General features: G+C 44.8%; 2 protein-coding genes across 3 annotated transcripts; one reads left to right on the forward strand and one right to left on the reverse strand.

Annotated features, from left to right (window-relative positions):
* Window positions 1-13,001: 13,001 nt before the first annotated feature.
* Window positions 13,002-74,527, reverse strand: SEPTIN2 (septin 2). 2 transcript variants are annotated; one of them, XM_088479223.1, is made up of 13 exons: window positions 74,423-74,527; window positions 63,458-63,486; window positions 62,850-62,964; window positions 59,019-59,105; window positions 58,171-58,294; window positions 49,894-50,028; window positions 49,546-49,663; window positions 22,516-22,617; window positions 20,126-20,271; window positions 18,978-19,064; window positions 17,571-17,628; window positions 17,294-17,370; window positions 13,002-17,213 (listed from the first exon to the last, which is right to left on the reverse strand). In XM_088479223.1, exons 2-12 carry the CDS (start codon window positions 63,464-63,466, stop codon window positions 17,296-17,298), a joined length of 1,056 nt encoding a protein of 351 aa, XP_088335349.1. In that variant the 5' UTR covers window positions 63,467-63,486; window positions 74,423-74,527; the 3' UTR covers window positions 13,002-17,213; window positions 17,294-17,295. The 2 variants fall into 2 exon arrangements, with proteins under 2 accessions (XP_088335349.1, XP_088335348.1); XM_088479222.1 differs by having other exon boundaries at window positions 62,850-62,961; window positions 74,423-74,461.
* Window positions 74,528-112,226: 37,699 nt separating this feature from the next.
* Window positions 112,227-122,205, forward strand: LOC148517032 (lamina-associated polypeptide 2-like). The gene is made up of 3 exons (XM_088479267.1): window positions 112,227-112,268; window positions 113,456-114,146; window positions 122,117-122,205. The coding sequence occupies exons 1-3, from the start codon at window positions 112,227-112,229 to the stop codon at window positions 122,203-122,205; spliced, it is 822 nt and encodes a 273-aa protein (XP_088335393.1).
* Window positions 122,206-137,339: the final 15,134 nt, after the last annotated feature.

The raw sequence follows: 137,339 nt of genomic DNA on the forward strand, positions 1-137,339 counted from the left end.
CAGCTGGGGCATTGGATAAGCTAAATGGCATGACTAGATACTCATAGTGTCCAGAATGAGTACTGAAGGCTGTTTTCCAGTCGTCTCCACTCTTGATTCGAATCAGGTTGTATGCCCCTCGGAGGTCAATCTTGGAGAAGATATTAGCCTGACGCAGTTGATCAAACAGTACCGGAATGAGAGGTAACAAATATAAATTTTTTACCGTAATGTTGTTGAGTCCTCTGTAGTCAATACAGGGATGAAAAGATACATCTTTCTTACCCACGAAGAAAAAAACAGCTCCCAATGGTGATTTTGAGGGACGGATGTATCCTTTAGCCAAGGCATCCTCAATGTACTCTCTCATATCTTTGTCCTCCGGTATAGAAAGGGAATACAACCGGCCTTTGGGTAACTTGGCGTCTGGAATCAAGTTGATGGCACAATCGTAAGATCTATGTGGAGGAAGAACATCCGCAAGTTTTTTGGAGAAAACGTCAGCGTAATCCTGGTACTGAAGCGGAATCGCTAGAGATGTCTCAGCAACGGTAGCAAGTACTGACCGAATAGGCATGGTCAAACAACGATTCTGACAAATCTGACTCCATCTGATTATCTCCCCAGATTGCCAATCAATCACGGGATTATGTTCCTTAAGCCATGGAAAACCAAGAATGACTGGAGCCAAGGGACAATGGAGGAGATAAAAAAAGACAAAGTCTCAGAGTGTAAGCAACCCACCGATAAACGGAGAGGTGGTGTCTTAAACTTCACATGACCTGATGAAATCAATCCTCCGTCTAGACCACAGATAGGAATTTCTTGTTCCAAAGGGACAGCTGGTACTCAGAGTGCGAAAGAAAAGAAAATCCATAAAATTGCCTGCTGCCCCGCTATCCAAGAAGGCTGAAGTAGACAAAGTGGAATTGGCTAGCTTGATGACTGCTGGGATTAAAATAGAATTTTTGGAGGAAATGGACGCCAGGCCTAAGTGCAAATCCTCCCGAACACTTAGGCCTTGTCTTTTACTGGTCTGAGTGGGCAGTTATTCACTGTGTGCCCCTTGTCACCGCAGTACATTCAGAGGCCAAGAGACCGTCTTCTGCGTCTCTCTACTGACGATAGGCGAGAGGCGCCAATCTGCGTAGGTTCCTCTGTGACAGAGGATCGAACCCAAGCGGGAGAACAAGGCGATCTGACGGGAAGATCTTGTTCACGTTTGCTTTCCCGTAACCACCGATCAATCCTTATGGCTTGTTGCATGAGGTCATCCAAGGATTCAGAGGGTGAAGGTTGCACAAGGATGTCCTTGATGGCCTCAGAAAGACCAACACGATATTGGCTACGTAAAGCCGGGTCATTCCAACCGGAGTCAGTAGCCCATCTGCCGGGTATACAATCGGGAAGCCGGCTACCGGTATTAAGGATGTTGTGAGAGTACAGTTTGGTTTTTTGGGCAATAGTTTGGGAGTAGATGGTGCGGCAGTGATGCCGATAGTGCTGCAGTGATGCAAATGGTGCGGCAATAGCCGTAGGTTAACAGTCTAGGGTTAGTAAATGTCTGAGAGCCGATGGTGCGGCAACTGTGCCGATGTTGCAGCGATGGTGCCGATGTTGGGGCAATTGCCGTAGATAAGCAGTCTATGGGTTAATAATGGTTTTGAGAGCTGATGGTGCGGTAAGTGTGCCGATATTGCAGCGATGGTGCCGATGTTGGGGCAATTGCCGTGGATAAACAGTCTATGGTTTAATAATGGCTTTGAGAGCAGATGGTGCAGCAAGTGTGCCAATGTTGCAGTGATGGTGCCGATGTTGGGGCAATTGCCGTGGATAAACAGTCTATGGTTTGATGATGGCTTTGAGACCGATGGTGCGGCAAGTGTGGTGATGTTACAGCGATGGTGCCGAAGGATAAACGTTAGCAGCACTGGAGCTGCTGGATACGGCTAGGAAGCTGTTTGGAGAGTGGTGGTAGCACGGAAGCTACTTGGAGCAGCCTGGAAGCCGTATGGTGAACGATGGCAGCACGGGAGCTGCTGGATACGGCTAGGAAGCCGTTTGGAGATTGGTGTTAGCACGGAAGCTACTTGGAGTGGCTAAGAAGCAGTATGGTGAACGATGGCAGCATGGGAGCTGCTAGATGCGGCCAGGATGCCGTTTGGAGATAGGTGGTAGCACGGAAGCTACTTGGAGCGGTTAGGAAGCCGTGTGGGAGTTCAGTGAACCAGAGAACAGGAACAACCTGACTCTGCAGCCAGGCTGAGGGAACACACAGACACTCTATAGTCGGCACAGGTGCAATAGATCAGTGAGTATAAATAGGCTGAAGTCCCAATCAGGTTTGTACTTGTGGAAAACACATCACTTCCTGAGGCGTGCCGATCTCCTAGCAACAGGAAGAACTGGAGTAACCCCGTCCTGTCTGGGCATACTGTCAGAAAGTGTCAAGTCGTGACCGTGACTAGTAACAGCCGGCTGGAGCTCACTCATGAGCTCAGTCTTCCGGCTCCCTTCGCAGCACGTAATAGAGCAGAGCGGACGGCGGTAGGAGCAGGAATTCAGGTAAGTTTTTTAATTTTTTATTTGCGTGTTTGTGTAAATGGGCGCTACCGGGGGCACCACTGCTAATGGGGGCATACTACTGGGGGCACTGCTACTGGGGGGCACTACTACTGGGGGAACTGCTAATGGGGGCATACTACTAGGGGCATTACTACAGGGGGCCCTACTACTAAGGGCACTGCATAGGGGGCACCACTACTGGGGGCATTGTGTAAGGGACACTATTGCTGTGGGTATTGTATAAGTGGCACTACTACTGTGGGCATTGTATAAGGGGCAGTACTACTGTGGGCTTTGTGTATAAGGGTCACTACTGTGGGTATTGTGTAAAAGGGGCGCTACTGTGGGCATTGGGTAAAAGGGGCACTACTTTATTGTGTAATGTGAATCAGGGGCACTATGTGCGGTGTAATATGAATAAGATTGTGCACTGTGACTCCTTGGGCCGTAGCCCACTTTGTAAACAAGTATTGTGATTCTACTGGCCGTACCCCACTTTTCCAAGGACAATTCCATCTTGCACTACCTTTCATTTCTGCCACTGCTGTGTGGCAATGTTTCATAGACATGCTTTAAACTGTGGTGTCTGTGCCGCTGCTCTGTCGCTTAGTAACCAGTCAGCTCACTGCAACCTTTGGTCAATAATGGTGAAAACAATATTATAAGCTGAGGTGGTCTAAATTGACTGGGAATTAATGTTATCGTGGTTAATAATACTCTAGGAAGAAAAAAAAAACAATTTATGTAATTTTAGCTTTTTTTTAGCTAATTTTGTAAATTTTTGTACAAAATCCAAATCCAGTCACCGCAGTTTGGCAAATCCAAAGCCGGACGACGAATTAGAAAAAAATAGAAATCCGACACATCTGTATGCATTAGTCACAGATAAGACCTGTATGGTTCAATTAGCATGAGGGGGGGCTGGGACTGCTGCATGGGTCTGAGGCTAGAGCTGCCCCCAGAAAGGAGTGCGACAGAGAATTGTGGATGAGGGAGGCACCAGACGTGTCACAATGACATAAGAAGCTGCTGATGAGCAACGATATCAATGGAGTAGGGACATGCCATAGATAGACGGAGACGGCAGCTGTTGGTATGACATAGAGCTCTCCACAAGTGTATGGTAGTTTCTCAGGTGCCGGGAAGAGGTGCCATGTATTTGGCGGCCGTGATGGTACACTCCAGGTACATAGTTACAGCCCTAAGTGGGGTGAATATATTGTGGGCAATGCACAGGGTGCCCCTTTAGTACAGACGCCTCCATTGTCTACCATAGTTCTGCCCCTGCAGGTGGCATATTGCACACCTTATATACCAACCAAGCCAGCGCACGGCACGTGACGTACTTCATGGGCTACACGCTGCCAATGTCAAATCAGTGGCATCACAACTGTAGCATTAAGAGCAGCATTTGGCTCCCAACACTGTGAGGGAACCAGCCCTGCACACAGGGTACTCCGCAGCACTGGCACCCCCCCAGTAATAAGCATTGGGGTTCAGGCCGTGAGTTATGGGAGTACTATATATACAGTGCATCCGGAAAGTTATCGGTTCCTACCTACCTATACACTCTAAAACAATTGTCGCTATTTAGCGTTATGAGTTGCACAAGAAATAAATGCTTTCAGACTTTGAGTGTGGTTCCAAAGCACAAAAAGTTATTATTCAATATAAAAACAGATGGTTACACGCTGTGATCTAAATACAATTAGCGCAAATAAATCATACAGACCCAAGATACAGTTGTTACATACGCACACGCTCTGGACCCAGATACCGGCATCAAAGTAGAAACCTCCGTCAGCAGCAAAGCAAGCAGACTGGCATCAAGGTTTAGAGAGCCCACATACTGTATATACTCTTACAGGGATAGGCAATACAATAGAACAGTTTGGCATGATTCCATTGGCTCTTCTTCCTGGTTCTTCTGTTACAGTACAGTTCATAGGTCAATTCGTATGGACACAAACCAGCCTCCAACCGCTCTTTGTGTCCTGTTTCCAGCTGCATAATAAATCTAAACTGGCTACATTACAGAGTACATTTTAATGTGTAACTCTCTATGGTCCATAGTTTGCAGATGCATGTTGCGATCTTCTCACCGATGATACCGGAAATCTGCAAAGACACAGTGGATCAGTACAACACCAAACACGGTCTGCTTACCATGTACTAAACCTTAGATATCAAATTACATTTATTTTACAACATGAATAATACTAAATAAACCTTGAATATTACACTTTAATGTTAGGGAACCTCTTTATGTAAGTGTGCAGTGTGTAAGTATTGGGGAATTGGGAAAAGCCGCTAATTAGCATTGTGCGACTATGTGTTTGTAGCGTACACATGGTACGTGTTTTGCAGGGTTGATCATTTTATGTTTTAGTGACTGTCTGTATTTATATGATGAGGACTGTTAACTTCTTTCTATTGCGTGGGAATCGCACAACGCTACATAATAGCATCGCCGTATGTACTTATAATGGGCGAGATTCACTAAAATGGCGCTGGGCGGCCAGTCGCAAAATGGTGTCATGCAGATTTAATTTTAAACCAATTCTCTCAGCCAATTATCCGGCTACGACAAAGTATTCACAGCGCTTCACTTTTGCACATTTTGTTATGTTACAGCCTTATTCCAAAACGGAATAAATTAATTTTTGTCCTCAAAATTCTACACACAATACCCCATAATGACGTGTAAAATTTTTTTTTAGCTTTTTGCTAATTTTATAAAAAAAACAAACAAAAACTAACAAATCGCATGTACATAAGTATTCACAGCCTTTGCTCAATACTTTGTTGATGCACCTTTGACAGCAATTACAGGCTCAAGTCTTTTTGAATATGATGCCACAAGCTTGGCACACCTATCTTTGGGCAGTTTTGCCCATTCCTCTTTGTAGCACCATCAGGTTGGATGGGAAGTGTCGGTGCACAACCATTTTCAGATCTCTCCAGAGATGTTCAATCGGATTCAAGTCTGGGCTCTGGCTGGGCCACTCAAGGACATTCAAAGAGTTGTCCTAAAGCCACTCCTTTGATATCTTGGCTGTGTGCTTAGGGTCGTTGTCCTGCTGAAAGATGAACCATCGCCCCAGTCTGAGGTCAAGAGAGCTCTGGAGCAGGTTTTCATCCAGGATGTCTCTGTACATTGCTGCATTCATCTTTCCCTCTATCCTGACTAGTCTCCCAGTTCCTGCCGCTGAAAAACATCCCCACAGCATGATGCTGCCACCACCATGCTTCACTGTAGGGATGGTATTGGCCTGGTGATTAGCAGTGCCTGGTTTCCTCCAAACATAATGGCTGGCATTCACTTCAAAGAGTTAAATCTTTGTCTCATCAGACCAGAGAATTTTGTTTCTCATGGTCTGGGTGCATTTTGGCTAACTCCAGCCAGGCTGCCATGTACTTTTTACTAATGAGTGGCTTCCATCTGGCCACTCTACCATACAGGCCTGATTGGTGGATTGCTGCAGAGATGGATGTCCTTCTGGAAGGTTCTCCTCTCTCCACAGAGGAATGCTGTAGTTCTGATAGAGTGACCATCAGGTTCTTGGTCACCTCCCTGACTAGGGCCCTTCTCCCACGATCGCACAGTTTAGATGGCCGGCCAACTCTAGGAAGAGTCCTGGTGGTTCCAAACTTCTTCCATTTACGGATGATGGAGGCCACTGTGCTCATTGGGACCTTCAAGCAGCAGATATTTTTCCCCAGATTTGTGCCTCGAGACAATCATGTCTGGAAGGTCTACAGACATTTCCTTGGACTTCATGCTTGGTTTGTGCTCTGACATGCACTGTCAAGTGTGGGATCTTATATAGACAGGTGTATCACTTTCAAAATCATGTCCAAACAACTGAATTTACCACAAGTAGACTCCAATGAAGCTGTAGGAACATCTCAAGGATGATCAGTGGAAACAGGATGCATCGGAGCTAAATTTTGAGCTTCATGGCAAAGGCTATGAATACTTATGTACATGTGATTTCTTAGTTTTTTTTTTTTTAATTAAATTTGCAAAAATCTCAAAAAAAACTTTTTACACGTTGATTTTATGGGGTATTGTGTGTAGAATTTTGAGAACAAAAACAAATTTATTCCATTTAGGAATAAGACTAACATAACAAAATGTGAAAAAGTGAAGTGCTGTGAATACTTTCCGGATGCACTGAAAAAAAACAAACAAACGTATATATATATATACACACACACACACACTGTGTATATATATATATATATATATATATACACATATAAAACAATATGTGTATATGGCGCCAAGATACACAGTGGTTGATCTGTAAATATCAGATTAAATCAAATATAAATATATATATATATATATATATATAAAAAATCAATTAAGCAACCCTTGCCCTAAAATAATGTGCGTCAGCCTTAAGTCAATAATCGTGAGCTAATGGTGTTTAATTACCAAAAATATTTAAAATGGATACTGTGATTGACAATTGATCAATGAAATAAAATCATGAGTGGTGCTCAGAAGCACCTAGCACAATAATTTGCTGCAATTATATTGTCAAAAGATGGTATTACCTTTAATACATAGACATACGTGTTCAATAATAATGATGACAATGCAAGGGCGCACAGTGCTAAATATGTGGACAAAGTTGTAACAATACTTCCCAATTATATATATGGGGGTCCCGTATATGGTGGTCGGTTGCTGACGGTGTTCTCATTAATATGAAAGACAAACATATCGAGCATGGTGTAGTATCATAAAAACGCAGATTTATTAAATTGCAATGACTCCAAATTAAAATTGGTGTCTCTCACGGCACACCTATTATACACATCAATAAACTTATGCAACATACAATATATTCAGTATAAGTCCTGAAATTTATGCACATATACTTTCACATATAAGGGCTGGTGCCTCTTGTCTCCAGTGAAAAAAAAGTGAGACATTACCAGAAGTCCTTCATATAGGAGCCTGTAGTAATCAAGGTGGAGGTCTCCGGATAACCTCTCCCTCCAATCTTATTAATCTGCCAGAAGTACTTGCAACTTTGACCCCTAATAAGCACATGGAGGGGTATAAATAGATACCCCACTTGATCAGTATCCCCTTGAAGTCTCTGGACAAAACACGTTGGGCTTAGCAACCTCCTACCCCATGAACTTTGACTCCTTTTTACTCAGATTAACTGATATCCTCCTTTTATCCATTACTTGTCTTTATGTTTTTAATTCCTTTATGTTCACATTGTATTGAATTATGTATTACTGTTTTATTATGTGATTTTGTCTATGCATTTTTTTTATCCTTACCTTCATAGATTTATTTATTTATTTATATATTTTCACTGTTGCACTTTATATTTATTTAGAAAACCCTCACATTATGTTGAATGTGACTTATTAGCTTGTTATTATATGCATTAGCACTTTTTAGTAAACTGGTCACCCACTTGTCAATCACAGTTTTCTCTCTCTCTCTCTATACAGTCAGGTGCATAAATATTGGGACATTGACAAATTTTCATACTTTGGCCTCTATTCACCACCACAATGGCTTTGAAATGAAACAAACAAGATGTGCTTTAGCTGCAGACTTTCAGATTTAATTTGAGGGTAATTACATCCAAATCAGGTGAACGGTGTAGGAATTATAACAGTTTCTATATTTGCTTCCCACTTTTTAAGGGGCCAAAAGTAATGGGACAAACTAAACAATCCTAAATCTAACTTTCACTTTTTAATACTTTGTTGCAAATCCTTTGCAGGCAATTACAGCCTGAAATCTACAGGCTGACGGAACGACCCCAATGGACGACCCATGGGAATGCGCATTGTCACGCATAGTGGGTACGCACTGGCCGATGTGGACGATATGTCGGCCCAATCAGCAGGATCAGGCGACATATCGTCTAGTGTGTACCCACCTTTCCTTTACCGGACTCCTCTTCTCCGCATTTTTCTCACCCCTCTTCTTTACCTCCTTCATTCCTGTCACCTGTCCAATTCCATTACCCCCTCTGTTTAACAGCCTCAGTCATTTTAACTCACCCCCATGTACCTGCCTCATTTCTATCATCTAGTTTACCTCTCCCAGGGGTATTCAATATGGAGTGAAAAGTCATTTTTTGCGATAATTTCGCACTGATGACGTCATTTTCGCTGGTTTTGGTTTTACACCGTATTCAATTTCAAAGACTTTTCGCAAGTTTGAAAAGTCTTTGAAAAAAAAACGGGGGTAACTTTTCACCACTGAATAGGTGGCGAAAAAAAGTGCAGAATTGAGGTTTAGGGGTGCAGGCTTAAAAAAATATCCTGCATCCCTGGGAATGTCATTTTAAAATAAAACAGTCAAAAAAAGTAAAAAAAAAAAAATAGGGACACCCGAAATAAATGTACAATTTGGAGTGGAAAAAAAAAAAAAAAAAAAACAGGGAAAAAAGTGTTTAACAATAGGGAAATAGGTTCAGGTCTATTCTGCAAATATGCGGCAGGTGTTTTCTAGAATAGGTTATTAGCGGCAGGTGCATATTTGAAGAATTTTTAAATAAAGACTTTAGGTACTTAAAAATATGCTAGTACCCATTTTCATGTACCCAAAATTTGATGGGACCACTAAAAAAAACCGAAAAAAATAACCTAAGTGCTCTTCTGCAACACTTCTTCAATGTCAGGAAAAACAAACAAAAAAAAAACCTGCTGCGGCTATTTAAATCCCTGACTTTCATTTGCAGGTTAAAACGGGTGTACCCATAGTGATCCCCCATATTTTTACAGCTTTAGGGGGGGGTCCTACAATTTATTGCAGGAAAATTTCGTATTTTTTCGCAGATCCCACTTCGCAGGTTTCCGTAGCTTTTATATTGAATACGGGGATAAAGCGGGCGCGCACCCGATACTTTATCCATGGAAACCCTCCAATGTGGAGCGAAAAGTCCAGCACGGACTTTTCGCTCCCATATCGAGAACCCCTTTCCGAATTGTCTGCCCCCTCCAAATTCACCCTGTCCACTGGATTCGGCCCTCTATTCCCCAGACACAACCTCCCCCCCCCCCTCCCTCAGTCACTACCAGTGCAAAACACACACACACATTTACTTACCTCCAGGGGTGCCTTGGCAATGCACACAAAAAACCAAGCCGAAAAACAAGCAACCTTAAAAAAAAAACAAGCCCAATTCCGCTGGTTATAAGCAGACTTGGCAACTATGCACACTGACTGGGTTACTGCTGCTGTTCGGGGTGGTGGCTGACAGAGTAAAAGACACACTGGTCAGCCAAATCAGCAGCACCACATAGGACAGTCCACACCTGACTTACTGCTCTCAGTGAGTCACGGGTTGCTGGGGCGGTTGGCTGCTGCAGCTATTGGTAATTGAGCAGTGAGTGACAGTGTCAGGCACTCACTGCATGTCCACTGCATACATACCTCCCAAATTTTCAACTGGTGTAAAAGTGACACTTGCGTGCACCATAAAACAGTGGGCGTGACCTACTGAGAATGCTATACCAGTGAGCCACGCCCCGTGTTAGTCATGCTGGGGACTTGCCTAGCACTCCAGGAGCCGGTGGACAGCACCTGGTCTCCTCCAAAGCAAACAGTGTATATTTATGTGCACATCATCCATTCACCACTGCTCAGCTATACAGAGCAGCGGTATGAGAGTATCCTTCCCAAAATCTCTCCCGCCTGCATGGTAACTGGTCTGCAGGTGAGACACCTGGACAGTGCCTGTAAAACGGGACGGTCCTGCTGAAATTGGGACAGTTGGGGGGTATGTGCATGACAGACACAGTGGGGCCAGGGTGTTAGTCTCCGGAGTGACATCATTGGTGAGGAGCTGAGCGAGAGAACGTCAGACAGTGTGTGTGGTGATAAAGGGCCTGATTCAGAGGTGGAGGCTAATGCGACTGCAGCTGCGATTTCGCATGGACTTAAAGCTTACCCGAGCATAGGGATGCCCACCGCTGCCTTCTCATCTACGTCTGACGTCATATCGGTAACATCGACAATCATTGCGGAAAGGTCTGAGCCGTCTCAAACATATCTGTGTTACAGCCACACAGAGCTCTCATGCTGCTTAGATCGCATTGCTTAATTTATGCACACCCATGTAACAGCGTTTAAACGCTAAGAAACATCTGAGTTTTTGTAAACACCCCCCGTTACCTCCCCCAAACGCTGACTACCTGTCACTCACTTTGAGAATAGATCCACTGTGCATGCTCGATCACAAAACAATGGCTGCGTGTGCACAGTGCAAATATTTGCTCGATCTGCGTAAAAATCGGCACTTTGTCTATCTCTGAGTCAGGCCCACAGACTAGTTGAAAGTGGAGAAGTGAGAGAAAAAAAAAATAAGCTTCTACAAGCACTAGAAGACGTTGGCAACAAGAAAACTGCAGGGAGACAGGCACGTGATGGTGTTATCATAGGGTTAATGATTGTGATTTCTATGTGCTACCTATGTTACGACTATATTGAGGTTGGAAAAGGAAAGTGTATCATGCTGAGAATGGCCATATCCTTAAGGGTCAGAGAAGACAAATAGAGGGGCGTACTCTTGTGTCTGATTGTACCCAACACTGGCATTAGATGTATAATGGGCTCCTAATACCTTATATAGTGTGAGCAGCCAAATTTCACAAGAATGACAAGTGTAAGGTGTGTAGGAGATGCTAAGCATTATGGGTTACTGCAAATGATGCCCATATTATAGACAGAGAGCTTTGGCAGACAGTGTAACTCTAGACATTGTAGGTCACGTCTATACTGTATATCTGTGTCCTGGTTATATACAGTATGTTAGTGCTTACTGTGCATGTGCAAGAGATAAGAATGGTTCATGTTGTACCAGCCGGTGCTTGGTATCCACTATGTAAGGAATATGGTATTAACATTCTAAAGCAAACACCCAGATTAAAGTACATATGCATGTCCCTAAACAATAGCCATCAGCTTGTGTCAGGACCTGAGACTGCAGTAGGGTGCCTACAATTTCAATTGAAAGATCTGGGCATTGTGAAACGAGGGCTCCCCAGACGAACTACATCTTATGAAGAGAATGATACACCGGTGTCGTCGGTTACATGTATAACTATTCACTTTGATCTGAACGAAAACCAAGACATAGATAGTGTAACAAAGTAGCTCAACTGCAGCACCGCATCATGGTAGATGGGTTGCGTGTCATTGACGGCCTGCCAAGACCCCAAGGCTGCAACCTGATAGACCTGGGTTTGGGGGGCAACAGAGAAAGGGGGGGTTCGTGGTACGTGCCTCCCCTCCCCTAAACTCAGTTCTGTAATCAGTGTCCACTGGGCCTTATGCAGGCAGGAGCTTAAGCTGCCTAAGGAATGACCTGGATCTGGGATGGATATAGTGAGTGCACAAAAGAAGGACTCTGCCACAGGTGAGAGTAGAAAAAAAGGGGAGCAAGGAGTATAGAAAAAAAAAATCAGACGAGTAACAGGATTACTGGGAACCAGATTAAAAACACAAAAACAAAACAAAAACAAAAAAGTCAGTAAATTATAATTTAAATACAACTGTCCAGCAGATCATAATGAGGGACAAGTAAATTTAGTTAAACATATGGTGGAATGACTAATCATGAGGCTGGTTTGTAGCCATACATTTCATTATAACACTCATGCAGAATATAAGGTCCTAAGATTAATTCCCTTTTATATAAGCTTACGTTACATTTCAGAACAACTTCCAACAAATGTTGCAGAAGGGCCAAACATACCAATTTTCTGATCACCGACCCTCGCGTCTTGGAAGGAAAGTTTGAAAAAACGTAATCTCTTATATGTCTAATTAATCACATTAAGTTTAGACAGCATCTCCAGAGTCTCACCTTTAGCAGATTTAGATACACCCAGTAGCGATATGCCTGTTTGCACCCAACATACTATTAAGGGTACTCCTACCTCTGTGAGACTGATGGTTAGCACATTACACGGTATAGTTATCCTTATTTATCCATGCCATAGACCCTGGCAAGCTACGATCATGGCTACCATTCTAATCCGTGGCTCACATACAAAGCAACCACCAATCATGATACCTACAGGCCATCTACTTAGGCTATAGGAATTTCTGCCCCATTCTGTAACTGTGCCACCTCCAAATGTTTACACCATACACCAGTGGTTCTCAAACTCGGTCCTCAGGACCCCACACAGTTCACATTTTTCAGATCACCTAGCAGGTGTACAGGTGTGTTCATTACTCACTGACAAATATTAAAAGATCCACAGATGGAGCTAATTATTTCACTTTTGATTCTATGAGGAGACCTGGAAAACATGCACTGTTTGGGGTACTGAGGATCGAGTTTGAGAACCTGTGCCATACACAAATACGGTTCTAGTACAGTAATACTCGCCTCCATAAAATTAAACAATGCTATCACCAAGAGACAACAGCATTCAAAAATAAGACACAAAAGTAATTGTTGCTGCATATATTTATTTAAAAACATATTTATTCATTGAAAAAGTCATAATACAAACACACATTCCAAACTCTGACACCCTTGTATAGGGACACAATCCAACATAAGGGTCAGGAGTTAAAAATGCAGGATACAAAAAAAGGCTGATACATGGCAGTGATTTATACAATAACGTAGAGAAATATATATAAATGGAGAACACATTAAAGCTGAATCCAGGACTCCCATTTTATTTCCCAAAGTCTGTGTTTTCTTACAAGGCACTTTTAACTTGAAGACCAATGATAACCTATTTAATGATGAAATCAGAAGATCAGTTATAACCTAATTATGAAAACCAGAATTACTCACTAGAAAAGTTCTTAGCTTTCTCTATAGGCACTGAAAGGTTAAAACCCTTATTATTTTCCCTTTGAAAGCATTCTGTAATATGGGGATTGACAGCATACAAATAGGATACGGCTTTCACAGCAATAAGGTGGCAAAACAAGCAGGATCATCATTTGTTTTATAAATGTACTAAATAGTTTTTGGCTGTCTATGGTAGACAAGGATCAGGAAATGGCCTTCCGGTCATGTATTGGAACTTTTCTTCAGCGTCTGTTCACAAAAGCATGTACATTAGAAGAGGAGTAGGCAAACTGTACATTGCCAAGAGTTGTGGAACTACAAATTCCAGCATACACTGCTTCTACCAGTCAGAGAAGAAGCATATAATTATATCAGAGGCTATGGCACGCTGAACGCTGAAGTTTTGCTGACTCTTGTTAGGAGTGGCGTCATAAACAGTGGTATCATTAAGATAGGGCTTATAGACCCCGACTTATTTGTGTGAATAAGGTCTTAAGCCGCGTATCCACTTATAGACATACAAACGAGAGCACGATTACGACATTGCAATCATGCTGTCGTTTGTATATCTAGTGATGTGCCTAGACTGAACGGTCACTCGTTCAGTCCAGGCACATCCATCATCCCTGTACATGCTGAACCGACGGGATCGTCAGGTTGACCAGCATGTACAGGCAATGATAGATGGCAAAAACGACCAGCGGGCACGCGCATCGCTGGTCATTTTTGTCATTTACATGCCCGATTTGCGGGCGATTGCATGATAACGACGTCGTTTTCGTGCAATCGCCTGTCAAAATCGCCTAGTGGATACCCGCCTTTAATGTAATAACAGCAGAGATCAGAATCATTAGTTACCAGATGTCACTGTATACACTGACCTACATGACACTAATTTCAATAGTAATAGATAACACCTGATCAATTCAAGGACTACTAATAAATATAGATGTATACATTTCAGCAGCTTCTCAGGGCTCAGAATAATTGAGATAAAAGTTAATATTTAGATGGAGAGATGTCACTACACAGAGCAGGCCGTCAGTAATTCAATGACACTATAGCCACAAACCACCTAAAATACATCATTACAGTAAGGTGGGAGTGACACTTGTGCTCAGCATATATAAATATGACAAATATCTCAATTTCTGCCATTGACTCCTCATTTACATTGATTTATCCTGTATAGAGGCACATTTCTGTGTAATAACACCATACCATCAGGTTACTGGGAAAAAAAATAGTGTTTTTCTAGTGGAATGTACTATTTTCCATGTACAGTTGACGCGTAGTTAAGTCATATTTTATGCAATAAACAGGTGAAGGTAAAGTATATAGTCTCTAATTATTTGCATTTATTAGTAGGAGTGGGGATTGCCATATTGTTACAGCTGCCAGGATACCAATAAACATTGCCAGTAAGTAACCAATGAAAGAGCCGAGCAGACAATTTATCATGTGAACGGACAACTTGCATGGAAATAAGACTGGAGCTGGGGGGGTGGCCTGGCTATTGGTCAGTAATAGAAGCCATAGAAAAATCAGACAGTATTATCAGAATTGATCTCAGTTTTAAAATGAGAAGGTGGATCAATTAGTAGATGTCAAAAAAAACATCATCAAGAGCCCTCGCTTAGGCCAAAAATTGAAATTTTGAAAGGCGTAACAGATTGTATGTTCAGCATGTGACAAATCCTGTGTTCTATATAAAAATACATACAGAAAATTATCACACCCAAAAATTCTAAACTTGGAGAAACCCCACCCCTCCCCCCAATTGACCTAAAACTGAATACAAAATTGAAAATATCAAAACACATTTGTAACAGTGGAGTGTAACCCAAACCCCAGAAGGTAACAACTGCAGCTGAGCTGGGAGAAAACGGTCTTTATAACTTCTAACACATTCACCAGTGACTCATTTTATTTTAAAACCTATGCCCTTGTCTCGCATACAATCGCAGGTCATTACGTGCCTGTGGTCTGGTCAGCTGCTCGGTGACTGCAGCATTTATGTGGTTTACTATATGACTTATTGTTACCTACGTGAAACATATCCACAGTACAAACGGAGTTCACAGTACGTATCAGCAGTCTTATTACATTCTACAGTCACCAAGAATGCAGTGTGTACAGTGGACGTGTTACCCATAGGGAGAAGTGATCCTTATTCCATATTATTTAAATGCTACGTTCTAAATACAGCTTAAAGCAGCTCAGGTTCAAACAGACCATGAATCCATATATGAAACCAAAACCAACAAAAACAATCCACAGTCGATGCAGTGTTAGAATAGCATAGACAATCAGGAAACATTTGTAGATGTCTTTCTCTACTATGTAGAATATATACAGTAGATTAGCTGAAGTACACATACATGCACTAAACCAGCTTGATTATTAAAAAATATTTGTATCATGAGTGCACAGTTCAACTCTCCCCTCTTCCCCGGCTATGAGTGTGATGAGGGTCCAAAGCACCGGATCGCCAATTTCAGTATATACCCGGGCCACCAGTGTTACAAAGGACACTTCTCCCAGTCCCAGGTGGAAGACATTGTAAAGTCGCTGCAGTTTAAAAGGTGCCAGTGCAGCTTCCATTACTTTCTGCAGCAGAACCCTGAGCATACTTCCAAACCTTTCACCTGCCAGCAGTGTCCATTACCATGCCAGTCTGGGCAGGTTTCAGCCAAAATGCGGGGTCTGGAGCTGGGACCCCCATATCTCAATTAACTGGGGGTAGAGGTTTATTGTGAAATCTTATGTTTAGGGCAGTTGTGCTTTACTGCTGAGAACCATATGTAACAGGCTACAGTAAGAGGTGTCTGTTGCCAATACTGCAATCTGTCTTAAGTAATGATACTTTCTTCTAATTACAGATAGCAAAGTTATAAGATTTATGCATTACCCGACACATCAGTGCGGAGTGTTTTAGGAATGTCCAGCCTGCACAAGCTGGGTGATCTGGGTTAGACAGGAAGTTAGTTTGGTTCTGAGTTAAGAAGCCTTGAATAGTTAACAAAAATACATGATGTCACATTTTATCAAATATGGTTTTGCGGTCTAAAACCGTGCATTAAAGGATGTTGTGTATAATATTTCACATTTCTGGGTTAGGGTAAAAAAAAGAAAAGATGATCATCTATAGTGGTACGTTCCTAGAGGAGTTTAAACGAATTCGGAGCCTCATTAGTTTAGAAAAGTGCAGGTTTCATAATCCATACACTTCCGCTTCAAAATATGAGGGGGATGGGTGGCCTGAGATCACATTTGCAAACAGATGCTGTAACCAGTAACACATTCCTAGTGGCCCAAGTACTCTACGGTCACTGCTGGGTGCATCGCGGAGGTTAGAGACCGCGTCAGGCGCCCAGATGTCAGAGCGCATTGAGGGAATGTATTTTCTAATTTCTAATCAGGTTTAACAGCAAGTTGCCATAGACACAGCTTCTGGTTATAAATACCAATTGCCTAAATGTATCAGACTGCACCAGAGAATTCATGTGATTGATAAAGTGTCACAAGAAAGGATAAAATCTAACAATAAAGGTAAATAGAGTGTATGCTAATATAGGGCAGTGAACGGTGTACAAAGGCTTAGCGTGATTGCTTCAACAAGCAATTTGTGTAACAGACTATACTTTGTAAAAAGGCCTCTTATGTACAAGTTATAAAATACTCAAATTGTATGGACGCTTCGAAAAAAAAAAATGTTTCTGATGAAATCAGTTTTACAGACTATAAAAACGGAAAACATAACCAGGTGTAATGCTTGTCAGTGTGTGTCCTGTACGATAAGCCACAGGTAGGTCTCTGCGGAGATCACAGCTCCTGCTCAGCACCGTGGTTAGGAATCTAAAAGGAGAAGATATGTGAGCACATGAATACTGTGATATGAAAGACGAGAGGCTGAGATGTACGAGGTGTAGCCTTACCATTACACGTCTTCTCCTTGTTTCTGGAACTGCATTTGAGCCTTCATTCTTGCAATCATTTCCTGCATGCGTCGAAGCTGTAATGCAGGAGAATAGTAAATGACCAACTTGTGGCCAGCTCCATGTAAAGCAGATGCCGGTTTTCTGGACTTTGCTCAGGATCCAGTCAGCCAACACAAACACATGACTGAGTTAGTGGCAGGAAGAAATGGACAAAGTATCCATGGTTACAGTACAAGGTAACAGCCAGCTATTGTCAGCTGTAAGGGGGTCTCACCTCAGCCTCCTTCTCCTGCAGTATCTGGTCCTTTGATACTTCCACATTCTCCACTTTGCTGGAAGAAAAGGACAGTACTCTGAATATATGATTTTATTCTAGACCATCATATGCTGGCTGGGTGAAAGATCAGATTCTTTGTATTCTGGACTGATACTGTGCATATCCACCAGTTTATTGTTGCACTACAACCTAAGTGACCAAACAATCCATTTTGCTACTTTAGGCTGCTGGATGGTGAGCAGGAAGCTGCAATCACAGTGACTGTGGCTTCTGATTGGTTCTCCTGCTTACACCCCCTTCTCCCCCCTTTGTCACAGTGTCATACAACCATAGTTTTCAGCCACAGCTGAGCCCTGTTCATTTAGAAGTGGTTATATAGCTTTGAATGTCTATTTTTAATTCAAAATTATTCACAAAATACTCATAACTGTTTCATCATCACATTTGGGGGCCTGTCCATTTAGCCACAAAGATTTTTAGCATCATTGCTCATTTTCGCTCTGACATCATTACCTTAATATGTTACTGGAACCTTGCAACTAATTGGATCAGTCCGTTAGAATATTGTATTTGCTATGGGCTTATCTCAGTAGCACCAACCAATGCCATAAATTTATAGGCTACTGGGAAATGTGTTAAAATAAACAGGTGTTTAGTAAGTGAGATTAGGAAACTATTTAAATGTAAATGAAACATTTAGCTGTAATGCACATAGGTAAATTTTTCAAATCCACCTATTTATTTGCAAATAAAACCTTGTTTACTGGATATTTGGCCTATCACAGAATAACTAGGTGGCATCTGGCTTGTTGGCGCGTTGCCCCAGAATTATAACCTATACACTTTGCCCCAGAATTATAGCCTATACAGCTATACACTTTGCCCCAGAATTATAACCTATACAGCTATACACTTTGCCCCAGAATTATAACCTATACAGCTATACACTTTGCCCCAGAATTATAACCATTCTAAAGTGCTTTGCTCAAGCACACACAAATTATACAGCAGTGTTATGCTGAAGTTGGTCACTGCAATGTCAAATGAGACCACTATTAAAACTTCATAGACCAACACATTAACTTGCATTTTTAAGAACAGCTGGATTTCTTTTGGTTTACACTAATGCAATTAATACACTGACTACGTCTGCATTTGGCAATATGACCAACTGAAGGAGTATGACCGGTCTACTCATTTTTTTTTTAATTATTTATTTTATACCTCCAACTACATTTTGCACTGGCCACCTGACTATTCCACACTTCCCAGGTATCTCAATAATGCACTTGGAGCACTTCTGAAAACTTGTGTCCTGACAGACCATGTGCCTAACAGTAATATACAGCCACCACGATAAACTGCGCCACATCCAAAACAGAGGGGAACATGCTGGCATTGTACCTGGTGCCACCTCTTTTCAGACGCTCTGAGCGGAAGTTCTCGTAATGCAGATCTTGAGTCACCTCTTGCAGGTCCTGCATGTGTGTGCTGAGGAAAGGAACAGACAATACATTGTACTTACACTCAGGAATGCTAAAGACAGAGACTGGCAATCACAACCCAACAGTCTACTTGTGTTCTGAATTTTATGCACTGTGACTATGATACGTACTGCACATGTCCATCATAGGAATACGGATTCTTGTTACAGACCACATTCACACTGTGTGGTGTAAACAAGTGGCCATGGACAGGACACTTCAGATAAGCAGCTGAATTATTCATAAATACATGGGTCACTATCAACCATAATGTAATGTTTTTTCAAAAGGAGAAATACACAACCTGTGGGTCAGGGCCCCAAATTTGGGCCCACAATCGGTTTTGGGGTCACTAAATTGTCATATGTTCAATTTGTAACTACATTTTAGGGGCTCCAGCTTAAAAGTAAATACTGTTCTAATGTTTGCTCTTTTTACCATTAGGACTTGTGTGTGTGGTTCTGGTTATTCTGGTTTTCAGATGTTTCATGCAAAGCACATGAAAACCTTTTGGATATAAAGCACAAAGCAATCTATGGTACATTCCCAAAAAATCTGTTTATAAATACGATTCTAAAATTAATTCTGCATGCCATTTAAAATGTACTGTAATAATATATGTGTATTACTTTGGGCCTCAAACCATATATGTAAAAGCTTTTTGTTTCCAACGGTATAATTAAACTTTTATTTACTTACTAAAACATGTGTCTTGCTTTCACACCATTAAGTTACTTAGTGGTAAATGTAATAGCCTGGGAATTGCAGGCATCGGCGACTTCCCGATGAGTTTGGCCGATGTTTTGAAGTAGCAATCATTTAATAGGCAAAACCAACCTGGTGATTGCTACTTTAAAACATTGGAAAGACTTGCCAGGAACCAGTCGGGTGCCTGCAGTTTTCAGACTATTACATTTACTTTTTAAGTCAGGCATAAATAGCCCATTACTGCCTTGGCTACGGACCTTAAATCACACCTCTCAAACTCTGCTACCTCTGTAAAACCACCCCAGGGGAGTTAAGAATGTAGCATAAGTATACAGCATTGTAAGATTCAGCCACACTTACATAAGCATTGTCCTCAGTTTCAGGAAGTCATTGTGTTCTGGGTTTTCTACTTCAACCACTCCCCATGGATACAGACGACCTCGAACCTTTTTACCTTTGGCCTCAATGAGCTGATTTGATCCAACAACAGAGAAGGGGATACTGGCCTATGCAGAAGAAGACAAAGCCATAGCAGATATTGCATCTAGTGTTGGTCACACATTGAACAGTTCAGCTGCACATGGAAATTAGACAAGATCTGGCTGTATGACCGGATCACATTACTGGGGACTACTACTGCAGAAGACGACTGGACCCAGAGACCGACAGTTTCAGCTCCTAAATACATTTACCAACATGCCTGAAGTGTTCTAATTGATTTTGATAAACTATTCATCAGACATTGCAGTAGTTTTCAGGCAACACATGCTGCTAGATCAGGTTAAACGCTCATCATCATCAAAGTGTGCATGGTCAGCATCACATGCAACATACAGCCCATATGTTATACAGCCTTCATTCTAGTACTCCAACCAGGAATAATTCTAACAATGTGTCACAGCTCTAAGGGCCCGATTCAGAGTTGTACGCAATACTGGTGCCTGACGTACTGGAGCGATTTCTTTGCTACTGCGCATGTTTCCACGTTGCACAGCGCATGCGCTCCAGTTGGGTCAGTGCAGAGAAGCAGTTCTAATTTCTGGAGTATGCATGAAGAAGTGTATCAAAAATGTAATGGGCCAGGGAGGAGTCTTCGCGCACGCGAGGAGATGGTCCGTATTATAGGTGTTATGGGAGTGTCGCGGGCGTGTCAGTGAAAACTGTTGCGTACACAGACACTCGACCGCTCACATAGGAGCCCATACTCAGATGGAGAAACAGCACCTGCCATAGGGCTGGGGCAATGCGACCGATGGTGGCATCGAAGGACGCATCAAATCAGTATTACTGTGTGTATGGTGGCGCTGAATGTGGATGTCTCAGTCCTTGCACATTGGGATGCATGGATGAACACAAGGGAAGGACTTTGTAACAACGTCAGTATAAAAATGCAGACAGGTGACCACCAATAGATGCAGCTGTGGGCCATGAACTAAGGGCCTGATTCAGCAAGGGACGCACGCACGCACACGTCCGCTGCGAGAATTTGCTAATCAATGCATATGCACCGAGACCGCAGTACAAAATGCAGACGCCCAGCCCCATACTATGCCAACCATCTAGCTTTACGCACAGCCTGATCAGCACGCAAGATAGCGTGAACATCAGTAACATCGAGAACCATCGGACCCATTAGCATAATAGTGGTTGACCTGACCTGCCGCAGGAATTTGGCCGCTTCCTGTGTACAGCTTACGGTTTTGAATGCGTATGCCGACGCACTGCCTTAATTATGCACGCCCCCTATAACTGCATTATAATGCTTGCGTTCGCCTGACCACCCCCCGACACCCATCCCATAAACGGCACTTCCTGTCAATCAGTTTCGGTAGGATCTGCGTACACACTGCGTTTAGTCTGCGTACCCTAACCCGATGGCACTGGCTAGATCGGGCAAACGCAGTGCGATGAATGTGCAGTGCAAAAACATCGGCCGCGTGCGCGTTCTCTCCTGTGCTTTCCTTGCTGAATCAGGCCCACAGTGTGAAGAGTGTTGAAACACAGAATAAAAAGGGATATTCAGGGTCACGAAGACTTCCTTAACATTCCTTACAAATCTCCTGTCTGCTTTAACTGCAAATAATGTAGCATACTAAAAAAAAGAACAATGACACGTAGCCAACACTAGATTGCAGCAGCATAGCTGATTGGGTATCACGCAGAGCACTGAACCTAGAAACTGTATCAAAGGCTGTAAGTATAACAGATTAAAGCTGAGAATTATAATGCAGTGCTCGTCATGGGATGACTGCAGTTACATGTACAGTTAAGGGGCCTATCCATTACATGACTGAACAATCCGACCAAAACCAGGAGGTTTTGGTCACATTGTTCATAAAGTCGTGTAATGGATAGCTGGCAAGGACCAGCGATGCGCGTGCACGCTGGGTCCTTGCCGACCCCGACTATCTACAGAACATGCTGGTCAACCTGACGACGCTAGTCAGGTTCCCCATGTTCCGAGATAGGTCAGAATCCTGCACTGAAAGACATGCAGTGAACGCCATTCAGTGCGGACACCGTACCCGGGGTCCTGAAGGTCGGAACGCTAGATGTTCAGTCTTTCAGGTCACCTAATGGATAGGCACCTTTAGGGTCTTGCAGTAAAATAAACTAGTATAGAAATAGGGGGTGGGGGAGGGAGATGTTCACAAAACGCTTATAAATATAACCGTATCCAGGAAAAAAGGAATCCCTGTAACACACACACATACGAATACACACACACACATACGAATACACACACACACCTTTAAAAGCCTTGTCTGTTCCTTAAAGTCCTCGTCTTCATCAGACTCGGCATCTGGGAGCTGATAAATTTTGATTCCATGTTCTTCAATTTCATCCAGGACCTTATAGCAAACAAAACAGCTACAATATTATTTCGAGGATATACAAACATGTCTTAAGAATACATAAAGTATGGTAATAAATACACTAGTATAAAATATATGGGCATAATGCAGAACTGGATGGAAAATGGGAGTATATGCTCCCACATTGCGTACACTAAAAATGCATATAATCGTCAGTACGCAGTGGTGTACGTATCCTAAAGTGCGCCCGCCTCCCTATGTGTATTTTTGATTTGGGACTAGTCATTATTATCAGTCTATACTAGGCACAAAAAACATGCATAAACAGGTGTATTTACACTAAAGCTAGGTATACACCTTATGAAGGTGTGATCCAGTGAGGAAAGGAACGATACATCGCTTACGTAGTACACGCTGTACGATCTGCTGTACAATGGCGCAATGTATCGTATCATGCTGCATGTAACAGTGTCGTTCATTGCATCGTCCTATTGGATGTGCGGCACATTCAACGCACGACGGCCGGGAACGATGGATTGGGCATGCATTAGGTAGTTTGGGATATAGACCATGTGCGGTAATGTAAAATGAAAATATCCTAAAAGAACAGATGAAATAATTGGTAGATCATTCAGAAAAGGTCTGGTTTCTTACCATAATCTGGATTTAGTTTTTTTGCAAATAGGGTTTATTGAAATTTTGGCACACAAAACACAACATCATGTCATTATAGTAGATATCCGTGACAGTAAACAAACAAAACATAGTAGCCAAGACATTTCACTGCATATATAACCTCAAGAAGTCCAAAACCGTATATTGGAAGAGTAAAATCAGAAGACGATAGTCATAAAAAACTAACAGTCATGAATAGTATGACCTTGTATAAATGTAAACATGGCATATTACAAAAGTAAAGTAGATTAAAATACACAGTATGGAAAAAGTAAAGTAGAAAATAGAAAAAGAGTAAGAAGATAGAAAAAAGGCAGTTAAGAGAGAGAAGGATGAGAGTATCCACCGGAAACCTAAAGACCAAAGTTGAGGTGTCAAACCATAAAGGAAGTATAAGATTTAGTATTATAAGGCTCCCATCAGTGGACTCTCAGAATTCCAACCAGTAAAACCACACCTTCAAGTAGTTCCTGAACTGATCAGCAGAGGACATTATAATATCATCCATTGAGCGATATAGTTCTATCCTATGGAACAAAATCTCCGAGAGTCGGGAGAGGTAGATTTCCAATGCACGGGAATTACGGCCTTGGCTGCACTGCTAAGATATTTCAAAAGAGATTTTTTTATACACAGATAAATGCATAGCAAATAGATTCAAGAGACAAAATTCACGCCCATCTGGAACATCCGAGCCCGCAATTTCCCGTGCGACTGAAATTACCCCATCCCAAAAGGGCCTAAGAGCCGGACAGTACCAACATATGTAAAGGGGAGTACCCAAGTCCATACCACATCTCCAGAAGCTCACCGAAACAAGCTGGTACATTATAGACAAAATGGATGGGCAGCAATACCAATCGAGAAATTACTTTAAAATGAGTCAATAGTCAGTATGTTGGTAGAGCTACTCCATAACTTTTTAAAAACAGATGACCACAGGTCTATCTCCCATTAGTAAAGTTTGGCAATGCAGAAAAATGGTTCTGAGTTGGAGAGGCTGAAGAGAACACCAATTTTCAAAGGGTAACAGACTACAAGTCCCTGAAGATAGAAGATTGTGTGATTGGCGAAAATGTTTGACCTGGAGGTATTGCCAGATCTCGTTGTTGGGTAATTGCCACTGTTCTTGGATATCATTGAAAGACAGCACTCTGGAATTACCCAGCAACTGACCGATTCTAGATATCCCTGCCAGTGACCAATATCTGAAAGCCAATTTGGGGAGCCCTGGGATAAACGATGGATTGTCAAATAAAGGTGTTAGAGGGTACTAAACCATGGAGATCCAAGCCACTAAGCCGTATCAAAGTTCTTAATGTGGATCCCATGGTTGGATGCAAAATGTTTGGTGAGCGGGACAACTGGGGAACAGCAGTCAGGGTTGATCATAAGAAGGACCTTAAATACACACCCACTGTTTAACAGAACTCACCCTGGATCAATCAAGGATTCTACCAAGCATAACTACGTTATGATTGGTACTGAAGTATGGGAGCTGAAACCCACTCAGGTGTCGTCTTCTAAACAAAATGACACGTTTGAACAGAGGCGTTCTCCCACCCCACAAAATGTTTTTCACCACCCGATGAAGATCAGTAAACCACCCATCAGGAATCAGCACTGTCAAAGTTTGATAGCGATCGAGCACTCGAGGTAGAATATTGATCTATATTACATTAATCCTCACAATCCAGGAGAAGCCCCTACATGTCGATGAAGTAAGCTGTCAGATTTTCTTAAGTATAGGGACAAAATTAAGTGAGTGCAACTTAGAGAGGTCACTGGGAAAAAGCACTGCTAGATATTTTAAAAGCGAGGGATGCCACTTAAGCCGAAGGCCCGTTTCAGACCAGCGAGAGCACAAAAGAAGGATCAACATTAATATTCATTATTAGCGATTTAGAATAATTGATCTTAAAAAAGGAGAGCTTGCCAAAAGCTTGAAATTCTTTTATCAAATTAGGGAGGGAGACAGTAGGGTTTGTGATAGTTGCTAAAAGATCATCATTGAAAAGGTTTAATTTATGTTCAGAATCTCCCATCCAAGCTTCCATGCATAACACGAACACCAGCGTAAACAGTGGGCAACCCCAAGTCATCCCATTAGAGATCTGAACCGGATTAGAGAAGTCCCCATTTTTCTTTAATTCTGGAAGAGGGTCCAGATTGTACAGTGGCAAAATTATATGCTGTGCCGTTGGTTTTAGTCCCATATGCTCTATATAAAAAAAACAAACAAACAAAAAACCCAGGCATAAATGCCCAACTAATACAGTTGAAAGCCTTCTCAGCATCGAAGCCTGTGTCGATTGGGCCACTAAATGGTGCCTCACAACCCAAGACAAAACCCACTTGATCCAAATTTTCCCAGATTGGAATGACTCAATCACCTTGCCAATTTCTCCTAATGTAAAGGGGCTATGCAGAGCAAGGTCATTGTCCTCAGAGAAGGTGGGAAGGAAAAGGTCGGTACACATCTAGCAGATATATCTGTAGATGATATACACTGAACGACCATAGTCTTCCAGGCAGCCGCGGGTCCCGCTGGTTGGTTCCGCCCCCCTCCCTGAGGCTACACTGCAGATATATCTGTCCATCGGCTGCGTAGCACAGCCGACGTCGTTCACAGACATATTGCTGGTACACACTGGCCGATGGGCACCAGATATATTGGCCGATCAATTGATCGGCCAATATATCTGTCAGGGTGTACCCATCTTAAATGTTCGAAAGATAAGCCTTAAGCTTCTCAGCCCCCTCCCTGTTAGATGTCCATGAGGAGCCCTCAGCTAGATTATAAAGCCCAGAGTAATATGAGTGGAATGCACCTGCAATCTCAGAGGTCAGGCGCCTGTCTCGGCTGAAGTAGTCTACTATAGACTAAATATGTATTTATATGCTAAATATATGCTCTTTGTGTCTGCAAAGCCCAGGCCAGAATCTTACTATGGTTATTCCCCATTGATAAAAGCGGCTTTTACATTTACAGTAGTCTAACTTAAGTTTATCTGACATGAGGATGTTTAAAGGACCATCTAGCATCATTGAGCTACGCAAGGATATCGCCAGATAGGGCGGATTTATGAAGTCCCCAGCACCCGAATCTGTTGCAACAGCTTGAACTTCTGTGCCTCCTTCTGTTTTTCGATGGATGAACCAAGCTGAATCAGCTTTCCTCTAATTACACATTTAGGAGTTTCCCATACTGAGATTTTGGAAATGTCGGGGCTGTCATTAATAGAAATATAGTCATCAATACACTGCTTCAGTTGGTCCATACAATAGGAGTCCTGAAGGAGAAGCTCATTGAGTGAATGAACAGAGGGAGAGGAATGGTTACTTGTGACCATAAGGGAGACAGGAGCGTGATCAGATCATGTAAGGGAACCAATCTCCGCATCATGGATCAAATGCAAGTGTGTGTGTTGTAGAAACAAGTAATCTATCCGGGAGTAAACATTGTGTGGATGGGAGTAAAAGGTTTAGTTGTGGTCTGTGGGGAGACGTAGTTTCCAAGGGTCTACTAATTGATGTTAGTGGAATAGGCTTCTAACCTTACAATGTATATCAGGGTGGTTGGAGGATTTAGAGGACGAGTCCAATAAAGCGTGAAGTAGCCAATTAAGACCCCCCACCCCAGCATTAAGAACCCAGTTTTAAGAGCATGTTCCTGTTCAAGCAATGTTCCAAAAAGGCAGGCAAGTATAGGTTCGGGCGTAAATATTGACAAATGTTAAAACCTGATCATGGCTCTTGCAGTTAATCAACATGCCTCTACCCTCACTGAGAACTTGCGAGGCAATGTCAGAGAGAGGAAGATGACGGGCAAAAAGAATTGTCACCCCCAAAGTCTTACCCAGACAATTGTTACTAAGGTAGGAATGGGGATAGTCTCGGTTGCAAAGTAACAGAGCTATACTTTCTTTAAAGTGAGTCTCCTGAATAAAGGCCACATCCACTCTGTCTGCCCGGAGCTCCCAGAAAAGTCTAGACCTCTTCTCCGGAATATTCATGCCCTTGGAATTTATTATTATAATTAATTTATATGGCGCCACAAGTGTTCCACAGCGCCTTACACAGTACATAAACAAATCGTAGACCAGCAAATTACATAACAATACAATACAGGACAAGGATAATATACATTGCTACATTAGCAACCAAATAAGAAAGAGCATAAGCAACCAAGTGTTAGATGCCCTGGTGTGGAGTAAGAAGCAGATGAAAGTAAAGTAAGAAGAAGCACACGAGCCTAGAGGGCCCTGCACGTAAGAGCTTACAATCTAAAGGGGAAGGGCAGACAAACAGGTGTGGTACACGTATGGGGCAGGCAGGCAGGAAGGAGCAAAAACTTATGGAAATCAATTTATGTTTGAGAGTCATTGCGACAGACAGAGGAAAACTCGCACAATACCCCAAGACAATCAGTAAGCATATACAAACAATATTACACAAAATTTACCAAGATGTACATAGTCCCGGTGGAGGGGCGGATGGGGGGGAGGGGGCAATAGAACAATAAACAAAGAACCAGAAGGAAAAAAAAAAAGAAGAAAGAAGAGAGAAGGACAGCATAGAATGCAAAAATATGAGATATGGTAAGAACTTACCCTTGTTATCTCTATTTCTACGGAGTCCATAGGGTTCCACAGGATACCTTGGGGTATAGGTGTGACGTCAGTCGCCGGGCACCATAGAGTTAAGCTTTTCAGCCTCCCAGGATGCACTAGGGTCCCCCTCCTATACCCCGCCCCCGAGCCAAGGCACCTCAGTTAGTTATCAAGCCATAGGCCGGAGGAGGAGAAGGAAGAGAGAGAAAAAAGATCTGGACACATACAAGAATCACATTCTCACCAGAGGGAGACGGAAAACCGGTGACCAGAGCAAAGCCCATCTGCAGCACAGGTGCGACAGGGCGGGAGTCCTGTGGAACCCTATGGACTTCGTAGAAATAGAGATAACAAGGGTAAGTTCTTACCATATCTCATATTTTCTACTTCAGGGTCCATAGGGTATCCACAGGATACCTTGGGGATGTCCCAAAGCAGTATCCTTTAAGGGTGGGGACGCTCTTGTGCAGAAAGGAGAATCCGCCGCCCGAAGGAAGCATCCTGGGAGGCGAAGGTGTCAAACCTGTAATACCTCACGAAGGTATGGACAGAAGACCACGTAGCAGCCTTGCAGATCTGGACTGCAGAGGCACCACGTCGAGCTGCCCACGAAGGACCCACAGACCTAGTGGAAAGAGCCTTCACAGAAGGAGGAACCGGCAGGCCTTCATGAAGATAAGCTTCAGAAATAGCCATACAGATCCAGGCTGTCAAAGTTTGCTTTGAAGCAGGCCAACTCTTTTTACGGAAGCCATAGAGGACAAACAAAGCGTCCGACTTCCTAAACAAAGAAGTGAGGTCAACATAAGTCCTTAAGGCCCGCACAACATCCAAAGAGGCCTCACCCACGGAAAGACCCGGTGAGTTAAAGGCCGGAACAACGATTTCCTCGTTAACATGAAACTGGGAAACAACTTTGGGAAGAAACTCGGGCCGAGTGCGGAGCACTGCCCTGTACCCATGAAAAACCAAGAAAGGGGGTCTACAAGAAAGAGCCCCTAAATCAGAAACACGTCTGGCCGAAGCAATGGCCAGAAGGAAAACAGTCTTAGCTGTTAGCCATTTAAGATCCACTGAGCCCAGTGGTTCAAACGGCGGTCCTTGGAGAGCCCTCAGGACCACAGCCAAATCCCAAGGCGCCACAGGTGGAAAAAAGGGCGGCTGAATGCGGAGAACACCTTGCATAAAGGTGCGCACATCCGGGATTGTAGCAATCCTACAGTGAAACCAGACAGATAGGGCCGAAACCTGTACCTTCAAAGAAGCAAGGCGAAGCCCATGATCTAGTCCCGCTTGCAGGAAGGCGAGAATCCGAGACAGACGAAACTCCTGCGGTGCATAACCTCTCGGTCGACACCACTGGAAGAACGTATGCCACACGCGATGGTATATCCTCGCGGAAGACTGTTTCCGAGCTCGCAACATGGTACGCACCACAGAGCTGGAAAACCCCCGGGACCTCAGCATGGCCGTCTCAACAGCCACGCCGTCAAAGACAGCCAAGTCAGGTCCGGGTGAAGACAAGGACCCTGAGACAGAAGGTCCGGTTGTAGCAGCAACCGCAGAGGACTGTCCACGGACAGACCCTGAAGGTCTGAGAACCAGTGCCGTCTGGGCCACACGGGAGCTATCAACAGGAGCGTCCCTCCTTCCTGTTAGAATTTTCGGAGTACCCGTGGAAGAAGGGAGACCGGAGGGAACAGGTATGCGAACCAGAACGTCCACCGGACGGACAGAGCATCCACCAGAGACGCCCCTTCGTCTCTTGTGCGAGACCCGTACACCGGCAACTTGCTGTTGTGCCGGGACGCCAAGAGGTAGATCTCCGGAAGACCCCACCTGTCCACCAGCAGTTGAAAAACGTCCGGGTGCAGGGACCATTCCCCCGGATGAACGTCTGGCGACTTAGAAAGTCCGCCTCCCAATTTAGCACTCCCGGGATGAAGACCGCTGATATGGCCGGAAGATTGCGCTCCGCCCAAACCAGGATCCGAGAGACCTCTACAAGAGCCGCCCGACTGCGAGTTCCTCCTTGCCTGTTTATGTAGGCCACAGTGGTAGCGTTGTCCGACTGGACCTGCACCGGGTGACCCTGGAGAAACCGCTGTGCCTGCTGGAGAGCATTGAAGACCGCACGGAGTTCCAAGATATTTATTGGAAGCTCCGCTTCTGTCGGCGTCCACCTGCCCTGGAACAAGTGTGGACCCGAAACTGCTCCCCAGCCCCGAAGACTGGCGTCCGTTGTCAACAGGACCCAATTTGGAACCCAGAACGGACGTCCCTTGTTGAGGTGAGTCGTCTGTAACCACCAAGCAAGGGACAGGCGAACCTCCGGGGTGAGCACAATCGTCTGGGACTTCAGAGACTGAGGCAGCCCGTTCCACTTGGACAGGATCAGGTGCTGCAGAGGTCTGGAGTGAAACTGGGCGAATTCCACCATGTCGAACACCGACACCATGGAGCCCAGTAACCTCATCGCCGAGTGTAGGGACACCCGGCGGCTGTGCAGACAACTGCGCACCCTTGACTGTAAAGCAGAGATCTTGTCCTTCATCACAAAGATCCTCTGCTGTCCCGAGTCCAATAAGGCTCCCAGATGCAGAATCCTCCGAGACGGGATTAGAGTGGACTTCTGCAAGTTGATTAGCCAGCCGTGCCGTTGCAGCAGTGCAATGGTCAGGTCCAAGTGGCGTAACAGGAGCTCTGGAGATCCTGCCACCAATAACAGGTCGTCCAAGTACGGCAACATGCGGACTCCCTGCAGCCGCAGAGAAGCCACCATGACCGCCATCACCTTGGTGAAAACACGTGGTGCTGTCGCCAGGTCAAAAGGTAACGCCCGAAACTGTAAGTGGTCGCTGCGGATTGCAAACCTGAGGAACTGTTGATGGCGCAAAAGAATAGGGACATGCAGGTAAGCGTCCTGTGACACCATGTAGTCCCCAGGTTCCAGCGCCACAATGATGGACCATAGGGTCTCCATCCGAAACTTCGGAACCCGCAAAGACTTGTTGAGTGCTTTGAGGTTGAGAATCGGACGATACGACCCATTGGGTTTCTGTACCAAAAAAAAAAAAGATTTGAATAGAAACCCTGGCCCCTCTGGGAGAATGGAACAGGCACTATAACTCCAGCCTGGAGCATAGTGTGCAATACCTTCCGCAGCTCTGTAGCCTTGTTCCGGTCTGATGGTAGACCCGTGGTGAAGAATCGCGCCGGGGGTCTGTGCCGGAAGGAGAGGGCGTACCCGTGGGAGACCACCTCGAGAACCCAAGTGTCTGTCGTAGTGGCCGACCAACACTGAGCGAACTGCAGCAGGCGGCCTCCCACCCTGGGATCCCCCAAAGGGAGGCCCGGACCGTCAGGCCGCAGGCTTGTCATCTGGCTTGGGGGCCGGACGTCTGGTACTCCATGCCTGCTTCCGGGGCTTGGCCGATTTCTTAGGGCCAGCCTGTCGAGGAAACGACTGTGGTTTGGGCCTGCCCTGGGCCCTAGATGACCGAAAGGACGATGGTCCAGAACTAGAAGGAGCAGCGGCCGACGGGAGACAAGCCGATTTGGCTGCCGCCAGCGTGGCCACAATCTTATCCAGATCCGGACCGAAGAGAACTTCTCCGGTAAACGGCAACGCCTCCAGACCCTTTTTGGAATCTGCGTCCGCCTTCCAGGATCGCAGCCACAAGGTGCGACGAGCAGCCACCGCTGCTGAAGAAATTCTAGACACCAGAGTACTAATGTCTAGGGCCGCCTCGTTGATATAAGTGGCCGAATCACGGAGATTACCAATCAACTCCGCCTGTTCGGCCGGACAGTCGGAATCAAAGGAAGCCTCTAATGAATCTGCCCAGCGCTCCATCGCTCTGGCAACCCAGCAAATGGCCATAGCCGGCCGTGCTGCCCCCCCTGCAAGGGAATAAGCGGACTTCAGGCAGATCTCCACCTTGCGGTCCGTAGCATCCTTAAGGGAGGACATGGATGGCATCGGCAATGTGGCACTACGGACAAGACGGGTCACGTGAGAATCCACCTGTGGAGGGGATTCCCACTTAGCAAAATAATTATCCGCGACCGGATAAGCCACCGCCAGGCGTCTCTGCGGCTGGTATCTTTTGCCAGGCTGTTTCCACGCCTCCTCTAAATGGTCCACTAACTGACCCGAAAGAGGAAAGACTGTGGCATCGCCCTTCACATCTTTGAAAAAGGCATATTTCGATTTAGCCGCTGGGGGAACTTCGTCCTCAATCACCAAGGCTGTGCGGACCGCCCGAATAAGTCCAGGTATATATACCTTGGACTTAGCATCAGCGTCCTTACTGTGGAGAGGTTCCTGATCGTAAGGATCCAGAATCTCCCCATCATCAGACGTCCCCTCGTCATCCTCATAAGGAGCCGACAGAGACGCCACCGGCCGTTTATGCGGCCGCATCACAGACTCCCCTTGTAACACATCCGACAAGTGCTGTACAGAACTCGTCAGGGAGTTAACCCACGCTGGCTCCTGAGAAACCGGGAGCGGGGAAATAGGGAGACTGTGGGGTACCACCAATTGTCGTGGGAAACCCTGCATGGGTGACTACACCACTGACTGCTGGGACAAACCCATCGGTGTAAACGCGGGCTGCGGAGCTAACTGGCCCACTAAGGCTGTAAGCGCTTGAGCGAAACAAGCCCAGGGCGGCTCCTGTACCGGTGCTGTAACCGTAAGCGGCCGCGCCATGGACAAACACTGCCGGCAAAGGCCCTCCGCGCTACCCTCCCCCTCCACTAACGGTACTTTACATGTAGTACACTGTAGCCGGAGAGGAAAATCACTTTCAGACATGATGGCACCAAGTATGTGACCCCTCTCACCAATTATATAGTAAATAGGCGAGAGACCACCCTGCAGCACCGCACTGCACCGCAAGGGCTTAGCAGAAAGAACAGGGACAGAATAAAGCTGACAGTTTAGAAGAAAAGTTACAGGCAGCAGCGCTAGTACAGTCACATACAATGCAAAGGAAATCAATTCCTGCACTAACACTCAACTACGCAGACACAGGGCCTGGTAGGACACAGCACTGCATACACAAACCTGACCACAGCGGGGGAGAGGTATGCGGGGGGACCCAAGACCACGATGCTTCCGTCCAGCGCTTCTAGCAGCGTTCACCATGCGTCCAGAAGAAGATGGCCGCCGAGGAGCAGAGAGGAGGCTGGCCTGGGGGAGGAGCGCAGCCACAGGACCAGTCGGCAGCGTGCAGAGAGGGCTGTGTGCAGCGGGGGAGGCGCCGGCTGTGAGACAGGGAAGGTGCGCTCCCCTGGCATGCATTTAACCCCTGGGACGCCGCAGCGCTACCGCTCTGCTGTGGTCCGCTGTCCCAGGGGGTAGTGGAAGCGCAGGTTGGTCGCCTGGCTCCACGCTGCAGCCAGTCCCCAGGGAGCCCCCTGCCTGGGGACTCAGGACCATGTGATCAGCAGGGACCCACCGCGGGACCCCGCTGCTTACCTTTGTCCCCCTTAAATCCGGCCATGGTCCGGAACATCTGGGGTCATCGCTAGCTGTGACCCCAGATGCTCACCAGCATCCCCGGATCGGTACCGGCGGGGTTGTAGGGAAGACAGCATGGACGTCAGGACTGACTGTCCATGCTGTACATCCAGATGTGCAGCCACAGCTGCATAGGAGAAAGCTTCAGGGGCTCTTCTAGCCCCCACTCCGACAGGTGCACCCGACTCCGGCCGGGCACCAAACTAAACTGAGGTGCCTTGGCTCGGGGGCGGGGTATAGGAGGGGGCCCCTAGTGCATCCTGGGAGGCTGAAAAGCTTAACTCTATGGTGCCCGGCGACTGACGTCACACCTATACCCCAAGGTATCCTGTGGATACCCTAAGGACCCTGAAGTAGAAATAGCAACAAATAAAATGAGGAGGAGGCGGCCAACAAATTGAATACCGCGAAGAAACATATCGGTGTAAACAATGCAGAACATCAACAGTCTAGCAACCATGGCTGTAGGTATCATAAAAAAAAATATCAGTATAAACATTCAATACAATGACTTAATCAGAATTAGGCTATAACCTTCCAGAGGCTGCCTGTTACAGTGTATACATTGAAATTAACATATATTAATAGTATATATATGTATGTATTCACACATCCCAGAACTAGTCTGGCCAGATGGTTTAACATAGATGGGAAGAGACCTCACAATACAATCCAATTAGCATTTGTTTACCCTAGCTAAGAGCCACAGTTTCCTGCCTGAGGCTCTAGATAACACAATAAGGTTTGGGATGCCTTTGTTTCGGTACGACACCTTGCAGGTGGGAGGCTGGGAAAATCAAAACACACAGCTGACTCACTGTTGGGACAGGATTGAAACACCCCCTTTTTGAACATGCCTATCAGGTGTGTTCAAGGCGGAGTTGGGTTCAAAGAGAGACCCCAGATCTAAATTATACTAACTGAAGGACATGGTCACTCTGACTGTTGCAACCAGAGTAGGAAGATGCAACCTCAATCTCTTGGAGACATGGAGAAACTGGCTGCTTATCCACCTGGAGGCTAGTATACTGGCTCTCCTACCACACATGGCTTACCGGCAAGATGTAGAAATCATGTGTCTTTAAGGGATATGGCTTATGTATTAAGTAGTTAGTATAGGTTGTAGTGATTTATGTAGTGATTAATATTGTGGTTCATAGTGGAATCTTTGTTAACGGCCAGGTTATCAAGCTGTAATGCTTTGGTTATGCCTTAGTTTGTGTTAATCTGTAGTAGACAATATGTAAAAGTTTGCAGTGATTTGGGTTCAGTTTTATACATATGGCTGGCTGTGATATATATTTTAAGTTGATAGGTATACTTTTTCCCCCTTCCTTCCCATGTGCTTGAACAATAGCATAGTCTGAGAAAGATAGGTTTAGTGTGTGTTGTATTCTTGTGGGCTGACTGTATCATTGTGTAGTTAAGATTAAGATGGAAATTGGGTAAAATATTACAATCTGTAGATATATAATTGTTTGATATCAGCTGGTGATGAAGGAACCCGTAACTCGGTAGTGGTCAATTACATTGTACTAAGTTTATAAGTAATGTACACTGTTTAGTAGTTTATACTTTCTGAAACATTATACAATGGAATCTGGTTGAAATATTGTAGTATGGAATGTGAATATTTCAGGTTGAATTCAGCTAGTGGTTGTGGTTCCATGGGAGTTGTGGATTGCTAGCCCTATTGTGATAGTATTGTGAAGTTATGTATTATCATAGTTTGGGGATTGTATAGTTCAAATAGATTTGGTACAAGTAATAATTACCATGTGAAAGGTAGTCTGCAGTTTGTTAAAGATGGCTACCTCCATGTGGTGTGAACAAAGGAAATTCCATGTGCTCCACGTTTCCCCATTGAATCATGTGCTTGATTCAATGGAAGTTGTGAATTACTAGTCTTGTGATCATAGTTATAACTCTACCCAGTCTTGGTGTTGTATAGTTCAGATAGGTTTATTATAGTTATTATAATTATGATCATTAATGGATATATGATTTACAGAAGTTACAACATTATGTGAGTTTTCAAAATGGAGTTTGCCTAGGGATCATGAGGCTTGCAAACAAAGGAAGAGCATGTGCTTCGGCCCTTCCCCCTCCCCATGGTCTAGTGGGTACTGGATGAGGTCTGTTGTAGGATGGTATTGTTGTATATTGGAATCAGCTTGTGTTGTACATGTTGGAATATTAAATGGTGCAGTGCTTGCCTGATGTGTTGGCAGATGATATTCAGCTTGCATATTTAATTAATTAACTATGGCATTATGGGAGATTTCAATGTGAGTTTTGTGACATTCAAAATGGAGTTTGTGTTCAGAGACCATGCGGTTTAAACAATAGGACATGTGACCCAACAACCCCCACTCATAATCTCACACAGCAGCCATTCTCTCTCTCTCTCATCTTTGTATCGTCTATATTGTATTTTAACAAGCATTGATTTTATGAAGATTGATTTGAAGAATATAAAAACATTTTACTTATAACACTTTGTGTGCATCGTTATCTTTATGAAAGGAAATTATCCAAATGATGTAAAAGGTATATAATTCTGGTTAACACTTTGCGAAGTTCATATATTTACGTTACTTATAACTAGGGATGTGCAGGCTCGGATAGGTTCGAGTTTGCACGTGGAGTTCGGATTTTTCCCTCCAAAAAAACGGAACTCAGAAAGAGGCAAAACGTCATCTTGCATGGACGATCATCATCATTCCTGGACTTTTGTCCTATCAAAAGGTGATAAGCGTATTAAAATCTCGGCCCAATATTTAATTGAAAATCTAGGTCAAACCCTGCATCTGAATATTTTTGTGGATACCCCGAAACCCGAAGGTTGTTTCAGCTCCCTGTGTTATCCAGGTTATCTACTATATGCTGGCATACCTTAGCTTGAGCATGAATAGTATCCCATAGGATTTGGAAATACTCAATTATGGCCTCCCTGCCACCGGTCTAGTTTTCAGTTGAGAGATGTTGACTTGGACGACCGCTACTTCTTTACGGACTGTCTCTTGGAGTTTAACTTCAAGCAGCTCAAAATCTTGTTTGGAAAGAAGCTCCTGCCAAGTTGGTAAAGATTTAACTAGCTGCATTATGGCTGAGATGTTAGGGGTCTCCGTTGGGACAGTGCCTGTAGAATCTCCCATTTGGCAAACACTTGCTGAGGGAGGTTGAAATGAGGCATCCATAACTGCCAAAGACGACACAGGAGTCCACCGAAATTGACACAGATCAGGAGAGAAGATCCCTGCGGCTTGAGAGTGTCCATCTTTGGGGATACCTTCCTGTTCTTGCCCATAGGAAACAAGGAAAATATCAAAGCCACCAGCGTAGATAGATGAGCAATCGTATTGAGGTGTAGACTGTAGGTTCAGTCAGGAACACCTGCACCGTCGCTGGTCACATTCCCCAGGAAAAGTGGCCTAAGCAGCCATAATCCCTAACAATGTTAGAGCATAGGAGCCAACAGCAACATGGAGCAATCTGTGGGTTCCCTACTGCTCAGGATACCATGGCAACAGTATTTAATAGATATAATTGTAGGTGAGTGAGTAGCCTTCATGGGAATAAATGGGGAGTTGCTGCCATTACAGATTCCATCCACAAGGGAGAGCTACAGCCCCAGAAATGAGCCTACGGAGTCTGCTAATTTAGGCCCCAGCAAATACAGTGGAAGGGAAAATATAAATATAATGTATAACATACAATATATAACATGCCCACTGTGATAATGTATTTGGGCCAACAAGGGCAGCAGGCACAGGGTAGAACAAACAGTATGTCAGAACTGGCTTATATGAGGGGAATAGGATCAGGGTGGAACTGCAGATGAGTGTGGGAGAGCACTGCGTGGTTCCAGGAACTCACCACTACTGCGCCGGTACATGCAGGGGCTGCAGAGGGTCAGCGTGACCGGCTGCTAACTAGTATTCTATAAAACATCTCTTGGTAGCCCCTCCCTCCCCGAGTAGTTAATAGGCAGAAGTGCATTATGTAATGGCTTGTTCCAGTCCTGCAGCGACAGACAAGGGAGCGCTTTACTGGTGTAGTGCTGGGACTGTAAGAAGGCTAAGTCACATAATATAAGAAAACCAGAATGAAGCTTGGCGTGTTTAATGGTTAATGGGCGTTTTAGTGTGGGAAATTTCCAAGCTCCGATTGGATAAGACGCCAGACCATGATGAAATTTAGGATTAACCAGCAGAGGGAGAAAAGGAGAGTTACGGTAAAACGTACCCTTGTTAACCCTCTTTCTTCAAAGTCCATAGGGTCCACAGGGCGACAATGGGGTGTAGGTGGTACTTGGAGGACCGGACACCAACAGCAAAGCTTTTTTGTATCCCAGGATGCACCGGTCCTTCCCCCTATAGCCCGCCCACAGCCTGAAGGCAAATCAGTTTTGTTAAAAAGCCCAAAGCAGGAGCTGGATAGGAGAGAAGGAAGACTGGTATACTGAAAAATCACACTCTCACACAGAGAAGGAAACAAGTGACCAAGAGAAAAAACCCATAGAAGCCAGGTGCGTCAGGGCAGGTGCCATGTGAACCCTATGGACTTGAAGAAAGAGTTAACAAGGGTAAGTTTTACAATAACTCTCCTTTTTTTCTTCTTCAGGGTCCATAGGGCTCCACAGGGAGACAATTGGGATGTCCCAAAGCAGTTGTTCAAGGGCCGGGATGCTCCTGAGCGGAGAGGAGAACCTACGCCCGAAGGACCATCCTGAGAGGCAAAAGTATCAAAGGCATAGAACCTAAGAAAGGTGTGGACAGAAGGCCGCCTTACATAGTTGTTCAGCAGAGGCTCCATGTCGGGCTGCCCACGACCGACCCACAGAGGAAGTAGAATGAGCAGAAACTGTAGCCACCACAGTAAGGCCAGTTTGCGTGTAAGCCTAGGAGATAATCATGCAAAGCCATCTGGCAAGAGTTTGTTAGCTGGCCATCCTTTCTTGTGGAATCCATATAGTACAAAGAGGGAGTACGATTTCCTGATGGAACTAGTACGGTCCACGTAGATCTTCAGAGCATGGACCACATCCAAAGAGGCCTCACCTGCCGAGAGGTCTGGTGATTGTAAGGCCGGAACCACAATTTCCTCATTAAGGTGGAAACGGGAGACCACTTTGTGAAGGAAGCCAGGGCGTGTTCTGAGAACAGCGCTGTCTGGATAAACAATTAGGTATGGCGAGCAACAGGAGAACGCCCCTAAATACGATGCCCTACGGGCAGATGCTATAGCCAGAAAAAACAGAGTCTCCGCAGCAAGCCATTTGACATCTACTGACTCCAAGCGTTCGAATGGAGATTCCGGAAGTGCGTGGAGAACTGACAAATCCCACGGAACCGCAGGAGGGACAAAGGGAGGTTGTGTATGTAGAACACCTTGCAGGAAGTGTGAACATCTGTTAGAGGAGCAAGTCAGCGCTGGAACCAGATGGACAGAGCAGAGACATGTACTTTCAGAGATGTTAGGCGGAGTCCAAGATCCAATCCAGCTTGAACGAAAGGTAAGGATTCTAGAAACCCTGTGAAACACTGTGATAAATCCTGGCAAAGGGTCATTTACATGCTTTAAGCATGGTCTGGACCACAGAGTTCGAGAACTCTTTAGACCTTAGGAGGGATGTCTCAAGAGCCAAGCTGTTAAAGACAGAGACGGCCAGGTCCAGATGTAGAAAAAAATGGAAATACTCCCAGCGCTGTATGCATCCAATGATGGGATCCTCTACTCAGAAGGCCAAGGCAATAGGGTTGCAGCATACAAATCTACACAGCATTTGTTTGCAGTGTAACAACCGCAATAGTGGATGTGCAGACTGTTTATTTAATTTACCAGGTCCGGATGTAGACAGGGACCCTGAGACAATAGGTCTGGTCTAGGAGGAAGTTGTAGAGGGACATCTATGGAGAGACTTTGAAGGTCGGAGTACCAATGGCATCTGGGCCAAGCCGGAGTTACCAAGAGGACCGTTCCCCCCTCCTGCTTGAACTTCTGAAGAACCCGAGGCAGAAGGGAGACTGGAGGGAAGAGGTATGCCAAATGGAAGGTCCACCTCACAGATAATGCATCCACAAAGGCTGCATCAGGGTTCCTCGTCCTGGACCCGTACACTGGAAGCTTGTGGTTGTGTCGTGAGGACATGAGGTCCACATCTGGTAGACCCCATTTGTCCACCAGGAGCTGAAAGACTTCTGGATGTAGAGACCACTCCCCTGCATGCATGTCATGAAGGCTGAGGAAATCCGCTTTCCAATTGAGAATCTCCGGGATGAACCCTGCGGAGATGACGTTTGGCCCATGTGAGAATGCGGGACACTTCTGCCATTGGTGACAGACTTCGAGTGCCTCCTTGGTAATTGAGGTAGACCACCGCTGTGGCGTTGTCAGACTGTACTTGTACTGGTCTGCCCTGAAGAAGAAGACTCTGAGCCATTTACAAAGCCCTCACTCTGGCTCAGAGTTCCAGGACGCTGATTGGTAAGACCGCCTCAGTTGGAGTCCAGTGTCCCTGGAAGGAGTCCTGGCCGGTAACTGCGCCCCACCCGCGGAGGCTTGCGAACCTCCGGAGAGAGGCCCATTGTCTGGGATTTGATCAGATGGGGCAGCCCAATTCCACCTGGATAGGATCAGGTGTTGTAGGGGCCTGGAGTGAAACTGAGTGAAGTACACCATGTCAAAGGTGGACACCATGGATCCCAAGGTCTGCATTGCAGAGTGAATTGACACTCGGCAACTGTGGCGTAGCCTGCGCACTTGGTGCTGTAGTGCAGAGCTTTTGTCTGCTGTCAGGAAGATTCTATGAGCCTGAGAGTCCAGGAGGGCTCCCAGATGCACCATTCTTTGAGAAGGAGTAGTCGGCCTCCCACCCTGGGAGCACTCAGTGGGAGGCCTGCCCTGTCAGGCTGAAGGCTTGTCCTCAGATTTGGTAGGAGGATATCTAGTAGCCCAGGCCTGTTTGGTCCTAGGCTTGGAGGCTTTAGTGGATGCCAACTGGCTTGGAAAGGACTGACCTTTAGCTTTTCCTTGAGGATGAAAGGACCGAAAGGATGACATCCGAGGCTTCGTAGTAGATGCAGAAGGCAAGAAGCCATCATGGAAGCTGCCAAGGTAGTCACAATCTTGTCCAATTCTGGGCCAAACAGGAGTCCGAATCTGCTTTCCATGAGCGAAGCCAAACAATACGGCGGGTTAGCACGGAAGTAGCAGATGCCTTGGAAGCAAGGAGACCAGTATCCAAAACTGCTTCGTCTAAATAGGATGCTGCATCTCTAATGTGAGATTATTAGGACAGCTGTTCCCTTGAAGCATCAGAGGGAAATGTATCTTATAGGGCCTCTGCCCAACTTTCAACGGCTTTTGCCATCCAGGCCATAGCCCTGGCAGGACGAGTAATAGCACCTGTAGGAGTATATAGATTTCAGGCAAGCTTCAATCCTTCTATCCGTGGTGTCCTTTAAGGAGGTTTAAGTATGGATAGGTAAGGTAGCATTTTTAACTAGGCATGTCACGCGGGAATCCACTGCAGGGGGGACTTCCCATTTAGTGCAATCAGTAGCTGGAAAGGGGTAAAAGGAAATTAAGCGTTTAGGCTGCTGAAACCTTTTATTTGGCATATTCCATGCCTCACTCATATGATCAGATAGCTGATCAGAGTAAGGAAACACTGGCAAAATATATATATTATATATATATATATATATATATATATATATATATATATATATATTATACGTAACGTTACATATTAGGAGATTGGCATAAATTAAGACTGTGATAAACAGGAAGACACTTAAACACGTACAATGGAAAATAAAACATACATATAAATGAGACAGGAGTAATAGTAATCCATTTTGACGCAAGGCATCAAACAGTAGTACATTTCAAGAATTCAGACACCCAAACCAATATAAGAGGATATTAACTGGATGGGTGTCTGAAGGTGCCATCCAGACCCCACCTGCTCGGAAATACAAAGAAACAATAGAGGAAAGGGTATAAGCTAAAGGAAAAGAAAACTCTAGCCTTAGATAAAATAAGAGACGAGAAAAATAAATACATTTGAATCTACAATTCAACAGTTTTAAAAGTATCAATATAACAGACCAACATAATAAGGAAAGAAATTAAAATAAATTAATTTGAAAACACGCATCTAACAATGTCCCAGAAGAATGGACTACAACACACAGCCACCCCCCCCAATACTCCCCACCCTGTTTGACCACCTCCCCCAACTTATTGCATACCTGGATCCCCTAAACCCCAATAATCCCCGCTTCCCAATTAAACCAAACTATAAAAAAATGAGGGCAATTATACCCATGAACCATACAGGAATGGTACTCTCAGCCCAGGAATAAGGAGCCAGCGTATAAACTTCCACATATAATTTAATATTCTTCCTGTATACTATAAGAAAATATAGACATCAAATATGAGGACACAGCGAATAGACTTACTAGCAGGATAATAATACATAAACCAAAGGGTAAGTATACAATTTCAACAGAAACAAAGGTGGATTTGACCCTCTCGAGGCCAGCAGGACCAGCAACTTTAAAATGTCCCAGGTACAGTCAAGTAGGGAAAAATGGATTATAGCACAAGAATCCGGAAAGACTGCATTGCCTTGACTGCCGATGACAAATGAACTCTCATTTCCAGGAGGACGATGAGCACCAAAATATAGTTATCACAGGAAATGTTATCCAGGAAGAGCTCAGGGAAAAACCTTTGACAAACCACGGTGAGAAGTAAAAAGCAAAAGTAAAAATGGCACAGGATCAACAGGCACAGAGCAGGAATTCAGGATCTGTACAGGGGCGTTTTCTTTTCCACATCCTTAGGCAAATCCTCCAAGTGGACCACAGAGAAACACACTTCTGAGCAGCCACAGGATAAATCATCATGAAGCTCCACCACACGTGCTGCCACCCGGTTGCCTGATTCCAAAATGGCTTGAAGGATAAGTTCCATGGACCCCTGAAGTCAAGATGGCGACTAGTAGAAGATTCCAGCTTATAAAATGGCAGCAAGCAGGAGATTCTGCCACATTCACTCCCACAGCAGCTGGAGAAAAGCAGCAGCCAGGCAGCGGCATTCAGGGGAGAACTCACCCAGTCACACCGCATGCCTTCGGATAGATCACACGAAGGTTGCACCCACAGATAGGTATCCGGATCACAGAGGGAAGGCAGCACAGTGCCGAGAGACCGGAGGCCGCGGCACCAGAACTGACAACGCGGTGAGGAGAGGAGACAGCCCCAGGACTTCAAACGTAGCACCGGACCCTCAGGTAAGTATTGGTAATAAGGCTGGCCAGGTGTGGCGTCTAAGCAGGCTGCAGGATCAGTGAACAGGATCGTAAAGGCTGGAGAGCTCAGGACAGATGTCCTACTCCATTACCTGCCAGGCCATGCCCCCCTTGAACAATAGCTTTTACTGCTCTCACTAGGGCAGGTATATTCAATTTAGAGGGGGGGTTACTTTTCTCAGATTGTCTCTCTCAATCTCAGATTGAGAGAGGTCTGTGTCTGCTGTCTCCCCAGATGATAAGGGAAGATAACAGCACGCTTAGTAGCATTACTAGGCAAGGGTGTCTCCTTTTGCAGCATTTGTTGAAAGGCTGTAGAGGTAGCTGCCAGACTCTGCACTGAGTTAGAAAGTAAGTCTACCCATAGGGGAGGCAAAGGATTCGCAGGGAATACCTGCTGTGGCCATCCCATAGGGGGAGCTACCACAGTGACCGCTAGGTGGTCTGCAATTTTTGCCAACACCTGTGAAAAAGGTGGCCAGGGGGAGTCCTGAGGAGAGGACGCAGGGGCTGATGGGCCAGGAGCCGTATAACAAGATGCACAAAGACCATCTTGAATGAGATCCTCTGAAGCTAGCCTGCTAAGCAGGACTTACAAGACAGCAGAGTGGGAGGCTGCTTGTTATTCTTGATTTTGCCAGACATAGCTGCAGGATAATGTAGCACACGATCTGGCAGTGAGCAACCCAGATATATGTGCAATATGGCACAGTGTTGTGCGCAATTCCGATATATAGTATGTGATAGCCCTCACAAATATAGGGAGATGTGAAGTACAATAAACCCCCTACACCTCAGTATTCCAGGGTTAGAATGAAAGAAAGGGAAAATTATAAGCTGACAGTTGTGAAAAAAATAAACAGACAGCAGAACCAGCACAAGTCACATACAATATAACTGTATGTGGGCAATAATTCAACTACACAGACCGCAGTGGCTGGTAGGAATAGCGCTGTATAACCTGGCCCTTGGGAGAGGTATACAGGGAGACCGGACCCAGCGTTCCCGGAGACCTGAATGCAGAAATTGGCTGCCGTGAGTCTCAGAGGGGGAGGAGCAGCTCAAGGGCGGCAAGACCACTGTGGAATGGCATCCTGAGGAGGGGGATGGGCCACACGGAGAGAGCATTCTACCCTATGCTGACATCAACCACTGGATCCCTGGCCTTAATCTGTGCCCTGCGCCAGTGCTTGTAATGCCAGGTGTCCACATCAGCGCCTCCAGTCTGTCTCCTGAGACCAAAGGCAAGACTACGCATAGACGTGGGCCCCCACAAGCAGGGACCCACCTTACGTGTCCCATTGAGTCCCGGCTGCAGTCTGGGATCTGAGGAGTTCTGCTAGCTAGGTCCCCCCGGAGCCCTGCCGAGAGTACCTAGCAGAGGGCTGATGTCATGGCGCCGCGGAGGGGTGATGGAGAAACAGTGCAGACGTCCAGAGGTCTGTTTAGTGCTGCTGCTCTTGTAGTAAAACAATGAAAATAAAAGCAAATCATAAAAATAAAGCTTGGGCTGCTTAATAGCAGCCCCACTGTAACAGTGATCCAGCTCCTGCTGGACACCAACGAAACTGGTCTGCCTTCAGGCTGTGGGCGGGGTATAGGGGGAAGGACCGGAGCATCCTGGGATATGAAAAAGCTTTGCTGTTGGTGTCCGGTCCTCCAAGTACCACATACAACCCCATTGTTGCCCTGTGGAGCCCTACTGACCCTGAAGAAGAAAGAGTATGAGGTATTATGAGTAAATTTACGACTGATAGTATGCCATGAGGACCAGGCTGACATTAAACGGGGTTGTTAAAATATGTGAGGGAATATTGCATGAGTAGCCTGTGTAAAGGCCTGTATGGTGCATCCAATCTTTGATATAGCGGCATATTGCCACAGGGTTATACAGCATAAAATTGGGAAAGTTTATTCCACCCTCTGATTTATTCCGCTGAAGAATTTTCATACTTAGTTTAGGTTTTTTATTCTTTTTAAATTTCCGAAAAGCTGTCAAAATGTTCTTCTCATCAGTCAAAGTAAAAAGAAGAGGGACAACTTGTAAGGGATAAAGTAATTTTGGGAAAGTTATAAATTTTGTCTCTATCTAAAAAGGACAGTGACATATGGTGCCAGCTGTCTAGTTCCCATATACATTTTATGGATGAGATTGATAATATTTATATCAAAGTTTAAGAATATTCTTTGGTAAATGTATACCAAGATAGGGGACATGGGAAGTTGCCCATCGCAAACCCCCTAAGTCAGAATGAGGGTGATATGGTCTATTTCCCAAAGCCATTGCTATGGATTTTGTAATATTGATAGTGAACCCAGAAATGAGAATAAAGTGGTTTAATATTTCCATGAAAGGGAGCATGCACTCCTCCGGATTGGCAATGAAAAGAACCAAGATGTCCGAGATCTTTGCCTCCTTAGTTCCTATAGAGACACCATGGAAAAGTCCTAGCTACAGGGCTGCACATTAGCTTAAAATGTATCCGCTTATATTTTAAAACATACACACACACAATCCTTCACCATTTACATATGCTAGCCCCAGGCCCCAGATCCCAGCGCTAGAACTTGCCATACCTAAGCTTTACACTGCAGACAGGGAATAAGCATTCCCAGCTGCAGTGATGCATCTTGCCACTGGCTAATACATTTACATTCCACAGACACAGCGCACCGGGAGTTAATACATCTAGTGTCACAGCTGCCCGACTTAGATCGCTTGACCAAAACATTGCTAAACATTAAACTGACATTTACAGTACATGTAATGACATCTAAATCATGTGAACCGGCGACAGGATCATGGGCGCCCAAGGCTCATTGATGCTCGTGGAGAGTGAAAGTTAACCCTTCCGGTCCTATCCCACAGAAGAGCTACTAATTACTAAAAAAGTTAATTCTGGTGGTGATAGAAAGGAGTCAGAACAGATAGTGCGTGTAGCCGCAGACCGGTCAGAGTGCCCAGACTGACCCGTCTGCCGCCAATGCACCTACAATGGGCAATTGAGCATCAGAACTGGGCCATGGAGGAATGGAAGAAGGTGGCCTGGTCTGATGAATCACGTTTTCTTTTACATCATGTGGACGGCTGGGCGCGTGTGCGTCATTTACCTGGGGGAAGAGACGACACCAGGATGCACTATGGGAAAAAGGCAAGCCGGCAGAGGCAGTGTGATGCTCTGGGCAATGTACTGCTGGGAAACTTGGGTCCTGGCATGCATGTGGATGTTACTTTGACACGTACCACCTCCTAAACATTGTTGGAGACACCCCTTCATGATAACAGTATTCCCCGATGGCAGTAGCCTCTTCCCAGCAAGATAATGCACTCTGCCACGCTGCAAAAATTGTTCCGGAATGGTTTGACATCTGTGAGCCATGGAGGCCCCCCTCGTCAATGACCACAATGGATATCAATTTTAGGGTTAGGCTGCAATCAGGGTTAGCCTACAAGTGTATGGGAAATCCAAATGTAGATTGTCTACATTCAACATTGTGAATTTAGACATTCAGAACATGATGACATTCTAAATGCCGACAAAACATACCACACCCTATAGTGTAATATGTGGCATGTGTACACGGATAGTGTCGAAACTGGATTATTGGCTGAGACAAGATCAGTTTAAAATTGAATCGCAGCGACGCCATTTTGCAAAATGGCCGCCAAAGCGCCATTTTAGATAAACTCACACTTTAGTACATGTGGCGATAATACTATTAGCATCATAGCATCATGCGAATGCATCTGTGACCATCGCCATAAGTGACGGCGATTCACCAGAAGCCTATTTCATGACTTACGTATTATAAAGGATATATTTCAGAAATGGCTTTACAGCATGTCAAAAAATTGGATTGCATTAGATGAATAGAGCAAATGGCTACATGACAACTAGCTTGTGTAGATAAGCTTCCTGGACAGTGTCTGCCCTCACTACAGGTGGTCTGGCTCGAATACACACCTTACATTAGCAAGCTTCCTGCAATTACATGACTTCAAAGACTAGAGTGTTATCTTAGGTTTGTGTCATGTAGTTGGGCTATTTGCATTTATACAAGAGACTGGGAGAATAAAGGGTTTTTCTTTTTAGCTTGGGAAAAGGGGGGGGGACTGCTGACAGAGTGGGCATGTGGAACTATCAAGCTCAGCATGTCACACTGCTAGATGTTCACCATTTCTCATACACACATTAATACGTCCTTATATCAAACCCTGCATACTCACACACTACATATTCACACATAAGGTTTAATAAGCTTTAAAGTATAAGATTTAAGTTGGTTCAGTTAGTTATCAAATATCTTTATTTCACAACATTTATTCTAAGGTTTTATACATGCTAAGAAAGCCGTGTTTGGTTTCGAACTGATGCGTACTCTTTCAACAGAATTCCGGTACTATCAGTGTGGAGATCGCATCATGCATTCTCAACTTATGGACCGCAGAAACTTCAAGCAACAAAATGTACATTATATGAACAACTGTTAGGGGGCGGGAGGGCAGAGATCTCCAGTTGTTGGAGGTTGGGTTGAGACTATTTGAACCAGCCTGTTAAACGCTCTGTAACAGATGCTTCCCCCATGGGAACCAATGGCATAAGCAAGAAACTTCTCTATTGTCCGGTCTATTCTGGGGGGGTATATACATGTGTGCTCAAACACTGGGTCTTTAGTCTTCTTGCTGAATGCTGATTGACGGAGGTTTTCTTTCTGAATGCCGGGATCTGGTCCAGAGCGCATGCGTATGTATACTGTACTTTGGGTCTGCATAATTCTTTTGCGTCTAATTGTGTCTGGATCAATAGCGTGTAACTGACTGTACTTTTACTTGAATAATACTTTGTGCTTCGGAACCACATGTTCTGAGTCTGGAGTCTCTATTTATTGTATGACTGCGTACGGAAATTAGCGTCATCCTTAGAGGTTTATAGGAAGGATTTTAGAAGGTACAGGCAGGGGTATATAGAGGTTCAATTTTAATATCGTCAATAGTGTAACAACTCATAAAAAGGTTGCAGTGAACCTCCCTCTGTTATTTTAAATATGTAAAGTGAAGGCCATTAGCAAATGAGCTAGAGAAGTACAGTCAGGTGAATAAATATTGGGACATTGACAGAATTTTCATATTTTGGCCTCTATTCACCACCACAATGGCTTTGAAATGAAGCAAACAAGATGTGCTTTAACTGCAGACTTTCAGATTTAATTTGAGGGTAATTACATCCAAATCAGGTGAACGGTGTAGGAATTACAACGGTTTCTATATGTGCCTCCAACTTTTTAAGGGGCCAAAAGTAATGGGACAAACTAAACAATCCTAAATCTAACTTTCACTTTTTAATACTTTGTTGCAAATCCTTTGCAGGCAATTACAGCCTGAAGTCTGAAACGCATAGACATCACCAGACGCTGGGTTTCATCCCTGGTGATGCTCTGCCAGGCCTCTACTGCAAATGTCTTCAGTTCCTGCTTGTTCTTGGGGCACTTTCCCTTCAGTTTTGTCTTCATCAAGTGAAATGCATGCTCAATCGGATTCAGGTCAGGGGATTGACTTGGCCATTGCATAACATTCCACTCTTTAGCCTTAAAAAAACTCTTTGGTTGCTTTTGCAGTATGCTTCGCGTCATAGTCCATCTGCACTGTGAAGCGCCGTCCAATGAGTTCTGAAGCATTTGACTGAATGTGAGCATATGATATTGCCCGAAACACTTCAGAATTCATTCTGCTGCTTTTGTCAGCAGTCACATCATCAATAAATACAAGGGAACCAGTTCCATTGGCAGCCATACATGTCCACGCCATGACCCTACCACCACCATGCTTCACTGATGAAGTGGTATGTTTTGGATCATGAGCAGTTCCTTTCCTTCTCCATACTCTTCTCTTCCCATCACTCTGGCACAAGTTGATCTTTGTCTCATCTGTCTATAGGATGTTGATCCAGAACTGTAATGGCTTTTTTAGATGTTGTTTGGCAAACTCTAATCTGGTCTTCGTGTTTTTGAGGCTCACCAATGGTTTACATTTTGTGGTGAACCCTCTATATTCACTCTTGTGAAGTCTTCTCTTGATTGTTGACTTTGAAACATATACACCTACCTCCTGGAGAGTGTTCTTGATTTGGCCAACTGTTGTGAAGGGGTTTTTCTTCACCAGGGAAATAATTCTTCTGTCATCCACCACAGTTGTTTTCCGTGGACTTCTGGGTCTTTTGGTGTTGGTGAGCTCTCTGGAACATTCTTAAAAGGAAAGAACGCACCGAACAGTTGATTTGGCCACACCTAATGTTTTTGCCATCTCTCCGATGGGTTTGTTTTGATTTTTCAGCCTAATGATGGCTTGCTTCACTGATAGTGACAGCTCTTTGGATCTCATATTGAGAGTCGACAGCAACTGATTCCAAATGCAAATGTCACACCTAGAATCAACTCCAGACCTTTTACCTGCTTAATTGATAATGAAATAACGAGGGAATAGCCCACACCTGTCCATGAAATAGCTTTTGAGTTGATAGTCCAATTACTTTTGGCCCCTTAAAAAGTGGGAGGCACATATAGAAACCGTTGTAATTCCTACACCGTTCACCAGATTTGGATGTAATACCCTTAAATTAAATCTGAAAGTCTGCAGTTAAAGCACATCTTGTTTGTTTCATTTCAAAGCCATTGTGGTGGTGAATACAGGCCAAAATATGAAAATTCTGTCATTGTCCCAATATTTATGCACTTGACTGTATAAGCAATATGGGACAAGCAATATGCTATATTCTAGACATGTGAAGAAGGTTGGGTCAAAATATCTGCAGAATTCTTACTCTTCGCTTGAGTCTTTCACGCTCCTTCAGAGTTAAAGTATCTGCTTTGGCGATCACGGGAACAATATTCACCCGGTTGTGTAACGCTTTCATAAACTGCACATCAAGGGGCTTTAAACTGCAACACACAAACGACTGCATCAATACACTTGTACATTAGTCCATAGATATAAAAAGGTCCATTCTATGTGTCTGTTTAAAATGACTCTGCATACATTGATTAATACGGTATATGGATTTGTGTTAACAGACATTGCTGATCACAATGTGACGTGACTGGACAGCTGCTCATTAATACAGAGGTGACCTGATGTCAGAAAGGGAGCAAGTCATATGACCCTCACGTACCCATGGCCAAAGGGGGAGATGAAATAAAAGCAGCAGTGGACACGGTTATCCACAATGTGTCGCCGGTTCAGGCCGCTCTCATCATGAAGATATCGCTCAAACTGGTCATCCACATAGCGAATGATGGGCTTGAAACTGCATTTAGTAGAAACAAAAAAGTTACACAGAGACAATGTATCAATCATAACTAGCATCCCAAATATTAGCGCTCATTACAATGCAGCTTGGGTCAGCTGATTTGATTAACTATTTTTATTTAGGAAGGAGTAAAAAGCTATAAACCACAAAGCGTGCACATCAACAGCTGAAAACATGGGTTGTACCCCTTCGACGGTATCCGATCGACAGCCAGAATGTTGACAGTCAATGTCGACATGGTCAATAACCAATATGTCAACATTCAACATGTCGGCACCAAAATGTCAACACACAGTTCTCATGTTTTTAGGTTTAGGCTAAAATAAGCAAAAAAAACCCCACATGTCGACATTTTGGGGTTGAATGTGAAATGCCGACATTTTAGCCATGCTGACCTACATGCATGTCAACCTAGTGGTAGTTGACCTATTGACCCTGTCAATAAGTTGTAGCACACCTCTCCAGAATCCGAAGTTAAATGAAGTGTACTTTTCCTTTAAGATACAGAAATTATGCTCAACATAGACATGACACATACATCAGCATAGAGTAACTTAGATTTGTAGCATGCACAGAATGTAGCACATATTTAATAGCACATTAATAGTTTATATTCATCTAACCTAATAAGAACACAAATCCTTTCCCCATCACCCCTCCCTTGCACTTGTTCTTTGCAGCATTGTAGTAGCTTAGACCTAAACGATTCTCCTGTGACTAAACTGATCAGCAGCAGATCATGGGCCCCCATTTCTTAACGAGTTTTATCACCAAAACGAGTGATAAGTGTCACTGTGTATGATAATGGTGCTCCAGCCAATCAACTCCCAACTATCAACTGTTAGAGAAATGACAGTTGGGAGCTGATTGGCTGGAGCTCCATTTATCATACACAGTGACATTTATCACTCGTTTTGGTGATAAAACTCGTTAATAAACGGGGGCCCATTTGTCTGGAATCCGGGAAATATATTACAGTGTAAGTTTGATACTAGAGCTTTATAGGCACGTCTGCAGACTATTCTGACCATTATACTGTAATGGAAAATCTCAAAAATAGCAGCCAACAAGAATAGATATGCCTGCAATTCTACAAATCCCAGTAACTCAACTACAGGATTACTGAAACAAAATAACGCCATTAATGGAACATTATTTTACTGAAAATGTATTTATAAATAAGGCAGAAGGCACATACTGTAGATACATTACATAGTGGATCACACATACAGGAAGAGTGGATGGAATGTTACAGATTTATGAACACAAAGAAAACAGCTACACAGATATATCCAATGATCAATGATCCACGTTGGTTATAGACACAGAAGAAAGTATTAGCAAAATTTCTGGGTAATGAGTATCAAAGTCTAACTGAGTACACACTATGCGATATACCGCTCAATCAGCAGATGAACATAGCGCATAAGCAGGTATGTACAGACGATATGTCTGTGTATGATGTTGTCTACAGACATATCGCATCTGTCCTGCAGCACACCTGATGCTGATATATCTTGCAGAGGGGTCATTCCATTACAAATCATCACAGCTTCCAACCTGACTGTCTCTGATTTTCATGAAATTTGGTAGTATAATAGATGACATAAGGTAACTTTCATATGTAAAATTTTAGCCCTCAGTGATACACTGCGTTCATGCAACATATGAAAGTTACCTCATGTCATCTATTATACGACCAAAATTCACGAAAATCCGATACGGTCGGGTTGAAAAGTTACTTTTTTTGTGATTTGGCATGGAATGACCCAGAGGTATCGGCACATCTGTCTGTGTGTACGGGCAACCCGTATATTTGCTGCAGGGATCCGCCGGTGACTGACATCTCAACAGGGTGAGAAAATGTAATTGTTCATCGAGTTGTGATGTCAGACAAGACACATTGGGGGAGATTTAATTGCTTTCGCTGGAGGCTGGTAGTGCTGGGCGCCCCATGGACCAATTAAATTATTGTTCATTTAGAGTGCGAACTGCCATCGGCTCCAGCATTTCTTCTCTCCCCACCTAAGTAGGCAAGCAGAAACGTGCAGTAAATCCTGGTTTTGGGCACCCTATCCTGAACTGTAGAAAGGTTTAGTCTAATTACCTGCGAAGAGCGCCATAATTAATGGGTGCTCATTAATTACCACAACTTGAAAAACAATTGAATCACCCCCACAGAGCGGCAGATTGGCAAGTGTGCATTTGCTTACCAATTTGCCGCTAAGTCAGCAGACAACTTGTCTAGGTGTGTACCCAGCCGTAGGCTAGTAGTCCCCAGACATTGTCATATTCTCTACCTAAATAACGTGGGCCAGACATGTAAGGGTAATAAATATGGGAGGTCGATGGACAGTTTGTCGACAGTGACTACATTGACAGCAGAATGCTACTTACAACATTTTTACCGCGCGGGTATAACTTTAAATAAATATCTAAAACTGCATGTTAAAAGTTATAATACTCACACTGTAAATATGCTGTAAGTAGCAGTTTTACTGTGTAAGGGTAGTGCCGCCAGCATTCTGCTGTCAAAGTAGTCACTGTCGACATAATGACCATCGACTTATTCACTGCATACCATCTGAGGGCATCACAACCCTGTGTAACTACCTCCTTTATCCTAATAACATAGCATTAGCTTTCCCATACACATGGGGCAGTTTAAGAGAGGAGGGGGAAAGTGTGTAGGCTATGTGCGGGTTTCCTCCTCTCTGGCAAAGTCTACTACGCAGATCTCCAGGAGTATGGCGCTCACACCATGTTACCGGTGACTGACCACTGCTCCATTTTCCTGGGGATTTCTGCTGCTCTGCAGCACTAGCTGACGCGGGATTCTGGAGAGGTGAGGCCAGTGTGCACTGCACACCCTGCACCCATTATAGGTACGCCAATGCCAGTGTAGATCTTTACATGCAAGGTTCCAATGCTCCTTACATCATATGATTACCGCATAGTACTTATTCTACACACAAACTTCCTGATAGTTATTATGCCTGTGCTAGTGAGTAGTAAGGGCCGTGATATAGAGAAGCTCACTGTAACCACTGCATGTCGTCATTGGTAATACACTCTGTACAACTAAGAAACATACTCCTCTCTTCACGGGTGCCAGCAAGTAATGTTACAGAGCATAGTGCATACCCATCACCTTCTCTCTTTTAACCTATCCTTCTCTCCTTCCCCTCCTCGACCTCCTAAAGCCACCATCACTAAGCGTAACACAGAGACTATCGACAGTCTCCTTTGCTTCCTTGCTTGACTCACTTCTCTCCCCTATCCTCTCTCTCTCCTGCCCTGAACAAGCCGCTTCCCTATATGACACTTCCCTTACTTCTGCTTTTGACTCTGTTGCTCCGGCGATCACTACTCACCCTCGCAGATCCACATCAACCCTGGCATTCCAAATGCACCAGATACATGCAAAAGTGTTCGCGAACTGCCGAGCGACAGTGGAGAAAATCACGCTCTAAGACAGATTTTCTCTATTTCAAATTTATGCTGTCATCCTACAGTGCTGCACTTTCCCTCTCTAAACAATCATATTTCAAGAACCTCATCTCCTCCCAGTCATCAAATCCCCAGCGTCTCTTCTCCACCTTCAACTCCCTCCTATGCCCACCCCTTCCTCGCTCTCTGCCCTTGACTTTGCTACCTACTTCACATCTAAAATTTACTCCATACGTCACAACATCATATCCAACCAGTCCCCAACTTCTTTTTTTCCTGGATCACCCCTCCCCATCCATTTTACAGACGCTGACATCCTTCTCCCCTGTATCTGGAGAGGAAGTTATGGCCCTCATCCGGTGCTCCCCCCCTTCCACCTCCCCCCTTGACCCTATCCCCTCCCGCCTCTTCCGCTACCTTTTTCCCTCTGCCTGCTCCCATCTTGCCCACCTCCTTAATCTCTCCCTATCATCAGGAACTGTCCCTTCTGCATTCAAGCATGCCCTTGTCACCCCCATTCTTAAAAAATCTACCCTTGATTCTAATATTCTCTCTAACTACCGACCCATCTCTCCTTGAGCGCGTTGTTTACAACCACCTTAGCGCTTTTCTTTCCTCACACTCCCTTCTTGACCGTTTTCAGTCTGGCATCTGTTCACTCCACTCCACTGAATCTGCCCTCAAAAAAAATCAGCAACGACCTCCTCGCTACCAAATCCAAAGGCCATTACTCTCTGCTCATTCTCCTTGACCTCTCTGCTGCTTTTAACATTGTGGACCACCTTCTCCTGCTACAAATCCTTCACTCCCTTGGTCTGTGTGACACTGCCCTCTCCTGGCTGTCCTTCTACTGCTCTGACCGATCCTTTTCAGTTTCCTCTCAAGACTCCTCTTCCCCCCACAACCTTTTTCAGTAGGTGTTCTCTCCTCTCCTATTCTCCCTCTATACGTCCTCTCTAGGTGAACTCATCAGCTCTTTTGACCTCCATTATCATCTCTATGCTGATGACACTCAGATCTACCTTTCCTCCCCTGATCTCTCCCCCTTCTCTTCTGACTCGTATCTCCAACTGTCTCTGCTATCTCTTCCTGGATGTCCCAGCGATTTCTTAAACTTAATATGTCTAAAGACAGAGCTGATCGTCTTCCAACCCTCCACCATAGCCTCACTTCCCTCTATTTCTTTATCTATTGATGGAACAACTATCTCCTCTAGCCCCAAAGTGAGCTGTCTTGGAGTTATCCTGGACTCATCACTCTCCTTCAAACCACATATCCAGAACCTCTCACAGTCTTGTCGTTTTCATCTCAAAAATATTTCCAAGATCAGACCCTACCTCACCCAGGATGCTACTAAAACCCTCATACACTCACTGGTCATCTCAAGATTGGACTACTGTGACCCTCTCCTATCTGGCCTGCCCAAATCCCATCTCTCTCCTCTCCAGTCTGTCCTCAATGCTGCTGTTCAGCATCTTCCACTCCAAATGCTCTACATCTGCCTCCCTTCTCCTACAAGCCTTCCACTAGCTCCCCTACCCTTTCAGAACCCAATTCAAGGTTCTCACCCTCGCTTACAAAGCCCTCTCCCAATCTTCTCTCATTTATATCTCTGATCTAATCTCCTTTCACTCTCCTGTCCGCCCTCTTCGTTCAACTAATGCACCCTGCCTTTCATGCCAACTGATTACTTCCTCTCACTCTCGCCTCCAAGATTTTGCCTATGCTGCTCCGCACCTTTGGAACTCTCTCCCTCTTCCCATCAGACTCTCCACCTATCTACAATCATTCAAACGGGCTCTCAAGACCCACTACTTCATTAAAGCCTTCTGGCTCTCATCCTTACATGCTGCTTGCTCCCAGTGTACCCCATCTGTGTCTCACCTGTTTGTCTGCCCTTCCCTTTTACAATGTAAGCTCTTATGAGCAGGCATCTGTGCAAAGACATTAAGCTGATATGAGCGACCAAAATACTTTTTGTTTGGGGATGTATGGAAGCTTGACATCCCTCATTTAGGAACACCACCTTGTGGTTCAAATGAGAATCATCATGCTGGCATCGGGTTCATCAGCTGTTGAAAAACATCCAGAACGTTTCATTCCACCCAACACAAGATTCTTCTGATCTGTCATCACTAGGACACTTTTGCAAACCATGGTCGTGGCATTGCTAGACTGTATATTGAAGACACTTCATTGAAACAACTGTAATCTGCAGACTAGCAATGAAAATTGTTCTGAACTACTGCACATTTATCTGCAGTTAAGTCATAAGGAGTCCAAAGACTGGGTAACGGGACTGAAGAGAAATTTCATCCAGCCTCGCAGGCTGGTTCAATATCCCACGGAGAATGGCTGCGACTGTCACTTCGCAGCCACCAACGGAGTGAGAAGATGCATTCCTGGGGACGGTTTGGAGAGCTGACTTGTCAAGCACTGATGAGGCTTTTTCCATTTAGAAATTAATTCTATTTGGAACACCCTTGAATTAAACCTGTAAAGTTTCAATGCATTGTATGTCGATACCATCTTCCCCAGGACCATCATGCTAAAGTGAACAGACAGCTGTCTGCAAGCTAAAAGGATCTTGTTCTCTGACAAGAACACACTATGCTATCAGACGTCAAACAGAAAGAACATTCTGTGGATAGTAGTCTGATTAGACTTCTTGAAATTCAATCTAAAAAGGGGCCTATCCATTACGCGACCTGAAAAACTGAACGACTAGCTTTCAGTCGTTCAGGTTGCCGGGTACGATGCCCGCACTGAACGTCATTCAGTGCAGGATCCCGACCTCCTACCTGGGAACATGTGGAACCTGACTATCGTCGTCAGGTTGACCAGCATGTTCCGTAGATAGTCGGGGTCGGCAAGAACCCAGCGTGCACGCGCATCGCTGGTCCTTGCCGGCTATCCATTAGACTACTTTCTGAACAGTGCGACCAAAACCACCTGCTTTTGGTCGGATTATTCAAAAAGTTGTGTAATGGATAGGCCCCTTAAGCGTGAGCCTTTAAAGTCTGGACTGTCTCTGAAACTTTAGCCTGCAGAGAGACAACAGAGTTTTCCTTGTTCAACCGATCATCCAGGTAAGGGAGGACAATCATTAAGTGATGAAAGGAATGAAGTCTAGGCGCATTGACTATCCCGTAAGGTAGCAGTGTAACAATTGTGTTGTTCTTAGAGAAAGCTATGGGAGCACCTTTGAATATTTCATTTTGAAGTAACCATTCTAGGAAGAGGACTGAGGTACTGCAATCTGCTGTATATCCAAAATATATCAGACTTACGGCCTGATTCATTAAGGATCGCTATTGCTAAAACATACGCAGACGGACGATTGTTGTGTACTTCACATGCATCACAGTGCGCGAAGGCACCACTGCGATCACACTGACCACGAAGAGCTAACACAAAGTGATTGACAGGCAGTGAGCATCTGGTTGTGGTGACGTGGAGTGGTTGGAGAAACGCAGGAGTGTCTGTCCGCTTGAACGCCGCTGCATGGGTGTGCATAAATTAGCCAGTGTGATTGCATACGCAGCTTGAGTGCTTATTGCATGCAACGAGGTTTGCAATTTCTAATTAAGGTCAGGGCTGCTGTAATTCTGCGTGAAGGGCCGATGGTACTCCATGTTAGCGATGTTTATGGAGGTTTGCAAGGTATTACGGATGTGAGATAGCGGTAGTCTCTATGCTGGCAGTGCGACGGCATTGCGATAGAATTCACTAGCATATTTTTGCAGCAGACCTGTGTACGATTACGGAGCTGCAATAGCGATCTGTAGTGAATCAGGCCCTTAGTCCATGCTTTAGAAAGCAGGTCCTATAACTGAGAGGAAGATGGGAAAGAGAAACAAATTTTTCCTTTTAAATCAGTAAATCATCCGGAAATCTCCAATTCTTCGCAGTCTCAGGCATCTAGTGTCTGCTTCATTGTCCACTCCCAGCTTCCTGTTGATATCCACATCAGGACAAGAGGAAACGTCAGGGTCAGAGTCTTCCCACCCACCTTGCCTTCCTATTGAAAGGAAAAGTTGGGAGTCTGACCACTCCAGAGCCTGGTTAGCTGCCACTTCTGTGGTCTAGAAGTGGTGGCGTTAGTCATAACCCTCTCTAAGGAAGAGAACCGTGACACACACTTTGCACTGACCAGAGACCAAGTCATGTCGTCATGTGTAATTGTGTTAGTGGCCAGAGGGGGAAGTTTAGATGCCCCAGGTGATGCAATGTGGATTTTGTGTCTCAATGGAGGGACAGAGGAGGGGAAATCTCTGCTTGCTCCAAAAGGGTGTGCAACAACTTGGGAACAGAGACTTGGCACAGACTGGTTCTGGTAACTCAGCAGGCGAGTGCAGCAATTGGATCTCCAACTAGTTATTGTTAGCTGGTGGACCTAATTGTAGTTTATTTGCTCTGATTATTGGTTTCAAACGGTGAGACATACAAAGAGAATATGAACTAAAATCAAGAGTAACTACTAAAAATAGCCATGGAATCTGCCTACAGCTTCCGCAGGTACTTTCATGAATGACAATAGCTTTCCTATTTGTGAGCATTGAATTTCCAATAAAAACAATACAATGAGAGTCTAGATTGTGTGAAAATCATCTGCGCAAACACAATAAAAACAGAGCTTTGAAGATTTCCCTGATAGTGCCATTACTATGCACTTTCATATGCACTCACCAGTCCTCACAATTCATGGCATCACCATAGCCTGGAGTATCAACCACAGTGAGACGCAGCTTCACACCTCTTTCCTCTATCTCCACTGTGGATGCTTCAATCTCCACCGTACGCTCAATCTTATCTAGAGGGACCATAGACACGGTATGTGAGCAGCATAAGCCGTACCAGATAAACAAACATCTCTATCAATCAATCAATGGAAGAGAGTCACTCTATACATAACATTTGTAATTGCAGATAATACCGTTAATAAAAAGTTAAAATCCATGTACATAAAACTATTATACCCAGAGAATAAATACTAATAATCATTATAAAGCTGTTTAAGTGAGGGTCTTAACAGAGGGATAATCTACATTTTATATACTAAGATAAATCTGAGATGCACATTAAAGTAGTTGTCCACTTTTTGCAAACCTTTTCTTCATCGATATAGCAAATAGATATCAGACCTAAATTGGAGACCCGGCTGTGAGCACGCAGTAGTAAGTAGCCCTGCACTAGAGATTTATGAAAACCTGCCCATGCAACAAGTACAGGTACAAGTGAGCTGGCTCCCCATTCAGGGAACTGAGGCTTCTACTATATGCTGCAAGTTGACAGCTCTTTGACCACTGATCAGAACTAACAGATCTGTCCCATCTACCCTGCACTCTCCAACCACATACTGTACATAAACTTAACATGATAAAGAATAAACTCTAGGAGAAGTAGAACATATTACTGTCTAGTATTGCGATACTGCAACTAATTTGCCTCCATTTACTGAATGCACTACTACAAAGCTTGTGAATGTTAATTGTTCCAAGGGGATTGGAAACAGAATGAATAGTTGAATCTCTTACCTGCTGCACCAGGCACCACACGTTCTGGATACAAATCCGTAAGGAAGAGGCTGTTAATCAGAGTAGATTTCCCCAAACCAGATTCTCCTGAAAGTGGAACAAAACATAAAAACCCACATTATTAAAACATAGCCACTTGCACTATAAGAGTAGGTTCATATAGAAGTGTGCATGGTAACAACATAAACACACCTGCACAAACAACAGGCAGCATGTGCTTTAAGGAAAGGACCACCACCTAAAAAGGAGACCCTATACTAAAAAAAATATTATTACACGGAACACTGAATTCACATTTAATTATGAGCCTCCACTATAAACTTAATATACATCCCCTTTATCTGATCCTCGCCCGGGCAGGTCTGACCATCTCTAACTTCCCTCAACCATTTGCCATATCCTGTATGTGATTAACCTTGCCGTTGCGATTTCTTTTTCTTTATGTATTTGACCATTTCATGTAATTACCCTTTTTGTATTACTTTCCATGAGTGTCCCGGTCCTATCAGGGGTGCTGTTTACGATGTTTGAAATGTATTTTGACTATAACGTTACGCTATTTGTTGCTTTACTCAGGGATAGAGTTGTTCGCAATGCCGTTGTTTACAGAGTTGAGCAATAATCAGTAAACCGTGCATGTGTCTATGTTACAATGTGCATGCATCAAAGGACCATTACCGTAGACGCTAGCAGTGACTATTTACTTGCAGTATGATTGACAGCCAGAGACTGTTTGGGGGGGGAGGTAACTAGGAGTGGCGGCAAAGAATGCAAGAGTGTCACAACCGTTTCGGGGGCATGTCACATCCTGCAACTGCGATCCCGTATGCATGGAATATTGCTCCTGCATCTCAATTCCTACAACCATTATGCAGGACCACAGACTCACCCAGGACACTGGTAGGGGAAGAAGACGAATACAGATCTATCAAGTTAGACAACTCATGGAAATCCCACCCATCGAACACCTGTGCCTATTTGGCAGCCCTCCGAAAGCATATGGCCAAGGCCACAAACCTTCGGTCAGGAACTATACGTTTTATTACATCCCTCACGGCACGTATTTGCACACTGATTTTGCTTTTATGCTGCGCTTGCTTATTCCAAGCAGGCCAAATTCATGGCCTGACCATTCAATCTTGGAGACCTCATTCAGGCTTCTAGAGACTAATACAGGCAGACCGTCTTGGAGTCTGAATGAATTGCTGCTGAAGCTTCCTCAATTCCAGGATATGGTCAAGGTCAGTCATCAGGAATACTTTGAGCACAATCTCTCTGCGGACTGTCCAGTCTCTAGGGTTTGGGAGGCACATAAGGAATTTATGATGCAGTTCGCTTCATGCGACAATATTGAGCAACTTCAACAGGAACGTAACGGTACTCAGTCGAAAAAGTACTTGCCCAGCTGTCCTAGAAGTGTTGCAGGTTTCCATGGCTGAATGGGTCGAGAGGAGTCTCCGCTGGGTCAAACAGAAATTTTATGATAAAAGGTAACAAAGCCCATACACTACTGGCAAATAGACTCCGGGCAAAGAGAGCTCTGCAGGCTATTCATTACATTTGGAATTCCTCCGGGAACTTGGTATTTGATCCTAAACAAATTAAAGATATCTTTACACAATATTATACGGCTCTCTATAATTTGGAGGCTCCTTCAGAAGCTGCCACTCATCTCCAGGGGAGCCAGCAATACTTGTGCACTCTCCCTACAACAGATAAATCCTCTTTCCGTTCCTTAAATGCTAATATCACGGAAGAGGAATTTGAATTAGCTCTAAAATCACAGAAACCTTCCAACCCCCACGTCCTGATGGGTTCCGGATGGCGCACTACAACATTTGCCTCGCAGCACTTCTCCCACATGATATGTCTTTGCAAAGCATTTTTGCGTGGGGCCCTTCTTCACCTTGATTTTGACACATCCGGGATAACTGTATTGCACAAACCAGGCAAGGACTGCCCCTTATGCTCCAACTTACTTCTATGGAACACATTAAGAGTTCACAGAATAACACAGTGGCTACCTTCCATAAGGTGTGGTCCCGGTGGAACCAGTCTCAATCCATGACCACTCCTGGACTCTTCTAACATCTTCCCCATACCCCTGTCCCTCTACTGTCTTGCATCTCTAGTAATCATATGTTGCCTAAATCAACCCCCCCCCCCCCCCCCCCTTTCCTATTAACTTTTCTGTTTGTTCCCAGTTTCTTATGTGTACATTTTTTTTGCTTTAAAGCAGTTTTTTTTTTTGGTTACATATACCTATATTTCATGTGTTCTTTTTTGTCTCCTATCTCTGTGTTATGTTCGCAGTATTGCTATGTTTTGTCTTCTGCCAATACTATCAAAAACATTTCTGAGGGAAGGCAAGACTAGTATGCCCAAATTTCCAGGATGTAGAAGCCCAACACAAAACAATGAATCCAGTACACTCATACAAGTCATCTACTGGTCGGTCAAAACATAATAATAGGTCCCCCTTGATGAGACGTTATTATCTGGCAGATTTGCAGCATGTTTAAGCAGTTTTAGCCTGTAGTCCAAGTGTGTTTGGGAAAAATACAACGCAAGCACTCTGATATACTGACTCTTTCTCTTCTGCAGAGTATATACGTACGTACATCAGTTAGGGGCACTCCAGGAAACAAAATAGTAGAACAAACTTTTTGCCTATTGCAAATGATTGCTATTTTAAAAACTTGCATTACAATTACTGTTACGAAGAGTAAAGACTAGCTCTACTGGATTTTTTCATTCACGATAAGGAACCTAGAGAACATTGCAATGTACAAATATACTCAAGGTCATTACAAAGAGCTAATGGATCGGATGATTATTATGAACATCTCATTCGCAGCTATATATTGTTAAAAGAAAATAGAAGTACTCTCCCTGTAATAAGGAGAACTTAAAAATTACTTTAGAGAACTGAAGTGTTTTTCAAAATGATTCAACCATAGCTACAAATTGGAAAATGTATATTGGACAGGATTCATTATGAAAATCTAAGTATGGAAATTGTGTTTACCCACATCTTTACACTATAAATAAATACTTTTTATAAACTTTAGATGGCAAGGGCTATTTTATCCAAGCAAAGGTTAAGCCCAGATTAAAATGGCACATTTTTTCTGAACCTCTAACTGAAAAGATATTAGTACAAATAGTGCAGGGTAAAACTTAAACATAACCTATTACTGCACAAATAAAAAACTTATCTGACAAATTTAAGCACATTCTAGTTGATTCATTAATAATTTTCCTCTCTTTGTAAGGCCTTAAAAAACTTAATTAGATTTTCTGCTTATAATTGATAACACATTCAAAGCAGAACCAACATAACCACTGCAAATGGCATGCGCGATGGTCTATCCAACACTGGAGGAGTGGTCCACAGTACAAGTTTGCTTAACATCAAATGATCTGCATGAAGGAGTTGTCAGCAGGAAACATTTACTACGCTCTCAGTAAAACGTTGGTGTTTGGCACATGCAAAACAATACTTAAATAAGCAACAGTTGTTTGGAAAAAGCAGAAAGCAGCAAGACGAGGCTCCAAAGCATTGGCATATAGTCAGCAAGCTACAAGGTGGGGCTGGTTCTCCTGATCGGGACTTCCATGGCTGCTTAAAGGTCAATGTATTTTAGCTATATAAAAGGTTAAAAAATATATAATTTAATTTAAAGACCATCAAACCTCAATATAATTTGCTGAAGTGTGTGTTGTATTTAGGGAAATGTCATTTTTACTGGACCTCTGGTTGGCAACACCTCAATGATATCAGGGTGTCTAAGTTGGGAGCAGGCCACGTGCTCTAAAAATATTGCTTACCTACAACCATGAGGGTAAACTCAAATCCCTTCCTCACGGACTTGCGGTGAACCTGGTTCGGGAGATTGGCAAAGCCAACATACCCTGGCGTCTCGGGGTTCGAAAATTGAGCCTGCTGATGAGAAAAAAAAAAAAATGTTTTATTTAGATGAACATTACTCTAAAACATAAGCTACTATTCAGAAATCTGGGCCAGGAACTTGGATTTTTTTTATTTCATGTAATGAGAAAAGAAGTATTCCCCCCTCCACACACACAGGTGCATTGAGCCCTTCAATACAGAACTACCACAGCTTGAAAGTCCGGAACACAATAGACAAAACAAACTACAGCATGGTATACGGTGTAATCACAGGCCAGGAAAGCAGGGGATACAATGTATCTATTATATGGTTCATCACTAGGGCCTAATATTGTACATACCGTCCCCCCCAGGAATTCGGGCATACCACAGATGCCTTTCGCTCATCTGTGCAAACTCTACATTTGAAAATTTAGCAATTTAACTAATGTTGCTAAAAACCTTCACAAATAGTTCCCCCAAAATAATTTTTTACATTTGTACTAAATGCTAACAGTTGAAGCTTGCATTATTTTATTTATTTTACCTTCGACATCTTGAGACTTGGCAAGAAAACTGCAAAACACAAATAAAATTAAGAGTTAACACCTAGAGTTTATAAACGCTTTAGAGACATTAAAGCTACGTACAGTTATTTTCTGATCACTTCCAAAATTGTTTGCTTTTCACTTCTGTATTTTCTTCCTCTCTGTGACCAGGAGTGTGGTAAATAATGTATGCTTGATTACCCTGGGTGGGATCTGCCATTTCTTAAGTATGCTCATACAGTAGATGCTTAGGAGCGTCTCAGGAAAATGGGCTGTAATTTAGGTGGAATGTCATGCCTCCTGTTCCCTCACCTTGAGAAAATGCAACATCTAACATCAGCGTGTAATGCAAAGAATCCTTCAGCTAAATTGTACATTCTGCTCATTGTCAAACCACTTCCTAATTCTCCTGCTGTAGAATTTTGTTTTAGCTACACAAAACCATTATTCCGTAAACCTGCATTTGGTAGTATGCATTTAAATGTATCATATTATGTAGTTGTGAAAGTGCACACACTTATACAACTTTTGATGCAGATTTCAAAACTCACTGCCTCAAGGCTTACAAAAAAGTACTTTTTTGACAGTATGAGGCCAAAGTAGGCCAAAAAATCTGTTGTGTAAATTTTTTTCTGGAATTAAGCTGCCCATATCTCCAAAGGAAAACATTATGTTAGTATGACATTAGAGTAGCTAACTATCCAAGTGGACGCCATCACAATCATAGAATAACAGACTTTAAAGTTACTTAGTTCCCGTGATAATATCATCTAAACTTGCTTTCACAAATCACGTGTTAAATTTTCCGCCATCTTTGAAGTCCAATAGCAAAAAAAAAAAAAACAGCATAACAGATTTTCTTGAAACGACATTCATTAAAAAGAGCAGACTTTAAGCATCAAAATATATTTTTTCTGGATAGGCGTTTTGCCTCATAAGGGAGAAAACAGGCTTTAAATTTAGGTCACATTGATTGTATTTATTATGTGGTGGATTGGGAACATTTGCGATTTTTTTTTAAATCAGCATCAAAAGTTGTATAAGTCGGTGCACTTTCCCTCTCATAGATTGGACACAAGCAATTACATGAACATGAAACTTTACCAAAGTTAGTTCTACAGGAATCGGTATGATTTACCGCAGGACCCACGCCCGGCGGTTGGAATCCCGACAGCAGCATCCCAGCAGAGGAGGAAATCCCGATCGTCAAAGGTAAGTATATACTAACCTATTTCTACCCCCAAACCCTCCCTTAGGGGTGCCTAACCTTAACCTTCCCCCCCAGTGCCTAAACCTAATCCCCCCTTCCCAGCCACCTAAACCTAAGTCCCCCGGGGGGGGGGTTGCCTAACCCCAAGTCCACCCTCAGGGGTGCCTAATGCTAACCCCCCTTCCCCTAGCCTAAAACTAACCTAGCGGGGGGTGCCTAACCCTAAGTCCCCCCCGGGAACCCTAACCCTCCCCCCCCCGCAGCTATCGGCGCCCCTTCGATCGGGATGTCGGGCTCCCAGCGTATGTTTAAAGACAGGCGTCGGCATATGCCGACGCCTGTCTTTAGACCCTTGCTGGGATATGACAGTCGGGAAGCCGGCTGTCGGGATTAGGTCCACCGGCTTCCCGACTGCATATCGTTCTACATATATACCAACCTTCATGCAAAATTTCAACAAAATTGGAGATGGTCAAGTGGGGGCCCCTGGTCCACTTGACATGGTATGACCCTCATGTAACAAATATCCATCGTCTAAATGAGCTTGTGCAATGGTGTTTGCATTAAGAAATAAAGAATTTGATCGATCTTCGAATTTTAAAAAAACTTTACATGTCACGATGCAACCATGGGGATTGTCAATTACAATTTATTAATAAACGTTCATAAAATGGTCAGTGAGGAAAAAAAAAAAAATACAACCCTATATTCTAAACATTTTCACTATTATATATTGGTATTAATGTTTATAAACCACAGACACATACAACAGAACCCCCGAACAAGAAGAACTATATACGACTGAAGTAATGGAAATTGATAACTAAATGAGGGACAGGCAGGTGCACTGCAGTTCAAAGAAAATAGCCAAGGTCAGCCATGAAGAAGCAGCTGCTCATATTTATTCTGGCATCAAAAGGAGAGGAAAAAAACCATCACATTTTCTATAGACTATATTATGCTAAATTCAATCATTCAATACAGTCAGGGATGGCTAAGGAAGCCATTTATCTGCCAGGCTACATCTGAAGTAAGGCTACACAGCAGCAATGTGGCGTTTGAGTACACGACCGAATGTCCGCTCTGCTCTTATTTGGGCTATGAAAGCACATATTTTACAATGATGTTGTTCTGTAACGTCATAGGGGGGAATTCAATTCAGCGAGATGCTGAATAGCCCTGGGAGGGAGTTCCCGGAGCTATTCAATTCACTGCGCTATTTACTATGTTGGGAAACTTAAGTCAGAATGGTGGTTCTTGCGACGTAACCTGGGTCTTTAGTTGTGAGTACCAAGTTCTCAGAACTAAAGTGCCAGCCACAAGGCTGTTAGCGCTGCGCTAAGCTGGCAAACAGCCGTGCAGCCGGCACTTTAGTCCAGGGCTTGACAAATCCCCAGGTTGCCATAGCTACCAGATTTTGCTGCCTGGCTACCAGATTTTGCTGCCTGGCTACCAGATTTTGCAGTGAGGGAGGAAGCAGATCCTCATCAGCCCCCGTGGAGATTTGTGCCTATAGTATTGCGGTGTTCATATAATGCACAGGAGTGCATGTGCTGAGTGTCACCTTCGGTGACTGCTGTGCCTGTGGCTGTCCTGGCCGGCGCTGACTGCTCCTGTCCGTCCCATCCTGCGCTGACTCCTCCTGTCTGTCTCAGTCTACGCTGATCCTCCTGTATGTCCCGGCTGTCTACTGTCTCCTATCTCTGGCTGAATAGAGCTCCCCGGTAATAGGGCCTATGCGTGGCCAGGGATTGCGGAGCGGCTTCAGAGGAATAGTGGTGTGACCACGAGGGGAGGGGGGGTTCTGTTGTACTTTCTGGCACCATTGTTTTATATGAAATGTCGTCCGTTATTACTGGAGGGTGGGGGTGGAGCAGGGGAGCTTTGCAGAGCAGTGTGGGGGCCTCCATGTTACTATATCCATTCAACTGTGACCATTATGTGAACTAGTATAGTGTGTATAACAGTTGCATAACACACAGACCTGTGCTGCTCACTCACTCCTAATTCTTTTGGGGGGACAGAGATCTGGCTCCTACACTTTCATCCTGGCTCCTGGATTTTACAAAAAATTGTCAAGCCCTGCTTTAGTCAGATTTCTCCTCGCACCCTCCTGAGAAATCCTTTAGTTGGACCAAACAGCGCACTGAATTGAATAGCTCCAGGAGCTCCCTCTCGGGGCTATTCAGCATTGGGCTCAATTCAATTCGACGTGATGTTGCCGCTTGTGGGAGTTTGGAGAAGTTTTGTTGAGAAAACTAATTCCCACCAATTCAATTCTTGGTGATGTTCATATTTTAGTTGGAGAATTGTGATTCTAGTCGTCGATGTTTTGTAAACTCCTGACTGAACTTTTCTCCATAGGGTATAAGGATGGAACCAACTCAATTAACTGTCGGTGTTTTTGCAAGTTAGAATTCCTGACAATTTATAAGTGAAACTTCCTTTTTTTTTTCCTCTCATCCCCCAAGGGATGAGAGTTTGTTAAAAATTTTGCTGGTTTTTGTTTTAAACTCTCCAAATTTACTAAATTAAGTTTATATTAATAAATGTTGATGAGTAAGCCCCCTATGCAGTGCCCCCAGTAGTAGCCCCCTATGCAGTGCCCCCAGTAGTAGTACCCCAAGTTGTAACCCCCCCTATACAGTGCCCCGGTTGTAATCCCCCTATGCAGTGCCCCCAGAAGTAGGCCCCCTATGCCGTGCCCCCAGAAGTGGCCAGCCCCCCCTCCTATACAGTGCCCCCCCACGATACAGTGGCCATAGTAGCGCCCCTTCCTATAAACTGCACCCAGTAGCTCATAGGCTCTGCCAGTGCCCCCATAGTAGCGCCCCCCCGCCATATGCTGAGACAGTGCCCCCTTAAACAAACAAACAAAAAACAGAAAAAAACAAAAAAAACTTACCAGCTCCAGCCGGCTCCCTCCGTGCACAACGCAGCAGCCATGAGAGTCTGTCTGACTCTCTGGCTGCTACAAACACACATGTCGCCGCTGGCGGCTGTGTGTTTGTAAACAGTGTAAGGCAGACCGCTCTCACTGCGGTCTGCCCTACACTTGTGGTGCCCGAGGGAGTAGTGGCGGTGCAGGGGCAGCTACAGAGCGGGCCCCGGTGCTGCACCGCCGCTTGCTCCGCCCCGGAGGCTGCTGATACAGGCTGCCGCTGTGTGTTACGCACGTGGCAGGAGGGAGAGAGAGCACCCTGAAGTAGCTCTCTGCTGAAATGGCCTCACAAAATATTGCTGAACAGCATGCTGAAAATAAAATATACTTACCATCCACGTGTTTGCTCCGCTCAACTTTCACACAGCTCCGACTGCAGCTTCTTCTCCATCAGTCCCCCTTTATATCACATCGCACATAGAGCGCGAAAATAGGTCGCCGCCCTAAACTCCTCCCCGACAATGCCTATTAAGGCGACTTAATTAAAATATAACGCCCCCAATTGGCTACCAACTAAAAAACAACATTCCCGCCTACTGAAATCCCGCGATGAGCGCGAAGATCACTAGTTGGGGGAGGGGAAGAAAAAACAACAACTCTGAATTGAATTGAGCCCATTGAGCAGATTTGAATTCCCCCCATAGAACACAGGGCCTAATTTAGTAATTTCTGTCCAAACTGTGTGCATATATATTAATACAGTAGGCGCCAGAAGCAAAAAGATGCCTCCAGCCGGCATCTCAGATCCGATGCCTGTGTCTGAAGACGCAGGATCGGGTCAACATCACGATTATTGGTTGCGATGATTGCAGCATTGGCCATCGGAGTAAGCCTAAGGCTACTCAGATTGGCTGCCTCATCTGCGCTGTTGAAGCCAGTAAATCTCCAACACTGGTATCGGCACTCCCAGGAAATGGGGACGACACACCCCTTTTTCAGGAACGCTACTCAGCGCTGCTCCGTCCTCAAACGGACAGGCTGTGGCTTAGGGGGCACTGCTAAAGATCTCGCAGGACTCATCCTGCACATGCGCAGTCCTCCCCCCAATGAAATAGTACGCAAACCATCAGGTCTGCATACATCTCCCCGATTTCGGCATGCCCCCAGCACCCGGCTGAGATGCTTGTGACGGCTCTGAGCCCACTCAGAATCACTCCATTTCGATCTCATTGCTGGACTTTGCCTCCTGCAGGGATGCTCTATCCACACAGATAGACCTCCCCCAGACTGAGATAACACCACTGCCATTTAGTGCTGGGAGTGCCTTATATAGAGTCGCAGACCTTCTCTCTCTTACACGCGAGTTCAGTCTCTGGATCCCCCAAGAATGGGCAGAAGGAGCGCCAAGAAACTTCTCCCTTCGTGCCTGCTTTCCCACATTACCCCAGAAGCTGTCAAAATGAATCATTCACGTTATTGGGATCTCTAACGGTATAATGTGATCCAAATCTGTATTGGTATAACATGAGGAGAACCCATCCATAATTAATATGATCAGGAACCCTGTTGGTGTAAAATAATGGACATCTTTGCTGCTTCATTTTAAGTGGCAGCACTACTGGTGTAATGCGACGGGATACATAAGCAATATAATATGATGTGCTCACCTGGCAGTGCAATGTGATGGGCACCTTCGCTGGTATTATATTTAGGTCATCACAGCTGGTATAATTTACCGGGCAGTGCACAGTACTTTTTAATTCTTTCAGAGGGGGAGTGGCCATGCCTCCCAGTCTCCGGGATTCGCTCAGCTCTCAGCAGCCCTGCCTGTGTAATACCCTGTCTCCTTATATTATTCTGTTTGTTCCCAAATGTAAACTGCAACAAATTTACAAAACAAGCTGGTGTCATATAAATAAATTATAATAATAATTGTAAATTATTTGGTCTGCCTCTAATCGAATGAGCAAAATGACAGGCAATTCAGCACAGCTAGACCATTATGGTCAAATAGAAGGGGCAATGGCACAAGGAGAATACCAGTTACAATTTGTGATGGTATAAACCATATTGGACACATTACCTATAGGATGGTACACGTTTTCCGGCTAATCCTCTTAAATCAGAGACGTTATCCTGGGATATGGAGCAATGCGAGAGGCCCGAGATGTGATCGTTCATACAAAGCTACACAGGAAGGAAGCAGGACTAGGACTAGAGAGATCACTCACAGACACCAAATGCAAAGAGCTGTTTCCTGTGCATTACAAACCTCAAGATCACTGGCACAGACCTTCTGTTCATAGACTGAACACTACAACTGCTATATAAGAAGACTTACAGTGTGTTGTATTTAGTGTTTCAAAACATTTAGGGACGATCCTCCATAAATATCTGAATTGTAACAGAACTGGCACTTCCTGGTACATAGAGATACTGATACATCAAGGGTACAACATAAAGTAAACTCGCTGCAGCTTAACAAGGGTCTTGTACTGACAGACTTGGAATGAAACAAAGAGGTGTTATTTCACTCCGGTAATAATGTGGGTCTTGAATAGCACTGTACATGTATGCAGGTCTGTGCTGCTTTGAAACATTTACCAATACAGTAATCCTTTTCATTGTCCATTAGTATACACAATGGTGTAGGATCAGAAACCAGCCAAGCAACTTTAGCAGCCAGGAAGAGGGGCATCATTATCTGAACTAAAAAAATACTCATAAATGAAAAACAAAACTTGCACATCGGCAATTATATATTATCTCCTTACCCCCATCCATTTATGCTTGGCGGTTACCCAACTCCTGGAATCTGTCCAGCTCCGCCAATACAAGTTGGAAAATAGACCATAAAGTCTTAAACTTGTGTATAATGCATATGGTTATACATTCTGAATGTCGACATTCTATATATCAAGAATGACAAAATATCAACATTAAGGATGTCGTCAGTGCATATTAGGGACAGTAATACTCACTACTTGACATGCCGCCCGTCGACATGCACAATATCGACATTATCGCAATGTCCACATCTGGACCTCCTGTCCATGCATTTTGAATGTCAAAAAACACCCTGCAATGAATGCAAGGGATCACCACTAACAGTGCAGACTGGCACTAGAGTTCATGAGATCCTAGGAAAATATTTTATTAATGCACTCCTACCGAGCCAAAGCCTGCTCCATGTACCCGCTTCCCCTGAGCTCCTCTGTCTGTGTCTCTCTCTCTCTCTCTCACACACACACACTCGGTCCTCAGGACCCCAAACAGTACATGTTTTCCAGGTCTCCTCACAGAATCACAAGTGAAATAATAAGCTTCATCTGTGAATCTTACAAAATGTATTAGTGAGTAATGACTACACCTGTGCACCTGCTGGGTGAAGGCCCCCATATATCTGCGACGGCTCATCGCGATTTAGCGATGGGATCGGAAATGCCAATCGGCGGCCATTGGTGTTCCGCGATCCAACGCAGGATCGGTGAAATTCTACATGTTAAATTTTACCGATCTGCCAATCACGATAATTTTTTGATCGTGTTCGGCATATCTGTGAAATCCAACATGTTGGATTTCAGTGATCCTGCAATGCCAGGTTGCAGGATCACTACATCGTAACGATCTGTCGCAGATGTATGGGGGCCTTCTCCTGGAAAATGTGAACTGTGTGGGGTCCTGAGGACCGAGTTTGAGAACCACTGCTCTAGAGCAGGGATAAACAACTTGTGGCATTCCAGCTGTTGTTGAACTACACACACCAGCATGCCCTGCCACACTTAAAGTATGCCTTCACATCAAAATTGTGGCCAGGTATGATGAGAGGTGTAGTTTCACAGCACAGGTAGAATACTCCTGCTGTAGGAGAAAGTGAGCTATATATTCAATATAACTACTTTTAAAGTCTTATAAACTCCACAAATACAAAAGACAATCCCATCACTTCCATTAAGATGCAACTAACTTTACCCTGTAAGCATGGTATATTAAATGGTATACATATGCAAATCATTAAATATTGGCTAGAGAATTAGTAACACAGATGGCAGTATAAGAATGTTGTGCCATGCTCTAGTCTGACTAATGATCTGCCACGAGATTTCAATGTTCCGTCTCCTGGAAGCAACTGTAATGCAATTACATTGCAAAATTTCAGAATATACTGTCACAAACATTACTGCTGGTAAGTAATTTAATGGCGAAAATTATTACAGTTTTTTTTGTATCCCCACAGTGCTCCGAGGTGCCAGGCAGTAAAGAAAACATGGCAAACATAAAATGTTACCATAATAAAGGCAGACATGAATACAAAGACTAGGGAAGGGAGCACAGCTTTCCTATCTCTTTAAAGTCATGAGCAGGGTTTACAGATTATTTTATTAAATAACCAAGTTGCCATAAAATGTCATTATAATTTGGTCATTAACCATGATAATTGTAGGGCAGAAATATGCAAAAGCCTGTCGGTTGGGCGCCAAAACTACCGTTTCAGCAGCGTGCCTAATAGTTTAGAGGGGTTTAGCCGCTTTACACAGCTAAATCTGATGCACTTGGAACTAGTCCGTGGGCAGACGCTCCCACTGAGACAATTGAATAGCTCTTTCTTGTGCCCAGTACTTTTGGATGCACAAAATAAAATTTAACTATTCCCCCCCGGTTAAAGTGCCCTGAGCAAATGAGTTACAGACCTACCATCAGCCCTTTTCGCTTACACCTCCAGAAAGAGTGAGCAGAAAAAGCCTCAGGACTAATTGTGAGTCTGTAACTGAATAACTCAAGGCACTATAGCCAACGGAACAGACCGCACAGAGCAAACTGTGGCCAATTAAATCTGCCCCCAAGTAAGAACAAAAGGGAAGTATCAAAAGATCACTCTACGGCTGGGTTAGAACTACCGGCAAGATCTGCTAATACCATCTTCAGATGTCATTAGTAATAGGAGATAAGCTTAAAAGAGCCAAGTTTTTTGCATAAAATGCCCTATTTCACTGCTGCTGCAATCCATTTTATACTGACCCTCCTGCATTACAGTATTCTTAAATAGCAGAAATAGAAAATATTATTCTAGCCCTGCAAAGACTGCAGTTTTCACTGAGAATATTTCATAATATATGCCCCATAATGAGAAAAAACAGGGCCATAACTAGAGCAGTGAAAGAGACGCAACTGCCAGGGTGCACATTACGATGTGGCACAGGGAAATTAATATTTTAAGCCAACTTGGTTACAGTTGAGAATAAAGAGACGTCAGTTTTCCATTTCTGCCCCATGCACTAAAATATGTAGTATAATAACCCAATGGTACAAATTGAATTAGCGGCGAGGTTAGGTTGTGCACATTACAGCTAAATAGAGTACTCCAACATCTCAGAACCTCCTGTATACCTCTATGGATTGCAAGACATCTCCAATGCTGGTGGTCACAAGCTGCCGGTGAAACATATGGAATGAAGTGATCATCGCAAATGGAATATCCTGATATGACAGAGACTACTCAGCACATTGCGGGACACATTATATATATATATATATATATATATATATATATATATATATATAGCCAGTATTCATGCATCCGGCACTCACGGTGTAATAGATGTATACCTTGACCCGCTGCCTCCACAGTCATAGTGCTCACAAAAACTCCACAAGTGCTCAGGCTCCGTAGAAACAATCAAACTCAAGGTGAAATAGATCAACGTAACCTGAAACGTTGATCTATTTCACCTGGAGTTTGATTGTTTCTACGGAGCCTGAGTGCCGCACTTATGGAGTTTTTGTAAATATAAATATATATCTCTCTCTATCTCCAGGAAAAAAAAAAAAAAGACAGCGGCACTCCAGGTATATTTCAAAACAACAATAGAATATTGTTAAATTTTACCGACATTTCAGAGCACAAAGGCTTCTTTTTTTTTTTTTTCAAGGTGTACAAACATCAATTGCGAGGTCAAACAGTTGACCTTATGATTTAGGTTTGTACACCTTGAAAGAAAAGAGCTTTTGTGCTCCGAAACGTCTGTGAAATTTAACAATATACTATTGATGTTTTGAAATATACCTGGAGTGCCGCTGTCTTTTTCCTGGCTACCTACTTTCTACTGAGGGCACCCAGGTCAGTTGAAGATTTATGTGAGTGCCAGTCCATCCTGTACTATCTATCTATATTATCAGGGAAAACGCAATCAATATACAAGTAATAATCCACCCATTGCTGTTACTATATTGAAGGGAAGTGTATGTGCTTAAGGGACAAATAGCACAGCTTGTCATTCCTCAGTGCTTGGTATGTGGCTAGGGAGGGACGCCACCCTGTATGTACTGCATCCCCCCCTCCATGTCTCACATACGTCACATTGCACAGGATGCCAGACACTGGGGTAAATGTTATGCCTGGCTCCAGGGTAATGGGTAACACACACACACACTGTCTTTACTTATTTTAGGTTCTATTACTTATTTGCGTATGTCAGGTCAGTGTCCCCCATGTTGTATACAGTGCGATGTCGCATCCATACGTGGTGGTCCTCCTTGCCTGGGTGGGTCCGGACACACGCCCTTATCCCCTACTCTTCTGTTCAAACCAAGCTTAGGCAATCCCTAGTTAGGGTGGAACTACAAGTCCCAGCATGCACAGGCAGCACTTCTAGCTGCAATGCACATGGAGGACGGTAAGTTGTCCTAGAATAAAATGTCACTTGAGTTGAGTGTATCTACTCAGCACTGATGTATACATGTACCAGGGATGTACCGCTGGAAATAGTCTATTACATTCATTCTAGAGATCTGGGGAACACAGAACAGCCTGCTGGTAACACAGAGAAACACATATAATGACAAGGAGACGGAAAACGCCGGTACTGCCATTACCTCCCGGGATCCCGTGCTGATCAGTCTGCTGCTGAGAAAGGGTCACACAGACAGACCGGGTGAACTCTCTCTCCGGCAGAGCCGCGACAGCACAGACCCCGCCAATCCAATCAGCGCCGCTGAAACAGCCAACGGTAACACAGCCATCCAATCACATGGTCCGTGTCACAGCCCCGTTACTAGCAAATGTATATTGCAGCCAATAGGAAAGTTAATATCAGAATAAAAGCACGAGCCTCTGTGCGAGACACGCCCAGGTGTGGGGGGAGGGGCGGTGTGAACCAGACGACACGCCCCCTGTGTTACAGCAGCTAATATTTAGTAAAGGACAAGGAAATGGATGCTCAGGAATGTATTGTACGGCAGGGACTTAATTTCATTTTAGTCATTTTTTTAAATCATTTGCTAAAAACACAACAAGAACCTTCTTTATGAATTTATAATGATTATATCCATCTATGGGGTCTATTTACTAAGCAATGTTAGGAGACAGAGTGAAAAGTGATAAGGTGCCAGCCAATCAGCTCCCAACTGTCATTTTTCAAACACAGCCTGTGAGATGACAGTTGGGAGCTAACTGGCTGGCACCATATCACTTTTCACTCTGTCTCCTAACACTGCTCAGTAAACAGACCCCTATATCTATCTATGTTGCCAGTTTTGATCCTACTCACATGCAGAAACGCTAGTTTAGTAATTGGGATGACTTAACTACGTTCCCAGAATGTATGGGGCAGTGTCTAATTTCAGAGGGGTTCTCCTGAATTCCTGGAGAATCAGGTCATTCTAACAGATTCTTCCCATTTCCTTTACAAAAGTGACTTGATAAGCATATTTCAGTCTTTCAACTAATATCAATTGTAGATGCTATTTTTTGTGCATGTTTAAAGCCTTTTTTTTTTTTTTAGGGGGTTTGGGGGAGACCCTTTAGCACTGCCCTCTCCTCAAGTCTTCAGAGATTCCCTCCCTTGGAGGAAGTTTCAGTCAACATCAGGGAGAATGGGGCTAACGATATTAAAATGAACCTCTATATACCCCTGCCTGTACCTTCTAAAATCCTTCCTATAAACCTCTAAGGATGACGCTAATTTGCGTACGCAGTCATACAGTAAATAAAGACTTAGACCTGGAATCTGTGGTTCCAAAGCACAAGTGTTATTCAAGTAAAAGTTCAGACAGTTACACGCAATTGATCCAGACAAAATTTAGGCGCAAAAGGAATTATACAGACCCAAGTACAGTATACATACGCAGCGCTTCCGGACCCGAAGATAGGTATCAGCAAAAAACCCCGTCGTCATTCAGCAAGAAGACTAAAGACCCAGTGTTGGAGCACACATATTTATACCCCCCCCAGAATAGACAGGACAATAGAGAAGTTTGTTGCTGATGTCATTGGTTCCCAGAGGAGAAGCATCTGTTACAGAGCATTTAACAGGCTGGTTCAAATAGACTCTCCCTGCCTGTAACAGCTGGGTGTCTTTCCCTTCCCGCCCCCTGTAACATCCTAACAGTTGTTCATGAAATATACATTTTGTTGCTTGTAGTCTCTGCGATCCATAACTCGAGAATGCATAATGCGATCTCCCCACCGATAACACCGGAATACTGTGGAAAGAGTACGCATCAGTACGAAACAAACACGACTTGTTTAGCATGTATAATACCTTAGTTATCAAATATCTTTATTTCTCAGAATTTAAACTAACTGAACCAACTTAAATCATATACTTTAGAGCTTATTAAACCTTATGTGTGAATATGTAATGTGTGAGTATTCGGGGTTTGATATAAGGACGCTAGTTAACTTGGGGCAGATGCATGCGCATAAAGCTAATAAAACAGCGGTTTCATACAAAGTCCTATGCATTCGCTATTATGCGACTAGTTAACAGCGCAATTGTGCGTATTAATGTGTGTATGAGAAATGGTGAAAGATGCAATCGCATGGTGCTAATAGTATTATCGCCAAATGTACTAAAATGTGAGTTTATCTAAAATGGCGCTTAGGCAGCCATTCGCAAAATGGCATCTTGCGATCTCATTTTCAAGATGGCGTCTTGCGGCCAATCTCAAGATGGCGTCGTCGCGATTAAATCTTAAACTGAACTTGTCTCAGCCAATTATTCAGCTTCGACAGGGCCTACCCTGAACGGTGTGACAGAGGTGGACCTTAAGACCGCTGCCAGCTAAGGGGCTCTTTGATGTTAATAGATACCACCTATGATTGTCTCTATCGATTGGATTACCATTGTTGATTTTTAACCATCATTGGGAAACCATTGATGGTTTGTGTCCGCGCATGCACAAACAAATTGAACCTGCAGCTGTATTCCCTCTGCCAAAACCTGCACTGGCTTCCATTCCCCTACAGAATTGTCTTCAAACTCCTCACCCTCACATACAAGGCCCTCTCTAACTTTACTGCTCCCTACATCTTCAATCTCATCTCCTTACATACTCCCTTTCGCCCTCTCCAGACGACCAATGACCGGCGCCAGTCCCCTACACTGGTTACTGCATCTCACACTCAAATCCAAGATTTTGTCAATGCAGCCAACCTTCACTGGAATATTGCTTCCTCGCTCTATCAGGCTCTCCCCGACCTTACATAGCTTCAAACGTGCACTGAAAACCCACCTGTTCATCAAAGCATACCCTTCCACCACATAACCGTGTCACCAGGTAACTCAATCCACTCTCCTACCCCATCCACCTGCTCACACCTCATGTCATCTCTCTGCCTCCCCTCTCCCCTAGATTGTAAGCTCCTAGGAACAGGGTCCTCTTCCTTTCTGTCCTCACAGCCCTCTTCTCTAGTACTTCAATATAAGCCTTCACCTACTCATTGGCCATTTAGCCCAGAATTCCTTTCACTCATAGCAATTTGTCTCTTCTCCTGCTAGTTGTGCCATTACTGTTGGAGACCCTTTGCTGATTACTCCTTCACTCTCCTTGCTTACTAGCTGTATTATGTCCTTAGGATTGTGGTGCTAACTGTTGCTTGTGCTCTGTTTATGTTTTGGTTACTGTATTATATTGTTCTGTGTACGCTGTACTGTTTTACTGTTGCCGTATGTACGGCGCTGTGGACCACTTGTGGTGACTTATAAATAAAATGTATTGATAATAATAAAATAAGACACACAAGAATAAAATGAACAGTGACTAACAAGATACCTGGGTTATTCATCCTGCCCTTGAAAGTACCTAGAATTATCTAGGGCACAATACATAGGTTACAGTGGGCAGGATGAGCAATTAATAGAAGTATAACATGTGGTGGGAAATTACAGAGAAAAGAATAAACAGTAGGTTGAAGTGAGCTAAGATACTGGGTAAGTGGGATTGGGAAGAAGGGGAAGAGGCATGCTAGAGTAGGGAGTATGGTATGTTATGAATTTGGGCCACTGCTATGAAGCATATCAATTGGAGGCAGTACTGTGTGATATATTATGAATTTGGCACACTGCTATGAGGCATATTAGCAGTTGAGGGCACTACTGTGTGACATTTAACCAATTAGGGGCACTACTGTGTGGCATATTATGAATTTGGGACATTATGTAGTATGCTATGCATCTTATCACAGTAAGCAAAACTGGAATCTAAAATAATTGAAAATTCATTTATTCCAAGATATTGTAAGAATCATTAAAAAAACTAATAAAAAATAAGACTTACTCAGCAAAGGACCCTTGCCTAATTGCTGGGAGGCTGACTGTGAGAAGAAAAATTGTGTCCCTCTGTCCAAAGCCATTTACATAATGCTCCACTCTAAGAATAAAGTTTGGACGCCCTGCCCTATAGATCGCAAGCTTGCGAGCAGGGATCTCTTCTTTGTCTGTTATTACCCAGTTTTATTCTGTTCCCAAATGTAAAGTGCAATAGAATATGCTGATGCTATATAAATAAAATGCTAATAAATAATGTTAATATACAGATGACCAGTGCCATCCCATCAGTGTGCTACTACAGCTGATCGCTGCATGGCTGTGTCTGGGATGGAGGCAGAGAATGTTGCCCAGGTGCTACAATCTGTTTAAAACATGGTAGGCTGCTCTGTCTCCCTCTCAGTTGGCAGACACGTCTATATAATGTGCGATTGCAAAGGGATTGATCGCTCCCTCCCTTGCAGGGGCACTGCCTTTGGCAGCACACTATATAAAGTGGCGATAGAGGCAGACTGGTCCACAAAGATGCATTGCCACAGACCCCGCACTTGACACTTGGTAGGCAAGCATGCCATACTATGTTTACTAGTTGTTGCTGTATTGCAGTTATCTGATAAGAAATATTGATTGATTGATTAAAAGTTCTTTAGTGTATAGGGACATATCTCCCAACTGTTCTGGAATTGGGACAAAACTCTTTTTCTGCTGGGTGTTCAGACCACTCAGAACTGTCATGTGTAAATTAGGACGGTCCGGTAGCTTGGTGAACACCGGAATCATTTCAGACAACTGTCCCCTTGAAAATTAAACAACAGTGAATAAGCATCATACACTGGGCCAAAGGAAATCATGAGTCTTATATTCTGCATAAATGTTATTATACAGTTTGCAGCTCTAAACATCAATTAATGAGCACCCCATTTTTCCACATGTAAGCCAATTCTTGTCAGCTAATTCCCAAAGTGCTCATTTATTGATATGCTTGGTCAAGGTTCTGTCTCTTTAAGCCAATGAGCAAATGATGCAGAGCAATCTCATGTTTTTGTGAGTCAGGGTACGGACTGGCCAGAAGGTGAAACTTTGGCGCACTTGGCCCGGCTTGAGAAATTATTTCAATATTTTGAAACCAAAATTCCCTGAATTTAAATTACAGTTTGGAGTAAAAATTAGGTGAGTGCAGAGCCTGTATCGAACCTCTCTCTTTTAAGAACTGCCATTATGTTTAGCCACACTATTACCTTCTATACACAGTGGCAATCACCTAGCCCCCCACTAGATGGCACCTTACATGAGAATTATATTCAGTGGAAAAGTACCCAAATAAATCTAAAGCTGCGTCAACAGAATCAGCAATTTCCGACTTGCCTGACAATGCACGGCCTACTCAAATTCTCAACTATACCCTCAAAACAGACTTCAAACTTTGAGGCATCAAATCCTGAAAGATGAAACCCTCTGGAATTGGGACTACTAGATGAAAAAACATGGGTAGGCCCATAACCTTGGCCATGATTATGCTAAAAACCTCTATTGATTGCAAAATTTTATTGCATTTATATATATTATTAATAATTTGGAGTTGTGCACCTGAGATTTGTCGGTGGGTAGGCCCATAACCTTGGCCATGATTATGCTAAAAACCTCTATTGATTGCAAAATTTTATTGCATTTATATATATTAATAATAATTTGGAGTTGTGCACCTGAGATTTGTCTGTTTCTGTGCCTGCAATTAGTCTCATCAGGTAGCACCTCCCATCATATATATAGTCAGGTTGTGCAGTTCAGAAATCTTTCCCATATGCTCCATTTAATGTGCTTTATTGCACTTCTGAGGGAAAAGAGACGCCCTCATTCTGGACTAGCACCCTTTCTTATTGGTTTAAAAGCATGGAGTATGGTAATGTATATGCACACTGTATTAGGCACAATTCTAGATAAGTCCTACAAGTTATATACTGTAGTGCAACTTTGGTTCATTTTTGGGGTGTGGGTCCCCCTGGATTGCGTTGGTTAATCTGTCTCAGGGCACCGCTTTATAACACATTTTAACCCTTCACCGTGTGTATCCAATATATATGTATTTCACTTTTTTATTTTCATTCTTTATATGCAGCTGCACCTGCTCCTAACTATCTCTTTACACTGCACTTTTCTTACTATGGTGGTGCCCTGTGGCTGCTTGGCTGGGCCAGTTTTGGGGGGTCCTGCGCTCTGGATTTGAACCCTAGTATGTTAGGGACCTACCCGAAAGAGGTTACCTGGATATGGTGGGTAGGCCCATAACCATGGCCATGATTATGCTAAAACCCTCTAGTGATTGCAAAATTATTTTGCATTTATATATATTATTAATAATTTGGAGTTGTGCACCTGAGATTTGTCTGTTTCTGTGCCTAGATGAAAAATCAACAAGATGGAATCAAGTAAATAATTGAGATCATACTTGCCCAGATGACCCAATAAGATCATAGTATAACTAATTCAGAATAGTGAGTCTCTACCCTTAATCATTTCAACAAATTATCACCCTGCAAAACAAACTAATCCACTCACTATCGGACTATGACAACCTTGACAAATGCAGTTTTTGCAACAACCTAGTGGTGGGTACACACTATACAGATATATCTGCAGATCGAGTGATCTGCAGATATATCTGCAGATGATGGTTGTTCGTACACACTGAACAACCATCATCTGTGTCTGCCAGCAGGTCCCTGCGACAAGGGGGCGTGTCGGGGGCTTGTCCCTCCTTGCGGCTGCTGCTGTGTGTGTATGGGCGGTCTACCAACCGCCCGTACACACCTGCCAATGGACAGATATGTCTGCAGACATATCTGTCCATCGGCTGTGCAGCACAGCCAATGCGATATGTCGGTGAACGTCGGCGTTCACCAACATATCATGGGTACACATTGCCCGACGGAAGCAAATACATTGGGCGATCAATTGATCGCCCAATGTATCTGTCAGTGTGTACCCAGCTTAAGAATCATTCCTGGACATCATTGAAACTGTCAAGGGTCCAGAGCTGCTCAAGTTTCTCGCCACTTGGCTTCCACAGAAACTGAACATGGACTCCAGAAGCACACCCCTCATCACACTGACTTGGCATTGATAAAACGGACAAACTGTGCCACCTACCATTAATCATAAAAATGATAAGTTACATTTCACGTTTTCTTCTAAGTGACAGCAAATTAAGGGGATTGTTACTACAGATTATGTTACATCACCTCACCCTGGGTTTGGAGAGCCTGTCAAACATGTTACAGTTTGACCACAGAAGTCCATCATTAGGCCTCATAGACTTTTACTTTAATACTATTTCTTAAGTATTATACACTTAGGTTCATATATATTTGTACACCGACACAGTTTTCATAATTTTGGATCTGTTTCCCAGCACAATGTATTTTAAATTAAACAATGGAGATGCAATGGAAGTGCAGACTTTCAGCTTTAATTCCAGGGGTTAGACAAAACTATTGTATAAAACATTTAGGAATTGCAACCATTTTTATACAGTACATAGTAACCTATTTTCAGGGGGGCAAATATAATTGGATGAATTAACACAATCATAAATAAAATGTTAATTTTTAATACTTTGTAGAGAGTCCTTTGCAGGCAATGACTGCTGAAGTCTGGAACCCATGGACATCACCAAATGCTTGGTTTCCCTCTTTGTTATGCTTTACCAGACATTTACTGCAGCTGTCTTCAGTTTTTTGTTCGTTGGTCTTTCTGCGTTTAGTTTTGTCTTCAGCAAGTGAAATGCTTGCTCGATCAGGTGATTGCCATTGCAGAATATTTTACTTCTTTGCCTTAAACTCCTGGATTGCTTTTGCAGTATATTTTGGGTCATTGCCCATCTGTACTGTGAAGTGCTGTCCAATCAACTTTGCTGAATCTGAGCAGACAGTATATCTCTATTGACTTCAGAATTCATCCAGCTACTTCTGTCACAGCATCAAGAAATGCTAGTGATCCATTGCCTTTGGAAGCCATGCCCAAGCCATCACACTGCCTACACCACGTTTTACAGATGATGTGGTATGCTACGGCTCATGAACCATTCGAAGCCTTCTCCATACTTTTTTCTTCCCATAATTCTGATACAGGTTGATCATAGTTTCAACTGTCCAAAGAATGTTGCTCCAGCACTGGGCTGGCTTTTTTAGACAATACAGCCTGGCCTTTCTATTAAGATGTATGAATGGTTTGCACCTTGTGGTGAACCCTCTGTATTTGCTCTTAGAAAGTCTTCTCTTTATAGTAGACTTGTATAATGATATGCTTTCCTCCTGGAGAGTGTTCTTCACTTGGCTGGATGTTGTGAAGTCGTTTTTTTCTTGACCATGGAAAGGATATCACCACTGTTGTCTTCCATGGACGTCTAGGCCTTTTTGTGTTGCTGTAGCAAACTGTTGATTTGGCCACTCCTAAGGTTACCGCTGTCTCTCTGATGGATTTGTTTGTTATTGCAGTCTAAGGAAGGCCTGCATCACTTGCATTGTATGCTCTTTTGACCGTATGTTGTGGGTTCACAACAACAGCATCCAAATGCAAATGCCACACTTGGAATCAACTCCAGACCTTTTGCCTGCTTAATAAAGAAATAACGAACTAATATCCCTCTCCTGTCCATGACACAGCTTTTGAGTCAATTGTCCATTTACTTTTGGTCCCTTGAAAAAAAGTGGGGGCTGCATATTAGACAGCTGTAATTTCTAAACTCTTACTCCAACTTGGATGTGAATACTCTCAAATAAAATTGAGTCTGCACTTTAAGGGCCTGATTCAGACCCGCTCGCAAGCGGGTCGATGTTGGGCCAGTGCGCATGCGCACAACGGACCCGGCTCCATCGTGCGCGAGACCCGAATAGCGACGGGCAAGCCATCGCTATGGGTCTCGCTACAAAGGGGGCGTGCTGCCGATGGTGAGTGACAGCAGGCCCCCTTTGGTTGGCGTGCCGGGGGCGTGGCTGGCCAGACAGAGGCGTTCCCATGGGAACGCCTACCGTCTGGGGCCGGCCCCACTGCCATTACAAGTGATGTCAGTGGGAGTGCTTTTGGCTCTGATAGAGCCAAAAGCACTCCAGGGCTTGCGGCAGATGAGACCCTACCACAAGGGTCTCGTCGCAAGCCCGATGGTCGCGATGGTCTTGACCATCACGGCCATCTTTTTGGCCGCTCGCTATAGCTGTGGATGGTCACCCACAGCTATGCGAGCGGCCAGGAGGCCGCTCTAAAAAAAGAGAAGGAGGGCACTGATTCAGAGCGAGCGCTCTGAAAGAGCGTCCGGCTCTGAATCAGGCCCTAAAGCCATATTAATTATATAACTGTAACTTAAGTATATTTTTGTAAGTGGCTAAAATAACAAAAATAGTGTCAAAATATAAATGGACCTAAATGTATTTCTTTGGTTTGCCAACATCACAGACAAAAGACAACTCTATACTGCTTGTTTAGACAGAGGGCCTGATTCAGCAAGGATCGCTATTCTAATACGCATGCAACGCAGTTGCTAATATCAGCAATGATATGCAAATGTTTGCCATCGCAGCCTAACATAAGGACGCCCACTTCCCCTTACTCAAATCAGTATACTTTAGCAACATAGCAAAATAATCGGTAACATCGGACCCATATGCACAGTTAAGGCAGGTCAGAGCTCACTCAGGAATTGCTAATTCAGAGCACGCTATGAGGCCTCAGGCTGCGTATGGATAATTTATGCACGCCCATGCAACGGCATTAAAATGCACTGGCACGCCTACGTTTGGCCAACCACGCCCCCACCACCACCCACAAATGGTGCTTCCTGTCAATCCATCCGCGATTGCAGTCCCGATCGCAATAGCTAGTTTGCGCACGCGCAATGCGATGCATGCACAGAACGCAACAATCGGCGTATTCGCAACTGCAATCCTTACTAAATCAAGCCCAGAATTGAGCTCCACTGTACTCATAACTACCTTTCAATTTGTCCTAGTCAAAATTCTGACCCCTTCTCAGGAGTCTTCAGTCAAACATTATTAAATATTGTTTTGGAATGTAGAGAAACGGACATCCTATATAATGGAAAAGGTTAACATCAGACCTCAAGCTCTTTTTTTTTTTTTTAATCTTCATTGAACAGCAAAATAAAATGTACATTATTCATATCAAGATTGAAATACAACATAATATTTGAGCAGTTGTCCACATTATTTCTGGACAAAAAACAGAAATAGAAATTGCTGTTATAATTTTATATTTTACAATTACATAGATAAAAGAATATGAAAAGAAGATTTTACAAATGTGGATAAATTTTTCTTAAGATGTGAGAGATTTAACATAGAACAAACTCATACATCAAATATACTGAGTTACCCAAGTATGATATACAAGTAAACAAATAAAAATACCAAAACAGCAATGTAGCGCAATATATAATTTACCCACGTCACAACGAGAACCAACTGAAAGGTGATAAGATTAATCGCCTAAAGAGAGCAACAGTGTAACACAATTCAGAACACAGCAAGATGAGGAGGCATGTTCAGATACATATCAAGCCGAAATAGATGTCCAACCACCAGACAGTAACAATATACTGTAGTAAAACAAAATTATCTGATTAGCGAAATAAAAATGAAGTGAGAGCGCATTAAGTGACCTGTCGTAACAAAAATCACTCCGTATGTTCAAAAACCTTCCAGATATTATTCTGTGTCTGAGTTGGCAGACACTCAATATACATTCCCTCACTTTTTGGAGAAGGCCAAGACTCCTTTTTCAATATTGAAAGTAGCCATGCACCTTTCACATTAAAGATCATCTACTACAGAGATCTTCCATTCAATCAACGTGGGAGAAGATCGCGAGATCCAAATGTTTAGGTATCAATTGCTTGGCTACTATTACCATAACCATCAAGGATGGTTTCCAAGGACCTAAAGAAGACTCTGCCTCCCAGATGGAGAAATCAGCAAAAAGAAAAGCATTAGCACTCTTAGATAATTTTAGTTTCAGTGTGTTTAACAAGCATAAAAGTTTGTTCCAAAACCTACTTAGGTTTATCCCCCATAGGTTGTGGGATAAAGAGGCATTGGAGTGGCCACATTTGACACTATTCCCAGTATCCGAGGCCACAAGGTGCTTTCAATGTGGAGGGGATATATAAGTACGATTCAATATCCTAAAATTAATCTCTTGTAATCGTGCTGAGTTAAGATTAGGCAAAACAGTCTATAATTTTGCAAGAACTAATTCAAAGTCAGGTAGCTCGGGTATTTCTGTGTGCCATGCCTGCGAGATAGTGGCCCAAGCTCGTGGGGTCAATTCAACTAAGTGAGGGTGTAGATGACATATTCTAAATTTAATTAAACGGCAGGAGGAAAGTGTTTGAGATAAAACATCTGGGGTGTCCACTTTCCAAAAGGGGTTGTCTAGCGATTGGACATAATGACGTGCTTGTAAAAACATGAAGAAATGAGAACGAGGAAGACCAAATTTATCTTGCAACTGTGTAAATGATAGGATATGGCCCCCTGGGTCAAATACATCCTTAATAGACATAATACCTCTTTGGCACCAAAATTTGAACAGGTGATTATTAAGAGAAGGAGTAAAGGTTGTTACCCCAAAAAGGTATGAAGGGGAAGAAAGGGGATTTTTCTTTAAATGTATGTTAACACTTGACCATGCTTTATAAGTATCCCAAAACAGATTAGAACGGATGATGAAAGGGAGTTGTGTTTTCGCAGTATGTAGCAAGGCTGCCGGGGCATATGGGTAGAATAAGGCCTCTTCTAAATTAAGGTTAGTATAGTGTTCAATATGTAGTAGCCAATCGGCCACGTAGCGAAACAAAACAGATTTTGGAAATGCAGGAACATGGGGAACACTAAAGCTGGCCACACATCTAAAGATTATCTGTCCAACCATCCAACTAGTTGATTGGTTGCAATGAAAATCTGGTAAGGTATGAAAGCAAATGACAGTCTGCAATTTGCTCCCAAATGCCGGAAAATGGACAAAAACTGTTGTTTGAACAAATTGTTTAGATCAAACATTTAACAAACTTGTCTGACGACCATTTTCATCTGTTTTCTGGCATTTAGAAGCAAATTGCTGATCATCATTTACTCCCATACGTTACCAGATTTTCATTCCAACCAATCAACTAGTTGGCTGGTTGGACAGATAATCTTTAGATGTGTGGCCAGCTTAAGTCCTCACTTGATCTTCGGTATATAGGTGCGAGAGCGACTCATCCTAGGCTTCTGGTAATGCCAGATAAATGTAAAAAACATTTGCGTACAGTGAAGGATTTCAGCTTTCGTGAGTGTAATAGGTAATGTTTGTAGAAGATAAGCCAATTTTGGAAATACTATATTTTTTATCACTGTAACTTGGCCAAGAAGAGAAAGTGTAAGGTCCTTCCAATTCAAAAGTTGAGATTGCAATTTGTTTAATAATGGGGTAAATTAATACTATAGAGTGACAATATCTGAGCTGGGATAAAAATACCTTACTGAAGCTTATGAGGAGTATTGGTAAATATAGAAGCTATATGAGGTTGAGAGGATAAGAAGGAGGTAGCATTAATAGGAAAGATTTATCTACATTAATGCGGTATTCCGCAAAGGAGCTGAGCATAGTTATGGTATCTATAATTGCTGGGATGGAACTTTATGGGGCCTGAAATGAAGAGCATCATGTAATCCGCAAAGAAAGATAATTTACTTTCTTGAGCCATAATTTTAATACCTTTAAAAGCGGAATTTTGTCGTAACGCTATCGCCAATGGCTCAAGAGCAGTTGCCATAAGGAGTGGGGAGAGGGGGCACCCCTGTCTCGCCCCTCTCTGAATGTAAAAAGGTGGGGAAAGATACTTATTTGTAAGGACACGAGTAATAGGTGACAAATATAAGGAAGTTGAAAGGTCAATAAAGAGAGAGGGTAGACCAAAACGGTGAAGTATCTGAAATAGATGGTCCCAGGTTACAAAATCAAACGCTTTTTCAGCATCCAAAGACAAGAGAAACCTGGGACCATCCACCGGGGAGTTAAGACTTTTCTAACATTAGTTATGGAGCTTCGGCCCCACACAAATCCAGTTTGGTTAGGATGTATAATTGTTGGGAGGATTACCTTAATTCTTTATGCCAGTATTTTCGTAAACAATTTGTAATCAACATGGAGTAAAAAGATGGACCTGTAAAAGGGGGTGTATACCGGGTTTCGGTAAAACTTTTACTGTGGCTCAATTGAAATGTAGAGGAAGGGATTTGTCTTCCAATATAGAGTTAAATACATTTGAGAATCTACTATATACGGATTCCATCCCAAAACGTTCTGTTGTAGTGCCACAGGTTCTTGTGAGTAAAGGGTCTGATAATAATGAAAAAGGATATCTGCTATTTCTTCACCCTTGAAGTGTGCGATAGGTGTGTCACTCAAAGACGAACACTCTGTCAAGTACCAAAATTGAATGAAGTACAACAATAAACAACTTTATGTACGTTTAAATCATATTTTGTATTTGCTATATACTTAAATATTGCTTTTCAATATCACGCATTGTTATATATTAGTGTTTATATTCATTACGAACGTTGCACAATTTCCAAAATAACAGTGTGTAAATATAGCACTGCAATTCTATTGTATGAAAATATATTTGATTTTGTAAGTGATCACAGATTGTGATCGCTTATTTTATTCAACATTGCTTGTAGTTACAGCTTGTTTGGTAAATGCATATGCTTTCCATAAGAACCTTGTGAAGTTCTGATTTTGTTGTGGACCCGGGGTGGTGATAGGAGGAGACACAGAAGCAGACTTAAATGAAAAAGTGGAGTTATTAATAAGTGGCTTAGAAGACATGGGAATGGCAAAATGAAAAAGTCCAGGTATAGCACTAAAGTCCACTTGATTACTGCAGTGGGGGTTAATGGGAGAATGTACAAATAGTGACAGGCAGGAACAGTCCAGTATACAAATATGGTGAGCTGTAACAGAATGCAGGTATGATGAGCTGGAACTGAATGCAAGTATGGTGAGCTGAAACAAATGCAGGCAGAGGTAATAAAGTCCAGCTGGGAGTGAAGGGAGGCAAGGTGCAGGGAAACAGCAGGTTCAGGTACTCAGGCCGGTGAAAAGATATATGGAGGGTGCAGGGTAAGTCCAGCAGGTTGGAGCAGGCAAGGTTCAGGCTAGTAGTGTTTACAAGCAGGCAGGTAAGGCACAGGTACTCTCTCTCAGCCGCAGCTGAGAAACACGTTGCACTGGCAAAGGAAGGAAGGCTCTAGACCTTCCTAAATACTCAGTGCCATGCTGTGACTGGCTGGAATGAGCACATGACCTACCAGAATTGGACAGCTGGAATCACATGGCCGCAGGCAAGATGGTGGCACCCATGCCAACGGAACAAAAACATCGCCAGACCTCACCAGGCCTGGTGTCAATGTGACCGCACAGAACCATGCACAGCCAATGCCCCTCGCCAAACACCAGCACTGCTGCCAGAGACCCCCCGCCATAGCGACCTCACAGGAATACCCGGTGACTACCATGCAGAGAAACCCTGGCCGTGACAAACCTGTTTTTAACTGTAAACTGTTACCTGCAACTTTCCCACTCTGAGTGGCGAGCGCCTGAGGACATAAGCACACATGGATACGACAATGATGACAAGCAAGAGGTTACTATGACTCAGGAAGACAGTTTGAAAGCTCGTTGTCTGATCGTCCTGCATGTGCTGGATTGAACATCCAGCATATGAAGCAATCCCCCAACTACTATAACAACCCATGTTTAATGATCGTGTGTCCCTATAGTAAACAGGCTAACATGGTCGATATCGACCATGTTGGCCTTCATGCATTGGCGATGGTCGATATCTATATCGACCATTCATGCCCGCGCATCGACCATCGTTTTGGTCGGTTGAGGGGACCAGAAACATGACGATATGAACTATAACGATAAAACTATATCTTTATTGTTCATATTGTCCTGTTTAATCGTACCGTGTGTACGCATCATAAGGTTACTCCTTTATGGTTTTCTGTCTATAAATTGTACCACACTGACCCTGCAAGTCAGTGCGTTCAGAATTGAAGCCTTTAAGCTGATCGGACTTCACAATTATTTTACTTTATTACACAACAAGCTCTTTGAAAGATACTTGGATCAGAGACTGGTTCTTTTGTGACAAAGAAAGAGTGACTGCAATTCTGTTCAACAAGCCAGTTATGTGCACTATCAACACACATTACTGACAGACCATGAAGGCCTTTACATCATTGTTGACATGACCATTGACAGGTTGAAATATGAATTGATTATTATATATATTCCCAACTATAGCTAATTTTATTAAGATATATATTAAGCTATATACTGTACCAGATGATTCTGGACTAGGGAATGCACAACTTGATCATTGAGGGTCTTCAACACCAGCCAGTGATCATCCACAAAAAAGTGGTGATCACAGTCTGCTACCCATTAGAATGGCATTCCTTGTAGTAATTCAGACTGAATATATAGGATTCTATAGTATAGAGATTAGTAGTGAGATCTTTGAAGTGTGGAGTCTAATGGATCCCCCACTCTTTGACAGGAGCTGCTGCAAGTTGGTTTGGACCACTTCTGGGAGTCTGCAGGTCATGGACCTCTAATTGCCTCCTTATGTGACAAGCTGGGATATGGAGGTATGTTAGGTAGTGTGGTACAGAAACTCATCCAAGAGACTATTCCGACACAAGGTCTTGTCACAGGCAAGGATTCAGGAACACTGCCCTAGCAGGAGTCAGGGGCACAGGCACAGATTAAGGGTAAAAAAAACAAACAAGCAATGGTTTGGAACACAGGAAGGGCATTGAAGAATATAGCACTGGAGCTAGGAAACATAACCATTACATTCTGGCACAAAATCAGTGCACAGAGTGAACTTATGTAGGCTGAGACTTATTTGAATTAGCCCCATTAATTCTGTAAAAGGGAGACGTAACTTCCCCCAGCAGTTTTGGCAAGCAGGAGATGATGCAGCACGAGGAAGGTTGGAGCTCATTGGAGAGTACAGCAGACATTTGGTGGAAGCGAGACCCCACCTTCCAACCCAGTACCCACATTTTAGAGCTGGACATCAAACCCCGTCCCAAATAAAATAAAAAACCGTTATGGAATTTTCTATTACATTTTTTAAAGAAATTGGAGTACCATCATATCAGAGGCTTTAACACAGGAGTCAAACGCTAAGCGGAAGGCTATTGAATTAATTATTTTGAAGGACTCTGCAGGATACTATGAAGCTTGGAGTGAAATTCATACATGGTATTTGGAGTCTAAATATAGTGGATGAAGAGCTATACTTTATCTACTGGTGACAGATTGGGAATATTCTGCTTTTTTCTGTCTGCAAATTTCTAATAATGACTAGTACCTCTTTGAAGATTCTAACATGAGCCTATATGCTAGAACAATTCCAAAGAAGAGGATCTAGAGCAGGTACGTCAGATGGAGAAACAGAGGAAAGTAAGATGTTGATGATAACTGTAAACAATAAAGAATAGAAACATGGAAGAAGATTTGTGGAAAGTAATATTATGGACAAACTCAGTGGCAAGAGTTCAATTCAATTACTTGGACTAGCAGAAATGTACGGCTATGGCATAGGTTACAGACTGTGGGCCAATATGTAGTGCAAGCTCCAAGTTTTAATGGAACAGCAAGGCTTTAGCAGCTGTGTTTTGGCATGGTCTTGCAGACCGGATTAAAGATTAACTCGCAGCCCAGGAACTCCTCACCTATTTGGATGAATTAATATCATTATGCAACAACATAGATCTTTGAATCCAATAAAGGCCAACTGAGAAGAGGTAGTGCTCCCTGGCTAATATTCATTTGGTGCTATGCTCTCCTGCTCCATTCCATGATAAAACTATGCAAATAGGTAATTCTCGATTCTCCCTGGAACAAATGAGACAGAAGATTTAAAAATGAGCTGTATTGTCTATTGTGCAGCTTCTGACCACTTACTCGCAAGGGCTATAATATCAATTAAGTCACCTCATGTCCTCAGTAATCTTTTAAAGGGTTCCTTGTGAAAACCACAACTGCTTTAAACTTCATGCCTCTGTCCCAGGTTGTGCAAATCTTATGATCTCCTACATCACCTAATCTCAAGTGCACAACCAAGTGTCTAAACAAAAGCAAGCAATGCAGTGTCTCTAGTCCCTTGTACAGCAGATGGACAGTGAATCCAGCACCTCTGCCTGCTCCTGTGGGAGCAACTTCACAACTCATAATCGCTATTCCAACTAAATTTGATGGACATCCAAAGAATTGAGGGCAATTCTTAACCAATGCTCAATCCCGTTGGAGCTTCAGCCTACAAATTTCCCTACTGAAAAGACCAAGGAAACTTAAACATTATCATTACTGACTGGTCAAACTCTGGCCTGTGCTCTCCTCTTTGGGAGCACAATGATACTTTCCTTCATGATTGTGCTTCTTTCTTGGAATCATTAAAGATTTTTTTTTTTTTTTTACAAACCGGGACATGTATCTTCAGCAGTATCTGGAATTCTCTATCTCAGAAAAGACACCCATACTGTGCAGTGCAGTTTAGGTCCTTATCTTCTGAAGTTCAATGGAACAATGCAGTACTAGTAAGCACCTTTTGTAAGATGATAATAAAGTTCATTTGGAACCCGTGAACTACCCTCTACCTTGGATGACTTGATTTCCTACTGTGTAAATGTGGTCATCCACTTTAGGGAGCGTTCATAAGAGAAGGAACAAACCAGATAGTCTAGCTTTAGGCTTGCACCACTTTTCACTGCTCCAGTCTCAGTAACCCTTGGCATTGGGGCATTCTTGTATTACTCCACAGCAGCAAGACAGAAGTTTTAAGAACATCCTCTGTCTTTACCGTGGAGAGGCCTTATGCTCAAAATGTCTGAGAATGGGATAGCCTAACTGGATCTGGGGAGACAATCTTCGGAACTGTTCTGCCCGTATCACATTCCAAAACTTCAAAGCAGTTTGCCAGTGAAATTTCTTTAAAATAGGCCAAGAGCCTGATTCCACTTCAATCCTTTCTAGACTCAGTGGATGATGGAAATTTCATCTGCCAAGCACTATTTAAGGGCATTAATTGTTAGGTAATTGGTCTTCTTGATGTTGTTATTCTGTGAACTTTGCCTTTGACTTTGTCCCTGCATATTGGATACCTGTGTTGCCAGACCTTGGAACTGGACTTTGACCTGCCTTTGTCTCTGTATATTGGATACTTGTGCTGCCTGACCTTGGTAATGGATTGGATACCTTGCTGCCAGACCTGAAACCGAACCGGACCTGCTACTGCCTCTTTTATTATATTGTTACCTGTATTAAACAGGAATTACCACCCAGCACTCATAGCTACATTCATCTGTTGTGCAGGACTACCCAGTCATTACTCCACCTTGGACGGTTTGTCTCCCTGCTGTGGTGCAGGGTGCACAGAAAACTTCAAGAGCAGGTGAGAGGCTTCAAATATTGTTTCCAGATATAAGGTGATTTAGACTAATTCTGCACATAGGTATCCAGTATTTGTATATCGTTAATTAGCATTATGGGAGCAATTAATTGGGTAGCAGCTTTTTTTATATGTTTTATAGACAACTTGAGATATACATATACTATTGCGTCTGGTTATTTGTTTTTAGTATTTGTATTTATACTATTTCCATGTAACATTGTTAATCACTTGAGACAGACTTGAGCTGTGGCTACAGTATTATTAATTTGCTGACATCTTCATTAAACAGAGGGTAGAGTAGTTGCCACCTTATTGTGTGTGGCATTGTCTCATCGATCCGTTACTTGGCAAGACTCCAGAACAGGGCCGAATATTTCCACTATCCCTTCTGAGGCACTGACTAATTATATACATACTTTTTTTTTTAATGCATTCTGTGATTTATTGTAAATCCCGCTCATCAGCACTCAGCTAGAGCAGGTTTTTTCTTCTTTAAAAAGAAAGAAGTCAGCCTAAGACCATTTATTAACTATTAAGGCTTAAACACATTACCATCGAAGATAGATAAACGCTACCACTTATTCCAGAATGGTTTCTCTGAATCAAGTGTTTAATGAATAATAACTGAAGACTTCTAAAACAATTAATAGAGATCTTCACCTATAGCAGCCACATTTTTCTTAAAGCTGAATGTGCTAAGTACTAAGGCTTATCATTAAGTAAATAGGTCTCTCGCTTTTCTGATCATGTTGGGATCAACACAGTTTTAGACCTACTGTACCTCATAGTGAAGGGTGGCCTATTATTCTTCACAAAGGTAAGGACTTCTGTATGTTTCTGCCTGTGTGCAATGTGTTCAGCACAGATCATCTCATCATATTTCATTTGGACTTTTATTTCTACTTCTTTTTCCAGAATGTCCATGTCACAGCGCATCGGATCTGTGGGGCAGCGGGCGAGAGGTCTCCGGGGCACTCCTGTGCCAGAGTATAGGCTCTCAAACCTTACTCCAGTGTTGCTGTCACCAGTGATTCCTGCTTATAGTTGCTGACCTTTGGCTTACTTGCGATCTGATTCCGTCTTCTCCCTGGTACTGCGCTTGGAATTACGGTTTTGACCTTGGCCTCGTTCCTGACCCAATATTGTCTGATCCTTGGTACAGTCTTGTCCGTTTGGTTCTGACCCGGCTTGTCGACTACATTGTATGCTTTCATCATACTCCACTCCAATCCAGAGTACACCAGCACCTGTACTAGGGAACCAAGTCTGAGGGCTGCAACCTGTATGTCGAAGCAGCTAAGTCCAAACCTCCTTGCGGAGGTCCCTAGTGAATACCGCCGGCAGTTAGACTCTGTGCCTCAGTACTAGGTCTCGCCAATCCCAAAGTACAGGCAAGCATTTACTATCCGTAAGCTTGTGACAGTCCATGGCCAAACATCCATGGATTTGAAAACAGATTTACTGGTGTGCTAGGGATTTAGTATCATCTGAGTAGGGTTAAACAATTTTTTAAAAGCTGCCCACTTTGTTCCATTGAAAGGGCTCTCCTCAGCTCCCTAGATAGCAGTGCAATTCACCAAGGAGATTTTTTCAAGACCTCTTTATAGGAGTTTTATGATATTCAGCCTATCACCCCTATTCTGTTTGACAAACTGATCAATCAGGACCAGGAAAAAAAGCCTTAGAATATACAGTATGTCTGCTTCTCAAAATAACTGGGTTTAAAAAGTTGCTAGTGCACTACACCTGTTGCTAGTGCACTACACCTGCACTGGTAATAATTCTTGTATTGATTGTAGCTGAACTTGCATTCTATTTCCCATTACTGGCATGGTTTGTCTTTTGGATTTGTCGCTGACCTGGGATTTCATAAACAATATAGTTGTCCTGCTGCTAGCCCTGACCCCAGATTATATAAATGATATAGCTTGTCTGCTGCCAGCCTTAACCCAGTATATCACACTGTTATCTGTTTATTGGCAGCTCCGTCTCTTACTAAACCTCACTCGCCATCAACCTGAACCATACGCTCTGCCACTCAGTGGCTCTGTTCTTGTCTCGCTCTCTAACTTTTGGTGGTCCCATGTAGTGTTTTGTGCTTCCTTAAATTTCAACAATACCCTGGGGTGATAAACTTTTGCTTATTGGAATTGTAGACCTGTGGGCATCTGAGTACCCATAAGCGTGTATTGCTTGAAAGGAAAGCTGGCTTGATTAAAGAGATGACCTCACAAGACTGTTTTAAAGGTCTTATCACCTCTCTATGGGCAGAATTCGACCATAACAATCTGCTTCATGAGTCTACACCCTTTTCACCTTTATTCATCCAGTATAATTTTCATCCTATTATTCCAGAATTACTATCCTACTTCACTGTTCCATCTGCAGACAGGAAGAGATGATTTGTTCCAGAATTACTCCTAGGAGACTGAGCTTGGTTGTCTATGCACAAGTTATGCATAAAGGTTCCAAGAATTAAATTTGCAAAACATTTCACGCAAGACACTTCAAGTGGGTAATCCTGTAGTTCTCGGGCTAGATCTACCTCATACCGTATGAATTCCAAAGGTCTTTCACATTTGCTACTCAAGCCTCTGGTGATCAATTGTTTCACCCCTACTCTTTCACCAGTTACAGTTCATAGATATGGGGATTTTGAACGGGGGGGGGGGGGACAACTTGTGTACTGGGTGCAGCTATATATAATCATCAATAATGTTTATCGAATTGTAATTTTAATCGGGGATGCAGAAAGAAAAAAGGGAACATTGAAAAAGGAGGGGGTGCACAGGAGAACTAGCAGTGCAATATAGGCAGTAGTCTTGGAAACCAATAACAGAAAGAACATCATGCATATACAGCCAGTATAGCCTATCAAAAGCTTTCTCTGCATCAAGGGAAAGCCAAACAAAGCCCATTGCAGACATTGAGGGAAAGTCAATTAAGTCATAAACCCTACAAACATTATCTAAGGCTGTCTACCTGTTATGAACCCCACCTGATCAGGATGAATTAAAGAGAAAGGAAGTCGACATAGGTAATTGGCTATTACTTTAGCACAGAGGTTCCCAACCGCAGTCCTCAAGGATCCTCAACAGTTCCGGTTTTAGAGATATCCATGGTTGAGCACAGTTGACTTAAATAGTACCTCAGTTCATTTGATTTAACCACCTGTGCTCAACCATGGATATCTCTTAAACCTGAACTGTTGAGGATCCTTGACGACCGTGTTTGGGATCCTGTGCTTTAGCATATAGAGCAATATCACCATTTGGAGGGGCAATCATTTTTACACTATCCAGGGTCTTTACCCATTTTAAGAAGGGTAACAATTTGCACCTCCAGCATTTCAGGTGGAAATATTCCGGAGTTGCTTTGTGTTGAGAGGGGTAATGGAATATGGTTCCAGACACAGGAGACTAGGTATCTGTAAATATGATCATTATTCAGATCATATTCATCCAACATTTGGATATCATAGAAGGCAATATATATATTGGAAAAAAAAAGGAAAAAATATACTCCTTTCTATTGGGACACACCTCGTACTTTGAACGTCCATAGAATTATAACTATAATAATCAATCATTGATGTGTCCCTCAGTATACTGGGGAAATTTGGAGTGTAATATTACTCACCTTAGTATAGAGATAGGTAGAATAACAGTACATGGGTGCTTATCTAAACAGGGATGTACTTCCCCTAGTTATACCTGAGCATACCAGTTCAATGCTCAGCAGTGAGAGTCTTAATTGCTAGTTCCACCTCTTGTTTGGTCCAAGGAGCATTTAGGGCACTCAAGTCATGAGCTGATAAGAATGGCAAATGAAGTCCTAGAGAGGACATTGAGGGTTAAGGTATAGAAGGATCTTTCACAAATTATATAATTGAGCATAATAAGATAGCAACCATTTGTATCTTTTACCTTAGAATGGAAAGCAAAGGTCGCAAAAGTATGAAAAAGTATAGCAATTCATGATAACAATAATCTAATGGGAAACGACAGTCACATAATACCGATGCCTCAACAAGGAGAAATTTGCTCTATGCTTATAAAAAGTGGAAAGGGCCAATCTGTTTTTATTAGGGGAGTTCAATCCCTTAGAATAATCAGAACTACAGTAAAACAGGAGCAGGAGGATCACTAAAACCATAGCGTTGAACAGGACATAACTGTCACGAGTTTAGGATATTTGAGATCCGTGTTGTGACCATTTAGGCCAGCTGAAGTAGGAGTATGAGTAAAGTTAGGAGATCTGAGGAGTTGTTTGCTCATGGAACGGATAAGACAAAGGTTTGAGGTGCTTGGGGTGTGCAGGACAATACTGGCAATGCCAAATGACCTTAACTCAAGACTCGGATGCAGGACTACTGTAGAATCCTAGCCGTGTATACCTTGAACAGTGTGTACTGAACTCAACCTCAGCTCCAGGCCTAAGGAGCTACAGGCTGGAACATACTACTGGGAACTCAGGTAAGCTACTAGGGAACTCAGAGCAGCATAGTATCGAACCTGGAATTGCGATCACAGAACTCACAACTAGTGTCCGGGATAGGAAATGCACAGTGACTGACTACAGGAGCTGTATCACACTGGGATCCAAACCACAGCAACTAGCCTGGAACTGGATTTGAGTTCTGAGACTCAGAGCTGAGAGTGGAGATACGATATCCAGGACCATCAGCTGCCACAGCCAAAAAAAAAAACCGTAAACTGGATACCTCCACAACCCTGGAATCAAAGCCCTGAAACACAGAACAGCCGATAGTAATTAATTCAGAATAGGGGAGCCGACCATAGCACCACCCTGCAGAATAAACCAGAGACAGAGTAAAGGTTCCCATCCACTGTGCAGTTGTTTGTCAGTCTGTGATGTGCCTACACTGAACGAGCAGTCGTTCAGTGCAGGCACATCAGTCATCTGGTAACATGCTGAACCTGACGTTATCGTCAGGTTGACCAGCATGTTTGCCCGATTATAGATGTCTAAACGACCAGCAAACGATTTGCACGATTTATGAACGAATGAACGATATAGTTATCGTTCAATCGCTCAAATAAATCGCCTAGTGCACAGGTTCTCAAACTCGGTCCTCAGGACCCCAAACAGTGCATATTTTCCAGGTCTCCACACTGAATCAAGTGAAATAATTAGCTCCACCTGAGGACCTTTTAAAATGTGTGAGTGAGTAATGTCTACACCTGTGCACCTGCTGAGTGACCTGCAAAACATGAACTGTTTTGCAGGTCACTGTTGAGGACAGAGTTTGAGAACCACTGGCCTAGTGGATGAGCACCTTAAGAGTCCATGAGAGCACCAAATGTAAGAGACACTGTAGAATATCTTTAGTAGATGGCAGACAGCGGATAGGCACACCAGTAGATAACAGCTATGGTAGATGGAGTGAATGTGCAGCTCAAGATAGCCAGCAGGCAAAGTGTTACTGTGTGATGAATGAATGCTGTGATGCTGGTATTAAACAGATAAACTGTACGTACCTGATTTAGTAAACAGGTGGAGCTGATGCAAGGGAGGCTAAGCAGTGCATAGATTGAGCCAGCAGGAACACAGTAATGCTTATGAAAAGACAGGCAGCAGGGGATGGTTTCCGCGGTACTGGCTGCAGGTACAGGAGCAGGAAACAAGTACAGGAGCAAGCGAGGAGGGTATTGTTCTGGCAGATGGCCAGAGCAGTTTTAAATAGACAGTAGTGGAAGTTCAAAGGTAGTTTGGTTCCTGTGAGCATAGCTGTAGTGCAGGGATTGGTTTGGAGAATCACATGGAGAAACCCAACATGGGCGCATCCATGCAGATGGCTGGTTTGCTTACTTATATCTGGAGCGAATGGAAATGCTGACCTGGCAATCTGCAGACAGCAATGATATGATTGCACTGGGTGCGTATGTGGGGCTAAGTTCCCAATTCATGACAGTACCCCCTCCTCTATGAGTAAATCTGCAGCATGAACATCAGAGTCTCTGATCTAGGACCTTATGTCAGGGCTATAACCCTCTCAATCCACCAAATATTGTAAATGGTTGTGTCTAAAGCGAGAATCTAAGATCGTCTTTATTTCATACTCTTCTACTTGCTCTGTATGAACAGCATGTGAACCTTGTTTGGGTGAATCAATTCAAGATGAGCTGTTTCAACAAAGATACTTGGATGGAATTTGGTATTTTGAGTTATGTGTGAAAATAAAGTTTGATAAATCCCGGGTTGATGACTCATGAAATAATGAATTGTCCAATGAAATGAGGAGCAAACCTCATTGATTGAACTCTTAAACAAAGATTATAGGGGTATATTTACTAAAGTGTGAGATGTTGCTCATAGCAATAAATCAGATTCTAGTATTATCTTCTAGAAGGTGCTATATAAATGTTAAGTAGAATCTGATTGGTTGCTACGGGCAACATCTCCACTTCTAAAAACCCGCACCTTAGTAATTATACCCTTAAGTGTGGAAAGCCAAACTGTGGCCCTGATTCAGAGCCGGACGCTCTGACCATCGGGCTTGCGACGAGACCCTTGTGATAGGGTCTCGTTGCCGCAAACCCCAGAGAGCTTTCGGCTCAAACAGTGGGCCGCTCCCAAACGGTAGGCGTTCTCATGGGAACGCCTCCGTCTGGGCAGCCACCCCCCGGCCCGCCCACTAAAGGGGGCATGCTGTCACTCAACATCGACAGTACACCCCCTTTGGTGCGAGACCCAGAGCGACGAATTGCCCGTCGCTATCCGGGTCTCGCGCATGCGCTCTGGGTCACCATCGACCCGGTTGCGAGCGCTCAGCGCTTGCGACCGGGTCTGAATCAGGCCTTGTGTCTCATATTTTAAGTTCTGGAATGGCTCGTTTTTTTTGGTCTGCTCGGATTTTGTAACATTGAGACGCTTTGAGAAGTGCTTCAAGGACTTGTCGCCAATTCACTGCAAAAGTTCATAAGGGCAACTTAGAAGCTGGAACGGAGGTTACTGCTAATAGTGTGAACAATGGTACCTGGGGAGGCTGGCCATAAACAATGTGAGAAGGAGTAGAAGCGGAAGACTCATGATAATGGTATTGTGCGCGAACTCTGCCCAAGGTAGCAAATTCCCCCAATCATCCTGATGTATTCAGATATGGCATGTGTTTCGGGAACCGATAGAGGATATGCTCTAATCAAGTAAATGGGACAGTCCTGGGTTTTCTTTCTCAGAGGTTAGACAATGTAAAATGAACCTTCTGGATACAGGACTTGGAACAATTAGTTCCCCACCGCAGCATTTGAAGAGATGACCAATCGATGTGTGGATTGTTATGTTAAAGCCACAGGAAGCAGAGTATGACAGCATTGGTAGCCTCAGGAATCACAAGGAACTGTGAAGTCTCTGAATGTAAGATTCCAACCTGCAACATAACTGGAGAGGTTAGGTGGGTAATGGTACCATGCGGACAGGGCAGTTTCTAGGGTCTGAGGCTCCCAGTGCGAGCAGTCAAAATGCACCCCCCCCCCTCGAAGCAGTAATATTGTGGAGTGGGCGTGGCGTCATCATGAGGGGGTGTGGTATCACAGTAAGGGAGCGTGATCTAGAAAGCCCACAGAATGACAGCCACCGTGACTACTGAGTACAAGGGTGTCTAACCTGTCAGAGGCAAAGCGCTGAAAAATATATGTAGCTAAATAAAAGATAGACAGCATGCGCGCGCCGGAGGCGCGCGCTCAAAAAATGGGGTGTGGCCTAGCTGTCACAAGTCCACGCCGCATTTCTGTGTGCATGCCTGTGGTGTGACATTTGCAGAAGTATGACCTTGCATCACACCCGGTTTTAGTCGCGTTGGGAGCGAGCCCAGCCAGATCCACATAAAATACACTGCAACAAACCACTTCCACATAAAATATATTGGAAAAGCCAGAGGCACATAAACTACGTTTTAAAACCACATCCACCTCAAATACATTATTAAATCCAGAACCACATAAAACACATTGAAAAAACATGATTCACATAATACACACTTCATTCCAGCCCCCTCCCTTACCATTCCAGCCCCCTCCCTTACCATTCTCTACCCTCCCTTACCATTCTCTCCCCTCCCTTACCATTCCAGCCCCCTCCCTTACCATTCCAGCCCCCTCCCTTACCATTCTCTCCCCTCCCTTACCATTCCAGCCCCCTCCCTTACCATTCTCTCCCCTCCCTTACCATTCCAGCCCCCTCCCTTACCATTCCAGCCCCCTCCCTTACCATTCCAGCCCCCTCCCTTGCCATTCCATCCCGACAGGTCTTAGGCTTCCCCCCCACTGGCTCTCAGGCAAAAGTGCCCATTATGCAGTGCCCCCTGTAGTTGTCCCCATATGCAGTGTCCCCTGTATTTATGCCCCTTATGCAGTGCCCACAGTGGTAGTGTAACTTATGCAGTGCCCCCTGTAGTCATGTCCCCTGTAGTCATGCCCCCATCAGTAATGCCCCCAATAGTAATGGTTCCTGTTGTAGTGCCCCAGTAGTAGTGTCCCCAGTTGTATTGCCCCCAATAGTAATGCCCCCTGTACTAGTGTCCCCTTTATAAATTCCCCAGTATTAATGCCCCTGTATTAGTGCCCCCAGTAGAAGTGCCCCTGGCCCCTGAGTAATGCACCCAGTAGTGGTGCCTCCTAAGCAATAACCCCAGTAGAAGTGCCCCCAGAGTAATGTCCCTAGTAGCTGTGCCCAGGTGCCCCCAGTAGTGGTGGCTCCCCCCAAGTATTGTCCAGGCTGCCTGCACACACACACAAAAAAAAAAAAAAACAGTAACACTTACCTTCAGCCCCGCTCTGGCCCCAGCTCTGGCGTCCGCTCCGCTCGGCTGCTCCTCTCTCTGCACTATGGGAAAGACGTCATGACGTCCTCCCATAGTGCACATTGTGGGAGCCGGAAGCCGGAGCCTCCGTCTCCGTCTCCGGCTGCTCTGCTCTGCCGGGCGCCCGCTGGTAACTGAATCTCAGCGGGCGCCCGGCAGTTAACATGCTGTTTCTACAGCAGGGGTAGGAGGCAGCGCGCCCCGTGCGATTGCACGGGTCGCCTGCCCCTAGAAACGGCCCTGCATGCGGAATACGAAAGTTATCTACAGCTGTAAGAAAGGTAGGTGTGGAAATTTTAATCAAAGGAATAGCTTTTTCTTCCGCAAGTCTAGCAGACATAAAATTCCCAGCGGCCCTAGAATCAAGTAAGGCCGATATATACACTGTTCCTTTTTCCAGTTTCAAAGTCACTGGTAATACACAATCTGTATTCTGTGGGGGACGATGAACTCCTCCTAAACTGACTCCCCCATTGAAATTTAGGAGAAGGCATTTCTCGACTACCGAGAACAACACTTGAGGACATGACCAGAATAGTATAGACTCTTTGACTCGTCAGTCACATTCTTCTGCTGAGAGAAGGGATCTACCCAGTTGCATTGGTTCATCGTGTGCATGGGCGCCGAAAGGGAGGGGAGCGGGTACAGTTTACCCGGGCCCGGGCTTGCTAGGGGGGCCCGGTGGGGGCCCGGATCCGGCATTGCCCCCTGCCCCCCCCCTCCCTCTCAGCAGCTCAGCACACAGCTTGTGCTGGGCTGCTGTGTGAGACTGCTCGCGGCTGCTGCACAAACGGCTTCTCCTGTCACTCATTCAGCCGGGCTGTCTGTGCGCAGCGAGCGAGCATTTCCCAATCACTCGCACTGGTTCACGCACGCGCCTTGCGATGCATACGCATGCGCAGAATGCAAACAATTGGCTGGCTGCGTGCGAACACATCTTAGCGAGCAGGTCTGAATCAGGTCCTTAATCCAAAAGGAACAGGACTCTAGAATAGAGTGCATAACAGTCTTAGAGGATCCATGTAGAAAATGAACAACTGTTTAAGTATAGTCCCTAATGTTATTTCCTAGGACCAGGTTGAAGAAACAGAGGAACTCTTTAGTAGTAGATGGGAGAGTAACCGATATTTCCCTGCCTGTTAAAAGCTTAGCACCAACGTCTAAAGTAGGGGTGTGCACCGGCCCCTTTTCGTGTTTTGGTTTTGGATCTGGATCTTTCTTCGTGTTTTGGATCTGGATTGGTTTTGCCAAAACCACCCTTCCGTGTTTTGGGTTCTGGGTTTTGTGTTTTGGATCTGTATTTTTTTTTAAAAAAGCATAAAAACAGCTAAAATCACAGAATGTGTTGGTTTTTCTGCTCCTATGCTATTATTAACCTCAATAACCTTAATTTAGAGTCTATTCTGAACACCTCACACCTCACAATAGTGTTTTTATGTCCAAAAGGTTGCACCGAGGTAGCTGGATGACTATGCTAAGCGACACGAGTGGGCGGCACAAACAAGTGACCCATCTAGGAGTGACACTGCAGTGGCAGACAGGATGGCAGTTTGAAAAACTAGGCCCCAAACTGTACATAATGCAAAGAAAAAAAAGAGGTGCAAGATGGAATTGTCCTTGGGCCCTCCCACCCACCCTTATGTTGTATAAACAGGACATGCACACTTTAACAAAGCAATCATTTCAGCGCCAGGGTCTGCCACATGACTGTGGCTGAAATGATTGGTTCGTTTGGGCCCCCACAAAACAAGCTGGCAATTAATCTGTCCCTGCACAAACTGGCTCTACGGAGGCAAGATGTCGTCCTCACCCTCTTCAGTGTTGTGTACATCCTCATCCTCACAGTATTAACTCGTCCCCACTGGAATCCACCACCACAGGTCCCTCTGTACGTTCTGGAGGCTGGTCTCCCTGGAAGAGTTGATAATTCATTTTGATGAACATCATCTTCTCCACATTTTGTGGAAGCAACCTCCTACGCCTTTCGCTGACAAGGTTCCCGGCTGCACTAAACACTCTTTCGGAGTACACACTGGAGGGGGGGCAACTCAGGTAAAATAGAGCCAGTTTGTACAGGGGCCTCCAAATTGCCTCTTTTTCCTGCCAGTACAGGTATGGACTGTCTGACATGCCTACTTGGATGCTGTCACCGATGTAATCCTCCACCATTCTGTCAATGGTGACAGTATCATATGTAGTGACAGTAGACATGTCAGAAATTGTTGCCAGGTCCTTCAGTCCGGAACAGATGTCCAAACTTGGTCCTGCCTGCCCTGCATCGCCGCCAGCGGGTTGCTTAGGATAGCTAAGTTTTTTCCCGGCAGCCCCAGTTGCGGGAGAAAATGAAGAAGGAGCTGTTGACGTGTCACGTTCTGCTTCAGCTGACAGTGTGTTCACCAGCAGGTCTTTGCACCTCTGCAGGCTTGTGTCGGCCGGAAAGAGAGACACCACATAGGCTTTAAACCTAGGATCGAGCACGGTGGCCAAAATTTAGTGGTCTGATTTCAACAGATTGACCACCCTGGAATCCTGGCAAAGCGAATGAAGGGCTTCATCCACAAGTCCCACATGCCGAGCGGAATCGCTCCGTCTTAGCTCCTCCTTCACTTTCTCCAGCTGCTTCTGCAAAAGCCTGATGAGGGGAATGACCTGACTCAAGCTGGCAGTGTCTGAACTGACTTCACGTGTGGCAAGTTCGAAGGGCTGGAGAACCTTGCACAACATGGAAATCATTCTCCACTGCGCTTGAGTCAGGTGCATACCCCCTCCTTTGCCTATGTCACAGGTGGATGTATAGGCTTGTATGGCCTTTTGCTGCTCCTCCATCCTCTGAAATATATAGAGGGTTGAGTTCCACCGCGTCACAACCTCTTGCTTCAGGTGATGGCGGGACAGGTTCAAGAGTGTTTGCTGGCGCTCCAGTCTTCGGCACGCAGTCGCTGAATGGCGAAAGTGGGCAGACATTTTTCGGGACACCCAAAGCATCTCCTGCACGCCCCTGTCGCTTTTCAGAAAATTCTGCACCACCAAGTTTATTGTGTGAGCAAAACATGGGACGTGCTGGAATTTGCCCAGATGTAATGCCCGCACAATATTGGTGGCGTTGTCAGATATCACAAATCCCCAGGAGAGTCTAAGTGGGGTAAGCCACTGGGCGATGATTTCCCTCAGTTTCTCTAAGAGGTTGTCGGCGGTGTGCCTCTTACTGAAACCGGTGATACACAGCGTAGCCTGCCTTGGAACGAGCTGGCGTTTCTGAGATGCTGCTACTGGTGACGCTGCTGCTGTTGCTGCATAAGGTGATACATCTACCCAGTGGGCTGTCACAGTCATATAGTCCTTAGTCTGCCCTGTTGTCCACATGTCCGTGGTTAAGTGGACATTGGGTACAATGGCATTTTTGAGGACACGGAGGACACTTTTTCTGACGTTTCTGTACAGTCTCGGTATCGCCTGCCTAGTGAAGTGGAATCTAGACGGGATTTGGAACCGGGGACACACTACCTCCATCAATTGTCTAAATCCCACTGCACTAATGGCGGATACCGGAAGCACGTCTAACACCAACATAGCAGTCAAGGCCTCAGTTATACGTTTTGCTTCAGGATGACTGCTGTCGTACTTCATCCTCCTCGCTAAGGACTGTTGGAGGGTCAATTGTTTAGTAAAAGTAGTGGTGTTCCTACTTCCTCTCTGGGATGATGAACGACCCAGCAGCAGCAAAAGCAGCAGCGGCAGCAGGAGATGTAGCAATGCAGGATCCTCCAGAGGAATCCCGGATAGGAGAGTCAGTCATGCCAGTGACATGGCCTGCAGGACTACTTCCGATCCTGACTAAGGAGGAAATTGACGAGGAGGGAGTTGACGGTGTGGTTTGCAGGCGCTTGGATACAACAGGACAACGGGATTTAGGTGTCCCTGGACTGCTTATGGTCTTAGCCAAAGTTTCTGAACTTGACAGTAACTTTTTATGAACGCGCTGCAGGTGCCGTATAAGGGAGGATGTTCCTAGGTGGTTAACGTCCCTACCCCTACTTATTTCACCTTTACATATGGTACATATGGCAAGACAGTTGTTGTCCGGATTTGGATAGAAATATTGCCAGACCAAAGAGGTGGAATGTTTGGTCTTCTGCCCAGGCATGACCGTGATGGGCTTTTTCATCCCACGGACAACAACTGTCTTCCCCGGAGCCTGATTTAAACAAACCACATCACCACCAGAATCCTCCTCGCCAACTTCCTCCTCAGCGCCAGCTACACCAGTATCCTCATTCTGTTGTACTTCAACAGTGACATCTTCAATTTGCATATCAGCAAGTGGACTGTGGGTGCTCCTTTCAGCACTTGCAGGGGGCGTGCAAATGGTGGAAAGAGCCACCTCTTCCCGTCCAGTGCTGGGAAGGTCAGGCATCGCAACCACCACCACACTTGGACTCTCCTTGGGGATTTGTGATATCTTCTTAGAACGCACAGTTCTTTGCTGTGCTTTTGCCAGCTTAACTCTTTTGATTTTTTTAGTGGGAGGAGGGCTTCCATCGTCATGTGAAACTGAACCACTAGTCATGAACATAGGGAAAGACCTTAGCCATTCCTTGCCACTCTGTGTCGTAAATGACATATTGGCAAGTTTACGTTTCTCTTCAGATGATTTAAATGTTTTTTTCAAGGTCATTTTCCTGAACTTTGCCATTTGGGATTGTATGTGCCCTCTACTATGACATTGGGCATCGGCCTTGGCAGACGACGTTGATGACATGTTATCGTCTATGTCATGACTAGTGGCAGCAGCTTCAGCACTAGGAGGAAGTGGTTCTTGATCTTTCTCTATTTTATTTTTATCGGAGAAAGTTTGGTCCTCCATTTATGTTATATCGATTTGATATATAGGTGCGGCTAAGGCGCACACAAACACAGAAAATATTTTTTTATTTTTGCTGGAGAGTAGTGCACTTTGTGGGCTACACCACCCTTTAAGAAATGAGCCAGCCGGCTCTTTACTTATGGGACACAGGCGCACGCTTGGCGCTGCTCCTTTGTTGATGCGCGTGCGGCTACTGCACACACAATTCACAAACACAGAAAAAATAATTTTTTTTTTAGCACTTGGGGGGAGCACCCCTGACGGACAGAGCACCCCCTGGACAACACTACAGCACCCCTTTAGGACTGGGACACTGCACAGGACTTTGGAGTGGACACAGCCCCTATGGACAACTGACTGCACAACACAGTCCAGCCAGCCCCTATGGACTTTGAAGTAGTGGACACAGCCCCTATTGACAACAGCAGCACAGCACAACACAGCCAGCCCCTATGGACTTTGAAGTAGTGGACACAGCCCCTATGGACAACAGCAGTACAGCCCAGCACAGCACAGCACTACTCTGCACTACACTACACAGCCCAGCCAGCCCTAACTCCCACCCTCCCTCTTCACTGTCCACAGCCAAGTGAGAAAATGGCGCCGACGCAAGTACCTTATATAGGATCCAAAACCCGCGAGACCCGGAAGGCGGGATGATGACGTTTTGCCTCGATTTCAGATCCGAGTCAGGCGGGAAAAGTCGAGCCTAACTCTGATCGGCCTCGGATCGGGGTGGCTCGGGGGGGTTCGGATTTCAGAAATCCGAACCTGCTCACCCCTAGTCTAAAGATGAGCTAACGTATGTAGAACCCTCGTATTGAACAAGCAATGTCACAGGAAAGCGCCACCGGTAAGGTGATAGAATACAGAGCAATAGTAACAGCGGAGACATCAGGGAATAGTCAGATTCAGGATTTATCGTTGACTCTGGGCTTCTTCCCCTCATTCAGTAGTACCATTTAGATATGACTGAGCAGAAAGGAGAACAGGATAAATACTAGGCTGATGATGAGGCATGCTACCTGGCTGTGCTAGCGATACTGAAGCCTAGGACACAAGAAGTGTAGGAGCAAGAGACATGTCAGCGACACAATAGAATGCGAGTCAGTCTGTGGAATACACACTAGTGATATGTGCAATCTGGAAATGTATGTATCTGTGGGTGTAGCTGGAATTGCACACTGTTGTATGGGAGCAATAACTGCCACAGGATTGTATGCAGATTGTAGCAGATACTGCAGTCTATAGCAAATGCAAATGGTAGCTGAGAGCACACAATAGTAAATACAGATGGTAGCAGACAGCACACAATGGTAATTGCAGATGGTAGCTAACAGCACATGTTGGTGAAGCAGGCTGGAAGCAGAGAGCTCACTTGTGTAAATTGAGAATTGCTGATTACAGGACTGTTAGCAGTGGGTGACTGGTAATGGAGCACACTGCTTGTAATTGGAGTAGCACTGGGCACAGGATCAAGAATACATAATAGAGAGCAAACTTGTAGAGTGTAACAGGTACTGTAGGTTGGTAATGATGTGCATCTGGTAGGCTGTAGTTGAGACTGTAGGCTGGTAACAATGGGGGCTATTTAATTCAACGCAAATTGAATAGCGCCGTGAGCAAGCTCTCGGAGCTATTCGATTCAGTGCACTGTGTGGTTGGAGAATGCCAGTTATCGCGCCTAAACATAGGGTGTTAAGGCGCATTAACCGGCATTCTCTGACCAAAGTGCCGGGCGCGCGGCAGTTAGGGCTGCGCTAAACAGAAAAACAGATGCTCGCCCAATACTTTGGTCAGATTTCTACTCATATCCCCAAGGGGGTGTGAGAAAATATCCTTAGCCTGCCCAAACACCGCACTGAATTGAATAGCTCCGGGAGCTCTAATTGAATTGAATCGCCCCCACAGTGCACTTGGTAGGCTGAAGCTAATACTGCAGAGAAACAAGAGGTGCACTATGGTGTAGCAGGGAAGCTCAGGGCACAGGGAGGAATGCTGGAAGCCAGAGGAGTCAAATACACTAATGTGCACAATAGAGTGTGCACAGGTCAAACAGCAGTGAGTGACTGAAGATGGAGTGCACTGCAGAACCAGAATGCACAGGACTAATTGTTTATTCCAGTAGATGCAGGAGTCAGATCTGATGCTGGAACCAGAAATTAGTGTAGACAAGTTGAACTGGCAATATACAAGCAAGGGATTTATATAGAGCACTCTAAACAGTCATTCATTGCACAGGTCACGTGGAAACAAACTCTTTACTGGTTGGACAAATCCAGAGTTAGCTGACCAAAGCAAGATGGGGACACCCATGCAGGGGTTGGGTATGGGATGTCGACGCTCAGGATCCCGACCCTGATAATCCTAATACCGGCATCTCAACTGGGTTAAAATACCGACACCGGCCGGTAAGTACCCTAACCGTACCAATAAACCTAACCCACCCCTTTCAGCATAAACTAAATATTTAAAGGTCTCCCAAAAGGTCAGCGCCACCAGAAACCTGTAGGGTTTTCTCCTTAGCTGGAAAAAAATGAATTTGGAGAAGAGTGTCTCTAGGGAGGGAGCTTGCGATCAATTTTACCATTGAATACTGCTGCAGAGCATTACATCTGTTGAACTGCATTGTAAAATCTATGATTAGGTAAACAATCTGTCCTCAATGCTGCTGATTTGCTCATCTTCCTCACCAAATGTTCTACATCTGCATTCCCAATCCTACAAGCCCTACACTGCCCCCCCCCCTTCAGAACCAAATTCAAGCTTCTCATACTAACTTACAAAGCCCTCACCAAATCCTCTCTGACCTAACCTCCCTTCACACACCTGCCAGCCACCTTGGCTCTACAAATGCATGTTGCTGCTCCTGCTAACTGTTTACTTCTTCCCATTCCCATGTCCAAGTTTTTGCCCATGCTGCTCCGCACCTTTGGAATTCTCACCCTCTCTCTATCAGACTCTCCACCTCTCTATTAATCTTCAAACGGGCTCTCAAGACCCACTACTTGATGTAAACCATCCAGCTCTCATCCTAACCTGCTGCTCCATGCTCCTTCCTCACTGTCGACCCCATCTGTGTCACCCCTGCCCCTTCCCTTTAGAACATAAGCTCTCATGAGCAGGGCCCTCTTCCCTTACGTGCTTCTCCTTCCCTTACTTATACTATCATTTATTCCTAACTCCCCACAACGGCACCTAACACTTGGTTGCTGACTCCCTGCTGCTTATTTAAAGGTTTGATTTCTAATGCAACATTGTTTATAAACCATGCCCTTGTCCTGCATTGTTTTGTACGGTTAATGGTTTTCTTGTGTGCTTATTTGTTTATGTACTTTGTAGGAAGCTGCGGAACTGTATAAAGGATAAAAATGACTCGGTCGTCTAAGTTGGAGTAGTTTGTAGAAGACGGACATGGCATAGTCAAGGAGCTTGGAATTAGAAACTGATGTTGTTTCTGCGTGAGTGATCCTCCATATCCACCATCTTGTCCTTGAGCGCCTCCAAATCAGCCTATAGTTAGTTATGAGTCCAGATCAAATCATTGTGTGAAGTGACCAGTTCCCCCATTTTTTGATCTAGATGCTCAGTACGGTCCCTTATAGCTGTAAGTTCGGTCTTAACCTCCTGTATAGCAGCCATGAAATTGTTGGACTTCAAAGATTAAAACGCAGACATTTGGTAAAGGGTTTTTAACAGTCAAAGGAGCTTCAGTGGGGATCAAGATCCAGCCAAGGAATGGAGACAAGCCATGGAGGCAAGGGGGGCTGAGTGCCTTAGAGGGCTTTGGGTTAGAACATTTCATTGTGGGAGGTAAGGGAACCTAATGCTTAGGAGGCATTGTATATAGTATAGTATGTGACAATAGCTATGAGAAGCACATGAAGCAGTCCAGTACCAAAAATAGGAGCAATATAAAAAGGGAATGTGAATGAAGGTGTTATCTTCCATAATCATATGATTATAGTAGGGATGAGCGGGTTCGGATTTATGAAATCCGAACCCCCCCGAGCCCCCCCAATCCGAGTCCGGATCCGGCTTTCCTGCCTGACTTGGATCTGAAATCGAGGCAAAAGTCATCATCCCGCTGTCGGATCTCACAGGTTTTGGATTCTATAAAAGGTCCCCGTGTTGGCGCCATTTTTCACTGTGGACAGTGAAGAGGGAGGGTGGGAGTTAGGACTGGCTGGGCTGTTTTGTGCTGCTGTTGTCCATAGGGGCTGTGTCCACTCCAAAGTCCATAGGGGCTGGCTGGGCTGTGATGTGCTACTGTTGTCCATAGGGGCTGGCTGGGCTGTGATGTGCTACTGTTGTCCATAGGGGCTGGCTGGGTTGTGTTGTGCTGCTGTTGTCCATAGGTGCTGGCTGGGTTGTGTTGTGCTGCTGTTGTCCATAGGGGCTGGCTGGGCTGTGTTGTGCATTGTCCCATAAAGGCTGTAGTCCTAAAGGGGTGCTGTAGTGTTGTCCAGGGGGTGATCTGTCCATCAGGGGTGCTCCCCCCAAGTGCAAAAAAAATTATTCTTTTTTTCTGTGTTTGTGAATTGTGTGCGCAGTAGCCGCACGTGCATCAACAAAGTAACAGCACCAAGCGTGCGCCTGTGTCATAAATCAAGGGCCGGCTGGCTCGTCTGTTGAAGGGTGGTGTAACCCCAAAGTGCTCCAAAAAATAAAAAAATTTTTTTTTGGTGTGTTTGTGACTTGTGTGCGCATTAGCCGCATGTGCATCATCAAAGTAGCAGTGCCAAGCGTGCGCCTGTGTCATAAGTAAAGGGCCGGCTGTCTCCTCTGTTGAAGGGTGGTGTAACCCCCAAAGTGCCGGAAAATATATAATTTTTTTTTCTGTTTGTGACTTGTGTGCAGTGTCCCATAAAGGCTGTAGTCCTAAAGGGGTGCTGTAGTGTTATCCAGGGGGTGCTCTGTCCATCAGGGGTGCTCCCCCCAAAGTGCAAAAAAAGCAATTCTTTTTTCTGTTTGTGTGCGCTGTAGCCGCACGTGCATCAACTAAGTAGCAGCGCCAAGCGTGCGCCTGTGTCTAAAGTCAAGGGCTGGCTGGCTGGCTGGCTGGCTCGTCTGTTGAAGGGTGGTGTAACTCCCAAAGTGCCGGAAAAAAATAAAATAAATCTTTCTCTTTCATCCACTAGGGGACACTGGAGGTTCTTACGCTGGGGTATAGAGGCGTGGATAGCTGGAGCTGGCACTTTAAAATTTAGAAGTGTGGAGCTCCTCCCCCTCTATGCCCCACCAGCCCTCAGTTTAGAAAATGTGCCTACGGAGCTGGTCACAACCTGCTGGGCTCCAGCAAGTCTTTTATTTAACATATTCATTTATTTTTATTTTATTAATTTATAACATCTTTTACATTATTTTTGAGGTACCCTTCGCCACCTCTCTAAAGGTGGGGTCCGGGTACCTGGCGACCTGTTAACCTCCTGGGTTAATATGGAAGGAGTGTGCAGTGCTTCACCTAAAAGCTACTGACAGCTCCTTAACACCAGCACACACAGCACAGACTGCCTCCAGGAAGAAGCTGTGAGGAGAGTGCTGTTATTACAGAGGCGCCGTCCTGAGGGGAGCGCAGTGAGTACAATCACATGCACTTTCCCCGACTCCTGCCCCACTGCCAGCGCTGGTTTCAGAGAGCGCTATAAGCGCTACTCAATGATTTGCTTCTCCCCTCTCCCCGCTGATGAGCGCGACTAGCGGCTCCTTCTCAGTGGGGCTAGCGCAGGGGGGAGATTATTACTGCAGCGTGGTGGCCATTTTCCAGTCCCTTGGACTTGAGAAGAAAGGGGGCGGAGCCTAATAGCGCGGGCTCCCTGTCTAATTAACGCGGCAAGAGCTGTTAGAGCAGCGTGGAGCCGCGTTTTAACCTCTTGTTTGCCTGCATCTCTCCACCACAGGTAGTGTGCAGGCACATGCAGAAGGCTGATTCTCCTGTCTACAACCCTGGCAAGGCTGTGAGTAACACTGGGGTGTCAGTGCAGGGAATCTAATCTGTGGGAGGGGGTACCTCTTCCTCTGTGTCCCAACCAGCCTTCTGTTTTATTTCTCATCACTGCTGTGTGTCTGGGTGACTGTTGTTTATCCATGTCAAACAAAACAAAAGCGGCTCAAAAGATGTTTGTCTGTTCTAAGTGTAACAACAAACTATCTAAGCCGCATGCCACTGGGTCCACGTTATGTGATGCTTGTATAACAATTGATCCACTGATGGCTATTCCTGACTCAGTTGCTCCGCCGTGGGCTGCTGACATGGTAGGAGTGATGTCAGACTTAACGTCAGAGTTAGCTGAGGCACGCAAGTCTCAACCTCCCTGGGTGGCAGGGCTAACTAAGGCCCTCATTCAGAGCCGTACGCTCTGAGCAGAGTGCACGCTCTGAATGAGGGTCGCCCTCCATAATTATGGAGCGTCCTCCTGGACGCTCGTATAGCTGTGGGTCACCACCCACAGCCTATACGAGCGTGCAGTTTGATGGCCGCGGTGGTCTTGTCTATCAGAGCCAAAATCACTCCCACTGACATCACTAGTGATGTCAGTGGGCCGGCTTCTGACGGTAGGCGTTCCCTTGGGAACGCCCCCGTCAGGGAGGGACGCCCCCGGCACGCCCACCAAAGGGGGCGTGCTGTCAATCAACATCGACAGCACGCCCCCTTTGATCAGACACAACGAGCGAAGGAAAGTCCTTCGCTCGTCGCGTCTGACGCATGCGCACAACGGAGCTCCCGCCGTCGTGCGCATGCTCAGTGCACAACATCGACCCACTTGCGAGCGGACAGCCGCTTGCGAGTGGGTCTGAATCAGGCCCTAAGTCTCTAGACACCTTGGTACAGGTTATGGGCACAGCGGCATTCGCACCCTCCACTTCCTACCAGAGACCGAAGCGTACTCTGACAACTGTTCTCCAGTCAGAGGAGTCGGAGGAAGAATTCCTTACTATGGAGGATACCGAAGAGGGGGAATTGGAGGTTGCGTTACAGGACGACAACCCTCAGTAGTTAGAGTCCACCTCTCCCGGGGTGGAATCTTTAATTTTGGCGGTCAGAAAGACTCTGAATTTACCTGAGGATATAATTCCTCCATCACAGGAGTTTGAATTATTTAACGAACAACCGAAGAGCTCTGCAGTTTTTCCGTTCTTGCAGCAACTTCAGCACCAGCTCTCGGTAGCTTGGAAACAGCCAGATAAGATGTTCCAGATTCCGCGCCGGTTTTCATCTATTTACCCTTTTCCTTCATCCATGATGGAGAAGTGGGAAAACCCTCCTCCAGTAGATGCATCTGTCTCCCGTCTCTCAAAGAAAACAGCACTCCCAGTACCGGGAGCTACAGTACTAAAAGATCCGTCGGATCGTAAGTTGGAGACAACGTTAAGATCTATTTATACAGCAGCGGGTGCTCAACTCAGGCCCACACTTGTTACCGCTTGGGTTAACAAGGCGGTGGTTTCCTGGGCCGATCAATTGATTACAGGATTGGACTCAGGTAATTCCAGGGCAGAGTTACGTCTACTAGCAGACCACATCCGTGAATCTGCAGTTTACATGGGAGAAGCTTCAAAGGATATCAGTCAGATTAGTGCTCGCATATCTGCTTCTGCGATTTCGGCCCACAGAGCCCTCTGGCTACGCGCTTGGCAAGCTGACGCAGAATCCAAGCGTGCGGTAGAAAGTCTACCATTCACTGGCGACATGCTATTCGGGCCGGAATTAGACAAATGGATATCCCAAGCCACAGGGGGTAAATCTTCTTTCCTCCCGTCAGCTGCACCGGCTCCCAGAAGAAATTACACGGGACCTTCGTTTAATTCCTTTCAGGTGACACATTCCTTTCGTGGTAGGACCAGAGGTGCGCCCACGCAACCAAGAGGTGGCAGAGGTAGAGGTCTCCACACACGGTTGCTCGTAGACCAGAGCCTAAACCAGCTGAGAAACAAGTGGCATGACGGTCTTCCGTCCCACCTGGGACCATCTGCAGTGGGAGGCCGCCTGCAAAGATTTCAATGAGTTTAGAACCAGACTTCCATAGAACCGTGGATCCGAAGACTAATTACCCTGGGGTACCGAATAGATTTCGAGACCTCCCCTCCACCTCGCTTCTTCACTACAAGTCTGCCAATACAGGCAGAAAGAGCCAAAGTTCTACAGGAGGCTATCCAGTCTCTAGTAGTATCTTCTGTGATATTTCCAGTTCCGGAACTTCAACGAGGTATGGGGTTTTACTCAAACCTGTTTGTAGTACCCAAGCCGGATGGCTCGATCAGGCCCATCTTAAACCTAAAGACCTTGAACCGGTATCTGAGGAGGTATCGTTTCAAGATGGAGTCTCTAAAGTCAGTAATAGCGAGCTTGGAACCAGGGGAGTTCCTATTATCCCTGGATATGAAGGACGCATATCTCCATGTTCCCATTTGGGAACCACACCAGGCCTTTCTGCGTTTCGCCATTTTGAAGGATCATTATCAATTTCGGACATTTGCGTTCGGGTTATCCTTGGCTCCCCGCAACTTCACCAAACTCATGTCAGTCATGATCGCTCTCCTTCGGTCATCAGGAGTGAACATAATACCTTATTTGGACGATCTGTTACTCAAGGCTCCATCGGTGCCTCTTCTATCAGATCATGCCTTACTGACATATCACATTCTGGCCCTCATTCAGAGCCGTACGCTCTGAGCAGAGCGCACGCTCTGAATGAGGGCCGTCCTCCATAACTATGGAGCATCACCACCCACAGCCTATACGAGCGTGCAGTTTGATGGCCGCGATTGTCTTGACCATCGCGACCATCGAAACTGCAAGCCGGAGCCTGCGGTTGAGGTTTTCAACCACAAGGCCCGGAGTGATTTTGGCTCTATCAGAGCCAAAATCACTCCCACTGACATCACTAGTGATGTCAGTGGGCCGGCTTCTGACGGTAGGCGTTCCCTTAGGAACGCCCCCATCAGGGAGGCACGCCCCCGGCAAGCCCACCAAAGGGGGCGTGCTGTCAATCAACATCGACAGCACGCCCCCTTTGATCAGACACAACGAGCGAAGGAAAGTCCTTCGCTCGTCGTGTCTGGCGCATGCGCACGACGGAGCGCCCTCCGTCGTGCGCATGCTCAGTGCAGAACATCGACCCACTTGCAAGCGGACAGCCGCTCGCGAGTGGGTCTGAATCAGGCCCTCTAATCCAACATGGTTGGATAATCAACTTCAAGAAGTCGAATCTCAGTCCGTCCCAGAAACTTCTATTTCTGGGCATGATATTGGATACGAAATCTCAGAGGATTTTTCTTCCAACAGACAAGGCCAAGAATATCCGACTGTTAGTTCAGCTGGTCCTCAAAACAAAGACTGTGTCAATGCTTCTTTGTCTGCGTCTCTTGGGGAAAATGGTAGCTGCTTTCGAGGCACTACAGTTCGGCCGGTTCCACTCTAGGGTGTTTCAGCTGGACCTGTTAGCACAGGGGTCAGGGTCTCATCTGTTCCTACATCGACAGATCCGTCTGAGTCCGGTTACCAGAGTAGCCCTTCTTTGGTGGACACAATCCAGCAATCTGTTAGCGGGAAAACGGTTCGGCATGTGGGACTGGATCATCATAACCACGGATGCCAGCCTTCGAGGATGGGGTGCAGTAGTCCTCAATTATCACTTTCAGGGTCGATGGTCCCCTTTAGAACAGAAGTGGCCCATAAATGTGTTGGAACTCAGAGCGATTTATAATGCTCTGTTAGAGGCAACAGAGTTGCTAAAGGCTCGTCCGGTAAGAGTTCAGTCCGACAACGCGACAGCTGTCGCTTACATCAACCGCCAAGGAGGGACTCGGAGTCGCATGGCTATGCGAGAGGTAACTCGGATCCTCTGGTGGGCCGAGAATCTGTCAATAATCCTGTCAGCGGTATTCATTCCGGGTGTGGACAACTGGGAAGCAGATTACCTAAGTCGACAGGATGTCCATCCCGGGGAATGGAAGCTTCATCCAGACGTGTTCAACGCACTGATACGTCGATGGGGATGTCTTCAGGTGGATCTCATGGCGTCACGATTGAATCGTCAGCTTCCAGTATACGTGTCAAGAACTTGAGATCCGCAGGCGGAATCAGTAGACGCTCTGACAAGTCCGTGGACCTACGACTTCGTTTACCTTTTCCCTCCGATTCCACTTCTTCCTCGTCTTCTAAAAATAATAAAACAGGAGTCAGCCTCGGTAATTCTCGTGGCCCCAAACTAGCCTCGAAGAAGTTGGTTCTCGGACCTTCGGTCCCTGTTATCAGACGATCCATGGCCCCTTCCTCTGCATCCGGATCTTCTACAGCAGGGCCCTTTCATACACCCCAACTTAGCGCAGCTACGTTTAACGGGGTGGCTCTTGAAACCGATATCCTAAGACGTGGGGTATCCCAGCCGCGGTTATTCCCACCATGCTACGCGCCAGGAAGCCAGTTTTGGCTGCGCATTATCATCGCATCTGGCGCGCTTATGTCTCATGGTGTTCCAGTCGGGATCTTCCATCTAGGACCTTTCGCTTATCCCGGTTTCTGCTTTTCCTTCAGACGGGTCTGGATTCTGGCCTTCGTCTGGGAACCTTAAAGGTGCAGGTTTCTGCCCTTTCCATTTTCTTTCAAAGGAAATTGGCCCTCATTCCTGAGGTGCAGACGTTCCTTCATGGGGTCTTGCGTGTGCAACCTCCTTTTGTACATCCAATTGATCCTTGGATCTTAATCTAGTTCTTCTGTTCCTTCAGTCGGCCATGTTTGCACCTTTGGAGGAGGTTGATCTTAAGTACCTATCTTGGAAGACGGTCATCCTCCTGGCTCTCGCTTCCGCTCGTAGGGTTTCGGAATTGGGGGCTCTTTCCTATAAACCTCCTTACCTAGTGTTTCATGCGGATAGAGCGGTACTCCGGATGATAGCCGCTTTCCTTCCTAAGGTCGTGTCGGCTTTCCATATCAATCAGCCTATTGTGGTACCATCGTTGGTGGAGGACTCTGGTTCTTCTGCCTTGGATGCAGTTAGGGCTCTCCACATCTATGTTGACAGGACTGCTTCCCTTCGTAAGTCTGAGTCGCTGTTTGTCCTGTATGATGCGTTTTGGAGGGGTTGACCAGCAGACTTTAGCACGTTGGACCCGGCTGACTATTCATCAAGCTTATGTTAGTGCTCACCATCGGCCTCCTTCGTCAATTTTGGCTCATTCCACACGTTCTGTGGGTGCGTCATGGACGGCCAGTAGAGGAGCATCTACGTCACAATTGTGCCGGGCGGCAACTTGGTCTTCAGTTCACACGTTTGTCAAGTTTTACAAATTTGATACGTTTGCCTCATGGCGTCCCGTTTCGGCCGCCTTGTTCTACAGGCGCCACAGAGCACTCCCGCCCATGGGGATAACTTTGGAATGTCCCCAGCATAAGCACCACCAGTGTCCCCTAGGGGATGAAAGAGAAAATGGGATTTTGGTACCTACCGGTAAATCCTTTTCTCTGATTCCACAGGGGACACTGGACGCCCACCTCTGTGCTCTATGCCTGCCTGTTCGGTTTTGTTCTGTATGTTGTATGATTCAGTTATTGTGTGTTCTTCTCTCCCTTTCACTTCGCTTGTTCTCCACCTCCTCTCTGTCTTCATTTTCTAAACTGAGGGCTGGTGGGGCATAGAGGGGGAGGAGCTCCACACTTCTAAATTTTAAAGTGCCAGCTCCAGCTATCCACGCCTCTGTACCCCAGCGTAAGCACCTCCAGTGTCCCCTGTGGAATCAGAGAAAAGGATTTAGATTCCACTTCACTAGGCAGGCGATACAGACAATGTACAGAGACGTCAGAAAAAGTGTCCTCAGTGTCCTAAAAAATGCGGTTGTACCCAATGCCCACTTAACCACGGACATGTGGACAAGTGGAATAGGGCAGACTAAAGACTATATGACTGTGACAGCCCACTGGGTAGATGTATGGCAGGCTATGCTGTGTATCACCGGTTTCAGTAAGAGGCACACCGCCGACAACCTCTTAGAGAAACTGAGGGAAATAATCGCCCATTGGCTTACCCCACTTAGACTCTCCTGGGGATTTGTGATATCTGCCAATGCCACCAATATTGTGCGGGCATTACATCTGGGCAAATTCAAGCATGTCCCATGTTTTGCTCACACAATAAATTTGGTGGTGCAGAATTTTCTGAAAAACGACAGGAGCGTGAAGGAGATGCTTTTGGGTGTCCTGAAAAATGTCTACCCACTTTCACCATTCAGCGACTCCGTGCCAAAGACTGGAGCACCAGCAAACACTCTTGAACCTGCCCTGCCATCACCTGAAGCAAGAGGTTGTGACGCAGTGGAACTCAACCCTCTATATGCTTCAGAGGATGGAGGAACAGCAAAAGGCCATTCAAGCCTATACATCCACCTGTGACATAGGCAAAGGAGGGGGTATGCACCTGACTCAAGCGCAGTGGAGAATGATTTCCGTGTTGTGCAAGGTTCTCCAGCCCTTCGAACTTGCCACACGTGAAGTCAGTTCAGGCACTGCCAGCTTGAGTCAGGTCATTCCCCTCATCAGGCTTTTGCAGAAGCAGCTGGAGAAAGTGAAGGAGGAGCTAAGATGGAGCAATTCCGCTCAGCATGTGGAACTTGTGGATGAAGCCCTTCATTCGCTTTGCCAGGATTCCAGGGTGGTCAATCTGTTGAAATCAGACCACTAAATTTTGGCCACCGTGCTCGATCCTAGGTTTAAAGCCTACATGGTGTCTCTCTTTCTGGCCGACACAAGCCTGCAGAGGTGCAAAGACCTGCTGGTGAAAACACTGTCAGCTGAAGTGGAACGTGACACGTCAACAGCTCCTTCATTTTCTCCCGCAACTGGGGCTGCCAGGAAACAACTTAGGTATCCTAAGCAACCCGCTGGCGGTGATGCAGGGCAGACAAGACCAAGTTTGGACATCTGTTCCGGACTGAAGGACCTGGCAACAATTTCTGACATGACTACTGTCACTGCATATGATACTGTCACCATTGACAGAATGGTGGAGGATTACATCGGTGACAGCATCCAAGTAGGCATGTCAAACAGTCCATACCTGTATTGGCAGGAAAAAGAGGCAATTTGGAGGCCCCTGTACAAACTGGCTTTATTTTACCTAAGTTGCCCCCCTCCAGTGTGTACTCCGAAAGAGTGTTTAGTGCAGCCGGGAACCTTGTCAGCGAAAGGCGTAGGAAGTTGCTCCACAAAATATGGAGAAGATGATGTTCATCAAAATGAATTATAAATTCTTCCAGGGAGACCAGCCTCCAGAACGTACAGAGGGACCTATGGTGGTGGATTCCAGCGGGGGACAAATTAATACTCTGTGAGGATGAGTATGTGCACAACACTGAAGAGGGTGAGGAATCGGTGGATGAGGACATCTTGCCTCCGTAGAGCCAATTTGTGCAGGGACAGATTAATTGCCAGCTTATTTTGTGGGGGCCCAAACGAACCAATCATTTCAGCCACAGTTGTGTGGCAGACACTGGCGCTGAAATGATTGGTTTGTTAAAGTGTGCATGTCCTGTTTATACAACATAAGGGTGGGGGGGAGGGCCCAAGGACAATTCCATCTTGCACCTCTTATTTTTCTTTGCATTATGTACTGTTTGGTGCCTAGTTTTTCAAACTGCCATCCTGTCTGCCACTGCAGTGTCACTCCTAGATGGGCCACATGTTTGTGCCGCCCACTTGTGTCGCTTAGCATAGTCATCCAGCTAACTCGGTGCAACCTTTTGGCCTAAAAACAATATTGTGAGGTGTTCAGAATAGACTGGAAATGAGTGGAAATTAATGTTATTGAGGTTAATAATAGCATAGGAACAGAAAAACCCACAAATTCTGTGATTTTAGCTGTTTTTATGTTTTTTTCTCAAAAAATACAGATCCAAAACACAAAACCCAGAACCCAAAACATGGAAGGGTGGTTTTGGCAAAACCAATCCAGAGCCAAAACACGATGAAAGATCCAGATACCAAACCAAAACACAAAAAGTGGCCGACGCACACCCCTAGATTATATTGACATAAGCACATCACAAAGCCATCAACAGTAAGCATGTGGTCACAGGGAGATGTAAAACAATTATTCACAGCATGTGGCCACCAAGGTATAGCAACATAGAGAGTGAGAGAAAACAACATTTAATAGTAGCAACTCACACAGTTCAGCTGGCAGAGAGGAGCTTCTCACCCAGGAAAGACAGTGCAGCAGACACTAAATACAGACAGGAAGAGCAGCAGTAGTGTGGTGATACATGAACTGCAGCGGCCAAGCGGTGCATGCAGAAAAATGGCCGTTGGCCACTACAGGACCACTTAGCAGACACTGCTACTACATGAAGTCCAGGACCAGATGTGAAGCTGAAGTGGAGACTGGTTTGTCCACAGCTAAGGGTTCTAACCGTGTTTTGCTGCGATCACGCCGTGATCATCCAGGTAAGAGGCCAGGCGTGGAAGTAGATCAGGTTTCCGCTGTAGGCCTATCTGACCACAGCCAAACCAGAACACCCAGAGTCCAGCAGAGTGGGAGTTAAATCTGCTACACAACAGCAGCTTGAGGCAAAGGGACTAGGGTGAGTGCTGTCTGGTGGAAGCACACAAGACGCCTCTTTGGAGCTCGTTAGCTGGAGCTACACAAGAGCTCGTCCGTCCAAGATTGCAGTTAGGCCACGCCCTGTAAGTTGTTGAATTTGAAGACCTTCAATCACTGTACCTCTGTCAGGATCCAAGAGTGAAGTGGTTTGGGGTTAAGGCCAGAAGGGAAGGATGGGCAATCCCAAATAGATGTAATAGGGGAATTAATGGCTTGTAAGCTGGGCATCCACTATACAATTTTCTGTCAGATATCTGTCCAATCTGGCTGGTTGGAATGAAAACATGGTAATGTATGGGAGCAAATGACAGTCGTCCATTTGCTCACAAATACTGGAATATGGTTGTTCAGGCAAATTGGTTAAAACTAGGGATGTGCAGGCTCGGATAGGTTCGAGTTTGCACGTGGAGTTCGGATTTTTCCCTCCAAAAAAACGGAACTCAGAACGAGGCAAAACGTCATCTTACATGGACGAACATCATCATTCCTGGACAAAAGACCAGGAATGATGATGTTCGTCCATGTAAGATGACGTTTTGCCTCGTTCTGAGTTCCGTTTTTTTGGAGGGAAAAATCCGAACTCCACGTGCAAACTCGAACCTATCCGAGCCTGCACATCCCTAGTTAAAACACACAAATGTAACCAATGTGTACAATTTTTTTTGTCCTTTTTTAAGTGTTTAAAACCATAGGATCGACTGTCATTTGCTCCCATACATTACCAGGTTTTCATTCCAAACAGCCAGATTGGACAGATATCTGACAGAAAATTGTATAGTGGATGGCCAGCTTTAGGCAAACTTGGGCAATAAAAAAAAAGCTGAATTGGGGGTCAGGATCTAATTTTCAATGTTGGAAGTCTGTACTAGTAAGGAGCAAAAGTTGCTGCCATCTGCAGCAAAATAGCAATACAATTAGCAATATCTGAAAGTAGTATCTTAATTTCTGAAGTACAGTATATTCAGTTGATAGCTATGATCATGCCCAGAGACAAGATTATAAGAAATTTTCAAATAGGCAGATCCCAAACATATTTATAGCTGACTTCTACTGCCCATGCAATCTCTAAAGGGCAAGGTAACATGCTGCTCCATACTAATGATTGCTGCATCAATGTAAGACACCTTGGGATATTAGCAAGCACTTACCTGGCCAGAAGCTGCTGTTTCTTATGGCTCAAGTCTGCTGTCCGGTCTCATTTCTCTCTCTAGGGATGAGTGTGCAGCTCTTCTTGCTTCTTATACTTGCGTTCATGATTGCTGACATCATAAGGGGCAGCAAGTTTGAATACTGTGCCTAGAAAATCTGACTTATTGCTAGAGTATTAGGCCTCACTCCTTGTTTCCAGCGTACTTTATTTCATGCTACATACATATGTACTGTATATGACATTGCTTATTCCTGACCCTTTTCTTGCAGTATCCATGGTCTCTGTTACAATGACTGTGTACAAACTTGGCTTGTGACCCTTTATCCTTATCCCTTTGGCTTTTACACATCAGTTCCGTGTATTTGACCCTGATATCTGACATGCTATGATTAAACTCAGGGGGCCATGACCTGGGTGCTGGATTCAGCTTAGTCCAAACCTCCTTGCAGGGATTCCTGGAGAAGACTGTCATTATGTTAGACTCTTTGCCTCTGTTGTTGGTAGAGCTAATCTTAGCTGGTAGAACAAATCCTTATATTTGTATTGAAATTGTGACAATTTAGCTTTAGTTTGAAATCCAATGCTTAATTTCTTACTGGATAAAGTTTTGTCAAACAAATTTATAATTAGCCATTTTTATCCTGTTCCTTACCATCCATTTTAAATTATGTCTGATATCCTCCAACTAAGATTTGTACAATTTGGGTTGTGTGTATGATATTTTGACTTTTTCTTCTTTGGTTCTTTAATTTCTAAGGCTTTTCTAACCACTTTCATTTAAAGGGCTAGTGCCACAGTTTGTCATGTTCAGGATATCACATTGTGGTTGTCTAATTCCTTTCTTGCCAAGCTGACAAATGGTTGTATCTATTAGTACTAATGCTCCAAACAGTCATACTGGACACTATATACAACGATTTTGATACATTGGAAAGTATTGTGTTAAGCTTTTACGGTTTTTATATTTAATATCCTTATATCATTGTATTTTTACATATTTTACAGCAATTTTCTTGTTACATTTGTATAAATAAACAAAGAGGAATCAACAAGTAGCCTGGTTGGTTTGTATAACTTTGTATCAACAAAAAAAAAATGTAAACATTTTTTTAAACTGCTCAGATGTGGTCTGTGGGCTCTCTTATAAAGCAAATGCTACCAATTAATATGATCTTGTTGCAGTACTAGACAACAGTGCATGTTTTCTGGGTCTCCTCACAGAATCACAAGTGAAATAATTAGCTCCACCTGTGGCTCTTTTAAAATGCGTCAGTGAGTAATGACTACACCTGTGCACCTGCTGGGTGACCTACAAAACGCGAACTGTGTGGGGTCCTGAGGACCAGGTTTGAGAACCACTGTAGTACTAGATTGTAGGCCAGTGTTTCCTTAAGGCCGCCATACATCAGCAATTCATTGCAGCAATCATGCAATTGATTGAAAAAGGGAAAGATTTTTATACACAATCAATCTCTGATGTATGGGGGCCTTAACTCCAGTCCTCAGAGTTGGTGCACATGTGTATTCATTACTGGATGACACATTTTATAAATCTACAGGTGGAGCCAATTATTTCAATTGTGATACTGAGACCTGTAAAACATGCACTGTAAAGGCCCCCATACATCTGCGATGGATCGTTGCGATGGGATCGGAAACGCTGATGCGCCGGTCGGAAATGCCAACCGGCGGCCATCGATGTTCCGCGATATGTTGCAGGATCAGTGAAATTCTACATGTTAAATTTCACCGATCTGCCAATCACGGCATATCTGTGAAATCCAACAAGTTGGATTTCAGCGAACCTGCGATGTCTTGTGACAGGATCGCTGCATCGCGACGATCTATCGCAGATGTATGGGGGGCATTTAGGGGTCCCTAAGGACTTAAATTTGGAAAAACTGTTCTAGGCTCTTGGGCAGAACACGTATAACACTTTGAATGCTGCATGAGTTCTGTAATGCAGTTACCAGACTTAACATTGTAAATGTAATGGTCCTGTCTAATAGGCAATTTACCATCTTCATACCTTTTCATTTTTTGTAATTATTAATCCATTTAATCTTATAATTATTGTTTGCCCAAAAAGTATTTGCTATTCTTATATTAGTTTCCCTATACATATAAAGGGGCATATTCAATTAGACGTGAAAAGCCGTTTTCGGCAAAAAAGTTTCGCCAGTCACGTCATTTTGCCAGGCGAAAACTTATTCCCATATTCAATTCCAAAGACTTTTCGCATATGCGGAAAGTCAATGCAATGTAATAGGCGGACAAGTTTCGCCTATGAATAGCAGGCGGAAAAGAGTGCAGAATTGTGGTTTTGGGGTGCAAAGGTGGGGAAACCACCCGCACCCTTGGGACAGGTCCCCAAAGCTTAACTGCGTCAGAAAAATCTTTAAAAAAAGTGAACACCCCAAAAATTTACTTTGAAAAAGGGGGCAAAAAAGTACAAAGTTGGGTTACAAACTTAAAAGTAGCGAAATAAGCTTTTGGGGGGGTCTGCAAGTATGGAGGAGGTGTTTTTTTTGTTTGAAGGTGCGTTTTTGATGGTTTTTAAAACTTCACTTTTGCGATTTTTTTTTTTAACCATGCTTGCACCCATTTTCATGTACCCCAAATTTGCTGGGACTAGTTATTTTCACCAAAAAAACCTGCTAATACCACTTTCAGACAGAAAATGGCAAAAAGCCCGGATTTTTCCCGACTTTTGCGTACCAGGTGTTATGATTCCTGGAGGGACTCGATAGTATAATGTACAGCCAACTGATGACAACCTTGAGGTCTGGAATGTATAGTACTAGTCATGGACAAGGGTTAAGGATTTGGTTGCAGCAGTTGGGCTGCTGATGCTGTCTTGGGGCTGGTTTGTTTTGATTAGTTGTGCCGAGGGCAAGAGTTGTGATGCAGCCTTGATGGCGGGTTGTGGCCTTTATAGTCGTGGCCAAGGGACTGATGGTGTGAAGCAGCCTTTGGGCTGTTGGAGCAGCCCTGGGGGCTAATTGTGAACTTTATAGTCGTGGCCAAGGGACTACTGGTGTGAAGCAGCCTTTGGGCTGTTGCAGCAGCCTTGAGGGTTGATAGCGACCTAGGTGAGGTATGCAACAATAATGTGGGGCTGCTACCAGTGCCGCCAAGATGACACTGGCGACGGTGTGCTTAATAATGCACCTGGAATGCAAAGAGGCTACCAGTGCCGCTGGGATGACACTGGCAACGGTGTGCTAGATTGCACACCTGGAACGCAGAGTAGCTACCAGTGCCGCCAGGATGACACTGGCGATGGTGCACACCTGGAACGCTAAACTGCGACTGGTGCTATCGTGTTGATACAAGCCACCAGATGGTGACAGATGCTTCTGGGGCAGGAAGCGCTCCGTGCTGCCCAGATGGTACAAGCAGCATGTGTGGACGAGATGCAGGTGGAGCCGCCTGGATGGAGTAAACGGCACACACGAAACACAGCTAGATTGACTCAGGAACTCGACTGACATGCAGGAGACAGGAAACGGAAGTACGAAAAACTTCTATCACTGGCATGGAGTGAAGGACTGGCTGCAACTTAACAGATACAGGGCCCAATCAAAGCAAGCCCTGCAAATCTCCCTAATGACAGACTCCTGCACCTGGCCTTTGCACACAGACAAGAGAATCAATTAGTGGGCAGCTGACACTGCATAGAGACAGGCAATAATTACTGAACACATGACATCAGCACACAGACAAGAATAAATGCAGTGTCTCAATAGCAACTGCAATGACCTGCTAACCGCAGATCCTAACAGTACCCCCCCTCCTTGATGAGGGGTTAAGGAACCCCTAGACCCTGGCTTGTCTGGAAAGTTCTCAAAGAATCTTCTCAGCAATGTAGGAGCATGCAAAGATATTTCCGGAATCCAGGAGCGCTCCTCCGGTCCATATCCCTTCCAGTGGACCAGGAATTAAAGGCCTACTCGTGAGAGTCTGGAATCTAGAATTTTTTCCACCACAAATTCTTGGTGTCCTTGGACCAGGATGGGTGAGGGTCTTGCTGGCCGTCTAGAGTTGTACCTGAGGGATGAAGAGACCAGCTTGAGCAGAGAGCAGTGAAAGGTGTTAGTGATTCTGAGGTTAGCAGAAAGCTTCAGATGGAAGGCCACAGGATTGACTCGGGAGATGATTCTAAATGGCCAAATAAACCTGGGACCCAACTTAGGAGAACGCTGGCTGATGTTGATATTTCTGGAGGACAGCCACACCAAATCTCCTACTTTGAAGTTACACGGTCGACGATGCTTATCTGCCCAAGTCTTGGCTCGACAGGATGATTTAATCAGACACTGGTGAACCTTTCTCCAAACTGAGCATAGCCTTGCAACTGATGTGGAGGATGAAACTGTCAAAGGAGTTTGCTCTAGGGTGCAGACCATAATTACAGAAGAAAGGTGACACAGATGATGAGGAGTGACAGGACTTGTTGAAAGCGAACTCCGCCATGAGAAGAAGGGACATCCAGTCATTCTGGTACTTGGAGACGAATAATCGGAGGTACTGCTCCAGAGAGTGGTTTACCCGTTCTGTCTGCCCGTTAGAATGTGGATGGTACCCGGACGACAGGCTGATGTTGATACCTAGGGTGGAGCAGAAATTCTTCCAGAACCGCGTCACAAACTGTGTCCCTCCATCAGAGACGATGTCAATGGGTAAGCCATGGAGTCTGAAAACATGAAGCATGAATAAGGAAGACAAGTCCTTAGCAGACGCCCACTTGGTGAGAGGAACAAAATGCACCATCTTGCTAAAACTGTCCACAATCATCCAGATAACAGAGAAACGGGAGGATGGTGGGAGGTCTACGATGAAATCCATGGCAATATGGGTCCACGGCTTGGAAGGAGTAGGAAGAGGAAGCAGGAGACCAGGAGGAGCTGTACGAGATTTGTTTCAAGCACAGATGTCACATGCTAACACAAACTCCCGAACATCTTGACCCCGTAGACTGCCACCATACTGAATGAGACAGCAACTCAACCGTCTTAGTAATGCCTGGATGCCCAGATGATTTGGAGGAATGAAAATCCAGCAGAACCGCCTTCCGAAATCTCTCTGGAACAAACAGGACCCTTGTGGCACCCCTGCTGGAGCCACCGACTGACAGGCACAAATGAGATCCGCTAGATTTCTGGTCACAGCAAAATGGATGTTAGAAGTAGGAACAATGGTATCATCCAAGACAATGTTCGGCTGAACAAGTTGGAAACTGCGAGACAGCGCATCCGCTTTTAAGTTCTTGGAGTTGGGCCGGAACGAAATAACATAATTGAAACAGGTGAAAAATAATGACCACTTGGCCTGTCTGGCATTCAATCTCTTGGCGGACTCGATATATGACAAATTTTTATGGTCAGTGAGCACCGTGATGACGTGGTTCGCTCCTTCCAGCCAGTGCCTCCAATCCTCAAATGCCCATTTGATGGCCAAAATCTCATGATTCCCAACATCATAGTTCTTCTCGGCTGAGGCGAACTTTCGAGAGAAAAAGGCGCAGGGATGTAGTTTGCCATTCTCAGGGTCCCTCTGTGATAGAATAGCGCTCAGACCAATTTCAGAGCATCTACCTTGACAATGAACGGGAGATCTGGATTGGGATGTCGGAGGACGGGAGCGGACATAAAGGCAGCTTTTAAGGAGTTGAAGGCTTGAAGAGCTTCGGTCGACCAGTTCTGCTCCTTTTTGGTAAGCTCTACAATAGGTGCGACTATGGACAAGAAAGATTTAATAAATCTTCTGTAGTAGTTGGCAAAGCCAAGGAAGCGTTGCACTGCTTTTAGATTGGTTGGCTGAACCCAATCTAAGATGGCCTTGACTTTGCCTGGGTCCATCAAAAATCCTTGAGAGGAAATAATGTATACCAAAAATTATACCTCTTGGACTACGAATTCACATTTTTCTGGTTTCACATATAGATTATTCTCCAGGAGTTTTAATAGCACCTGCCTCATGTGCTTACGATGTTCTTCCAGGGAGTTGGAGTAAATCAGGATGTCGTCGAGGTAGACTACTGCAAATACCCCAAGATATTCTCTCAACACATCGTTGATAAAGTCCTGGAAACCGGCTGGGGCGTTGTATAGGCCAAATGGCATCACTAGGTATTCATAGTGGCCGGAATCGGTGTTAAAGGCCGTCTTCCACTCATGCCTTCTCTGATGCGAACCAAATTATACGCCCCTCTGAGATCTAACTTTGTGAAAATGGAGGCCTCCCGGAGCTGATCAAACAAGACAGAAATCAGAGGAAGTGGATATGAATTCTTCACTGTGATATTGTTTAGACCTCGGAAGTCTATGCACGGTCGGAGGGAACCATCTTTTTTCTGCACAAAAAAGAAGCCCGCTCCGACCGGCGATTTGGAAGGTCGAATGAAGCCTTTCTCCAAGGCCTCCTGGATATATTCCTCCATCGCTTTGCTCTCCGGAAGAGACAGTGCATAGTCTACCTTTGGTAAGCCTTGCTCCGGACAGAAGGTCAATAGGAGCAGTCATAGGAGCGATGAGGTGGCAGGATATCCACTTTCTTCTTAGAAAAAGCTTCTGCCAAATCTCGATAAGGAGCCGTGATCTTGGAGGCCAATTCAGGCTGGAAGGCAGCAACCAGACGGACAGGGAATGTGATGCAGGTAGAAGAACAGAAATCACTCCACTGAAGAATTTTTCCAGTTTGCCAATCAATGATGGGGTTATGTCTTCTGAGCCAAGGAAGACCCAACACCAATGGAGCCAGCGGGCAACAAGATTCGTGATCTCCTCGGAATGTAGAGCCCCGATGGATAACTGGATAGGAGATGTCTGAGACGACAACTCTGGAACGTTCCTCTCCATTAAGCCGATAGCACCCAACTGCATAGATTCTCCAGGATCCGGAGGAGTTACCCAAGCTGGAGACCGAGGAACAGATGTAGGAAGCTCCTTCTCCCTTCTACGTTCCCGTATGCGGTGATCAATGCGAATGACCAGGTGCATGAGGTCATCTAATGTCTCCGGAACAGTATGTTGGACAAGGATCAGATCAGAGAGACCAAGGCGGAATTGACTTCTTAGTGCAGGATCATTCCAGCCAGAGTCATTGGCCCACCTACGTAACTCTGTGCAGTAATCCTCAGCAGCTCCTTGATTTTGTGAGAGATCGGAGTTTGGCCTTGGCTAATGCTGCCTTGTCTGGGTCATCGTAGACAAGGCCTAGGGCATCAAAGAAAGCATCCACCGTCTGGAGAGCAGTATGAGCTGGAGGTAGACCAAAGGCCCAGGTCTGAAGGTCACCTTGAAGCAACGAGATAATAATACTGACTCGTTGAGATTCTGATCCAGAAGAAGCAGGCCGAAGCCTGAAGTATAACTTGCAGCTTTCTCGAAAGTTGAGAAAATCTTTACGATTGCCAGAAAAACGATCCCGCAAATTGAGTTTAAGCTTAGGGAGCTGAGCTGAGGCTGAAACTGACGGGGGAGCTGCCCGTGTCTCTTCTACCCGGAGAAAAAGTTCCTGGACCTTTTATGTTAGGACCTGTATTTGGGCAGCAAGAATTTGAACTGGGTTCTGACCTGGCTCCATGATCACAATACGTGGCTCTACAAATTTTAATGGCCGGTGATAATGTTATGATTCTTGGAGGGAATCGATGGTATAATGTACAACCAACTGATGACAGCCTTGAGGGCTGGAATGTATAGTACTAGTCGTGGCCAAGGGTTAAGGATTTGGTTGCAGCCGTTGGGCTGTCGATGCTGCCTTGGGGCTGGTTAGCTTTGATTAGTTGTGCCGAAGGCAAGAGGTGTGATGCAGCCTGTGGGCTGTAGGAGCAGCCTTGGGGGCTGATTGTGGCCTTTATAGTCGTGGCCAAGGGTCTGTTGGTGTGAAGCAGCCTTTGGGCTGTTGAAGCAGTCTTGGGGGCTGATTGTGGCCTTTATAGTTGTGGCCAAGGGACTAATGATGTGAAGCAGCCTTTGGGCTCTTGCAGCAGCCTTGAGGGCTGATAGTGACCTGGGTGAGGTTTGCAACAATAATGTGCGGCTGGTGCCGACGAGATGACACTGGCGACGGTGTGCTTAATAGCGCACCTGGAACGTAGAGTGGCTACCAGTGTCGCCAGGATGACACTGGCGACGGTGTGCTAGATTGCGTACCTGGAACGCAGAGTAGCTACCAGTGCCGCCGGGATGACACTGACGATGGTGTGCAACGGTGCGCACCTGGAACGCTAAACTGCGACTGGTGCTGTCGTGTTGACAGAAGCCACCGGATGGTGACAGATGCTTCTGGGGAAGGAAGTGCTCCGTGCTGCCCAGATGGTACAAGAAGCACATGTGGACGAGATGCAGGTGGAGCCGCCTGGATGGAATAAACGGCACACACGAAACACAGCTGGATTGACTCAGGAACTCGACTGACATGCAGGAGACAGGAAACGGAAGTACAAAAAACTTCTATCACTGGCATGGAGTGAAGGACTGGCTGCAACTTAACAGATACAGGGCCCAATCAAAGCAAGCCCTGCAAATCTCCCTAATGACAGACTCCTGCACCTGTCCTGTGCTCAAAGACAAGAGAATCAATTAGCGGGCAGCTGACACTGCATAGAGACAGGCAGTAATTACTGAACACATGAGATCAGCACACAGACAGACAGGAATAAATGCAGTGTCTCAATAGCAACTGAAATAACCTGCTAACCGCAGATCCTAACACCAGGTTGTTTTGCCATTCTCTGTCTTTACCCCCCTTCAGACAGGAGCAAATTACCAGGTCAAAAATTTCAACCCGGTAATTTGCTGCTTTACACGGGTATTTCTTCTGTCTGAAAGGGTCAACCCGGGACTAAATTCCTGTGTCTCCGACCCTGGTAAATTTCTGGGTTGAAGTTCCGAGAATTTAGACCTGGAATGACCCTTTCAGACAGAAAACGGTAAATCACCAAATTACTGGGTTGAAATGTTTAACCCGGTAATTTGGATTTCTGTCTGAAAGGGGTATTAATGCTATTCTTCACCACTTGTGCAAAGACGCTAATTAGCAGCTATAGAGCATTGAAGTACCCCAAATAACTTCAGTAGGGCTATTCGGGGGCAACTACATTGATCCCCAATGTTAGTGCATATTTTAGGGGTCTCAGGCTGACTTCCCCAAAACTGACAGCACTTTTCGACTGTTTGCGTTTCGCTGGGTCCCGTTTTCATGTCCTTTGGAATTGAATTGGGCGAATAGCGGGGGTGCGCCCAATAAATGTCCTCGTCCAAAACACGCAATGTAGATGGAAAGTATATTTCGCCAACGGTGGCAAAATTATTGCGGCTAATTGAATACGGCCCAAAATATTAAACATGTTCAGTATCTAGTGCAGTGTTTTCCATTATATACCCCTTTTACACCGGAGCTAAAACCTGGGTTATTGTAGGGTTAACCCGGGTAGCTCCTTGGTGGAAAAGGGGAAAGGGTTGGATCGCCGGGTCGAGCGACCCGGCAATCCAACCCAGGTAACTAGCAGGGTTTAACACGGGAGTAACCCATGAAACCCTGCAGTGTGAATGGCAGGCTCCGGGTCATGATGACCTGGAGCACGCTGCATGCCGGCCGATTGGTACGGCTTCAGCGGCGCATGGAGATGGTCATCTCCAAGCATCCACTTCAACGCCGGAAAAGCCGGGTCTATGCAGACCCGGCTCCGGTGTGAATGGGGCCAACTCGGGAATATCCTGGGTCGGCGCTGGCTAAATTCCGGGTCTGATCTGGATTAGAACCCTGTTCCAACTCCATGTCAGACCCGGAATTTAGGTGTAAAAGTGGTATCAGTGACTTAATTAATACCTCAGTCAATATGATTTAACCATCTGTACTCAGGCATTGATATCCTTATTTATTTACAGTTTCTTATATAGTGCAACAAATTCCGTCGCGCTTTACAATTTGAATTAACATTATACTGGGTTGTAAAAGACATACATAAGGGTAAGAGAGCCCTGCTCGCAAACTTACAATCTATAGGGAAATAGGTGTTGATACACAAGGATAGGTGCTACATATTGCAAATTGGTCCACCCCGATTGCAGATGTTCTTGGTGGGCTGTATAATCCAATCACACTGGAAAGTTGGCCTAGGGTTAGGAGGATGTTAAATTGAAGACAGAGAAGATGTGATAGGTGTTTACTATAAGAAGAGAGTTAGATAGGGATCTATAAAAGGTTAGGTGGGCGGTCCTGGAATCTGATAAGCTTGTCTGAAGAGGTGAGTTTTCAGAGAACGCTTGAATGTTTGGAAACTAGTGGAAAGACTTATTGTGCATGGGAGGGCATTCCACAGGGTGGGTGCAGCCCGAAAAAAGTGCTGTAAACGTGCATGGGAACAAGTAATGTGCGGTGATGAGAGACGCAGATCTTGTGCAGAGCGGAGATGTCGGGTTGGAAGATATTTTGAGATAAGTTAAGAGATATATATGTTGGTGTGGTTTGGTTAGTAGCTTATGTATGAGTGTAAGTATTTTAAATTGAATACGGTAGAAGACCGGCAGCCAATGGAGGGACTGACAGAGTGGAACAACAGACACTGAACGTTTGGTGAGGAAGATCAACTTCGCAGCTGCATTCAAAATGGATTGTAGTGGGGAGAGCCTGTTTTTGGGAAGACCAATAAGGAGACAATTGCAACAGTCAATGCGGGAAATTAGGAGTGCGTGTATTAAGAGTTTTTGCAGTGTCTTGCCTAAGATATGGTCGAATTTTGGCTATGTTTTTTAGATGTATGTAACAGGATTTAGAGACAGATTGAATGTGGGGAATAAAAGACAGTTCATTGTCAAGGATGACACCTAGGCAGCGAGCTTGTGAGGTGGGGTTGATTGTCGAGTTGTCAACAGTAATAGAGATATCAGGTTGGTAACTACTATTGGCCGGTGGAAATATAATTCTGTTTTAGAAATATTAAGTTTGAGGTGGCGAGATGACATCCAAAGTGAAATGGCAGAGAGACATTCAGTGACACGGACCAGCACAGATGGTGACAAATCTGGGGAGGATAGGTAGATTTGAGTATCATCCGCATACAGATGATATTGAAAACCAAATGAGCTGATTTGTTTGCCAAGAGAGGTGGTATATATTGAGAAAAGCAGAGGACCTAATACTGAACCTTGTGGTACTCCAACTGATAGAGGTAACGAAGTGGAGGTAGAATCAGAAAAGTGAATAGTGAAAGAGCGTTTAGATAGGTAGGATGAGAACCAAGAAAGGGCTGTGTCTTGAAGACCTAGAGATTGTAGTGTTTGTATGAGAAGAGAGTGGTCATCAGTGTCAAAGGCAGCCGAGAGATCTAGAAGAATTAGAAGTGAATAATGGCCTTTAGCCTTGGCAGTGACCAGATCATTTACTACCTTAGTCAGTGCTGTCTCAGTGGAGTGTTGGGAACGAAAGCCTGACTGAAGTTGATCCAATAAGTTGTGGGTGTTAAAGTGTGTGAGGTGAGTGTAGGCAAGTCTCTCCAGTAGCTTGGAAGGGCAAGGTAGCTGGGAGATAGGACGGTAATTTGAGAGTTAGGGTCCGAATTTTATTTTTTCAAAATGGGAGTGATCACTGCATGCTTAAACAGTGATGGAAAGATACCAATAGAGAAAGAGAGATTACAGATTTTAGTTAAGTGTGGAATGAGCACAGGAGACAGAGGGCCTGATTCAGACCCGCTCGCGAGCGTCGATGATGCCCTAGTGCACATGCGCATGATGGAGGCTGCTCCGTCGTGCGCATGCGCGAGACCCGGCTAGCGACGGGGAAGCCGTCGCTCCGGGTCTCGCACCAAAGGGGGCGTGCTGGCGATGTTGATTGACAGCACACCCCCTTTGGTGGGCGTGCCTGCCAGACACAGGCGTTCCCATGGGAACGCCTACCGTCTGGGTCCGGCCCCACTGACATCACTAGTGATGTCAGTGGGAGTGATTTTGGCTCTGTTAGAGCAAAAATCACTCCAGGGCTTGCGGTCACCGAGACCCTACCGCAGGGCCTCGTCGCAAGCACGATGGTCGCGATGGTCTTGACCAGTGGAAACCATTCTTGACCATCGCGACCATCTTGTTGGCCGCTCGCATATGCTGTGGGTGGTCACCCACAGCTATGCGAGCGACCAGGAGGCCTCTCCAAGTTTAGGTAGGAGGGCCCTGATTCAGAGCGAGCGCTCTGGTCAGAGCGTCCGGCTCTGAATCAGGCCCAGAGCTTTACTGATTTGTGAGGGTATAGGATCAAGAGGAGAGGTAGTAGAGTAGGAGGATGAGAAGAGTGTAGCTACTTCATCTTCATTAGTGGGGTCAAATGATGAGAACGTGCCACTGGGTTCAGGTAGGGAATTGAACAAGACCCTGGCTGAGGAAGTGCATACCATTTCATTTCGGATATTATCAATCTTGTTCTTGAAATAGGAAGCAAGATCTTGTGCACTGATAGTAGCAGGTGGGTTGGGTGATGGAGGGGTAAGAAGTGATTTAAATGTATTGAAAAGTCGCTTGGGGTTAGAGGCTTGGGCAGAGATAACAGATTGGAAATATGTCTGTTTGGCATTATCCAGTGCATTACGATAAGAGTGGTAGATCGTCTTATATGTGAGGACGTCACTTGGAGTATGAGACTTTCGCCACTGACGTTCCACTTTATGTGAGTTTTTGTAGGTGTCTTGTGAATTTGGAATGCTATGGTTGACGTCTAAGTCTACGCGGAATGTGATGGGTAGCTGGAGCTACTTCATCAAGGGCTAGTTCTAGGGTCTGGTTCAGGTGTGATACAGCAGTCTCAGAAGTGAAATTAGAAATAGGCAAGAGTGATTGTTGCAGAGAGATGGATAGTTGTTCAAAATTAATAGCATTAATATCTCTGCAGGTTTGAGGAGGTTTGGTTGATTTGCTTGGGATTGAGGTTGAAGTAATGGAGGAGAGTGTGCAGGTGATAAGGTTATGATCTGAGAGAGGGAAAGGAGAATTAGTGAAATCAGAGACTGAGCATAGTCTGGTAAATACAAGATCAAGACAGTGGCCATTTTGATGAGTAGAGGAGTCAGGGTCTCGTTCAGACCCGCTCGCGAGCGCAGGACGCTCACAAGCGGGTCGATGTTACCCAAATGCACATGCGCACGATGGAGGCTGCTCCATCGTGCGCATGCATGACACCCGGCGAGCGACGGGGAAGCCGTCGCTCGGGGTCTCGCACCAAAGGGGGCATGCTGTCGAAGGTGATTGACAGCACGCCCCCTTTGGTGGGCGTGCCGGGTATGTGGCTGCCCAGACGGAGGTGTTCCCATGGGAACGCCTACCGTCTGGGGTCGGCCCCACTGACATCACTAGTGATGTCTGGGCCCCGGCCCCACTGACATCACTAGTGATGTCAGTGGGAGTGTTTTTGGCTCTGATAGAGCCAAAAGCACTCCGGGCTTGCGGCAGACGAGACCCTACCGCAAGGGTTTCGTCGCAAGCCCGATGGTCGCGATGGTCTTGACCATCGCAACCATCTTTTTGGCCGCTCGCATAAGCTGTGGGTGGTCACCCACAGCTGTGCGAGTGGCCAGGAGGCCGCTCCAATTTTAGGTAGGCCGGCCCTGATTCAGAGCGAGCCCTCTGGTCAGAGCGTCCGCTCTGAATCAGGCCCTCAGTCCATTGTGAGAGGCCAAGAGAGGATGTTATGGAGAGAAGTTTGGAGGCATGAGGGGATAGTGGACTGTTAATGGAGATATTGAAATCACCCATAATAATGGTGGAGATGTCAGAGGATAGGAAGTGAGGGAGCCAGGCAGAAAAATTTTCCAGAAATTGTTTGGGTGGTCCAGGTGGACGATAGCAGCAATGCGCAGAGAGAAAGGAGTGAAAGTCCTAATAGAATATACTTCAAATTATGTCAATGAAAGGGATGGTACCTGTGGAATAACTGTGTATGTGAAAGATTGGGACAGCAGTATTCCTACTCCACCTCCTTTACTATTACCAGGCCTGGAGGTGTGTGTGAAGTGTAGACCACGATGTGAGAGCGCTGCAGGGGAGGAAGTGTCTGATTGTGTGAGCCATGTTTCTGCTAATGCCAGAAGATTGAGTTTATTTGAAATAAAGAGGTCATGGATGGATGTTCGTTTGTTGCAGACAGAGCGTGCATTCCATAAAGTACATTTCAGTGTTTTGGAGGGTGATGGGAGGCATGTGATGTGTCTGAGGTTTGCTGGATTTATATTCCGTTGTGAGTAGGGCATGTGGGTTGGGCCTGGATTTGGTGATATGTCACCGGCTAATAGAAGTAGAAGGAGAGAGATATAAATATAGGTCTGGGTTTTGTATGAAAGTTTTTTTTTATGGCAACAGGTTGTGGATGTTATGGTCAATTTAGAAAGATAAGTAAATAGCTTGTGTGTTCACAAGAGGGGAGCAGATTATTGAGGCTGCAATGTGTTCAGAGGGGTGAGCTGCAGGGAGAGTAAAGGATGCAATAGCCTTAGCGAACATGCCATGGAGTGAAATAAGAATAAATAATATTTGGTACATGATGATTTAGAATGAAAAGAGAAAATCCTTAGAATACTTATAGTTTGCTTTTAGAAATTACCTGCTTTTTGATGTTGTTCAATGTTTGTACAACTGTCCTTAAAACCTGGACTATAATGGCAGAGTTTGGGAAACTCTGATCTAGTGCATTCTAGTTACTACTTAAAGCTTCACCACCATCATATTTTACTAGGGTGCCTCTCTCTCTGCAGGAGTAGGCCATCCCTACCTGGCAGATAAAGGGGCATCCTAGTAAAATCTGATGATGGTGCAGCTTTAAGCAGTAACTAGAATAGTGGAAGTATTGCCACCATAGCAATATGCCATACGATGACATGTAGCCATTGCAAAGTAACCAGTCGATGATTGCTACCCCTTTCAGATCTAAATGCCAGGTCACACCCGGGATTTTGTTCATGCGTCCGTCTCGGGTGCGACCTGGCTTAGACCCCTTTCATACCCTTTTCCCAGTGCTGAAATAACCTGGGTTATTGCTCAGTGTGAAAGGGTCTCTAAAAAATCACGGGAACGACCCAGGTCACGGTGCAGTGTGACACCCCTTTCATATCGCAATTGCCGGGTCGCACCTGGGATTTGTACAGGCTTCGATCCCGTGCGACCCGGCTGAGACCCCTTTCAGACTGGCTGCCCGGCAATAATGCCGGGTCGATGACGTCACCGCCATCGCTGCTGAAACGGTGCTTGGAGATGAGATCCACTTCACTGAGAGCCGGGTTGAACTTGTGTTCAACCCTG

The sequence above is a fragment of the Taudactylus pleione genome, unplaced genomic scaffold (genome assembly GCF_031769625.1).
Source record: "Taudactylus pleione unplaced genomic scaffold, aTauple2 ptg000229l, whole genome shotgun sequence".
Lineage (NCBI taxonomy): Eukaryota > Metazoa > Chordata > Amphibia > Anura > Myobatrachidae > Taudactylus > Taudactylus pleione.

Bases quoted from the DNA above. Each gene is read 5' to 3' on its own strand.
- SEPTIN2 (XM_088479223.1), bottom strand. The intron at 22,618-49,545 runs GTAAGAATTCTG...GTTTGCTATAAG, and splicing joins GTGAAAGACTCAAGCGAAGA to GTCCTGGATGAAATTGAAGA. The intron at 17,629-18,977 runs GTACAATGCCAG...CTTTTCTTCCAG, and splicing joins CTGAAAAGAGGTGGCACCAG to CAAAGTGGAGAATGTGGAAG.
- LOC148517032 (XM_088479267.1), top strand. From the start codon at position 112,227: ATGCAGAAGGCTGATTCTCCTGTCTACAACCCTGGCAAGGCT. The intron at 112,269-113,455 runs GTGAGTAACACT...CCGTTCTTGCAG, and splicing joins TCTACAACCCTGGCAAGGCT to CAACTTCAGCACCAGCTCTC. The intron at 114,147-122,116 runs GTAGGACCAGAG...TTCTCTCTCTAG, and splicing joins GGTGACACATTCCTTTCGTG to GGATGAGTGTGCAGCTCTTC.